At 30.4% G+C, this 144,179-nt stretch overlaps 12 protein-coding genes and 1 pseudogene across 27 annotated transcripts; 10 read left to right on the forward strand and 3 right to left on the reverse strand.

Annotated features, from left to right (window-relative positions):
- The first annotated feature begins 11,781 nt into the window (after window positions 1–11,781).
- Window positions 11,782–15,147, forward strand: LOC124941200 (putative disease resistance protein RGA1). The gene is made up of 2 exons (XM_047481485.1): window positions 11,782–15,022; window positions 15,111–15,147. The coding sequence occupies exons 1-2, from the start codon at window positions 11,813–11,815 to the stop codon at window positions 15,120–15,122; spliced, it is 3,222 nt and encodes a 1,073-aa protein (XP_047337441.1). The 5' UTR covers window positions 11,782–11,812; the 3' UTR covers window positions 15,123–15,147.
- Window positions 15,148–18,451: 3,304 nt separating this feature from the next.
- On the reverse strand, window positions 18,452–20,193 carry LOC124941595 (annotated as a pseudogene).
- An 18,765-nt stretch (window positions 20,194–38,958) lies between these two features.
- On the forward strand, window positions 38,959–41,775 carry LOC124942811 (probable WRKY transcription factor 19). Its single transcript, XM_047483368.1, has 3 exons — window positions 38,959–39,063; window positions 39,191–39,235; window positions 39,736–41,775. Exon 3 carries the CDS (start codon window positions 39,995–39,997, stop codon window positions 41,621–41,623), a length of 1,629 nt encoding a protein of 542 aa, XP_047339324.1. The 5' UTR covers window positions 38,959–39,063; window positions 39,191–39,235; window positions 39,736–39,994; the 3' UTR covers window positions 41,624–41,775.
- A 517-nt stretch (window positions 41,776–42,292) lies between these two features.
- Window positions 42,293–48,305, forward strand: LOC124941309 (potassium transporter 7-like). The gene is made up of 9 exons (XM_047481610.1): window positions 42,293–42,568; window positions 43,715–43,958; window positions 44,050–44,298; window positions 44,415–44,465; window positions 45,198–45,458; window positions 45,547–45,599; window positions 45,689–45,803; window positions 46,528–46,782; window positions 46,853–48,305. The coding sequence occupies exons 1-9, from the start codon at window positions 42,566–42,568 to the stop codon at window positions 47,938–47,940; spliced, it is 2,319 nt and encodes a 772-aa protein (XP_047337566.1). The 5' UTR covers window positions 42,293–42,565; the 3' UTR covers window positions 47,941–48,305.
- A 2,342-nt stretch (window positions 48,306–50,647) lies between these two features.
- Window positions 50,648–55,315, forward strand: LOC124941596 (putative cell division cycle ATPase). Its single transcript, XM_047481935.1, has 15 exons — window positions 50,648–50,886; window positions 50,963–51,245; window positions 51,310–51,375; window positions 51,419–51,491; window positions 51,567–51,609; window positions 51,677–51,790; window positions 51,835–51,907; window positions 51,972–52,465; window positions 52,549–52,621; window positions 52,710–52,844; window positions 53,704–54,275; window positions 54,396–54,534; window positions 54,597–54,665; window positions 54,764–54,847; window positions 55,162–55,315. Exons 1-15 carry the CDS (start codon window positions 50,663–50,665, stop codon window positions 55,273–55,275), a joined length of 2,556 nt encoding a protein of 851 aa, XP_047337891.1. The 5' UTR covers window positions 50,648–50,662; the 3' UTR covers window positions 55,276–55,315.
- Window positions 55,316–60,854: 5,539 nt separating this feature from the next.
- On the forward strand, window positions 60,855–62,485 carry LOC124941597 (glycosyl hydrolase 5 family protein-like). Its single transcript, XM_047481936.1, has 3 exons — window positions 60,855–61,271; window positions 61,352–61,943; window positions 62,040–62,485. Exons 1-3 carry the CDS (start codon window positions 60,855–60,857, stop codon window positions 62,483–62,485), a joined length of 1,455 nt encoding a protein of 484 aa, XP_047337892.1.
- An 8,743-nt stretch (window positions 62,486–71,228) lies between these two features.
- Window positions 71,229–72,640, forward strand: LOC124942756 (probable membrane-associated kinase regulator 2). Its single transcript, XM_047483312.1, has 2 exons — window positions 71,229–72,321; window positions 72,393–72,640. The coding sequence occupies exons 1-2, from the start codon at window positions 71,367–71,369 to the stop codon at window positions 72,476–72,478; spliced, it is 1,041 nt and encodes a 346-aa protein (XP_047339268.1). The 5' UTR covers window positions 71,229–71,366; the 3' UTR covers window positions 72,479–72,640.
- A 2,466-nt stretch (window positions 72,641–75,106) lies between these two features.
- Window positions 75,107–80,632, reverse strand: LOC124941452 (respiratory burst oxidase homolog protein A). Its single transcript, XM_047481784.1, has 14 exons — window positions 79,883–80,632; window positions 79,613–79,772; window positions 79,466–79,514; window positions 78,919–79,032; window positions 77,810–78,232; window positions 77,120–77,506; window positions 76,934–77,029; window positions 76,733–76,848; window positions 76,489–76,656; window positions 76,228–76,387; window positions 75,915–76,130; window positions 75,715–75,843; window positions 75,558–75,636; window positions 75,107–75,490 (listed from the first exon to the last, which is right to left on the reverse strand). Exons 1-14 carry the CDS (start codon window positions 80,577–80,579, stop codon window positions 75,381–75,383), a joined length of 2,904 nt encoding a protein of 967 aa, XP_047337740.1. The 5' UTR covers window positions 80,580–80,632; the 3' UTR covers window positions 75,107–75,380.
- An 8,689-nt stretch (window positions 80,633–89,321) lies between these two features.
- Window positions 89,322–95,580, forward strand: LOC124942426. 6 transcript variants are annotated; one of them, XM_047482932.1, is made up of 16 exons: window positions 89,322–89,475; window positions 89,965–90,055; window positions 90,252–90,337; window positions 91,319–91,391; window positions 92,124–92,189; window positions 92,363–92,428; window positions 92,540–92,619; window positions 92,980–93,031; window positions 93,112–93,180; window positions 93,451–93,518; window positions 93,628–93,658; window positions 93,763–93,847; window positions 93,929–94,036; window positions 94,144–94,195; window positions 94,457–94,508; window positions 94,709–95,580. In XM_047482932.1, the coding sequence occupies exons 5-16, from the start codon at window positions 92,154–92,156 to the stop codon at window positions 95,510–95,512; spliced, it is 1,503 nt and encodes a 500-aa protein (XP_047338888.1). In that variant the 5' UTR covers window positions 89,322–89,475; window positions 89,965–90,055; window positions 90,252–90,337; window positions 91,319–91,391; window positions 92,124–92,153; the 3' UTR covers window positions 95,513–95,580. The 6 variants fall into 6 exon arrangements, with proteins under 6 accessions (XP_047338888.1, XP_047338887.1, XP_047338890.1 ...); XM_047482931.1 differs by having other exon boundaries at window positions 89,322–90,055; XM_047482934.1 differs by having other exon boundaries at window positions 89,322–90,055; window positions 94,712–95,580.
- Window positions 95,581–102,988: 7,408 nt separating this feature from the next.
- On the reverse strand, window positions 102,989–104,444 carry LOC124941598 (probable WRKY transcription factor 27). Its single transcript, XM_047481937.1, has 3 exons — window positions 104,137–104,444; window positions 103,452–103,565; window positions 102,989–103,328 (listed from the first exon to the last, which is right to left on the reverse strand). The coding sequence occupies exons 1-3, from the start codon at window positions 104,442–104,444 to the stop codon at window positions 103,004–103,006; spliced, it is 747 nt and encodes a 248-aa protein (XP_047337893.1). The 3' UTR covers window positions 102,989–103,003.
- A 5,758-nt stretch (window positions 104,445–110,202) lies between these two features.
- LOC124942841 (DET1- and DDB1-associated protein 1-like) lies at window positions 110,203–111,487 on the forward strand. The gene is made up of 4 exons (XM_047483410.1): window positions 110,203–110,368; window positions 110,900–110,960; window positions 111,096–111,157; window positions 111,235–111,487. Exons 1-4 carry the CDS (start codon window positions 110,285–110,287, stop codon window positions 111,328–111,330), a joined length of 303 nt encoding a protein of 100 aa, XP_047339366.1. The 5' UTR covers window positions 110,203–110,284; the 3' UTR covers window positions 111,331–111,487.
- Window positions 111,488–116,451: 4,964 nt separating this feature from the next.
- LOC124941093 (E4 SUMO-protein ligase PIAL2-like) lies at window positions 116,452–123,532 on the forward strand. Of its 8 annotated transcripts, none has more exons than XM_047481356.1 (19): window positions 116,452–116,647; window positions 117,155–117,227; window positions 117,982–118,044; window positions 118,245–118,310; window positions 118,422–118,501; window positions 118,925–118,976; window positions 119,057–119,128; window positions 119,404–119,471; window positions 119,583–119,631; window positions 119,737–119,821; window positions 119,907–120,005; window positions 120,107–120,158; window positions 120,457–120,508; window positions 120,853–120,969; window positions 121,059–121,550; window positions 121,657–121,728; window positions 121,895–121,966; window positions 122,133–122,210; window positions 122,316–123,532. In XM_047481356.1, the coding sequence occupies exons 1-19, from the start codon at window positions 116,535–116,537 to the stop codon at window positions 123,351–123,353; spliced, it is 2,793 nt and encodes a 930-aa protein (XP_047337312.1). In that variant the 5' UTR covers window positions 116,452–116,534; the 3' UTR covers window positions 123,354–123,532. The 8 variants fall into 8 exon arrangements, with proteins under 8 accessions (XP_047337312.1, XP_047337316.1, XP_047337315.1 ...); XM_047481360.1 differs by having other exon boundaries at window positions 122,136–122,210; XM_047481359.1 differs by having other exon boundaries at window positions 121,898–121,966.
- Window positions 123,533–128,715: 5,183 nt separating this feature from the next.
- On the forward strand, window positions 128,716–136,291 carry LOC124942103 (E4 SUMO-protein ligase PIAL2-like). 4 transcript variants are annotated; one of them, XM_047482520.1, is made up of 18 exons: window positions 128,716–128,897; window positions 130,577–130,649; window positions 131,306–131,371; window positions 131,572–131,637; window positions 131,749–131,828; window positions 132,252–132,303; window positions 132,385–132,456; window positions 132,732–132,799; window positions 132,911–132,959; window positions 133,064–133,148; window positions 133,234–133,332; window positions 133,442–133,493; window positions 133,793–133,844; window positions 134,132–134,248; window positions 134,338–134,829; window positions 134,933–135,001; window positions 135,175–135,252; window positions 135,348–136,291. In XM_047482520.1, the coding sequence occupies exons 1-18, from the start codon at window positions 128,785–128,787 to the stop codon at window positions 136,119–136,121; spliced, it is 2,457 nt and encodes an 818-aa protein (XP_047338476.1). In that variant the 5' UTR covers window positions 128,716–128,784; the 3' UTR covers window positions 136,122–136,291. The 4 variants fall into 4 exon arrangements, with proteins under 4 accessions (XP_047338476.1, XP_047338477.1, XP_047338478.1 ...); XM_047482521.1 differs by having other exon boundaries at window positions 135,178–135,252; XM_047482522.1 differs by lacking the exon at window positions 130,577–130,649 and having other exon boundaries at window positions 128,768–128,897.
- The last annotated feature ends 7,888 nt before the right edge of the window (window positions 136,292–144,179 follow it).

The raw sequence follows: 144,179 nt of genomic DNA on the forward strand, positions 1-144,179 counted from the left end.
TTCATATTATTAAAACAAAAAGTATTTTAAAAATGAATTGTTTTTCTTCAGCTTATACAATAAAAACATAAACAGTGAATGGATCCACATAACCTATATAGGCTTTGGGTTTGGAAAAACCGAGGACAAACCCATGAAAGGTTCGGCCTATGGTAGGCCCCTTAAAAATAATTTAAAATTTAAACAATAAAAAAACAATAGGTTAATAAAGAAGATAACTAACCAACTATGTTATATTCAGATATGATGATCGTGAGGCTCTTTCTTACTAGCTAGAAATGGCAGAGCATTCCGGAATTATGTTGGTTGTGATTCGATTTGTTTACGTTGGGGGAGAGAACAGGTTAAGGTTATCCCTCTTCTAACCTAGTCCAGTGACAGTGGATACCCCAGCCTCTCTGAAATCCTAGATTCGAGTATGTTATGCGACAAGTTATGCGTCTGATTAAATAGTTAAGCGTGTTTGCGAGTTATGTATGATTAACACGCGGGCACTAGTCGCACTCCACAAGAAAAGCGAATATTAACCTTCTCAAAAATGTTAAGGTTAATATTGAGAAAACCGACATGAAACAAAGATTGTCGGATGACGAATTGTTCTTATCGGGATTGAGGCAAAGATTCGATTAAATTTGAGGAGAGAATTATGAGTAGTGTTGATCAAATGGTGGAAGTTTTTTTAGAAAAATAGCCGTTGTAATTTATATTTGGTTGGGATAGATTTAGAAGATAAGAAAGAAAGAAATTATTAGAGAATTAATCTATAATTTTCCATATACTGTATATAATGTATATTATTACGTTCTTATTAATAGAATTATACTTATAATTATTTGAACATATAATATTTTTAATTATATTTACATTTTCCCTCAAGTTGAGAATACAAATTGTGCATTCCTAATTTTACACACAAATCTTCCAAGATAGTCCTTGGTAGCGCTTTGGTTAGAACATCGACAATTTGGAACCGTGATGGAATATGAGAGAGTTTAACTAGACCATTGTTGATTTTTTCAGCGACGAAGTGTCTATCGATCTCAATATACTTTGTTCTATCGTGGTGAACCAGATTTTTGGCGATACTAATGGCTGCAAGATTATAACAATAAAGCTTAATTGTAGGATCATTAATAACACCAATCTATTTTAGAACTCTAACAACCCAAAGTCTTTCACATAACCCAAGTGTAAGAGAGCTCTCAACTCTGCTCCGGCACTACTTCGAGATACAACTAATTGTTTCTTGATTCTCCACGTCACAAGATTACCCCACACATAAGTACAATAAGCCGAAGTGGATTTTCTATCCGTGATGTCTCCGACCCAATCAACATCCGTATAAATTAACACATCCTTGTTTTAAATTTTAAGGAACATTAATCATTACTTAGAGTGCCTTTAATATATCTCAAAATTCGATAAACCGCATCCATATAATCTTGAGCAGGGTTATTCATTAACTGACTCACAACACTTACTGAGAAATCAATATGGGACAAGTGTGTGATAAATAAATTAGACGACCTATCAGTTTATGATATATTCCCTTATCAACTAAGACTTCATCTTGTATATTAAAAATACATGAAAAATCGTTTAAATATAACGATAATGATCGTTTTGCTGTGATGTGAGTTATTGTATATCACTTATAGATAAATTTTATCTATTTTAATTAAATAGGAGTGAATGGATCTATGTAGGTCCCATTTGGATGACTTTTTTTAAATAAATTATTTGGTGTAAAATTTGAACTATGACGTTCTGTACTCAATGATTGTGTTTTACCGTATGCATTTTACTCATTTTGATGAATTTTAATAAGTAGTTTGATTTAGTTGTCTAGATACTCTTATAATTCTGGAGATATAATAGAGTTTATTCACATCATTATAGATGAATGTGTTCTTCGATATCTTAAATTTAAATTGTTGTCATTTTTATTTATGATTTTTTCATTTGATTTGCCACAATAGTTAAATCATGAATTCATTATCCCAAATTGTATTAGAGATTAAGTAAAAATAAGAAAGAAGAGTTGGAATATGAGGAATGATTGACACTATTGAAAGATGGCAGAGGAGCAAGTCAATTACATAGTTTATTTTATTTTTGTTAAATATAATACTTTTACCTAAAATATACATAATTAAATAAAAATAATAATACCAAATTTATTTTTATTTTGGCTTAGGATACTTATAACTTGATGACTATTATTTCTAACTAGGGCTAGTTTGCCTATGGGCACCCTCCCTTCCCATCCCTATAAAAATAATAAAAATCCTTTCCCATCCCTATAAAAATAATAAAAATTACTCATATAAGGTCTTATTCGGATTGATGTTTTTTAAAAAATCTAGAGGGAGAAAGAAATAATGATTGTTGATGATTTTGAGAAAATGATGATTATTTTTAGTAAAAAAGATTTAAAGGGTATTGATATATAAATAAAATAAAAAATAATAATTTAAAATAGAGGGTATTTTAGTATTTTCGTTAATGAAATGAGTGATGTGATTGTTAAGAAGTGATGGATTAGAAAAGTAATTTTATTTGGGTTATTATAAAAACCTAAGGAGAACAATGCCTAAGGTTAAGGTTAGAATCTAAGACCTAATTCAAATTAATGTAATATTAATGTAACCATATAACTTATAAATTAATAATGTTTTCAATATATGACCTACAAACATCGGGACAGGCCTCCTAGGGTTCACCCATTTTGTAATACGATGACAAATAATGTTATAATTTGATATTTTTATGGGTTTTCATCGTTATGTTGCGATTTTAAACATTTAGTTAATCATGATTCAACTCTAGAAATGTATTTTGGTATTGTGAGTTTTTATTTTATTTGTTTTGTAAGTTTATTTGAAACCACAACAGTAGAGATGACAATGGAGCGGTTCGAAGTCGGGAATGTATTTACCATCCCCGTCTAGTTTTTACTTTGGAGATCTTTTTACTACTATCGCCGCCCCCATTCGGTTTCGGAAAATTCTCGCGGGACACCGTTTATATCATATTTTTAAAAATAAATATTTTTTTTATATAAATGAATTTTTTAATATAATATATATATATATATATATATATTAAAAAATTATATTATTATAAAAAATAAGTTTAAAACTCTTATAAAATATAATAATTTGTGATTTTATATATTTAATTGTTGTTTTAGTGTTTAAAGCATAATCAGGGTGAAATCGAAACGGTTCGAAACATGTGACACAAATATCATCCATGTCCCATTCTCATTCAAATATCAGTCAAACCGGGAAACAATTCTCTTCATGTCCAAAGCTGTCGCTGTGTAAACAACAACAATACGAATCATCAGGTACCTTTCCTCTTTCTCTGATTTACTACATTTTGTTTCTTTCATTCTCTGCAATGATGAAACGTTAAACGATTAGATTGAATCTAAGGAGAAATAATCGTCGTCGATCACATTCGAGTAGATCGATTCGTATGTGCATCGCCGACGTTCGTTTCTAGTTGTGGTTAGTTAGGGCATTTGGTTTGATTAGTGAATTGAGGGCATTATTGTCAATCTGAAAGTTGATAACCGTTTTCACATCGTATGAACTAAATTTTATAGAAAATGACGAAATTGCCTACTATCTAGGCTTGAATATACTGTTTTGTCCATCATTCTCTAGTCAAATTTGATCGTCTTTCATAGAAATTTCAGATAAATTTTTCTTAAGTCGAGTTTCTAGTATTTATTTTAATTTATATAAATTTTCTCCCTATCTATTAATAAGAAAAATTATTTGAATTATTGTTATATATGATATTTTTTTTAGTGAAGTTTGATTAATAATAAAAATAATTAAAATTTGGTTATATTCAACCCACGAATATAAGGGCATATATATTTTTTTAAGTAGAAAAATGATATTATTCCTTAACTTTTTTAATTTAAATTACTATTATTTTTCTAATTTTCAAACAAATTTAGAAACTCACACTACTATTTTCTTTAAGTCCACGCCAAATGTTTTCAAAATCATCCGTAAATAAAATATAAAAAATTGACTGATTTGATATTTCTGATCTTAATATATATTGTGCTAATATATATAATTTTTTCTAAATTTTAAAATTTAAGGGAATATTTGATATTAGATATAATTATAATAGTAGGCGCAATTGATATTAAGGGAATTTTCATCAGATAAATTTTTAGCAGTGTGATACTTTAACTAAATCCAATAAAATAATTAATAAGACGTCATTTAAGTTTGGTTTAAAATATGTAACAGAGGATAGTAAATATATATAAAAGTAGTATAAAGTAGAGATACGTAATAAGTTTGATAAATACGAACCGACACGATCCAACACGATATTTATACAGAACGACATGATACTTTATTATTTCACTCGGGTCTTGGGTTAACACGATACAAACATGAGACAACATGATCACAACACGATTATGAATTTATACGATCGTAACATGGTTACGAGTCGACACATACACAACACAAGTATAAACACGACACAAGTATAGACACGACACGAGCACAAGTATACACACGAAACGACATAAACACAATTATTCACATGATCTAGGTTACTTACATTAACATTCTCTAAACCTATTATATTAAAAGAAGAAGACGATGATGAAGAGACTCCGGGGCGAGGGAGTGATCTTTGTTCGGATACAATCGTTTACTGCGACTACAAACATGGGAATACGACCGACGTTTGTGGTTAAGAGAATAATTTCGGCTAAGATACGTGCAAGAATAGGGAATGGAGTTATTGAGAGTGCGACACCCATGAAGACGAGAAAAGGAGCTTCTTTTATAACATGAGAGATTGTTGCTCTTAGTGCGAATGAAGTACCGATTCCTAACGCAAATGGGAGACTAATTCCTGCAGTTGCAATACACAATACTTCTTTTCCTATTCTTCGAAGAGTATATATAAATAATTAATTAATATATATAAATAAATAATTAATATATACCGACCGACTAATAATATAATTTAATATATAAATAAATAAATAATTAACATGAGTGTGTCAATGCACGATTATGTTGATACGATTCGTGTTATTCCAACTAAATCGTGTCATCGTGTTCGGCAACTAAATTGTGTCATCGTGATATTCCGACTAAATTGTGTCATCGTGATATTTCGACTAAATTGTGTCATCGTGTTGTTCCGACTAAATTGTGTCATCGTGTTATTTCGACTAAATTGTGTCATCGTGTTATTCCGACTAAATTGTGTCATCGTGTTATTCCGACTAAATTGTGTCATCGTGTTATTCCGACTAAATTATATCATTGTGTCGTAGTTGTAAATCAGAAGAAGTCAATAGCCCTTTTGTTGAAATCGATACACTTTTGTTCTTGCGTTTAACAATCTGGACAAGACTCTGATACAAATGATAACTGATTGAATGACTAGAAAAGCGACACGTGGATGTTGAAAATGAAACCATATGAATTGGTTTTTCTGTTTTTAAAATTTACTAACTCCGTCCTTGAACTTAGTTTAATTTCTATTTGAACACCTGTATTTCTTTTATGTCTAATATGGCCTACGCCAAATAACTGAAGGAATTTTAGAGTATATCGTGAGATTTTCTTTCAGTTGGAAAGGTTATGTAATGAATGAGCCTAGACTCAATTTACTAATCTCTCATCTCTCTTTTGTATAATATTTTCTTGTCTAACAATCTTTTCCCTTCTTTTGTATAATACTTTTTTTTTTTAATTTAAGTAATTTATTAATATTTAAAATTAAGTTACTAAAATATTAAATTATTTTAAATATAAAATTAAATATTGAGTAATATATTATTGATAATTTATAAAAAAAAAATATATTAAAAGAATTAGAGTCATTAATATTTAATATATATATATATATAATATTGGTCGAAATAACAAATTAGGGCTCCTTATTGGAGGCCAAATGCAATTTGGGATCTCTTTTTTTGAACTTTAGAATTTGGGACTCATTATTGGAGTCAATTGTAATTTAGGACCTCTTCTTTCGAACTTCACAATTTGGGGCTCCTTATTGAGACCAATTACAATTTGAGACTTCTTCTTTCTAACCTCACAATTTAGGGCTCCACATTGTCAAGTTTATACAAAATAGGGTTTTGCCCTAACGGACATGAATGTCCGTAAAAAATGTATTACGTGTCTTTTATAATTAAAAAATTAACAGTGACATTTAATTCTAAATAATACTAACGTGGCCACGTAATATTTTTTTTTTACGAAAATCTATGTCCTTTAGGGCAAAACCTCATTTTGTATAAACTTAACAATGCGGAGCCTCAAATTGTGATGCTTGAAATAAGATGTCCCAAATTGCAGTTAGTCCCAATAAGGAGCCATAAATTGCAAGATTCGAAAGAAGAGATCCCAAATTGCAATTGACCTCCAACATGAAGCCTCAAATTATAAGGTTCAAAAGAAGATGTCCCAAATTACAATTAACTCCTAATAAGAAGCTCTAATTTATTATTTCAACCAGCCATATAATATTATTTCAAATATAAACTTAATTAAACATTGTCAACTTATGTTATACCCTGAAATCTAATAAGAATAAGCGGAATAAATTAGAACAAATAAGTTAAATTATAAACTCAATCAAACTCACCCTATTATAATCTCAGAGTTCAAAAACTTTATACCTATTAGTTTAATTTTTCTACCTCAAACTTCTGTATATAAATATTCGAAGTGGACAAATATTGTTTTACACTAGAAACTTAAGATTGATGAACCATAAGATGATCACGATGACTTCAATTATAAATTATTTTTCATATCTACCTATTATATTTGAAACTATATGGGTTAATTAACTGTATATGTTGAAAAATATTGATATTAATTGTATTTCAATGATTATAATCTTCCGTAAATGATATACTCAAATTTGATTGATTTTCAATTTGTATTAACTCAAACGAGTCAATATAACAAAACAAATTAGTTATATTTTCAATCCATAAAACTGTTTGCAAAATGATTAACATTTCTAACTATCAAAAAATTATCTTCAAAATGAAAGAGAAAGAACAATAGATGACAAAATTATTGTCTTGTCACTTAATTGATTGTATTTTATTATCTTTAAAATTCTTATAAGGAAATCAACCAATTCTAACTCTAACTCTTATGTGAAAAAATATAATTGTCTTAATTGACAATTTTTTAAGTACATAATTGAAAATAATAATAGTTTAAATATGAAAAATGGGTCAGTACTTGTACAAGAAGCTTTGTTTAAACGTATTTACTATTAAAATTTAATTTAAAACTGTGAACTATTATAATTTGGCTCATCTCTTTTATTAGAGTTATTTTTTTTATTACAATTAATTAATTAAATTCTTCATCGCCTCTCATGTCATCCATGAATCTTCTTTCCTCACTTTATTTTCATTTTCACTTATATATATATAAAAATTCTTCCAAGCTTTATAACTAGCCAATATTCATGGTGTCCTCGAAGGATTCCTAATCGTGTTCAAATTGGATTTCCATCACTCAGACGATCTATTATCGCATGCACTTTCCTCCGTCAAGATCGAGAGGTCTGACTCCGTTCTAAATAATAATAGAGAGACAAATCTTGCTATCCCCGGTTTGCATTTGGGAAAGCTTGCTGCGAAAATCATAAAAGTTATACTAAATCATTTTCCGTGAAAATGCTTTCTCATGCCTTCAACGACTTCTTAGCATTCTTAGCATGTAGTAGTAACATTTCTTGTCCATTACAAAATATTTTGTTAATATTTATAACTTTGTAAAATTGTGCATATTTATTCAAATAAAATCAAACAAACTTAATCAAATAAGAATGTTTTTTAATAATTTATTAAAATATAACATTTAATGATAACTGAATTATTTATGTTTAATAGAATGTATTATCTTTAAACAATTCAATAATTTACTTAGATCTATAAATTAAATATTTAAAATATTATTTTCAAGAACATTAATAAAATTTTATATATTATATACTATTTTATATGACTGAAAAATTATAATTAAAAGAATTTTTTTTATCTAGTTATATTATATAATATTTTTAAAAATAATCTATGTAATTTAAATAAAAATTTAGTTTAAAATAAAAAAATACATTTAATTTAATTGAGTCCATCTTCAAAAAGGTCTGGGCCCTCTTATTCAAGAGTCCTTGAGTCTGGTTGGGATTGAGGTTTTTTTTAAAAAACAAGAGAGAAAAATGAAATGTTATGGTATTTTTATTTTTTTTTAAATAACGTTAATTAAATAAAAGTCATAAAAGAAAAAAATAAGTTACCTGAGTTTAAAAGAAATCGGAGTAAAAACAAACTGAATGAAGGACAATAATTAAAAATGACAAATGAGAATTGAGAATTAAAGTGCAATGAAATCAGTGGTAATTGTGACTTTCTCGTAAACGATGTTCCAGTTTTAACAGATTAATCAATTTTTCTCGCCTGTAGAAATACGCCTCCACGTACAGACGAGGGAGTTGCCTTCGGTGATGATATTGTTCTAGACTATATATGCATTGTTGCGGACTCTTGAGAACGCTCCAGCGTTCCTCTTCATCAAAATGTAATAAACAATGTTGGCGAAGAAATATTTGAAGGTATTGGAGCTAAAGTCGTTGCCCTTGGTCTTGGTGATATATTGAGGTCCTTATGGTGATAATTTTAAGGAGATAAATAATTTGTTTTTTTAATACTTAAAAGATATTAATGTATAATAATATAATAAAAATTAATAATTTAAAATAAAAATTATTTTATTATTTTAGGCCTTGTTCGGATTGGGGTTTTTTAAAACCTAAAGGGAGAAAAAAATAATGATTGGTGATGATTTTGAGGATGTGGTGATTATTTTTGATAAAAAGACTTAAAGGGTATTGATATATATAAATAAAATAAAAAAATAATAATTTAAAATAGAGGATATTTTAATATTTTGGTTAATGAAATGAGTGATGTGATTGTTGAGAAATGATTGATTGGAAAACTGATTTTTGTTAAGTTTTTTAAAAAACTCAAAAAGAACAAGATCTTAGTTAATAAATTTAGTTATTTGATTATGAATACACTAGTTACAACCCATTTTTTTCACATATAAATTATTGTCGTAGAACTTAAAATTTTAGTTTGATAACGAATGATAATAATTTAAGATAAAAGATGCATAAAAAAGATGAATTATGAACGTAAATATTATTTAAAAATCATAATATTCTATGGCTATTATTAGTCTCGGATTTCAAAAGCTTCTTCATATTAATTTAATTTTCCTATAACCTTTTTATAGCTTGGTCCACATACATGTGGATGCATTGAAAATGAGGAAAACTATATATAAATATTTTTATTATAAAAGTTAGGTCATAATCCATTATCATTATATATATCCTGAAAATTAGGAAAACTATATATAAATATTTTTATTATAAAAGTTAGGTCATAATCCATTATCATTATATATATCCGGATCATTATATATATCCGGAGACATGTAAATAAAATTTTAAATGATGAGTCATCGTACCTACTGCCTTCCACATCATTCCTTCCACATCATTTCGCTGCACATTTATTACAAATCTTTCGCTCTCCTAATCATTACTCATATATATATATATATATATATAAAACAAGTTTTAAAGTTTGACTATGAGATAGAAAACATTGATTTAATGTTTATTTATTTAAATATTTCACTATTATTTAAATAATCTTTCACTCTCTCCATATTATTATTTATTAATTAAAATAATTAATTTATTAATTAAAATATATATTTCTTATGTTTTTATTGATTCCTCAACTTTTTTATAAATTCTTGTTAAACAAGATTATTTAAATTACTCAAATTCTAAATTATAATTAAAAGAAAGTATATTTCTTCGACAACTTTATTGATAATGGAAATATAGTATTGAAGAAATTATTAATTTATGATTACAAATATTAATCATACGTATCAATCAAGTTATATTATTTTAAAAAGTTGCCAAATCGACCAATAAATTATCAATAAAATTGCCGAAGAATAATGTTTAAAAAGGAACAGTGCCGAAGAAAATATTAGTTTATGATTACAAATATTATGAGAATCAAATCATATGTTACATAATTTCAAAGAAAAACATAATCAAATCATGAGAATTTGTTTTATTAGTTTAATCTAAACAGTATAATAATTTGTTACAATGATTTTAACTAATATACTAAAATTTATAATTAAATATAATATTATGATTTTATATAAAGAAAGTAATATTTTATATAATAAAAATGAAGAACAGGTCAATATTACTTTAATGCGTGATGTGACAAGTGGGGATACTTGTGGTTTGACACATAAATTATTGCTTAGAAAATTAAAACTTTAATTTGATAATAAAAGGATGAAGATGAATTTATGATGTGTAAATAACTAAATATCATATAAAAAAACCGGTATACAAAAAAATAACATTCTAAGTTTATAATTCTCAAATATTCTTTAATGTCCATTTATTTTTTAAATTCATCTAACTTGTAATCTCTTTTCTTCTAATATATATCATAGACACTTATTGTATTCAAATGTTTCAATTCCCCATTCTAAGAGTATCAACCATGGAACATTCATAAACATTGATAATAAATTATCGATTAATTTATATAAATAAAATATGATTTTATCTATTAAAAATAATTAAAGAACATATGATATAACTTGAATGCGTTAAGGATTGTTGGACATCTGACCGACCATGTGATAAAACTCATAACTTTATTGATAAAGGAAATATAGAAGGATAATGGTTTATAAAGGAATGGTGCACAAGAAAATGTTAATTTATTATTGCAATTATTATCGTCCTAATATAGGTGGGGACCGGGGATATTTGTTTTTCTGACACATACATTATTGGCTGAAAAATTAAAATTTTAAATTTTTAATGGAAGGATAAAGATGAATTTATGACGTGCAAATAATTAAATATTATCTAAAAGTTCTACTATTCATATTGTTATTATTAGTCTCTAATTTCAAAATGTTTTAATTTATAGCTTGGTCGATTTGCATAGTAGGAAAACTATACATAAATATTTATAAAAGTTATAGAAAACATTGATTTAGAAAAAAAAAAATCATATTATTAGGAAAAATAAACATTTAATTCAAATGAAAGTCTCAAATTTATTTATAATATAATTTTTTTTAATATTATATACTTTGTAAAATTATACATATTTATTCAAATTAAATAAAACAAACTTCAATTACTGGGATAAGAATATTTTTAATAAAATTAATAAATTATTGAAATTAATATATTTAAAATAAAATATATTCTAGTATTTTAGTTAATAATTTGAATAATGTGATGAATGAAAAAAAAAGAGTGAAATCATGTTTAATTTTATTTGACTTATTTAAAATAGAGTAATGATTAGGTGAGGGAATTTAGTGAGGGAATGACTTGGCATAATCTTATTCGCTGAAAAAATCAAATAATTTCTCTTTTTTCTCTTTTCCTTCCACTTTTATATTTTCCACCCAATGAAGGTGATTCCAAGTTATTCCTTCACCAAATTCCTTCACCAAATTCCCTCTCTCTGTTACTCCAACCAACCAAGTTTAAAATATTTTACAGCAATTTTCTGCACATTGCCTAACTTTCTTTGGGTCCACAAGACACATACATGCATTTAAGTGCTTGGCTTCATATTTTATACTTGCAACATCAGCACATTTTGTATCTGATTTATTTGAGAGAGAAATTAACCACCATGGCTGATCCAGCAACTCTAATAATTGGTTTGCTTTCAAATTTGGCACCTGCGATTAAGGATGATTTCTCTTTGTTTTGGAATTTTAAGAAGGATGTTGAAAAACTGTCGAGCACGCTATCTGCAATTAATGCCGCACTTGAACATGCTGAGATAAAGGACGTGTGGAAGAAGGACAGACAAACTGAAGATTGGTTGCGGAAGCTGAAAGATGTGGCATATGAGGTTCGAGACATCATGGATGAGTGCACCTTTGAAGATCTTCGTCTTCAAGTCAAAAGGCTTAATCCCTCCTCCTCCTCCTCTTCAACCCGGATCCAGGTAACCAACTCATGTATCACCCTTCCTTTTAGCAACTTTTGGTTGCGTCGTGAAATTGGTTCCAAAATTAAGGATGTTCAAGAGAAACTAAAACAGATTTATTCTGAGCGCAAAAATTTACATTCGCCTGAACCTATTCATGACTCGAAAATAAAAGACAAGTTTACTAGTAGTTGGAGAGAAACCATGTCTCTTTCTAGTAGTCCAATATATGGGAGAGACAAGGAGAAGAAAGAAATTATTGATATTTTACTCAATAATAGTACATCTAGTACGGTTAGTGTTGCTACATCTGTTCTGCCTATTGTTGGGATTGGGGGTCTTGGTAAAACGACACTTGTTCAAATGGTCTTCAATGATTATGAAGTTTCTAAGCATTTTGATCTCAAATTATGGGTTTGTGTTTCTGATGAATTTGATATTAAGTTGATCATCAAAGCCATCATAGGAGCAAATAATGAAACTTCTTTGGAGATATTGCAGAAAATGATTCAAGATAAATTGAGAGGGAAAAGATATTTGATTGTATTGGATGATGTTTGGAATGAAAACAAAAATGCATGGAATCAGTTGAGATCTATATTAGATTGTGGATTAAACGGTGCGTTCGTCCTTACCACGACACGTAAAAAAAATGTGGCGGAAATCATGAAAACGATTACACATTTTGAGTTACCGTCGCTTAGTGACGATGATTGTTGGCTACTATTCAAAGAACGTGCATTTGAGGATGGAAAACCAAAAGATTCAAACTTCATTAATATTGGTAAACAAATATCTAAAAGATGTAAGGGTGTTCCTTTAGTTGCCAAAACATTGGGAAGTCAACTGGGGTTTTGTGATGACGAAAAAGAATGGCATAGAATAAGAAATAGTGAGATATGGGAAATATCCGAAAATGAAGAAGATCTCTTGCCTATTCTAAGGTTGAGTTACTATGACCTCCCTTATCATTTGAGAAGATGCTTTGTGTTTTGTGCTGTATTTCCCAAGGATACTCTAATTGAAAAGGAGAAATTAATTCAATTGTGGATGGCACATGATTTAATTCCTACAGCTAAAAAGCAAAATCTGGAAGATGCTGGGAATAGAATTTGGAAGGAGTTGTGTTGGAGATCCTTTTTTCAAGATGAAAAAGAGAACAAAGATAAATTTTATACATGTATGATGCACGATCTTATGCACGATCTTGCCCGATCTGTTATGAAAGATGAATGTTATACGATGAAGGCTAATAGCTCAAGTGATGGTTTAGAACGAGAAATTCGTCATGTAACAGCAACTGTTGATAAGTTAAACCAAACATCAGTTTGTTCTCTTAAGGAAATTAGAGGGTTGCAATCAATAATGCTCAATTGCACAGATTATGATAGATATGTTGTCGGGTGGGGGATTTTGAGTGTCTTGAAGGAACTTCTGCCTTTACGTGTCCTTGAAGTAAGACGATGTTGGTACGATGAAAATTTGAGTTATGTGAGTCGTCTAAAGCATCTTAGATACTTAGACATTTCCTACAGTGATGAGATAACAACACTGCCTAATAGTATTTGTGATCTCTTCAACTTACAGACTCTGAAACTCAATTATTGTTTTGAGCTTACAAGTTTGCCTAAAAATATGAGGAACTTTATTAACTTGAGACATCTTTATTTGGAGGGTTGTTATAAATTAACGTATATGCCTAGAGGAATGGGGCAATTAAAACATCTCAAGACGTTAAACTTGCTTGTGATAGGCAAGGAGGAGAGTGACTGTCAACTAGACGAATTAAAAGAATTGGATATCTGCGGATTTTTAAAAATTGTGAACCTTGAAAGAGTTAGTGATGCATCTATTTCAAGAGGGATAAGTATGGCTAAAATGTCGAGTATCACTAACCTGGAGTTGGATTGGGGTTATACATATGGTGATGATGCTGATGGACATGAGAAAATTTGTGAAGCTCTAGAGGTTTCAACTGAGAGGCTGAAGATATTGAAAATGATTGGTTACAAAGGTGTGAATCCTCCTAAATGGGTGGGAAAGTCATCTCCTCCTGTAACAAGTCTTGAGCAAATGGAGAATGTGAATACTATTGCTAGTAGTAGAGATGACAATGAAATGATAGTGCTATTCCCTTTGCTAGAGGAATTGGAGATTAATAAGATGAAGAATTTGAGAGAATTGGTGTCTCTTACTATTCCTAGTACTGGAGCATTCCCTAATCTATGCAAGCTAGGGATATATAATTGCCCAAAGCTAGGGGCCTTGCCGTCGCATCTCAATGCACTTAATGATGTAACTATTGAAGGTGAATGTTCGGATGAGTTGTTATATAGCATCTCAAATCTTAGTGCTCTGACTCATCTCAAAGTTTATAAGATGAATGAAAGAAGTGCTTTATTTGGAGCTGGTAAAGCATTAATGTTTGATGATGAGATACCATCGTCCTCAAGTCAAATCCTTAGGGACAATAATGAAGCACAATTAGGAGGAGTACGATCAACTTTCCAATCTCTTCAACATCTGAAAATTGAGAACTGCAAGAAGTTAAGGCGTTTGTTTGATGAGGGAATGATAATGGAAGAAGAGAGTACTAATGGCTGCGAGAAGCAACAAAAGCATCATCTTCAAGCAGAAAGAACAAGAGCTGTCACCAACCTCACCAACTCTCTCAGGGAATTGTATATTGAGAATTGTCCGGAGTTGATGATATCACTTGAAGAATTTGGAAACCTCAATGTTAATAATAATTCACTACAGAGGTTGACTATCATTGATTGTCCCAAGTTGGTGTCTTCAGAAGAATTCGTCAATTGTATGGCTCTCCTACGATCCCTTCGAGCAAGACTTGGTCGTATCTACTTCGATGTAGATATTCTATTAGAAGAGGAAGCGAAAGCAAATTCGGTACGTACATCGGTACATACGTAGTCAAACAACTACATATTTTTTAGTTTTTTTTTTTAAATGATCCATCCAATATGTTTTGCATCAGGAGGAAAATTGAAAATTGGTGTCTTCAAAAGAATCAGGAGGAAAATTGAGGCATCTAATTCTGCTTCTAGAAAGAAAGTTATTGCAGACCTCCAATTCTGATTCAGCACTGCAGCAGCAGCCAAATCTCAAACCCATCTAAACAAGTGTAGATCTGTAAAAGTATTTCATCTAATTTTCTTTGCACCTTTAATTGGATTTCAATTTTATTTTAACATATTTTACATAGTTTGGTAAGTTGGAATTCTTGCTTTGTGAAGGATATAAATTGGCTATTATTGGCACTCTTGATTTATGATTGAAGGTCGTTCAACTTTTATAACTAAATCTTTTTACAGATAAATATTATTTATACTGTTAGATTTTAAATGATTTTGGATGTTTTATATTTCATTGTTGAAAAAAATGTTCAGTTTATATAAACATCCCTCTAGGTATTTTCAATGCAAAAGAAAAGTATTTACCGGCACATAACAGCGCCACAAGATTTGTTTAGCGTCAGAAAATAAGCTGCTTCATCATACCGACACATATTTGGCGACGATTAATGTGCCACAAATAGAATTATCATCTACCTTTAATTACATTTTCACTATGCCTTTGTTTTTGGATTTTTTTATTTATAAACTTTCAATTTAATTATCTTGAAAATTTTTAAATAATAATATTAATTTATAAATACATCAAAGTTATATATTTCAGCTACTAATCACATTGATAAAAAAAATGCATTTCATAATATTTGACAACTTATAAAGTAATGATTAAAAATATTTTTATGCATAATCTAAATTGATGCCAGCATCACCTAGATGGAAGCTTCGTTTTTTTTCACAGTAATGAATATTTAAATGTACTTTCTTCGTTAACAAAATAAAATAATCTACAAATAAATATTTAAATTTTAGTTAAATATTTAAGTGAGATACTCAAGCCGTTAACTCGAATATATATATCAAGATACTCAATTCTAGTTTATGCAGCCATTTACATGATTGTAGTTTTGCTGGTATTTACCTCCTTTTTTATATATTGTTTCAGTTTCTAGTCTTGAATGAAGTTGATAATGTAAGATATATAATAATAATAAAAATAGATTTGCATATGTTGTTCCGGGTGGTAAATTCAAGGTAGAATTGTAAATATAGTGTATTATTACTTCACAAATGTACCGATTATAAAAATGATTAGACCAAATATACTTAGATCATTTTACAATAAGAAGTTAGAAAAAGAATGGAAATTAATTCATTATTTTCATTGCTACATGTAACCTTTAAAATTCTCGAAAGTTAAGCAATTAACTTTACCTCTCCTTCTTTTGGTGTAGAAAAACAATAATGGTCTTAAAACAAGATTTTCTAACTCACAACAAACTTTTTAAGTGCCTAACAGGAAAAAAAAAATTTACACTTCCAAAAAAGTTCAAAACAATAAAATGCTATTATGTTTTTGCCGACTCTTAAAAGCTGCCATATATCTTGCGTCGGTAAAACAATAAAAAAGTTCAAAACAATAAAATCATGTTATGTTTGATTACACATCTAGTTTAGTGGTATTATATCACACTAGTGTGTTTATACTAGTGAGGGTTCAACTCCCACATTTGTTTTATTATATATTGTTTTTACTTTAACAAAAAAAATACCAATTTATATAAAAGCTTGAGAAGCTCATAAAGTATACACTTCTTAGAGGCTTTTCTGCTCAGTTGAAATTCTACCCTGGTCGCCGGAAATGTTCTATCGCTCGTATCACTCTACATGAAAGTGTCGAAAACTACAATTCCTTTCTGTCGTTCTCTAGTTTGATTAGGTGTTTTATTGTTAGACTGTATAAATCCTACAATACATTTCTTAAAATTCAACTCACTTATCCAAATAAGTAGTGTGAACTCAACTTTGTAGCTTTCTTTTGGTTTAATTTATGCTAGTACATACGAGTTGTTTTATCGGACAAATTTTGCTAGTAAAGAAGAAGCTTAGACATGAAGAGAACGCTCGCAGAGTATTAAAGCGGGCTTTTACTAGACCCTTGGGAACTCTGCCCCGTCTACCTCTTTATCTCCCAACCTCGTGTTAGTACTTTCTCTTCTTTCATTGCTATATATTTATTTGCAATTTTTTGATTTGGTGATGATCATTGTACAAAAGATAAGTCTAGACTATCTATCTACATAGATATGTTGATTGATGACTTTGAATTTTTCCTTTTCTTTCTTTTGACAAATAAAATAAATAAAGATGTTGGAATCACTTGATGAGGAGGTTGTTAGGCTAGAAGAACTAGAAGAACAAGTGACACATTTCAGACATGAGTTGTATCAAGAAGTTCACATTTATTTACTGTGAAAGCTGCATCAATCAAGCTAAATCAAATAATTAATGACTTCTTTATTCCTATTTAGGAGACTCAAGTTAGTTATAATCCCATCTTTAAAATTTTTGTTTTCTTTTCTATTGATATATTTATTTTTCTAGAGATTTGTAGATGTATATATTGATAATTTTCCTTCATAAACTAATTATCTCAGTTAATATGAAAAGTCTAACCCATCAAGAGAAACTTGCTTTTAGGAAAAGCACATTCAACTCTTGCATATGAATGCAAGACACTAATCATTTCTATTATCATCTAATCACTTTTGAATACTTTTCATGATCTGCTTTATAAGACACTAATAAAGATATTTGCATATAGCTAACTAAACTTTTCATGATCTGCTTTATACTTTCTCTTTTGTGGGTTTTCATTTAACTCTCCTCTATACATGATTTCAGAGTTAGTCAGGAATAACCTTACAATCACACTGCAGATTTGTGGTCACTTGGTGCTATCTTGTAGGTCTTTTTGCTTAATTTCGTTTTGATTTACCTTGCTGTCATATAAGATATTATATACACATTGTTATTTTGAACATATGTAGGAGAGTATGTAGACCACATCATGTCTATCCTTCATAATACAATTTGAACAATTGTCTTTATAAATGATGAGAAACAACATATGTTACAGTATTTTGTTAATTGTTGTCATTATGTTGTTTGTCTTAAATATTATTAGTAACAATAATGACTATTTTTATTTTTGAAAATCATCAATTATAAATTAATAGATAATTTAACGATTCGTGTTATTTCAACTAAATTGTGTCATCGTGTTATTCCGACTAAATTGTGTTATCGTGTTATTCTGACTAAATTGTGTTGTGTTATTTCAACTCAATTGTGTTGTCGTGTTATTTTGACTCAATTGTGTTGTCGTGTTATTTCGACTAAAAGGGTTTTGCTACACCCTGGTGGACCAAACATCAAAACACCTGTCGGTGGGCGAATCCCAATTCGGTTGAACGCATCCCGGTGGCTTCTGAGACCATTCCATAGCTTCCATCAGCTGTGCTTTTATCTCTTTCTGCCCGCCAACATCTTCCCACTTTACCCTTGGAATCTCAAGTATTACCTGGTCATAAATGACAACCACAAATATATAAAATTATATCGGCTAATGCTAGTTGCTAGGTGGTTTTATGGTTTAGGGTTCAGTAAAGGTGTTCTTAATGAGAATAATCAAAACTTGAAATCTCAGTCTTTTAGTGCAAGACTATTCCTACTTGAACTATCCTGAGGGGTTACCTTAATTTACATATAAACCATAAATCCTTTAATACTAATTCAAATACTGACATTTCATCATGAGAATCTCTCCATAAAAGAGGGATGAAAAACAGAAAAATTATCGAAAAAATATTAATAATTTATGTCATTGAACGAAATGATGACATATTTCTAAAGAGAACAAAGGAACATGATTTATCATTATTAGGAAATATTTTTCATGACATACCTCCCCATAGCACTTGGCTTCACTTTCATCTTAGCCTTGTCAAAATCTTCAGAGCATATTTTCAAATTCTTATTGCAGGTCTTAAGTGGAAGATGAAGATCAGTTATGGAGGAGCAGATTCTACAGTATCACCAGAAAGATCATCTTCTGTGCCACTTGAACAATCTTCATGAGTAGCACCTCCTGAAGACATGTCCCTATTGGATTTGTTCATATCAATGTAGCGCCTCAAACACATAAAAGCTGCTTCATTGCAGAGAGCTTCAAGATCAGCACCCACAAACCCATGTGTGTCTGTAGCGAGATTTAGAATTCGTGAATCTGAGAGTGATTGTTTTTTTATTGCTTAAAAGAGCAAGCAATATATCATGGCGTTGTTGAGGAGATGGTGTGTCTGCATAAGAATATTGTCAAATGCTAATCCAAAAGCAAAAAAGTGGTACATATAAAAAATGACAGATCACCTATCGCAGTCAAGTCTTTCAGGCCGCCTTAGTGCTGGCTCAATACTTCCAGGCCTGTTCTGCTAATTCCATTCATCAAATTCAATAAGGTGGCAACCATTCTCTGCGAGAGCTCTTCACCTCCTTCTCTTCGTGCAGGAGCAATAGCATCAATAAAAACCTGCAGAGACAGATATGCTTATGTTATTCAACAAAATCTAAATCTAATCACATCAAATGGAGAAATTTCCAGTTTAGACTATTTATACATGATTGATGAATATTGAGAAATACTTAAGAGTAGTTAAACAGGGAATGAAGAGCTAACCACTTCCAGTGCTGTTTTACTTGCTTGATCGAACACTTCATGTAATGCTTGTTCACTTTCTCCTTGATACTGCCCAAAAATCTCTGGCCCATTCACTGTGTAAAGCCTGATGTCAGCTTCTCGCACACATTTTTTTATTAAAGAAGTTTTCCCTGTTCCAGGAGGACCATGAATAAGCACTCCCTTGATAGGCCGTAAACCTAGTCTGGGTTAAGTAAACAGATGGTTAGTAAACAGAAGATATAAAACTAAAAGGAGCACGTGCTTTGAAATACATACCTTGAAAGAGTGGACCTTTTTGATGAAATTATTATGTCCTTCAAGATTGAGTATTCACTTGACAAACCACCTAATTTGGAAAAATCTTCTTCTTCATTAGCATTGTTAGCTTCATATTCAAGCTTTAGAGATGGAAATCCTTTTGCTTGAGGTGCTTCAGTTGAAGGTAAAGAAAAATGTACTGTGGTCATAGTGGTTGACCAAGAATGCATCATCCACAAGGTCTGTCGGATCTTGATCTTCACCGGTTAAACCCTCCAAAGAATTGCTTGATGTAATTTTTCTAGCGGTAATAACCTGGAAGGTGGAAACTTTTGAGTTGATTGGAATGGTAAAAAAATTTCCATAGAGCAAATTGCGAGAATGCAACCAAGATGCAGAACATGTCTGGAGAAGTTTCTTTGAACTTTCATCTTCTAACATTTTGGTCAAGTTTGATTTCAAACTTTCATGATCATCTGATTGACTGCGATGGCTGACCGGGGAAAAGGTAGGCTTCGAACGCGGGTTTATTGGAGTAGCAGGGGAGGAAACGTGCAAATTATCAATTTGGTGATAATTTCTCAGCCCAGAATGATCAATGTCAGACTTGGGAATAGCCAACTCTAGATATAATTCCTTGCAGTTAGATGTCAGTAAACAGTTCTCATTTTATTGTTTATTCAGAGAAGCTGGAATAGGATAAACAAATACGGTCCTGCCTGAAGCAGGGTAACACAGTGAACTCGAAAGATTTGATGATAAGCGAACCTCGTCATTTTTCAACTGCAAATCGAGAGATCAAAGAAACAAATAAATGGAAAATAAAAAGAACTATCTCCCAAGTTTCTCATTGAAAATAAAAAGAATAATCAATCAAACCTGACCAAGAGGGTAAACTGTGGCTAAAACAAGTAATTTCCAGCTTCATCAACCACTTTCTTGTTGAAATCAACACCACAGTTTCGTGCAAATTCATCAGCTATCGAGCTTAGCTGGAAGCTGTTTGAACATTCCAATCTTGTTGAAGTAAGGGAAACCTATTAAAATATTTGCATCATCAATCAATCCCCGGAAAAAAAAAAATCACATTCCAACTGAGACCAACTAGAAGGTGATTTACCGAAACAAGAGAACTAATAAGTATGGAAGATTTGATCATGGAAGACTCCGATAACCATATTCTACAGCCTTTGGACTCAACTTCGCTATCAGTGACTCGTCCAATCAAGGCTGAATGGCCAATGAGAGAGGGAAACCTAAGAGCCGCCTCTTCTAGAAGACGGCGAAGCTCTTCTTCAGAAGCTTCTACATCTGTAACTGGAGCAAGAGATAAAGAATTCAAAGGAGAAGCATCTTGCTCAAGATTCGATCGCTTCACTGTTGCCTTGGATGGCTTTTACGACTTCGATCCCATTCCAATTTCTCACTTTCTCGGTATATATAATCTCGGGAGAGCAACTACAATAAGAATCAATAGCATAAGGAAATCCCTGATTACTCAAATAAACATATAAACATTGATTGCTCTAGTATCTTCCTAAATTTGACATTTGCATCTAGCGCTAGACAGATGGCCAGCGATAGTATCAAATCATAGACATTGATTGCTCTTAATTTCAAAATTTTCAAACAAATAAAGAAGAAGAAGAAGAAGAAGAAGAAGAAACATGAAACTTCTTAGCAATTAACACATTATTTAACCTAATTCCTAAATCATAATTTCTAAACTAACAATCTAACATATATTAAGTAGTCTAATTCTACTAATTACGAACATACCAGACTATGAGACTAGCAGTTAACCAAATGAATAACTAGAAGGATTCAGAAATCAAGCCGAAAATACAATGTTAAATGTATAATGACGCTCAGAAACTCACTCGACTGAGTAAAGAATGATACCTGGACCGTGGACGACGTCTGGACTCTGGACTGAAGAGTGGAGAAGAAGAAGAAGAAGACAGCAAAATATCATAGTATCAAATGATAAGTTTTGAATAAAAAAACTAAAATCATAATTAACATTGAATAAGAAACCACAATCTGACAATTCTTTATTTTACATAGAGAGTAAATTTGTATTTACAAATTAAAAAAATATATATAAAAATTTATTCAATTAAATGAAGTCAAATTTGTAATTTTAATTTTGTTTAGTGTCATATTTTATTTTATTTTTTTATTAATTATATATATATATAATAATAATAATAATAATATATAATTAATATTTTTTTAAACTATTTTAACAAATATTCAATTGTAGTGAAATTTGATTGTCTTATTTTAACCTTCAATTCTTATTTTTATTTTCATTATTTGTGAGTTGCTTTCCTCTTTATAATTTTTCAAATCAACGTTTATATAAAATAAAATTAGAGAAAAATATTACTTATAAATAAAATATTTTGTTTATATATAATGATCATATATATCTAATTATAATAATAATAAAAAAAAGAAAGTATGATATAAGGATTATTTATAGATAAAAAAGTGTGGTTTGTAAATGACTTAATTTGAATTTTTGAAAATAACTTTGAATGCAAAAAATAAATTTTATTAATATAAACTATAATCCCGCAAATGCATGGATAAGAATATATTTTATTTATCTATAATGATTTAGATTAAATTAATATTATTCGAATATAATTAATTTAAAATTTGTTTTAGTTTGTAAAGTTTAATCTTAAACTTAATTTTAATATATATTTTATTCCCTCTGTATTCCACTTAATTCCTCAATTACCATCATAATGTGATTCACACTTTTTCATATATTTTTTTTATCCATCGGGGAACCACCATCAATCTTAGTCGACCTCAATTGATGACACATCTCTTATCTCTCGTCCATCAATCTTAATTCTGATCTCACACTCGACAAACCACTGACATGACCTTCATCTCTTGACCTCACACTTTTAAATTCTCGCCAAACCAACCACTAATTCCGACCTCACACTCGATAAACCACCCACCGCTCGACCTCCATTTCGTGACCTCACACTTTCAAATGCTCGTCAAACCAATAACTAATTTCAACATCACACTCGGCAAGCCACCCACCACTCGACCTCCATCTCGTGACCTCACACTTTCAAATACTCGTCAAACCAATAACTAATTCTAACCTCACACTTGACAAACCACGCACCACCCAACCTCCATCTTGTGACCTCACACTTTCAAATACTCGCCAAACCAACAACTAATTTCAACCTCACACTCAACAAACCACCCACCACTCGACCTCCATCTCGTGACCTCACACTTTTAAATGATCGTTAAACCAACCACTAATTTCGTCCTCATACTCGACAAATCACCCCGACCTCCATCTCGTGACTTGACACTTTCAAATGCTCGTCAAACCAACCACTAATTCCAACCTCACACTCAACAAACCACCCACCACCCGACCTTCATCTCGTGACCTCACACTTTCAAATACTTGTCAAACCAACCACTAATTCCGACCTTACACTCGACAAACCACCCACCACCCCGACCTCCATCTCGTGACCTCATACTTCCAGATGCCTCGTATCATTTTGTTTAAAAGTTGTGTCACCATATATTAGTCAATAATGCATTTTAAAAATCTAAATTTGCATGTTTTAAGATTCGAACCCTAGTCTCAAAGATAAAATATGAACACTTTAATAGTTAGATTATTTGAGATTGTTGAAATAATTTTATTATTTTGTGTATGTATATATATTTTGTATTTAATATTTATTATCAAAGATAAAATATTAACACTTTAACGGTGAGACCACCACTTGAGATTGTTGAAATAATTTTATTATTTTGTGTATGTATATATATTTTGTCTGTAGTATTTATTATCAATTAATTAATTATATATATATATATAATATATAATATCAGAGAAAAAATGTATAATAAAAGATAAAAATGTCTTTATATAAAATTAATGATAAAAAACAATATAATATGTATACAAGGTAACTAAATTCAATATATATATATATATATATATATATATATATATATATATATATATATATATATATATAATTAATGAGGAAAAAAATAATTATAGATAAAATATATTTATAATTTTTAAAATCTAAAATTTAATTAAGAAAAAGAGAATACAAGAGAAAATATATAATGACGTAAATTATATATTTGATGACGTGGATTATTGTGATGCTAGTTGACGTAAATTATATATAAATTTTTGCTTAAAGAATATGTAAATATTAGTAAGAGGCTCCAATTCGGCTCATGTGAATTTTTATTTTGATAAAATCTTATTTTATTTAATAATAAAATAAAATATTACACATTAAATTGAAATAACATTCAAAATCTGAAAACTAACACAAATAAATTAATTCAAACATTCAGTAATAAGATTTCAAATTTCTAAACTAGTACATTCATTTTATTTTAAAAACAATTTATTAAAAATAATATTATTAATCTACGTACAAATTCATTCCTATTAAAATTAAGAGCATAATATATAATTTTTTAAATATTAAAATATATTATAATCATTAGTTATTATTATTTTTAATTTAAATTTTTACTACAATACATATCTTAATACTTTTACCATTTCAATTATATGCCTTAAATATTATTAAAAAGTAATATATGAAATGTCAACTCATCAAAACGTTTTTGTGAATTTTATTAACAAGTAGTATCAACAAGTTTGATAATATATATTTAAGAGCAGCTTGTTTAATGTGATTTATTTATATTAAATATAAAAAGACCATAATAAATCAGTAATGAGATGTTGAGAGTGTGGGACCATTACTTCCTTAATCCTAAATATTATGTTTTTAGTTCTAAATCATATATATGTCCCATTAATTTCTTCTTGTGATTTGAGCTAGTTGTTAAGCATATTATATATATATATATATTAATAATGTTTATTTTATAAAAAAAAAAAAACAAATGATATAGAGTTGAAAGACCAATACCTAATTTGATGAAAGAGTTTTTGGAATAAAATTTAATTTTTATCTCAAAACTAAAATATTTTATCAATCAATAAATCAAATAATTTTATCATTTAAATATCAAAATTACAAAATTACCATTTAATTTTATCCTCTTTCTCTAAATCATCGTTCTCTTACCTAAACCATATCCTCTAATGTCAAAAGACAAATTAATCTTCAAATTTTAAAAACTAATTTTTTATACTTTTTATAAAATAATGTTTTTTTTTTTTTGATAAAACTGAAATAAAACCCATTTTTTTCCCTTAAACAAAACCTGTGTCACTCCACCTAATTAACAATAATAATATTTATAATTGGATCAATAGTCAAATTGAAATTGATTTCTGTAGGTAATAATGTCAATTAATATTTTTTTTCTTCAATTTGTTTTATTGTTAAAAATGAGATTTTGTTAAAGATTTTAAACTCATTAATTTAATATTTACATAATATTTATAAATAAATAATTAATTAATATCAGTAATTTAACTATAAAATTTTAAATTAATATATATTTAAAACCTTCTCTTTGCTAAGAATGAGTAGTTAAATGAATGACATAAATTATTTATTTAACTATGAGTATCACCAAATTGTAAGATTTAAAAGAAGATGTTGAAATCTCAATTAATCACGATTAGATCCTTTATTAAATATTTAATAATAAATAATTATTTAATTTCAAACTATATATCAATAACAATTAGTATATAAAATTAATTTAAGAAAAAAAAAATTAGAAAAAAATTTAAAAGATATGAATATATATTAAGTTTTTTTAAAATAAATAGTATTTTAATTAATTAATTAATTAAATAAATTTCATTATAAAAAAAATATTGTTGAATTATGTGTAATTCTAAAATATTTAAATCAATCATATATATTATTGAAACTTAAGAAAGACAGAGAAAGTGAACATAGCCAAATATGGAGTCCAAATTCATGGAATGAAGTAAGATACAGTGGTCTAGCAATCAGGTGATAAGGGAAATTTGATGAAATGGCCCCCATAACAGGGGAAATTCCAAAAAGGGCCCCCGCCTACTAAAGTTGGCAAAAAGGGCCCTTTTGCCCCGCGAAATGTCGGAAATACCCCTTCGGCGCCATTTCTTACGCTCAAAGACGCGAATTACCAATCACGCGATTCATCTAAATCGCGTGAGTTCATCACCGCGATTTAGATGAAACGCGTGATTTGTAATTCGCGTTTTTAAATGTACGCGATTTACCATGCACGCGATTTAATCTAAATCGCGGTGATGAACTCACGCGATTTAGATTAAATCGCGTCCATGGTAAATCGCGTCTTTAGTCTTATATATAATTTTCAGGCCCTAATTTAAAACAAAACCTCCCCGATTCTCCCTCCCACTCCGACTGCGGCCGACTTTCCATTCTCACATCCATCAAGATCATCGTTCCTCAACATCAGCGTTCCTCAACATCATTGTTCCTCAACATCATCGTTCCTCAACATCTTCGAGATCCTTCCAACATCATCGTTCTTCAACATCATCAGGTCAGTTTAGGGCTTAGGGTTTAGACTTAGGTTTTGATGTATATTTACCGTTTATATTCATGGATATGGATGTATTTAGGGTTAAAGGATTGGTTTTGATGTATATTATGCCGTTTCCTATGTATATCGAAGTATTTAGGTTTAGGGTTAGGTTTTGATGTATATTTACCGTTTATATTCATGGATATTGGTGTATTTAGGGGTAAAGGTTTGGTTTTGATGTATATTATGCCGTTTCCTATGTATATCGAAGTATTTGGGTTTAGGGTTAGGTTTCGATGTATATTCTGCCATTTATATGGATGTATTTAGGTTTAGGGTTTGGTTTTGATGTATATTATGCTGTTTATAATGGATATTGATGTATTTAGGTTTAGGGTTAGGTTTTGATGTATATTTTGCCATTTATATTGATAGATATTATAGTATTTATGTTTAGGGTTAGGTTTCGATGTATATTCTGCCATTCATATTCATGGATATTGTTGTATTTAGGGTTTAAGGTTTGGTTTTCCTATATATACTGATTGATTGTTGATTTTCAATTACATGAATATTGTATGGTTAGCTATTGATGTATATTCTGCTGTTTATAATGATGGATATTGTAGTATTTAGATCAGGAGCTGCCGTGTGGTTTTCTCAGTTCGTTCAACAAAATGGTATGTATTAAAATGGTTGTTAATAAAATTGTTTTCTCAGTTCGTTCAACTCTTTTTTTTTTATAATATGCAGGCAACAAACACTGTTATGACCTTATGTCCCAATCAATTATCACCTGAAAATAATGTATGTTCTATTCTCTCTACTATGTCCATATTAACTAGTTTTGTATGTAATAACCATTATATTATTGTTTTACACAGTTGTTGATAGTTGAATTTGCTCGCACTTTTGGTGCAAGGGTGTCTCCGAAGTGGAGAGAAGATGTAACTCATGTTATTGCTTACACTGATCCCAATGGTGCATGCGGCCGAACTCAAAAAGTATTGAAGGCAATTCTGAACGGGAAATGGGTCCTTACTATTGATTGTGAGTCTCTGTTAACAAGATTATTTTCATACATATGTCTGTTAAATTAGATTAAAAATTATTTTCATACACATTTGTTTAGGGATAAAATCATCATTGGAAACCGAAAACTGTGTTGATGAGGAACCTTATGAGGTTAAACATGATAATCATGGAGCCCAAGGTGGTCCTAGAAAAGGCAGACTTCTGTTGTTGAATAATGTGAGTTTGGTATTATTCCTCCTATCTGTACTTTTTCTTTTTTTGCATGATAACTGAAATTATCTTCTTTGTTGGTTTTTCAGCGTTCGAAACTGTTCGACGGTTACATTTTTATATTTGTAGGGAATTTCAACACACTTTACAAACAGGATCTCATTGAGTTAATAGTTGCTGGAGGTGGTACTATTAAAGAATCGGATAATCCAGATTATCCATTTGCTGAGCCAAGGGATGCGAAAACTATAATAGTATACTTCGAGATAGACAGCAGGTATCGATCAATTGAAAAGGATTTTGATGTTCTCCCCGACAATTGGCTTTTTGAGACAGCGGCTGCTTTGTCAAGCATATTGGATGAACATGTTGTTCCTCATACAAAGTTGCTTCAATCTGTTGCTGCTTGTGATTTGCAGCATTTGCTTACTTAATTTGGAGTTGTTTAGACTTACTGTTCTTCTTCTATTTATGGCTTATTTATGATATTTATGATATTTATGGTTTATAACAATACTTAATTTGGATATTTATGATTTATGGTGGTTTATATTACTGAATATTCTTCTATTTATGCTTTATTACTTATGTTAACAATATCATAACTTATCCTCATAACTCACGCGTATTGTGTATAATCAAACAACAAGGAACAATGTTGTTATTCGCCACATAACTCAAACAACAAGGAACAATGTTGTTATTCACGCATATTCTCCACATAACTCAAACAACAAGGAACAAGGAACAATGTTGCTATTCACGTGTTTCATCTAAAACGCGTGAATAAACTCACGCGTTTTAGATGAAACGCGTGAATGCATTTCACATTAAAACGCGTGAGTTTATTCACGTGTTTTAGATGAAACACGTGAATGCATTTCACAATAAAACGCGTGAGTTTATTCACGCGTTTTAGATGAAACACGTGAATAACAATTCACGTCTTTCATCGTATATATTATTTTTGTGCCCTAATTTATAACAAAACCACGAATCCTTAATTTCCCCTTCTCTCTTCTCTCGCTTTCGCCACTCCGACTCGACCCTCCCCTGAAGAACTCGACCACGAGCAGCAGCAGCGGACGACTACGACGACACCACGATACCCTGAAGAACCCGACCACGAGCAGCAGCAGCTTACCCACTACTCTTCGTTCTCAAAATGGGTATGTTTATGTAATATTTAAAATGCTATTCAAATAAGGGTAATTTGTGGATGATTGAAATGATTTGATTACGTAAACACTCTTAGTTATCATTACTAAGAGAGTAAGAGAGATGAAAGATTCAGATAGAAGAAATGAATTGAATTGAAAGGAAGAATAATATCTGAAATTGTTTATCATCAAACCCTAACCTGTACTTCTATGGCTTGTTTCTTATATATTGAACCTTGGCTTATTTATTAACAATGATGATAAATTTTGAACTTGATAGAGTATAAAGCTGGGTATATATATGGTTTTGGTATAAACAGTCTTTACTCAATCATATTTCTCTTTCAGTTAGTTCATTTACACTTAACAATTGTTATATGTTATTATTTGTTAGTACTGATAGACTTGATTTCATTAGAGTCTTGTAAGAAACAAAGTTTGTTCAATTTGAATACTTATTTGAAGATGTTATTTAGTTGGTGTCTATTTACTTGTATGTGTTGTACCCTTGACTAAATTCTCAATTTACCTATCATCATCCTATGGTTAACACAATAATTATAGCTTTAATATAATATAGAGAGGGTTTAGGATTAGGATTTGTTGTCTCTGTAGCTGCTACTTTCTTATTTAAAGTTGTTTTTGATAGACAAAATGATTATGTACAAAAGATATATTTTCTTAATTAACATAATATATTATTGTATTATCTTTCAGATTAAAATTTGGAGGCTTTTAAAATCCAAACTTAGAATAACTAAAAATGAACTTTATTTGATAGTAATTCTGTTATTTTTGTTGTGCTTAATTTATGGTAATGTTGTTGAACTTTTTTGAATTCTTGTGATGTTGTTGAACTGTTTTCAATTCTTGTGATGTTGAACTGTTTTCAATTGCAGCTCAAGTACCTGTACTTCTTTACTTTGATGGAGAGTGGAAAACTACGGACGATCTTACTCATTTTTCTGCAAAGTCAAACAGCGGTATGATTGTTCCCCAAAATTCTACTTATGCCCAATTAGTTGATCAAATTTATTCTGCTACCGATGTTGACAAATCTAGATATGATTTATTGCTTCAAGCCAAGTATAATGCTCCTGGCATGATTGCCAAATTTTCTTATATAACTGATATAAAAAAAGATGTGGATGTGGAGTTCTTTTTACATGAAGCAGTTTCAGTCCACAACCGCACTCCATTGTGTGTATCCTTAGTAGAGAAGTCACTACCAACTCAAGAAAGTGTAGCTGTTCCAGAAATTGATGACCCCGACGTCTTCCCGATGCAGCGTGAGGTTTTCTTTGAAAATGACATTGAAGATGAACATTTGCGTCTGAATGTGGGGGATGATGCTGATGATGATTGGGTTCCTATTACCCAACCTAGTAGTTCTGATTGGGTTCCTAGTACCAATCCAAATCCAAGCGGTTCTTGGGTTCCTAGTACACAACAAAACAATGTTGTTGTTCGTACTCAACCAAGCTGCAGTGAATGGGTTGCTAGTAACATACCAAGTAGTGAAAATCCTTTACATGAGGCAGTAAGTACCGGAATCGGATTGGAAGTCAGTTCTTTGTTTGAGAATAAAAAAGAACTTCAGCTGAGGTTATATAAATATGCCATGACTAATCATTTTGAATTCAAAGTGTTGAAGTCAAAAAAAGAACTTTGGGTTGTGAAATGTTTGGATAAGAATTGCAAGTGGAGACTGCGTGCTGTCAGAGTAAATTCCTCGGAAATGTTTGAGATTCGTAAATTCGTAAAAGATCATACCTGTTCAATTGTGACGAGGCAAGAGAATCAAAGGCCAGCACCAGCATGGGTGTTTGGGGAATGCATGAAGATCAAGTACATGGACCATCACCATGACCACATGCCCAAGAAAATAATGGAAGACATACAGACTACTTATGGAATAAAGTTGTCTTATAATAAGGCTTGGCGGTCTAGAGAAAAGGCCCTAATGGCGGTGCGAGGAACTGTAGAAGATTCTTACGGTAAATTGCCATCATACCTGTACATGTTGGAGAAGAACAATCCGGGTACCATAACAGACATCCAGACGGATGAGCACGGTCATTTCAGGTATATGTTCATGTCCTTAGGCTGCTCAATTAGGGGTTTCAAAAACTGTTGTCGTCCAGTATTGTGCGTCGATGCCAGTTTTCTTAAGCACAAGGTTGGAGGTCAGCTATTGGTGGCGATAGCATTAGATGCGAATGAACAACTCTATCCTGTTGCATTCGGCGTTGTTGATTCTGAAAATAACAACTCCTGGACTTATTTCATGCAAAAACTTAGAGATGCAATTGGATTGGTTGATGATCTCGTGTTTGTATCTGATAGACACCCAAGCATCGCCAATGCCTTGTGTGCTGTTTTTCCAGAAGCTGACCACGGTGCGTGCACATATCATATCAAGATGAATATTATGGCCAAATTCAAAACCGATCACTGCCACGCCGAGTTTGGTTTGGCTTCTCAAGCATACACAATCTTGAAGTTTAATCAGCATTTTGACAAGATCAATGCTAAGGACCCTCGTATTGCTATGTATTTGGCAGATATTGGGTTTGAGAGATGGAGTCGTGCATTTTTTCCGGGTAAACGATACAATCAAATGACAAGTAATTACGCTGAGAGCTTCAATAGTCAAAGTAGGGAAGCTAGAAAGTATCCCATATCAATCTTAGCTGATTATTTAAGATTCACATTACAAGATTGGTTTAACAGTCGAAGAGAAAAAGCTTCCAATCACAATGAACGTTTATCTTTTTATTATGAAAAGTTCTTACGTGATCAAGCTGAGAAGGCCAGATTATATAACGTTCATCCACTTAACCGTTTCGAGTTTTATGTCCATGACGGTGAATCTGATTATAAAGTTGACTTGAGAGGAATGAGTTGTAGTTGTAGGGTATTTGATGTATCTGGTCTTCCTTGCACTCATGCCCTGGCTGCTTCACGTACCCATAGATTGGATGCCTATGAGTTCTGCTCAAGGTTTACTTTAGATTATTTGCTATTGAATTTATCTAACTAACTTTATTTCTCACATGTTCAATTGTCATGTTTCAGGTATTACTCAAGTGAAATGTGGGTCAATGCTTACGCGGAAACAATATATCCAGTTTGTCATGAAGAGTATTGGGATATTCCAGAACATATCAAGCAACGAGTGTGCCTTAAACCACCTGTTAAGGTTAAGAAAGGGCGTCCTCAAACAAAGCGTAGGTCATCCCAAGGTGAAATTCGTAAGGTGCCGAGAAGATGTAGCTCATGTGGTGGTCAGGGTCACAACAGGGCAACATGCAAATCAGTAATGCCTGCACCCTCTACTGCAAGAGCTGCAAGAGCATCATCATCTCAGCCGCCATCATCTCAGCCACAAACATGAATATTGTCTGTGCAATTTTGAATATTGTCTGTGCAATTTTGAATATTGTATACTGATTATTGTTGTTGGTTTTCGAATATTGTATGCTGATTGATTGTTGTTGGTTTTCGAATATTGTATGGTGATTGAAATTTGTATACAGATATTTCCATACAGGTTGGCCATACAGTGAGTGACTCACGCATATATATTGCACAATGCTAATTCACGTGTATTGTAATGTAATTCACGTGTATAATTCACGTGTATTGTAATGTAATTCACGTGTATTGTAATATTACAATACGCGTGAGTTATATTGTAATACACGTGAGTTATGAATCACGCGTAATACAATACACGTGAATTATATTTCAACCACGTGAATTATATTGGGATATTCCAGAACATAATACACGTAATACACGTGTTTATATAAGTCACGTGAATTATATTACAACCACGTGAATTATATTGGTATATTCCAGAACACAATACACGTAATACACGTGTTTATATAATTCACGTGAATTATATTACAATACACGTGAATTTTATGATACCTATTACAACCACGTTAAATATATAAACACGTGAATTTTATGATACCTATTACCACGTGAATTATATTACAATACACGTGAAATAATTCAGTGTTTACAAAACAATATACAACAATAATTCAGTGTTTACAAAACAATATACAACAATAATTCAGTGTTTACAAAACAATATACAACAATAATTCAGTGTTTACAACTTCATGGCTCTAAAATCTGGTGGTACAACCTGACTGCCCACTTTTCTCTATATACTTGCATATTCTTTGATATGCAATTTTCTAGACCAAGTTTAGCAGTCAGGTACTCTAAATACATTAATACAAAAACGCCACAGTCCCCACTCCATTCTGCTTTTGGTACTTCAGGGTGTGGGATTCTATGAAATCTAAAAGTTTCATTTATCATGTTAGGATACCTGACCATTTCAACTTCAGACATTGCTTTATGAAGGAAGGGCGGCAACAACTCACAAATGGCTTTCATGTATTTTCCTAATTCTTCATCATTGAAAATTGTCTGATCGCAATCATAAACATCAATTCTCCATTCTTGCAATCGAATAACACACAGTACCCAGTGTACGTTGTTGAGGTTGAGGGGGAAGTAAATAACATCAACACTGCTCCAACCGGGCATATGTTTATCTTCTCTACCCCAGTGGTAGTGGTAAAAGACGTCAGAGAAAGTATGGCCTTCTGGTTTTTCTGGATCAACCGAGTCAGCAACAAAATCGTCATAGTATGAAGTAACCAAAGGGCCAAACTGGCAATCTAAGATGGTGAAATCCTCCGGGTACGACTTAGGGTAGGCGACTGCTCTTGCTCTTAGCAGACAAATTGCTGCATTCATCTCCACATCAGTTAGCCACCTATTTAACCTCAGAATTGTAGTGAAGAACTTAAGGTCTCCAGCACCATCAGGGAGTTGAACATCTTTAAATTTAGGCCCTTTCGCAAATTCTTTCCTGAACTCTTTCTTCAGTTGCTCATTACAAGTCGACATAGGATCGACAACAATCGTCTTCTTTCTTGGCCGAGGGACGACGTAGGGACTAAGTACAGCTTTCGACGCCGTCCTCTTTCTCTTAAATAGGATGTGGGATGCATCTTCCAGTACCACCACATCCTCATCTATCCGCTTGTCCTCCTTCTTCTCTACCTTCTTCTGCACAACGAAATGATCGTCCACCTTCTTCTGCACCACCCTCCTACCCCTCTGCACCCCCTTCCTACCCCTCTGCACCCCCTTCCTACCCCTCTGCACCCCCTTCCTACCCCTCTTCACAACGAAATCATCGTCCACCTACAAAGAAATCATTGAATTAGGCAACAAAAGTCTTCAATTAGTCCAAATGCAAGAATTGCATACCTCATCTTCATTATCCTCCACCCTCTGCACCACCCTCCTACCCCTCTGCACCCCCTTCCTACCCCTCTGCACAACGAAATCCTCTTCCACCTCCTCTTCCACCTTCTCTTCAACCTTCTCTTCAACATCATCTTCCACCTGCTTCTCCACCTGCTCCTCCACCTGCTCCTCCACCTGCTCCTCCACCTTCTCCTCCAAATTCCCAACATTCTCCATTTCCTACAAAAACCAGAAAAGCCCTTCAATTAGTCCAAAGGCAAGAAATAGGCAAAGTGCGCGAATTGCACCAAATGCATGAAATGCATACCTCGGTATTGTGTTCCCCATCTTCAACTGTCTTCTCCATTTCCAACAAAAGCCCATCCTACAAAAACCAGAAAAGCCCTTCAATTAGTCCAAAGGCAAGAAATAGGCAAAGTGCGCGAATTGCACCAAATGCATGAAATGCATACCTCGATATTGTGTTCCCCATCTTCAACTGTCTTCTCCATTTCCAACAAAAGCCCATCCTACAAAAACCAGAAAAGCCCTTCAATTAGTCCAAAGGCAAGAAATAGGCAAAGTGCGCGAATTGCACCAAATGCATGAAATGCATACCTCGGTATTGTGTTCCCCATCTTCAACTGTCTTCTCCATTTCCAACAAAAGTCCATCCTACAAAAACCAGAAAAGCCCTTCAATTAGTCCAAAGGCAAGAAATAGACAAAGTGCGCGAATTGCACCAAATGCATGAAATGCATACCTCGGTATTGTGTTCCCCATCTTCAACTGTCTTCTCCATTTCCAAATTCCCAACATTCTCCATTTCCTACAATAAACAGAAAAGCCCTTCAATTAGTCCAAATGCAAGAAATAGGAAAAGTGCGCGAATTGCACCAAATGCAAGAAATGCATACCTCGAAATTTTTTTGCCCATCTTCAACTGTCTTCTCCTCCAAATTCCCAACATTCTCCATCTCCAACAACGGCCCATCCTACAAAAACATGAAAAACGCTTCAATTAGTCCAAATGCAAGAAATATGAAAAGTGCGCGAATTGCACCAAATGGAAGAAATGCATACCTCGAAATTTTTTTCCACATCTTCAACTGTCTGCTCTTCATTTTCATTGTCCTCCCCCTCCCCAACAGTGTTCTTCTCCAAGAGACCAACAATGTCTTTTTCCTGTCCATCCTACAATAAACAGAAAAGCCCTTCAATTAGTCCAAATGCAAGAATTAGGAAAAGTGCGCGAATTGCACCAAATGCAAGAAATGCATACCTCGAAATTTTTTTGCCCATCTTCAACTGTCTGCTCTTCATTGCCATTGTCCTCCCCCTCCCCAACAGTGGTTTTCTCCAAGAGACCAACAATGTCTTTTTCCTGTCCATCCTACAATAAACAGAAAAGCCCTTCAATTAGTCCAAATGCAAGAATTAGGAAAAGTGCGCGAATTGCACCAAATGCAAGAAATGCATACCTCAGTATTTTTAACACCATCTTCAACTGTCTTCTCTTCATTTTCATTGTCCTCCTCAACAATTTTTTTCTCCACAAGCCCAACATTGTCTTCCTCCTGTCCATCCTACAATAAACAGAAAAGCCTTCAATAAGTCGAAATGCAAAAAATGCACCAATTATACAAATGCAAGGAAATGCAAGAAATACATACCTCAACTTCATTATCCTCCACAAGCCCAACATTGTCTTTCTCCAAAATCAGCACATCATTGTCTTCCTCTTGTCCATCCTACAATAAACAGAAAAGCCTTCAATTAGTCAAAATGCAAGAAATGCACCAATTATCCAAATTCAAGGAAATACAAGAAATACATACCTCAACTTCATTCTCCTCCACAAGCACAGCATTGTCTTTCTCCAAAATCACCACATCATTGTCCTCAGTGTTCACCACATCATTCTCCCCTTGCTGTAGTTGCTTTAACATCCGTTTAATGAGAATTATGTCATCTCTCATTTCGGTTTTGATGAGCCTTATTTCATTTCTGATTTCAGTTTTGAAGAGAGTCAGTTGGTTTCTCATTACAGTTTTGAATTCATTTAACTCCTTCGAAAGTTGATCCAATCTACATCTATCGTGGGGAGTTGTTGCTGTTGGAGTTGGGGGAGAGGATTCTTCGTCTTCGTCTTCTTCTTCTTCTTCGTCTTTTCTACTCGTGGCGCTCTCGACAGAATAAGAGCTGCTGGTGCTGGTGCTGGGGGTAGGGTTGCGGGTTCTTCTTCTTGTGGAAGGTTTGGCTTTGGCTGGAGTAATTTGTCTTTTCTTCCTCATGACAGTTTTTTTATGAGGAACTCCATCGTCAATATCTCCAAATTTCCTCTTTCTGCAGTCAAGATCAAAAAAGACATCATAAACATTACCTCCCATATCTTCAAAGTCATCCCCAGCATATAAGATCTTCTCTTCTTCAGACAATTCCATTTGCTTAACAATCGTGCCTTGCAGGGCAGTTTGAAGATCAGAGGCAGTGCTCTTCCTCTTTGATTTGTACTGTATTATTCTTGGGCAGACAGGCTCTTCAGTTTGAAGCGTCGTTTTAATTGCAAGATTGGGGACAAAAGTTTGGATCACCTCATAAGTCCACACTTGTAAGGCTAGTGCGAACCCATATACGGTATAAGAAACATCGACATCTTTTTCTTTGTCTTTGTTCTTCTTCCCCGAGGCGGCATCCTTCTTCTGCAGATACAGCTTCCTGTAGCGATCAAGGTCTCTGGTCAAACCCTTCATGGTTGCTCTAAAGGCCACCTTTCCCCATGGAAAATTGAGGAAGGTGTCGATGTCATCGACCATGCTGAAGAGTTTCATATTTATTATCCTCCTCGGGTCAAGGGCAAAGAGATAATGGGAAACAAGGTATACCAGCCCCAATTTCCATGCATCTTCCCTATCAGAGCAGGACAGGAATTTTGAATGAAGGTCTGCTATTCTAATAAGTGGAATACGTTTAAAATATTTAAGAACCAAAGTTGGAGATTCTTCAACCTGGTTGAAAATTGTTTGCTCAGTAGGGAATCTCCCAAAATTGAGACCTGTAACCAATGCAAACTCCCTCATCCCGAAGCACAGCTCTTCTCCATTCACAAGGAACTTCATCTCCATAGAATTTGAGCTGGACTTCCTGAGGAGCATGTGGTGTATAATCATTCCTGAGAAACGCAGTAACGGGTGCCCTTTGAATAAGAATCTGAATTGGGTTTCCTCTACCCTTTCAGTTAGATTCATCTTGGCAAACTTGGCAGCAATATTTCCCATATTGGTTTTCCAGGATACCCTCCCAGCAAACTCGGGTATTGTAGTGGACTCCATCTACAAAACAAGGAAGAAGATGGGATCACCATGATAATTAGCAAAACAAAATAAGTATTTAATTAAATAGTAAGACCAACAACAAAAATGGAACAGAATAAATCATGACAGAAAATAGTTTGGTCCAGTTCAATCATAGCATCTAGTGTATAGATGCACATATATATTCCCGAGTCATCCACTCATCAAAAAGGATTTTACAATCAATGTATTCAATATAAGAACACTCATCTAGATGCAGCCTCCAATTAAACATATTAACACTTGATCAACTTTTAGAAATGCATTCAATCAAGGTAAAAGTGAAAGATATATTTGCTTCCTATAGCAAGTGCAATATGGTCCAAGAAAGTGAACATACAGTGTGGATCATTTATGGCTTTTGATTCAGCACGGCAAATTAGGAGCACGTGTTGACTAAATTTCTTGATATAACATCGAAACCTGTCTCATTGGCATTCTAATAAGGTGCAGTAAAGCAGCAAAAGTTAAACCCTAACCCTAAATACCATTTCTTCACAAGCACATAACAAACACGAAACCTGTCTCATTGGCATTCTATTAAGGTGCAGTAAAGCAGCAAAAGTTAAACCCTAACCCTAAATACCATTTCTTCACAAGCACATAACAAAAACGGAAATGTCATTTCTTAAACGAGAAATGAATGAATAAGCGTGAAATGTATGCATGCAGAATAAGAACACTGATACAATACTCGTCATATACCCTAAAAGCATTTACACACATAAACGAAACCAGAACCAAACCCTAAACCCTAAATACATCAATATAAATCAATATAAACGGAATAATACACATCAAAACCTAACCCTAACTCTTAAGCCCTAAACTCACCGGAATATGTCAAAAAGACGGTGGAAAGACGATGATGTCGAATAGACGGTGGAAAGTCGAAGATGTTGGACGAGGAACGATGTTGAGGAACGATGATCTTGATCGATGTTGAAGGAAGTCGGCAGTTGAGAAGACGTGGTTTTGGAAGTCGGAGTGGGAGGGAGAATCGGGGAGGTTTTGTTTTAAATTAGGGCCGAAAAATTATATATACGACTAAAGACGCGATTTACCATGGACGCGATTTAATCTGAATCGCGTGAGTTCATCACCGCGATTTAGATTAAATCGCGTGCATGGTAAATCGCGTACATTTAAAAACGCGAATTACCAATCACGCGTTTCATCTAAATCGCGGTGATGAACTCACGCGATTTAGATGAATCGCGTGATTGGTAATTCGCGTCTTTGAGCGTAAGAAATGGCGCCGAAGGGGTATTTCCGACATTTCGCGGGGCAAAAGGGCCCTTTTTGCCAACTTTAGTAGGCGGGGGCCCTTTTTGGAATTTCCCCTGTTATGGGTGCCATTTCATCAAATTTCCCGGTGATAATACCCTAGGCGGCTAATTCCATCTTCAGCGCCAAGAATATAAAACTGAAGCGGTTTCTTTTATCCGCCATTTTTCTCTCTCTATAATTTCATCTTCATGCCGGCGCCTTCAAAAACCTATACCATCTCCCTTCGTTCTGAATCAAATTCAAGGTAAAATCATTCTAAATGCTCGTATTTGTCACTTTTTGTAATTATTTGTCTCGTTTTGATGTTTTCATCGTTTGTTTCGATTCGTCTGCTTCTCATTCGAATAATTTGATTGTGCGTGCGTTTGCAGCTGTTCGTTTTTGTGAATCTCTCGGATTTCGTCTCTGGATCTGTGGTAAGTAAGTACGTTCTTGTGTTTGATGATCTGAATCTAGGTTTTGTATAGAGGTTGTACATGTGAGAAACAGATACTATGTGATTTTATCGACGGTTGTTCCTTTGTTCCTTCTACCTTTTTACTTCCGGTCATAATGTGAAGTCTCTTACTAAAATGTTTTATACATCTGTTAGGGACACAGTTCTGAGATTGATCTATGTAGACAATTATACAGTTTGTGCAAATAATTTTCAAATACTGTGAAGTTTGGATCAAAATTGTTGTTTACAGTGGATTTAAGTGAGTTGAGCTTGGTTTCTAGCTCAAGTACCTGAACATAACGTGGATTAGTGATGAGAGTATGGAATTAACATGTTGAAATGCAAATGAGTTTCTTGGTTTGAATTTCTATGGTATTTGGGTTAGAGGAAGGAGTAGAAGTTATTTTTTAACCTCAAACCTGTAGTTCAATTTTGAAGATCTGTTGCAACACTGCTAATATATGGATTAATATGCAGGATGATGTCTGGAACTATCAAGTTCTGATGGTTCTTTATTTCATTGGTGATTTCTTCTGATAATCTGAAGTTCTGTTTAAACATCTATAGAGAATGGATCGGTGTGATACTTCTGGATTTGTTAGTGGGGGTAGGTTGTTTTCTTTCCTGGACCTCTAACCCTAGTTAGTTCTGTTTCAAGTTTTGGTCAAACCCGGAAGTCAGGCAGGCTGTTCTTTTGGTAGAAGCTAATAAGGGTGTTGCTTTGTCACTATCGGTTATGGATATCAAACTGCAGGATTCAGCTTTTGTTGCAAACTCTTCCCAAAATGCATTCAAGAATCTGGGCAATTCTGTTCATTTAGAACCTAAACCATCTGATTCATTAGATTGTTCACTTCCGTTCTTCATTTCTTCAAGGGGTATGAAACGGAAGAGAAACTTGATTGATGCAGGCCATAATGTAGGACTGTTTCTTGGACTTGGACAGTCTTCTGGCTCTTCAACAATATCCTCTACTTTGTCTTGGGCGAAAGAAAGTGACGTGAAGTCTTCAATGGAGCTTGATCTCAATTTCTCCCTACATCTAGGCAACAACAACAACAAGGAGAAATTATCCAATCCAAAGACATTTCCTAGCTATTTGCAGCCAAAGGTTGATCTCATGTTAAGCATGTCCACTGGACCATCTGAATCTGATGTTAGTGCAGTCCATACGAGCTCTTCACCCATCGAAAGTTCAATGAGGATCTCACAACTAGTTACAAAACCGAAAAGATCAGTCACCTGTACTTCCGGGATCTCACAATCGAAAGTATCAAACGAGACACGTAGTATAAGTAGTAATAGTAGTACTAAAGCATGTAAGTTCGAGGGATGTGGAAAGGGGGCAAGAGGCGCTTCCGGTCTTTGCATCGCACATGGAGGCGGTCGCAGATGTCAGAAACTCGGTTGTCTTAAGGGAGCAGAGGGTAGAACTGTTTTTTGCAAAGCCCATGGAGGCGGCAGGAGATGTGAGTACCTCGGATGCACCAAGAGCGCTGAGGGCCGAACTGATTTCTGCATTGCCCACGGTGGTGGGCGGAGGTGTAACCGCGACAACTGCTCTCGAGCTGCCCGAGGCAAGTCGGGGTTCTGCATTCGCCACGGAGGCGGAAAGAGATGCCGAGAGGAGAACTGCACGAAGAGTGCGGAAGGACTCTCGGGTCTCTGCATATCGCACGGGGGAGGCCGTCGTTGCCAGTTCTCCGACTGCACGAAAGGAGCTCAGGGCAGCACGATGTTTTGCAAGGCGCATGGGGGAGGGAAGAGGTGTACGTTTTTTGGGTGTAATAAAGGGGCCGAAGGTAGTACCCCGTTTTGCAAAGGACACGGTGGTGGGAAAAGATGTAGTTTTCGATGGGGGGATGTTTGTTGTCCGAAGAGTGTTCACGGGGGTACGCTATTATGCGTGGCTCATGGAGGTGGTAAGAGGTGTGCGGTAGTCGAGTGTACTAAGAGTGCGCGTGGTCGGACAGATTATTGCGTTCGACACGGTGGAGGGAAGCGGTGCCAATCCGAAGGGTGTGGGAAGAGTGCTCAGGGTAGTACTGATTTCTGTAAGGCTCATGGTGGCGGTAAGAGGTGTTGCTGGGGGGAGGTTGGTTCGGGACTTTGTAACTCGTATGCTAGGAATAAGGGTGGGCTTTGTGGGGCTCACGCTGGTTTGGTCCATGACAAACGGGTTCATGGCAGTGGTGGGAGCCTCGATTCTATCATGGTTCACAATTCGAAGGCCCAATGGATGGGGGTTAAGAGTTGTGGTGTGTTGGTTCCGGAAGGAAGGGTGCATGGGGGGAGCCTAATGGCTTTGCTTTCGGGAAGTGGTTCCCATATTAATATGGAGAAGAAAGTTAGCTCACTCAATTGAATAATTAATTGGTATATATAGTTTTGGGGGTATATTTATGTAGAAATAAGGGATTAATTATGTGTGTTATTGAAATTGTAAACTTCATTATTATTCATGTCCAATATTTCTTTGTATATAAACAATTATGCATGGTTGTTGTGTTTGCTTAGGCTTCTTTCTTTTTATAAAACTTAATATATATATATAAATAAATAAAATTTAATTTTGTATAATTGACCACAATTTGACTAATTAATTTGTATGTATCTAGAATTTAAATTTTTAAATGAGCCAATACTTAAGTTTAACTGACTTGTTTAATACTGGAGGATGGTGAAGTTTTTTTGATCCTGAAAATAAATAATATTTTATTTATTTATTTTATATTAAAATTCAAATGTAAAATAAATATTTTTTAAAAAAAATATTTAAAAGTTTAATTTAAGTTTAAAATTTATTAAGTCTAGCCAATCTTGTATTGTAAATAGCAAATTTTAGTTTAGTTAGCTACAAAAATATTTAATCAAGTGAAGTTGTTCAAACTGACTTAAGTTTGTATTTGAGCTTCTAAGTTATATATACATATTTCAATTTAATAAAAATTATTTCTTTATTAAAATATATACAGAACAAATGGGATTGAATTAAGTAATTAAAATTGATAATTTACTAAAAGAAAAATTGGAAAAATTATCTCGTTATTCCAGAATCGCCGGTCTCTCTCTCTCTCTCTCTCTCCTTTCCTCAGAAATCGCAAACTCTGCAACTGAAATCACCACCACGAGATTTTGGATCAGTCGCCAGAAAGCGTTCAACAACTGATTCTAGTTATTCCTCTGATCGCCTTCTCTCACGCTCACATACTATGCAACAATATGCATATCATTTTCTCGTTCATCACTCAAGATCTCGACGAGCATCGTTTTAGATACAATCACTGACAGCTTTTCACGAACCGCCATGGTATTCTTCTTTCATAAACCTAGATTTCATCTTAATTCATCTGTTCATCTGTTTTATTACATTTGTTAGATCGGAAATGGAATCTGAAACTGTTTGTTTGTTGTGGATTAGACATTTATTGATAGAATTTGTAGATATATATATATAATTTAGATGTAATTAGCATGTCTAACGTAAATCATGGCCTTAGGGATCTGAAATAGTTCTAGTGGAGCTCCTCTATGTAGCGTTTGACAATAAGTTCAGTTCGTTTTAAATTATTATCAGATGCATTTGATGAAATGAAACCTTGGCGATCTAATGCTTGTTTTCTTGGAATCCTAGTTGTTTTTAGTCATGTTATTGATCAGGTTTCAATTATCAATGTTTTGTTACTTTCAGAGGCTAGTTTGGGAGTTTATGAATTCCACTTTTGGAAGCAGGATCGGGATCGAATAAATTTGTTCTGTTAGTTTTAAGTACTATTCAAATGAATAGGCATTTTAAATGTTTTCCATTTGTTGACTTGTCCTTTTGCTTGTAAATTTGAAAGCAAACTTGCTAGCTGATCTTGACAAACGAAATTGTATGTCATACTTGGCCAAGTGAGAAGGCCTTGGAGAAACTAGACCAAACCAGAAATATGAGATTACTTTGTGTTCTTTCAAATGCTACACCGATTTCAAAATGGCGTAATTTTTTTTGTAATTGTGGTTGTTGAATTCCGTTCTTCATTGTTGTCGTTCTTCATTGTTCAAGCTTGATTCAAATAACTCATGTCCGTTTTTTCCCTTTTTTGAAGTTTTTTAATGAAATGACGTTAAGTCGTTGTTCCAAAAAATAAAAAACAGTTAATAAACATGACTTGTGCAACAGTTGAGAGATTTAGCGTATCTTTATTAGAATAAGGTGTTTCAAAATTCAAAGTTTATCTTAGATGCCTATTGGTTCCTTGTATGGTTAAGTGGTTTTCCCTACATACATTACTTATTAGTTATTGCAACACTGAGAAACCTTTATGTTAAAGCCAGGTTGTTAAATTTACGGGGTTAACATTTTAGGACACTTTGAAGTTACTGAAGATTTCTTAATATGTTCAGAAGAAATTTGTAGTAAAAGTATCATGAATACCTTGATGCTAACATTTTGGTTGGTTGATTGTGGCAGGTGGAAAATAAAAATCAAGGGAAGCATGTTCTTCTTTTAGCATATCAGAGTTTTCGCTTAGTGCATGGAGACTTGAGCACTTCCCCTCTTTATGTTTATATAAGTACATTTACTGGGAGGTTATATAACCATCAAACTGAAGATGTTGTATTTGGAGTGTTCTCCTTGATCTTTTGGACTCTCACCATTCTTCTACTTTTCAAGTATGTTTTGTTTATGTTAACCGCAGATGATAATGGAGAAGGTAAGGCCTGACCAAAAAAATTGGAGATTTTCTGCAAGTTTTTTTTTTATCTGCGATATTGCTCTGAAGCATAGGTTTTTTATTTGTTCAGGGGGACCTTTTGCATTATACTCTCTACTTTGCAGGCATGGAAAATTCAGTTTGCTTAGTAATTATCAAGCAGTGGATGAAGAGATCACGTCATATCAAATTTCAAGAGACACAAGTGGGAATGTTTCGACTTCTCAATTTAAGAGGTTCATTGAGCAGCATAAATCAATGAAGACTTGTTTACTTGTGATGGTATTATTTGGGGCTTCCTTGTTGCTCTGTGATGGTGTCCTGACCCCAGCTATTTCTGGTAATGGCACTGTCTTCGTCTTTTTTATCTTCTCAATATTACCAAGATCATATTCTTCTATGTAAATTGTTTTGCACCAAACCAAACAATGATCACTTGTAACCTGACTTTTGCAGTGCTGGCATCCGTTGAAGGTCTCCGTGCTCATGATTCCAGTTTTCAAAGCGGTAAATAGATTTTTTTATTTCATTTTTTAGTTGTTCAATTTTCCTGATTGGTGGGGGTTGCTCTGGGCCTTGTTTGGAATCACTCCTAGATAGGTAATCACCCTTCTCTCTAGTCTCTAGGAGTGATTCTTCATCAAATCAACTCCAAACAAGGCTCAATAAAGTTGAAAATTATGATGCTTTAATAGGGAAAGAGAAAATATGTTAGTAACTTGGATAAGGTAAAACAAGATATGATCACCAAAATGTTGTGCAATTGGGGTTTTCTATGTGCAATTGAGAACAGGGTTGATGAGAAAAGATGGAAAATGAAGCACGATCTTGTTGAGTTTGGATGTGTATTTTACTAATCAATCCAGGCATTGTATTGGGGATTTAAAAAAAAAAATTCTTCTTTTACTAATTAATAAATTTTAAAATATGCCTTGTTAAGTTGTAAGATCCCATCAAAATTATGATTATAATTTTCAAATAATCCCAAACATAAACAACTCCAATGATCTTAAGATGCAATGGTTACTCTAATGAGAATTCTGTAGTTTTACAACGTTGAAAAAAGAAGTGGCTGACAAAACTTTTGACAGAGAAGGCAAAAATATCGTTATCCAAGAAATATGAATGTGACAATTTTCGACTACAAAAGAATGAGAGAAACAAAAAAAAGTAGTCATGGGTTCTCCAGTGAGGAGTTTCTTTTGAGTTTAGTATCCAACACTTTCAAATGTTCTGCAGGTTGGATAGTTTTTATTTCTTGTGCAATATTAGTTGGACTCTTTGCGATGCAACATCGTGGAACATTCCGAGTAGCGTTTCTGTTTGCCCCTATTGTGCTCCTTTGGTTGCTTGTTATTGCCGCTCTTGGGCTTTACAACGTTATCAAGTGGAATCCAAAAATATATCTTGCCTTTTCTCCTGTGTACATCTACAAGTTCTTTAAGGAAACAGGATTAGATGGTTGGCTTTCTCTGGGAGGAATAATCCTTTGCATTACGGGTAAGTCTCGCAGTTGCAACAGAGTTGGCATCACTTAATTACTCATTCTGATTGTAGTTTAATTGAATCCTTTTCTTGTTGTCCACAGGTAGTGGAGCTATGTTTACTAACCTTGGTCATTTCACAGCTGCTTCCATTAGGGTAGGTGAAATTTTCTTTTAGTTATGTGTTCAATTATACTCTTGGCTTTATAGCTGATGTGAATTCTGAAGAGTCGTATCTGTTTGCAGGTTTCATTTTCTTTTGTTGTTTACCCGTGTCTGGTGCTTCAGTACATGGGGCAGGCTGCATATATTACGAAGAATTATTCTAAAATATCTTCATCCTTTTATTCATCAGTTCCAGGTATATATATTCTTTTTTTTACTCATCACAATTGCTTCTAAAGATGTCAATGTTTGGTAGTATGCTATGCTGCAGTATTCTTATATTTCATATTCAGTTTGAGTTCCCACTTCCCACTTAAATTTCGGCACTAACAAACAGTAATCCATAGTTAGATTTAGAATTTCAATGTCCAGATATAATAGTTAAGGGTGCGTTTGACAAAACTGGAAATTTAGTGCTCAAATTTTGAATACTGGATTTTAAGTGTCGACTAAAAATAAAATATTGAATAAACCAAATAAGTACTTCATGCATAAGTTGATTTAATAAAATGTGGAATTAAACACTATTTTACTCTTATAGGAACTTAATCTGATTAATTTACAATGGTTTAAGATGTTTTTTTTACACTTTATTATATTACCGAGTTAAGTCATTCAAATTTTACCAAATTAATTCAGATTTTCTAATTTAATTTAAGCTGAATTTAAATAATTTAGTAATTTTAGATGGAACACTTAATTATTTAGATTAAGCTATGAAACACTGCCTTAAGTTAAGTAGCGAAATTTGCGATGAGACCAAAATTGCTTAAACAGTTCTCCATAGTATTTTTTTTTTTAATTTAAGAATCTAGCCCCTATTTCAACTCAAGGCGTTCTTAGTATGCGCGACTCTATAGTATATTATCAAATAAAAGAATTGTCTTTTGGTTTACTAAACTAGTCTTTTCAATGTCCAGATCCCTTTTTTTGGCCAGTTTTTGTTGTGGCAAATCTAGCTGCTATCATCACTTGTCAGGCTGTCATCTCCTCAACATTCTCAATCGTGAAGCAATGCAACGCCTTCAGTTGTTTCCCCCGAGTGAAAGTTGTGCAGAAAGAAAGATGGATGGACGACCAAATCTACATTCCAGAAATGAACTGGATCCTCATGATTCTCAGTGTGATTATCTTAATCGGTTTTCAAAAGACAACACTCCTAGCCAATGCTTACGGTAAAAACCACGATCCTTATCCCTTACTGGTCTTATTTCGATCCTTTTTCTTACGCGTAATTCATTGCAGGGATTGCATGCATTGTTGATGCTTTCGTGACAACACTTCTAGTCTCGTTAGTCATAATCTTCGTCAGGCAGAAGAACTTCATTTACTCCGTCCTCTTCTTACTATTCTTCGGATCACTCGAAACAATCTATTTACTGTCATCTTTCGCGAAAATTCCCCTAGGCGGTTGGGTCTCATTCGTATTATCATTCTTCTTCCTAACGATTATGCTTGTTTGGCATTATGGCACAAAGAGGAAATATCTATATGATCTCCAAAACAAACTATCTATGAGATGGGTCCTCGGTTTAGGCCCCAGCCTCGGGATCGTTAGGGTTCCTGGAATCTGCCTAATCTATACCGAAATGGTAACCGGAGTTCCCGCATTATTCTCCCATTTCATGACGAACGTGCCCGCAATTCAACAAGTGATAATATTCATAACGGTGAAATCGGTTCCGATTCCTTACGTCTCCCCGAAAGAGCGTTACCTAATCGGAAGAATCGGGCCAAAAACGTACCGAATGTATCGTTGCATCGTTCGTTACGGTTACCAAGACGTGCATAAAGACGACGACAGTTTCGAGAATCATCTCGTGCTGAGTATATCAGAGTTCATTCGGTTGGAGGCGGAAGGAAGCGTTCATGGAATACCGGGGGAGAGGTTTGGGATGCGATTGGTTATGTCTGAGGCAGCTATCGGAGAGAGCAGTGGCGGGAATAGTTATAACAGGAGGTTGCAGAAAACGACGACGGTTACGAATGGTAAGTCTGCTGCATTGTTGAAATTGCAGGAATCGTATGAGCAGGAATCTGCGCAGTTGGTGCAGAGGAAAAGGAATGGGACGGTTAGGTCATCGGCTCAAATGAACCATTTGCATCCGCAAGTTAGAGATGAATTGAACGAGCTTATGGAGGCTAGGGACGGTGGATTGACTTATATAATGGGGTATACGCATATGAAGGTGAAGAGGAATTCGACGGTTATGAAGAAGTTTGTGATCGATATTGCGTATTCGTTTTTGAGGAAGAATTGTAGGGCGCCCGCGGTTACTTTGAGTATTCCTCATATAAGTTTGATTGGTGTGGGGATGAATTATCATGTTTAAAGTCAAGTTTTGAATTGGTTTTTGCCAACATTAATTTGGTGGGAATATATTGTTGAAGGAATATATTGTTTACCATTAAGTGTAGTCATGAAGAAAATGTGAATCTGATTGTATTTTTTTTGGGGGTGATTTGTAAGGATTAAATTTATTGATATGTGAAAGATGTTTGTAATTAATTATAGTGACTATTTTTATTTTTATTTTTATTTTTTTTTGTGTGTGTGTGTGTGTGTGTTTTTAGGTGATTTTTTAGTATATTTTATATAGAATGATTTATAGTGTTTGTATTTTAATTTAAAATTCACAAATAGTATTATTAATATACATTAATATACATGATGATGAGGTTTTATTTCTTTATAATATATATATTTTACTAGGTTAAAATTTTATTTTATTATTTTTAGCCTATATGAGATTCTAGGTCGAGTCTGACAAAGAGCAAGTTTTACTCGTTTAGTTAAATTCGTTGAGTAGATTTGCGGGTTATGTGTTTAACCTATGTGAATTAGTCGCACTCTGAAAGAAATGCGGGCTAAAAATGTACTAGTAATAGTGTTTAATGTTTAATGAGAATTGAATTAACTATTTTTAATTTTTTAGGAATATTTTTATTATTTAATTTTAAAATAATATTTATAAATTTATTTTAAAAAAATATTATTTATTCAAATATAATAAATTTTGTAATTGAATTCTTTTTAGTGTTATTTATTTATTATTATTTAAATTTATTTTATACTTAATAATTATATAATGAAATGAGTATTGTTTAAGGAAAAAATAATTGTCCTTATATAACATTCAATGGTGACGTATCTATTGTTCAATAGTCAACATGTCATGTTAAAATAATTATTTGGATTTGAGAAATTAAATACAACTTTTTTTTATTAACTTATATGTTTACACAAATAAATTTAAACAAATTGTTCAAAATGAAAATTTACTTATTATTTATAATTTAAATAATAATAAATAAATGACGTTGAATTGTGTTAAATCATGAACTCACTCAGTTTTGATAATTTAATTTAAATAATAAAAAAAATGAGAAATTATTGAATTGTGATTAAGTTATTAACTCACCTTGTTATAATAATTTAGTTTAAATAATAAAAAATAATAAATTGTTGAATTGTGTTTAAATCATGAACTCATTTAGTTTTGATAATTTAATTTAAATAATAAAAAATAGAGAAATTGTTAGATTAAAGTATTAATTAATTTAGTATAATTTAATCTACTTAATTTTGTACTTAATAAAACTAAGTTCAATTAGTGTTAGTCATATTATATATATATATATATATATATATATATATATATATATAAATTAACATATTGAGTGGTGTAGTGGTAATATTTATGTTTGTTACGCGGATGATTCATGTTCGAATCTCACTAGTTGCAAATAAGTGATACTTAGAGTTTTATTATTTCAGACAGATGCAGATGAGCTACTAAGCAACATACGTCTAAAATCCCGTTTGCCCAAGAAGAAGATTCGAGCAAAGCAGATCCCGTTTGCCAGACGACCGTACCAGGTGCCACGTATTCAAGAAGAAGATTCGAGCAAAGCAGAACGACGAATATGCTGATTTTCGTTCTCTTGACTCTGATATAAATAGAGCAAGCAAAGCACAACGGTGAATATGCTGATTTTCGTTCTCTTGACTCTGAATTCTTACTCTCTCAACTCGATCAAGTTTATCAAGTCAATCAGATTTTCTTTCACTTACTTTGCACAAGTATATGCTATTGAGAGAACCCAATATCATTTATAATTTGTTGTAATTACCTTGAGTGGGTAAGTTGAATAGAGGATGTTCTGTTAAATAGTGTGTGTGCTAGGAGTTCAGAACAGACGGTCAATTAAGTCCTGAGTTTCTGTAGGTGCTATACAAATCAAAACCTTATAGTGAATATTTTTCTGGACACAAAAGAAGGGGTGACGTAAGTGTTTTATTTTCGAACATACATAAAATTCCGTGTATCATTTCTTTTTGTTCATTGCATTTGTTATTTTAATGCTTTAAATCTAGCAAACAGTTTCGCACTTAAATTCGTTTAAGAGATTCCGAAGATTTGTGAAAAATAAAAACAGATTTTAATACTAAAAAATTTATTATTATATAATTAATTAAATGAATTCTCTTTTATTTATGTATGTAAAATTATAAATATAAAATTTAATAATATATTTAAATATTTTATGTTGTATGTATGATTAGTATCCAAAATTACAATCAACCTTTCACGTTCATTTTGGTTGTCGCCCATCCCTTCCATTATACCAAGATCCACGTCATCACTTAATACTGCATTTTTATTGGCTATTAACTTCGGTGCCCCTTTATTTTTATTTTTTATTTTTTTTTCAGTTACCTCGATTTCAGCGCTTGTTAAAGATAATATTATTACGTGCGGGCAGGTGCAGGAGATCAGTATGGGCGGATCATTTTCCATCGCAAGTTGATCTATGGGACCCACCTCCAGTTTTAAATATAAAAGCGAGAAAGATCAAAACAGCGGGAAAAGGAACGAACACACTCGTCTTCTCCAGTTAATCCACCGCCTTAATAACCGTCGCCGTTGCCGACGATCGCCATCGTGAAATCGTTTCCACGGATCACAATTCTCCGTTCGCCGGAGATTGTTCGTTTTTGTACGGCGGTGATTCTCTTTCCGAAGTGCATTTCTAGCGATTTGAAGTAAGAAAATGGAACAGAAGCATATTGTGATGTCAGCTGTCGGCGTAGGGATTGGTGTTGGAGTTGGAGTTGGCCTAGGGTTAGCTTCAGGACAAACGTTAAGCAAGTGGACTGGTTCATCATCTTCATCAAACTTAATCACGCCGGAAAAGATGCAGAAGGAAATGCTTAACCTAATTATCGACGGCAAAGATAGTAACATCACATTTGATTCATTTCCATATTACATCAGGTTAAACTCATTACCTTAGCTTAGATATATTTTCCCTATTTTGAACAACATTAATGTAATACTACTATCATTTCAGTGATCAGACAAGGATTTTGCTTACAAATGCAGCTTATGTTCACTTTAAGAAATCCGATTATTCCAAATACACAAGGAATCTTGCACCTGCTAGTAGAAAAATTTTGCTCTCAGGACCTGCTGGTTTGTTTCATATAATTTTGTTTCAAATCATTCTTTTACATATTCTGATATTGCCTTGTTTTTTTCGTCAAGAATTTTACCATCAAATGCTTGCAAAGGCATTATCTCATTGTTTTGAAGCTAAGTTGCTCTTATTAGATGTAAATGATTTCATCTTAAAGGTAATTGAATAGAACTTTATCATCATATGCTTGCAAATGGATTGCTAATACTTGGTTTCTGCAGATCCAAAGCAAATATGGAGCAGCTGCAATTTACACTAATAAATCTGTAAGCTTATATCCAAAAACTGTTTGTTTTTGTTTTTATTTTACTGTCTGTAATTGTTTTGAAGGATCTCAAGAGGTCTATGTCTGATTTGTTTGGATCACTTTCTATGCTTTCATCAAAGCAAGAAGGCCAAAAAGGTAACCTAATTCGATAATACTTTTAACAAAGTTTATTCGGTAAAATCGAGTTTAATTTTTGCTACTCCTTTACAGGCACACTCCGAAGGCAAAGTAGCAGCATAGAGATTGGATCCAGGTTTATTTCTGGTAATATATAAATTGACTATATAGTAGAAAACAACAAAATTGTCTTCTTGAAACAGGGGAACCGAAGCTTCTAATCTCACAAAGCTTCGTAGAAACGCTTCCATTTCATCAGACACGAACGATTTAGCCTCCAATTATAATACTACTACAACAACTACAGGTTCAGAAAAGTTTGTTTTTCTCATTTTCTTGTGTCTCAAAATTGATTTTTGTTAATTACAGCACCTCTTAAAAGAACAAACAGCTTGTCTTTCGATGAGAAGCTTCTCATACAAACACTTTACAAGGTATTATTCGAATTATTAGTGAATTTTGTTAATAAAAATGAAGTAATTTATGTTTCTTGGACAGATTCTGGTTTCAGTATCGAAAAAGGATCCAATTGTCCTCTACATTAGAGATGTTGATAAGCTATTAAGTAGATCGGACAGGATGTGCAACTTTGTTAAAAAAATGTTGGAGAAACTCTCAGGGCCTATCCTGATCCTTGGTTCACATATTCTTGAAGATTGTAGTCAAAGAGAAATGGATGAGAGGGTTACTTCTGTTTTCCCTTATAATATCGAGATTAAGGCCCCTGTCGATGAAACTCGTCTTGTCAGCTGGAATACACAGCTTCAGGAGGATATGAAGATGATCCAATTTCAGGATAACATGAACCATATTATTGAGGTCATGTCTGCTAATGATCTTGATTGCGACGATTTTGCTAAAATTTGCACAGCAGATACCGTTGGTATTAGTAACTATATCGAAGAAATTGTTATGTCTGCAATTTCTTATCATTTGATGAATAATAAGGATCCTCAATACAGAAATGGGAAACTTGTTATTTCTTCAGACAGGTTTTAATTAATTGGTGTGAGATTTCTGATTTTTACTATCTTTCTTCACTTTTTTAACTTAGCTGCTTTTTTTCAATGAACAGTTTGGCCCATGGGTTAAGCATATTTCAAGAGGGAAAATCCTCTGGAAGGGACACACTCAAGATGGAAGCACAGGTTCAATTAATCTCTAGATTTTGTTTTGTAAATAACTTGTTTTCACAAGATCAGCAAGAATCTTATCTTGGTTCTTGATTTCTCTTAGAATGCCCAGAAGGATGTTGCTGGAGCAATAAAGTCAGAACCCAAGAACACAACTGTTGATAAGAAATCTGTAACAAAAGCAACTGTCTCTGTAGCAAAGGATGGCAATAATTCAGTTTTGGCAGCTAAAATTCCTGTAAGTTTGATTATGATATATTTTATTTAATTTCTTTGTTGGGCAACAAATATCTTGTGGGGATTTGGCTTACAAAGAACCAATAAGTTTCTCAATACAAATCCGTATAGGTTAGATCTTTTCAACCTCTATCTGATACGAGAGGAAGGTTAGGGTATAAGGAATGTTGAGTTGGCCTTAGCGGTTAAGGATAGAGTTATAAATAGATAATGAGTTGTTTAGTTTCATATGATAAATTTAATTGAGATTCTATTTCCCTCCTTTTAGTTCTCCACTTAACTGTAATACTTCACTTGATGCATTTTAATATAACAGTTAGGATTTTCTTTTCTCATCTAATTCTATAATATCAATCTATTTCTAGTCTCAAATCTAGATCTATATGTTGCACCAGGCTTATCTAGATCTGTGCTAGAATAAGTTATAAGATACACACCCCACCAGGCTAGATCAAGTGACAAAAATCTTATCTAACAAAATAAATGTTTGAGGTTCGATTCTTATTAAAAACGTTATGATTTATAGGCTAGATACCCCGAAAATAAACCTGGGTCACAAAAAAATTAAGATACACAACCTCATTTGGATTCAAATCTACACCCTGGTGAGGAAACAGGATGAAATTGTGTTTCTATATGATCCCATTGTTTTTCTATTTCCCTTTCTTAGAACTTGTTTGATGTGGGATCTTTATGAATAATCCTATTTTTCTAGAAAGAAAAAAGAAACAAATTTTTGGGATTATTTGGGTTAAATTACTTGAATATAATTAGTATTTAATATTTTAAAATGTTATACAAATTATTTGATGATATATCAAACAAGGCCAATATATTACCTTCTTTCTTGCATGTATTAGGAAAAACCACCTCAGGACAACGAATTCGAGAAGCACATTAGACCCGACGTCGTGCCTGCAAACGAGATAAACGTTTCATTTGAAGATATAGGCGCAATGGAAGAGATTAAAGAATCTCTTCAAGAGCTAGTTATGTTACCTCTTCGAAGGCCAGACCTCTTTGTGGGAGGTCTTCTAAAGCCATGCAGAGGAATATTATTATTCGGCCCACCTGGCACGGGCAAAACTATGTTGGCAAAAGCCATTGCGAAAGAAGCGGGTGCAAGCTTCATTAACGTGTCCATGTCAACCATCACGTCAAAATGGTTTGGCGAAGACGAGAAGAACATAAGAGCATTATTCACTCTTGCTGCCAAGGTCTCTCCAACAATAATATTCGTGGATGAAGTTGATAGCATGCTCGGGCAAAGGACTAGAGTAGGGGAACACGAATCTATGAGGAAGATAAAGAACGAGTTCATGACACATTGGGATGGTCTCTTAACAAAAGCTAGCGAGAGGATTCTCGTTCTTGCAGCAACAAATAGACCGTTTGATCTTGATGAAGCCATTATCAGACGCTTCGAAAGGAGGTATGATCAAAAGTATTTTTGTTATGAAAAGTCATTATCCACCAAAATTTTTATCAGTCAAAAGATAATAGAAATGGGATACCATTTCTTGTTGAGTCATGTTATATTTGTTACTTTCAGGATTATGGTTGGGCTACCATCGGTAGAGAACAGGGTGAAGATTTTGAAAGCGCTTTTGTCGAAAGAAAGTGGGGTCGAATTATTAGACTTTAAGGAGCTGGGGACTATGACAGAAGGATATAGTGGAAGTGATTTGAAGGTTGTATGATTTTTATTTCTAAATTTTCGAATGGATTATAACTGATACTTGCAAAAAAACAGAATCTATGCACAACCGCTGCTTACAGACCAGTTCGAGAACTAATCAAGAGAGAACAGCTTAAAGATATGGTATGAACTATGATCTATGAAATAAGAACCTCCTATTAATCAAATACATGTTCATGACTTGGATAAACCAAACCAACACATGTTTCTGGACTTTTAAGGAGAAAAAACAAGAGGACAAAGAAGAGAAACATGTCAGCATCAGACCATTGAACATGGCCGATTTCAGAGAAGCAAAGACTCAGGTCAGTGTTGTATATAACATCTTATAGTTCCACATTTGATAAAATCGAGAGAATTCGAATTGGGTTGGACTTTAAAAAACGAGTGGATAAACGTAGGTTTTGCCCCTTTTATATGAATTAGAGAAGCAAATAGTAAAATAAATTGAAAAAAAATTAAGAAATTAGAGAGTTATGTCACATTTCTACCGTAAAAAAAATCATCAAGCCAAAACGATCGATTATGCAACTTGGCCCTTGAGTCTAACATAGATCCGCTCATGAATGAAAATCAAGCTTACATATGGAATTGAGATTATTTTCATGTGTTTGTTTAGGTTGGGGCTAGCTTTGCTACTGAAGGAGCCATAATGGGTGAGTTGAAGCAATGGGACAGTTTATATGGAGAAGGAGGTTCAAGGAAAAAGGAACAGTTGACCTACTTCATGTGAATATGTATGTATAACTACTACTATATACCATGTTGTTTTTTTTTTTTTGTTAGAATAAAGATACAAAAACTCTTTAGGTTAAGGATCTTCCTACCAATAAGGTCGTGTTTTGGTTGTTTTTACTAGACATGGACAGGAAATATAGAGTGTAACGTCTTAAAAAGATTTGATTTTCAAAATATGAAGTTTTGAGCTCGACTATCGTTATCTCGTAGTTTACCTTACTCTCGAATTTCATAAACGGAGATGAACTAAAATGGTAGGTACGATCAGAGCTAGACCAGCTTTGGACTTATTGAGAGTTATCGCCCCTAGAAAGATAAAATTGTGTTGAATAACGCGTTTTAAGAAATTCTGTTTCGATTCGGTATTTTGTTACATTCGAAAAATTGTCTATTTAAGGATCTTCTTACCAATAAGATCGTGTTTGGTTTGTTCTTTAGTAGACATCAACCAAAAATGTGTTGAATAACGCATTTTAAGAAATTCTATTTCGATTCGGTGATTTGTTACATCCGGAAAATGGTCTTAAAATCTTCTTACCAACAAGGTCGTGTTTGGTTTGTTCTTTAATAGACATTAATAAAAAGTAAACTTGTATTAAAGTTGGGAGTTCATTGATCTAAGAAGAGGCCTAGATCGACCATTGTTTGGATTTGGTTTTGGAAAGTATTAAGTATTCTGTGTTTGAAGATATTTTTGTAGTTTCCTTTTAACCGTTTGTCGTTACCTTTTTTACCTTTTTAACGCATAAAGCAATTATATTTATAAGAAAATTCTTTAATACTTATTATATATATATATATATATATATATAAATCAAAACTATAAAAAAAGAAAATTAATTATTTATTTATTTAATAAAATGATTTATTATTATTTTATTAAAAAATTTATAAAAAGAAAAGAAAATCAAAATTTAACCAAAAGAATAATGTGATCTACTTTTTCTGTTGTTTTCATTTTAGTACCTATATTAGTGTTGTCATTTGTAAATAATTGAAGTATTTTAGAAAATAAAATTAGAAAAAATATCGTTTACAGTTTGGATTGGACCACCAATATGAGTACTTCGTTGCTTAGGGTTTGAATTTGTACAAGTGCATCCTCCTTGCCTAAATGGGTAGATCTGCAATATTATTATTTTTATTACATTTTTACTTGAATATTTTGAAGGCTCGATATTTTTGGTTGTTTCAATGATATTGAGAATTTGAATTTATTTTCCAACTATGTTTTAAAAAGCAAGTCAAAATCTAGAGTTTTCCTTGTAAAATTTATAGTAAAATTTAAAATTTACTTAAAATCGTAAGAGTTTAATTTGAAAAAATATTAGTTATATACTATTATTATTTATATATTTAATTAAATATTTTATACTTAGTCAATTTTAAAATTTTATATATTTAAATATAAAATTATTTAAAAATAATAATAAGTAAATAACACAAGTTAAAGTTATGCTTAAAAAATTAATTATATTAATTATTTTATTTGAATAAATAATAATTTTATATTTAAATTTGTAAATATAAATTTATTTTTTTAATATAAAATCGTAAAAAACAAAATTATTTATAAACACGTAAAATTTTAAAATTTTATTATCATAAATTTGAAATTGTAAGAACTATTTAAAAGTTTACTTAAAATTAGATTCTTTAATCTTTGTGAAATTGTAAAATCATAAGATTTTAAGAGTCCGCTTAGAGTTTAACTGCTTTGATTTGAAATGTTAAAACTTTTATTCATATCAAGTTTTTCGTTTGTAACCTTAATTTAAGGTATATTTTCGTTTTATAAATTAATTTGTCACATTTTTAAATAAATGATATTTAGAGATGTTTTGGACTATTTTTTAAAAAATTTTAACCATGTACAAAATTTGTCAATTGATGGACTCGAACCCAAGACCTTAGAGAAGTTAGGGATATTCACCATTTATTATCGTTAGGCTAGGCTAAAGATGAACATCGAGCATAAACGTTCGTATTTGACTCGGGCAAGTCGTGTTAGACTCTTATCTTATATGTGTCGTATCGTGTATTGACCCACTCAAAATATTATGATTTACGGACTCTTTCGCGTCGTGTTATTTGTGTCTACGATTTTATTCGTTTCGTGCTAATTCGTGTTTAAATTCATGTTTCGTTTTATTTCGACTATATTTTGTCATCGTGTCAACACAATAATGTCTTGACACACTCATGTTATTTATTTATTTATTTATTTATTTATATATATATATATTAAATTATATTGTTAATAATAATTATAAAATATGATTATTAATTTATTTTAGTTTAAAATTTTTAAATTAATTTAATAAGTTAAATATATTAGATTTATTTTAAAAGTGATTTAATATGTGAAATATGTAAATATAAATTTTAAATGTGTTTTAAAACATACAAATAATTATCCAAATAAAATTAGTTAAATTTATTATTATAAATTTATTAATTTATTTATTATATATATATATATATATATATATATATATATATATATTAAGTTACTTTAATATATTTAATATAATGAATGTGAAATTTTATAATTTTTTAAATATTATGTATATGATATTTATTATTATATATAATTAAAAGTATTAGAGTTTTTTTATGATAAAATATTCTTAAAAAATATGTTTTATTAACTTTTAAAAATTTTAGAGTGATTTACTATATTTTTTTTTAATGATTCAGTGATATACAATTAATAGTGGATATTTTTTTAGGAAAAATTATTAGAATTGATATATTATTAATTTTTTATTTAATATAATTAAAAGTAATTTGAGATATTTTAGGTTAAAATATATATTTATAACTTATCTTCTTGATTAATATTAATTTTATAAATTAGTTTTATATTTAATTAATAAAATTAATTTAATTTTTTTATTTTAGAATTTTTTTATTAGGTAAAGTTTTTTATTAACCTCTAAAATTTTAGAGTAATTTAAGATATTTTAAAATGATCGAATGATAAACAATTAAATATGTGATCAATTATTATGAGAATATAAGAGACGTGGTAATTTGATAATGTTAATGTAAATATGAGTAGTTTGAGTAAGAATCCTAATATCTATTTTCTAAATGAGGATGTCATCATGAATGTACGTTTTGTTTTTGTTTTTTTTTTGCTAACTGATTTATTTATAAATTATCTTAAATCCAAAAAATATTCAATATTGGCAAATGACTTAAATAAAAAAGGATAGTAAATGTGTAAAAAATAATAGACTCTCTAAACCAAAAATATCTAAATTGAACTAATTGAATAAACATATTTAATAAACTCATATTATAATTATTTGTTTGTAAAATCAAGTCTTAGATAAAAGTAGTATAAAGTAGAGTTGGGCAATGGGTTTGATAAATACAAACCGACACGATCCAACATGATATTTATATAAAACGACACGATACGATATTATCTCACTCGGGTCTTGGGTTGACACGATACAAGCACGAGGCGACACGATCACGATACGATTATGAGTTTATACGACTATAACACGGTTACGAGTCGACACGGACACAACAAGAGTATAAACATGATACAAGTATAGACACGACACGAGCACAAGTATACACACGAAATGACATAAACATAATTAGCCACATGACATAAGCTACTCACATGACATCATAGTCTATTTAAGGATCTTCTTAGCAATAAGATCGTGTTTGGTTTGTTCTTTAGTAGACACCAACAAAAAAATCATGTTTGGTTTGTTCTTTAGTAGACATTAACAAAAAAAATATATATACTTGTATTAAAGACGGATAAGAGGTTGTTCGATTCTACCTATACAAGTAATGCTTGAATCCAATCAGTATTTGCTTTAAATTATTCTCTTTCATAACTAACTCATAAGCCAATTATAGAACTTAAAAAAATAATATATATATTAAATTATTTTATATATTTTTTTACTTAAAAATAACATAATGATTTTAAATTATTATTAATTAAATATATTTATATAATTTGTTACCATAAATTACGTAATAATTTTAAAACATTCGGAAAATGGTCAAGGATTTTCTTAGCAATAAGATTGTGTTTGGTTTGTTCTTTAGTAGACACCAAAAAAAATTGTCGCCCCTGGAAAATATAAAATTGTGTTGAATAACGCATTTTAAGAAATTCTGTTTCGATTCGGTGCTTTGTTACATTCGGAAAATGATCTATTTAAGAATCTTCTTACCTCATGTTTGGTTTGTTCTTTATTAGACATTAGAAAAAAAAAAGTAAACTTGTATTAAAGATAGAGAAATTGATAGGATTAGGTAATTTGAATTATTATTTGAATCGAAATTGAGTTGTATTATTACGAAGTTAGACTTAATTATTTTTTTATTATGGATATTTGGATTGAAAACATTTTCATATAATTGAACATCCTAAACAATGGAAGTCATGTGAAAGAATGACAAAAACAAACTAATATGAAATAAAAAATGTAATATAATATGTGAGAGTTAATCGTTCTTCTCGAGTATATACGAGCTAAATAATCTATTAGATAACGCATTTGTATTCTATTATTTTATTATTTTCATGTTTTACGAATTGTTTAATTTATTTTCTTATTTCATGATTTGTTGTTATGTTTAAACGTTTTTATTTTTATTTTTAATATAAGGATCATTTAAAATATATATATATATATATATATATATAACTACTCTAAATTTCTTGTTCAAGATTATGACCAAAAGTGTAACGTAGATCTTCACAATAACTTTGAACCTTTGATATTTGTAATCTTCAAAAAAGTAAAAGAAAAATTATTTGCTTGCTTCTATTTTTAGCTTTCATTTTCATTTCTCATGTATATGGACGGTGTTTGTTCTATGAAAAAATTCTAAAAATATCAACTATTTTAATTGGGTATTTTGATTGATAATATAGAAATAAGGTTATTTTGATTAATTCCATATCAAACAAGACTTAATACATTTACTTTCTTTACAAAAACGTGTAAATCTTGAGTAGGACACTTTAACTGAACTATTGTTGTATCTTACAAGGTTGATGAGAAGTGATGGGCAAGGTAAAAACTTTTACCATTTTTAGTTTTAATTTATTACAACTTTTTTTCTTTCTTTAATAAAAATATTGTAAAAAAAAGAAATATTTCCATCTTTAAAATCAATTCATTCATGTATTCATGATCTTTTCCTTGTTTTTGATGAGATGTCATCAACAAAATCATCATAAATTTCTTTTTCTTTTAAATTAATTTCTCAAAAGTAAGACATAAGAAGTAACATTTATATAAAGATGCACACTTGTTATGAACATGTAATATAGAAATAAAGATTACACAAGAAATCCAAAATAAATACTACTTCATAGGAGGGTAATAATCTACCTCAAACCCAACTTTCTAAATGGCAAGAAGAAGGTGTTTCACCTTCATCTCAACTATAATTTTTTCTTCCTTCTTCTTTCTTTTCACCACCCATGCCATCATTCTTTCCACGAAATCAAGGTGGATCGTCGGCCCTTCCGGGGATCGGTTCAAGCTGAGATGCTCGAATTGGGCCGGGCACTTACATGTCATGGTGCCCGAAGGCCTAGAGAAGCAACCATTGACTAACATTGTGGCTAGTGTGGTTTCTTTTGGGTTCAATTGTGTTAGGCTCACTTGGGCAACATATATGTACACACGAAACGACTATTCCAACTTGACAATCGCGCAATCGCTAGATAAGTTCGGGTTGAATGATGCTAAGGCGGGCTTTGCTAAGAACAACCCTGATCTCCTTCAGCTGACGGGCATCGGGGCTCAACAAGTCGTGGTTAGGGCACTTGGGGCGCAAAATGTGGTTGTAATATTGGATAATCATCTTAGCCTTCCCCAATGGTGTTGTAGTGGAAATGATGGAAATGGATTTTTTGGGGATACCCATTTTGATCCTAATGAATGGATACTTGGTTTAACTCTTGTGGCTAGGCAATACAAGAACAATCCAACGGTTAGTTGGTTGAGATGTCATTTTAATTTATTTCTAATTTTGGAAAGAAAAAAAATAATTATGTTTCATAATTTGTTTAGGTTGTTGGAATGAGCATGAGAAATGAGCTTCGTGGGTCGAGATCAAATGAGGACGATTGGTATAAATATATGGAGCAAGGTGCGAACTCAATTCACAATGAGAATCCGGATCTGTTAATTGTTGTCTCTGGCTTAAGATCGGATACCAATCTCGCTTTCTTAAAGAAAAGGCCATTCGGGGCGAATGTAGGCAACAAATTGGTGTTTGAGGCTCATTGGTACCCTTTTGGTGAGTCTTACAACAATTGGTTGAACAAAACAAACCAATTTTGTGGTACGCGAACCGGGTGGTTTAATGGTCAATCGGGTTTCTTGGTAGACGGGGGAAAACCATTTCCCTTGTTTTTAAGCGAGTTTGGAATCGATCAAAGAGGAGACGACGAGATGGGTGACCGATATTTGAATTGCTTACTAGCTGTCGCGGCCGAAAAGGACCTAGATTGGGCATGGTGGGCTCTCCAAGGGAGTTACATGTTAAGACAAGGGAAAATTGAAATGGAAGAGTTCTATGGAAATCTTGATTTTAATTGGTCACTCCCTAGAAATCCAACCATACAAAAAAAGCTACAATTTTTACAACATGTATCTCAAGGTACATGTTAAAAAACACTCATTTTGTCCATAGATTATGCATGTAAAATTGTACTTTTTCCTATTACTAATATATATTTTTTTGTTACATGGGCAGATCCGAATTCAAAAAAGCCAACATCCTACATAATGTACCACCCGCAAAGTGGCAATTGTGTGCATGCAAGTAGAAACTTAATTAGATTAGGTGATTGCAATAGCTCAAGCCGATGGAATCATGATGGGGATGGGAGTCCAATAAGATTGGCGAGTACTAACAATCTATGCTTATTGGTGACTAGGGAAGGAGGTACAGCCACACTCAAGGGTGACTGCACGAGCCCTCGGGCAATGTGGAGGTCAGTCTCGGGTTCTCGACTTCACTTAGCTGCGAATGGTGGGCAAGGGATGGGGGACTTGTGTTTGGATGGGACCTCTTTAGAGTCCTCATCAAGGGTCTTGACCAAAAAGTGTCTTTGTTTGGGGAAAGACTCTAAGGATCTTCCAACATGTCCTGATAACCCTCAAGTTCAATGGTTTAAGCTGGTACCTACCAATACTTAATAAGAGCTTGTTTTACTTGATTTTAATAACATGATTGAATATATTATATAATATATATAAAGATTATGAGAATAATTGCAACAATACTAATAAATGTATAATTGAAACAAGAATGATTTAAATAAAAAAAAAAATTGAACAATAAGTATTGAGTAAAACGTTCACTCAAACAATTTTCTATAAATGTTGAATGTTGGATTTCCAATTTGTTAATTTGGTATGAATTGTGGTTGAAATAACCTTTAATGTTATTGTTATAAAATTATATATAAATGAATTTGTTGAGTTTGTTGAGGCAACATTAGCTTTAGATTTTTTTAAGAAATTTATGTTTACTATTTATAATTGTAAAAATAAATAATAAAATTACATGCTAATAATAGGATATTTCAATCAGAAAGCGGATCCCCTTTGTTCCCCTCACAAGTAGGGCAAAACAGTCAAGTTTAAAAAAAAACAAAAATATTTATATATTTGACAATTTAGTTCTTCTCTGTGAGAAACAAAGGAAATCTCGTAACAGTGGATCCTTTATGCATTTTAAATCATACATATCTTAATTTTTTTTTAAATATTAGTTCATGGGGTTGATTTTTGTTAGGATTTGCTCTTATATAACTGTAACATTCTAAAAAATAGATTACAAATAACTCTCAGCAATCCTCTAAACAATGAAAATATAATTTCACTTTTAAGTAGTTTATTTTTTTTTTTTTTTGTGATTCTTATGAGACACAAGATTATTGGGTTGGTAGTATCTTTCATGAATATGAATGACTCGTTATGAACTCGCGATTTTTGGGTCATAAGAAGAAGATTATGTAAAAAGGCAAATCCAATGATTTCTTAGACCGAAAAAAATATATAAATTTAAGTGAACATATTAATCAAACTGTTACACGAATATCCTTATTAAAATAAAATAAATATACAAAATCTAATAAAAGATAAGAATACTCAATTTAAAACAAATTTATAAATTTAAAACTATATAATTGAAGAAATATTAGGTTAAGAAAACGCAAGAAATTAAATTAATAAGGTTTTAAATAAAAAAAAAAACTAACTATATAAATAAAAAAATATTAAAGTTTAATTTAATAAATTTTAGCCTAGTCTTGTGAAAATATAGGAAAAGAAAAATAAAACATGAAAATAAGAACAAAAATACAAAACCGTGTCAAAAACAGATTATGAATTGAATAAACACTCGAGAAGGCGACGATTATAGAATATTATTGCCTATAAATTATTTTGGAATAATAAATAATATATTTATTTATTTATAAATGCCGAACCAAATTAATATAATTGTTTTAACTTATTTTTGAATATTAATTTATATATTTTTATAAATTTTTGAAATAGTTTAAAATTAAGAATTTTATCCGATAATTTTATCCATATATTTATATAAATTATTATTTTACTCTTTATCTTATAAAAAATTTGTATTATTAATTATATTAAAATTAATAATAAAAAAATATATATAATTATTTATACTTTAACTTACATAAATAAATCTTATTTATATATTAATTAAAATTTATGTATTATTATAAATTATGAGACCATAGTAGAGTTTGATCACTAACCTCCCTTATACCGTTCAACTCCAAACTGAACAAAATCTTATTTGTTAAACATATATATATATTATTTTTAAAATGTTTATCCACAATTTACATAACTCCGTCCTGGATTATGTACTAATTAATTTAAATATATATATATATATATAATGATACTTAATTTTAAAATGTTCGGATTGTCGGGTCGAGAGTTGTGATTAATTTGAATATATATGTGAGAGTAAATGAATACTTAGGCCGGATTGTGGGTTGACCCGCCCATAAACTTAAAACGATTAAAAATAAAATTAAAAATGATATTATGTATGTTTCAAATTTGTAACTTAACAAAAATAAGTATTCGGATTGTCGGATCGAGAGTTGTGGTTAATTTGGATATATATATGAGAGTAAATTGATATTTGGGTCGGATTGTGGTTTGATCCGCCCATAAACTTAAAACGGTTAGTATTTTTTCACAATTTTTTATATCATTACTCGTGCAAATGTGCAGGTCACATGTTAGTTTATGTTACTTATAGTAAGCACATTAAACTTACATTTATTCAAATAACCAACACAAACTTTTATATATATATATATATATATATATATATATATATATATATATATATATATATATATATAAGCGAAACCTACAACTATTTTCTAATAAATCCACTTTCTAAAAAATGAATAATATGTATAAAATCTTGTAAAAAACGTGACAAAAATTAAGATAAAAAGGTACAATTAAACATCCCATATTTGATCGTACAATCGATAAATCAATATTTAATATTAACCAAACAATATGATTAAAAAACATTCATGATTTTTTTTTTAGTGTGTCACTTTCGTGATGACCGGAAACATAGAAAATTAACTTCATGTGTCCCCTTGAAAACGTGATATGGTCCTTTTGAAGTTTTTACTTTTTAAAGTAAAAATTAAATATGTGATATTGTGAAATTTAAGTTAGTAAATGACTAGTTTAACCCCAGTTAAAATTGATTGAAAAAAGAAGTGTTGAAAATTGTGTTATTGGTGGTGGCGGCCATTTAGAAAGGAAAGTAAAAGTGTGTTTTTTTTTCTTAATCCTTTTGACCAACTTTCCGCAATTTCTTATAACCATTTTCAAAAAAGTTCATTTAATTTACTATTTTGTTTTGTTTTTTAAACTAATTATATTTACAAAAAGATATTACAATTTTTATTAAATTAACTTAAATATATATAATGATAAATAATAATAAAAATAAATAATCATTTATTTTTGATGGCTACGGGGTTTTTAAACATTTCGGTTCATGACCAATTAAATTATTATTAAAATCATCTCCAATTGAACAACAAACTCATACTTAAAAGTCCTTTTTCATTTAACCGAACGCCAAACTAATACCCCAAATAAGTATTTCTTATTTCTCTCTAAACCTTCACAAACGTAACTTTTTTATAAAATTTTAAAATAGTCCTAAAATTTATAAATATTTTAATTTGAATATTTAACTTTTTATATCATTTATTTTAAGTATTTAATTTAATTTTTTAACTTTTAATTTAAGTGTATTTTATATTTAATTTTTTATATAATATTTTTATATATATAATTTTTTGTTTTTATCATATATATTTTTATTAATATTTTTTTAAATATCATATTTGTACGAATAATATTTTATTTAATTTATGCATTGTAATTTTTGAATTTTTAATAAAATTTTAAAATAAATTTAAAATAATAGAATGATATTAAAATATCATGATATAATTTATAACATTATAAAATATAGGGAGGGATATTAAAAAGTTATAAAAGTTTATATAAGAAATAATATTATAAGAATATTCTTTTAGGTTAGACAATGAATTAATTATTAATGAATTAATTATTGTTTGTCAAATAAGTTTGAAAATAAATTCTTCAATTAAAATGGTCTAATAAAAGTATACATACAAATCTATTTACAAAAAGTAACATCAATAATAATAATAATAATAATAAATTTTGTTGTTATTTTTATTTTTCAAAACACTTAGAATAGTTTAATTATTATTTTTATCTTCTATTATAGTTAATGGTAATTTTTCAAAACACCTAGAAGTTTATGTATGAATTATGATTAGTGATTAGTGATTACAATTAAATTATATATATATTTTTAATTATGACGGTCAGTCTAACATTTCAATTATGATTCAACTCAATTAGGATAAGCTCAGGTAAAGCCTACATTAGGGTAGTCCATCTAATACAAAAAAAAATATTTAGTTTAATTTATTAGGTTTTTAAATATAAAAAGACTTAAAAAAATAATTTAAGATAGAAATTAATAGTTTTTATTTGTTTATAAATTTAAATTAACTAAAAGCAGTAAAAATAAAAATAGTTTTGACTTCTTTTATTTAGGCCATGTTCTTATAAAATTATTTGAATAATTATAAGTTTAAGTTATTCAATTCATTATTTAAAATATTAAAATATTTTTTATTTTATCATTATATATTAATATTTTTAAATTATTTTTATAATAAAAATAAAATTATTACTCATCATTATAGAAAATAATCAGAATTATTAAAATAATCTCAATTCAAACAACCTTTTGAGCTAGCTGGCTCTGGATTAAAATTTATTCAATCATTCAAGTTAAATCAATTCTATTTTATTTAAATTTCAATCAAATTTTGATTTGATTTTGTTTTGTTTTGTTTTAATGACTCAACAAATAAATAAACATATATATTTGTTTTAATAACTAATATTTGTTTTTTCTTTATTTTATGTAAAAATTAATATGATTTTTAAAGTCATTGCTCATTTCAATTTGGCTCTTAGACGGATTTGCTTACAAACTCTTTTAATATGTATAATTAAATTAAAATATATATTTATTTAATATTATATAAATAATAATTGTTTAAACTTAAAATCAATACAAACACGGTAGAATTTATCTTATCACAAAATACACCAAATATAATGAGATTAATTATTTAAAAATCATAATAAAAATATAAATTTAAAAAATCATTAAAATAAACTTAACATAAAATTTAGCATTAATAGCTTATAAATTTCATTTATCAATACTCCATCAATTTTTCAGAAATATCATCTTTCGTAATAATAATAATTTAAAATATTATTTTATATAAATTAATGGTAGTATATAAAATTTTATTTAAATAAGAAATATTATATTTTCACAATAATTATTTAATATAAAAAAATAAAAAATCCACGGTGGGTTGATCATTAGTTACGTGCATTCAAAGCTGAGTCAGAGGAAAAACAAAACACGTAATAATGAGATCATGCATTGGACGGTTGGATTTTCTTGCAGTTTTAACACAGTGGGCCATCCAACGGTTATTATTAAATCATAACTAAAGCTCTGATCAGAAGCATTTACTACATTTCGTGTTTTAAAAGCCAATATAATGGGCCCACATTTTCATCTCAAGATCTTCAATTAAATCAACGGCTCAGATTAAACCAAGTCAAACCTTCTCTGGTCTTATTTCTAAAACTTTATTTTATAAAAATAAAAAAAATGGTAAGTTTTTTATTTTTGTAAGATTAATTATTTAAATATTTTTTTATTTAAAATATGAATTTAATAAAGTAAAATAAAAATATTTATTTTTTAATTGATGTATTAAATAATTTAATAATTAAAATAATAATAATAATAATAGAAAAACAAAATCAAAATCAAACAAACTCTACTTGTATCATGGATGAATATGAGCCCCACCACCATTACCATTTTGTCTCTTCTTCTTATTTTATATTATATTTATATAAATAAATAAATCTAATATAAACCAAATTAAATGATTTTGTTCAAAAGTCAAAATATACATTTGAATTTTGATCCCTAAATAAGACCATTAATTTAAGTTATGCTACTTCTTTTCTCTTGTTAATTATTCTCACTTTATTTAATGTCTGAGTAGCTGTATTTTTTATTATATTTTAAAAAAGTTATATCAAATTAAAAAAAACAAAAAATACTCCCAATGTCTTATTTGTAAATATTATTTATAATTTTTTTTTTGTTAGTATTTTATATTAAATTTGTTCTGAAGAATATTTTTTAATTTAAAATAAATAAATAAAATGATTTATTGTGAAGTTTAAGATCTTATTCGGATTGAGGTTATTCAAATATTCGGGTTATTTAAAAAATAATTATTAATTATGATTTTGAGAGATTACGAATTTTTTGATATTTTTTTTTTAAAGTTATTGATATATAATGATTAAATAATAAAAATAATAATTTAAAATAAATAATATTTTAATATTTTGAGTAATAAATTGAGTGATGTAAAAAATAGAAAAAATGATACAATATTTTTGGATTATAATATTTAAATCAAATATATCGAAACCTAAATCTGTAAATAAATAAATAAAATAATATATTCAATATAATATAATGATAAATAAGTTAATATTGTGATAATTGAAGTTGACTCATGTTTTTAAGTTGACATATTTCATTTTTTAAACAATATTTTAGGGCTTTTATTAAATTTGGATTTTATCCATTCATACCTTTAATTAATTTAAGTTATCCAATATATAATTAATCTCATCATTTCCCTTCCCTGTTTTCCATTTAATTTTTATAAGTTCATGTTAAGATGTCATTTTCTAATGGTAATTTGTGATAATTTATAGTACAGATTAAATATTAAAGAAACATAGATTTGAATCATAATATTTATATATTTATTTGAAATTTTGTAAAATTATAATTAAATAGAATTTAATGGTTTTGTTGGGATTGAAGATGCCATGGTAAGGAGGTTTAAAATCAACATCATTTTGTATTTTCATCTCTTTCCTATTTTGTATTTTATTCTATATTGTTTATCTTGCTTCTTATTAATATTTTAGTATAGTTATAGTAAATTATTATTTTTTTTTAGGAAATTGCATTACTCTTGACCTAATTATTCATTTAACTTTTCAATAAGAAATCAAGAATGGTGGATTACTTTTTTAAAGTTTGAAATAAAATGAGCTCAATTGTAAATTTTCTCATAAAGTTAGGAATTAAAATTGTTTGATTTTGTGTATCCATGTTACATTAGATAAAAGAAAGGTTCCATCCTCCCACATTATTTGTTATTAAATTTGTTTCATTTTGTATTAAGTCGATATGAACAATTTAAAAATATCATTTAATTCATTCAATAAAAATCATTAATAAATAATATATAAAATATGTTTTACAAAATAACAACAATAAAAAGAATGAAGTTTATAAATTGGAATAGTACGACGGTTTAAAAAACGTTTGGTCATTTGATGTGATCGATTCAATTGATTTTTTTTTCGGTTTGAATAAGTTCAATTTTAGAGGTTGAATCGGTTTTGCTTACCATTTGTATTATTATAAATCCAACTTGGGTTCTTTTTCATTTTGTTTTAGATGATAAATAAATAATTTATTTGAGTATTTTATTTATTAAATTATTATAATATATATATATATTTTTAATTTTATAAAAATAATATAAGTGTATTTATATTTGGATTGATAGGTTATATTGTTATAAGAAATAGATATGATTAGAAAGATTTTTTTATTAAAAAGATTTTTTTTTTTAAATCCAATCAAACTAGCTTTTAATATCCAGATCTAACATTTTATCATAATTTGAATTTGAATGGAAATAAATAATTACTAGCATTTAGCCCGTGCATTTGCACGGGTAATAATATAAAAAACCGTGAAAAAAATTACGGATAACATTTTTAATTTTATTTTTAACCGTTTTAAATTTATGGGTGGGTCAACACATAATCCGACCCAAGTATCCATTTACTCAACATCATTATATATTAGTTAGTTAAAAAGTTGAACTTATATTAATGTTAAAACGTCCCGCGTTTATCAAATTTGGTGTTGAATTTAAAATATAAAGTCTTTGTAGCCTAGTTGGTTAAAGAGTTGTACTTATTTTGTTAGGTTGCAAGTTCGAAACATACCTTTAGCATTTTTAATTTTATTTTTAACCGTTTTAAATTTTAAAACGGGTAAACCCACAATCCGACCCAAGTATTCAAATTAACCACAGCTCTCGACCCGGCAATCCAGACACTTTAAAAATTAAGCATCATTATATATATATATAGATTATTATGAATTTATGTCTAAGTACATTTATCACATATTCATATTGGGATAAAATATGACATTTTTTTTTTTAGAAGATAGACTGTTTCTTTTCATTGTCACATATATCTCCAATTTGTATTAATCCCATTTTAAAGATATTTACAATTTTCACTAATGAAAAATGTTTGGTAGTTTAAATATTCAAATATTATTTTTATTTATTTGTAATTAACAAAAAGTAAACTCTTTACAAAAATAATAATTTAATTTGACCGTTAAATATTAACAAATTAAGTTTTAGGGCTAGAACTTGGATTGTTTTTACGAAATAGGACTCGAATTTTAAATCGTTCAATACATGACTTAAACTGTCACAATTTTAGCTATCTAAAGGTTTTCTCACAAACAAATAAACGTTGTTGTATTCTTATTTTAACTTAATATTTTTATTTTATTAACTAATTTACCACATTTAAAAATAATATACCTCCTACTTTTTCTAATTATTTTTATACATTACATATTTTTTTAAGTCATTCAATTAAATATCCAACATTTAGAGATTGTATGTCTCGAAAAACAAAATAACAATTTTATTTTTTCTTAATTTTCTAATTATTTTCACACATTACATATATTCTAAGGCATTCAAACTGTATTCTTCGACAATTTTAAACGCGTATATCTTTAAAAAAAAATATTTAATCTAAAATAAAAATAAGTTCAAATTAGTAGACAATACACAAAATCACGTCTTTATGAATTTTTTTTGAAAAATAAATACAAAATTTATATTTATTCAATTTTTTCACGTCTTTTTTAAATTACACATTTTTTTTCACATAAACAAAATTCGACAAATTAGAACACGTATGACCAAAATGACGAAAATGTTAATAATTCGAGCCACATAACGAAAATGTTAGTAATTCAAGTTCCATGAGACACAATTCAAAATTCGAATGGGCCAATATTTAACCTTACAATTTAGATTTAAGAAGATAAACCAAACAGCCCTAGAACTTTGTCTGTCATTCTCTCTTCTCCATTAACAAAAAAGCAAACCCTACTACTATGACTGTCTCAATTCCTTTCACGGCCTTCAAAATCTCTCTCATTCTATAAATCTCTAATTCATCGTTTTCAATTCTCCATTTTCCATCAATGGAATCATTCAACTTACTCAAATACTGGCGTTCTTCTTCTTCCACCATTAACGCCGCCGCCGCCGCCGAAGAAGCTTCCTCCACAACAACAACAATCATCACCGCCGTCAACTCCGACGAAGACTCCTCCTCCGACGACGAAGGTCCCTTCTTCGACCTCGAGTTCGCCGTCCCCGGCGAAGAAAACAGAGAACTTGACTGCAATGCTCAGTCAAAGATCGAACAAGACTGTGATTCCGACGACTCCGACGATTCCGACGGCGAGAACGTTAGAGATTTCGAATTCGCACTCTCTTCTGGTTCAAACAGTACCGGCGGCGACCAATCAGACCCATCTGACGATCTATTCTTTAAAGGAAAACTAGTTTCAATCGATACATCGCCGCCGACGATAACGAACATCGCCGATCAACATCCGAAATCTCTCTTTCTGCAGAAATCAGCAACCAGGTTACGAATCTTGATGTTGAAGTTAAAGAAATCAAAATGCAACGAAAATCCAAATGGGTCTTCGGCGGCGCCGCAGCCGCCGGCGAACAAGTTTTTCACCGTTAAATTTAAGGTTGATGAAGTTCCAATCATTTCTCTATTTACAAGAGACAGCAACAAATCCCAGAAACAGATCGACAAGGAAATCACTCCGGCGACGGATTCTACTACCTCCGACGAGAAACGATTGATTCAAAAGTATTTGAACAAGGTGAAACCTTTATATGTTCAAGTTTCGAAACGTTACGCAGATAAGTTGAAATTTTCAGGGCAGTTGAAAGACTTGCCGGAGAAAGGACAGAAAAGAGTGTACAAGCATTTGGGTAAGAGCCGGTCGGCGGTGGCGGCGTCGCCGCCGTTAGTTATAGCTCCGGCGAGGAGATGTGATGATTCTTTGATGGATCAACAAGATGGGATTCAAGGAGCTATTCTTCATTGTAAAAGATCGTTTAATTCATCTAGAGGTATTAATTTGTTTTTTTGAATCTTTCATAAAGATACATTTTTTTGATTTTGTGGGTTGATTATTTCATAGATTGGTCGCCGCCGGCGTCTGTTCTTGCTCGTTCAGTTAGCGATCCGTCGCCGGTGCCGCCGCTTGAAGCTCCGGCGAAGCCCTGATCGGAGAAGAAATCTCTCTATGTAAATTAGTTCTTTTGTTTTAGTGAAAAGAAACCGTCAGTAAAAAGACTATTATCCGTCGCTAATACTATTTTTGAATTTTATTTTAGATGGATACAATTAAGAATTGTATCAATGTTAAATAAAAATAAAAAAGTGCATTTACTTAAATTATTAATTTGTGACTGTTACAATATAATTCAAAAATAATAATATAATTAGAGATTTGTTTTTAATATGAAGAGATATTAATAATATATAATTTTGCATTTAAGAAATTTGTTAAAAACAAAAAAATTATTGCTGTTTATGTTTTATGGGGAAACTGGAAAGCTGATTGATTTGGATTCCCTATCATTTGCTTCTCTATTTAGGTTTACACTTTTCAATATTTATATTTTTTTTAATTAAAAAAAAGGTAAAAAAATTAAGAAAAATTAAAAAATGGGTTTTAACAACAATGGTAATGCACATGAAAAGATACAAATAAGAAAAACTTAATTTTTTGTATTAAAATAAAAGGGTGCTAACATTTTTCTATATGTTAAATTAGGGTTTGTTTAGAATTGAAAATTTATTTTTTTTATATTTATAATAATTAATTTTTAAAATATTAATCCAATCATTAACCTGGTCATCATATCATTCTTTTCATTTGATTAAGGTTTAAGTTATTTACTAAAATATAATTATCATATCATATATATATATATATATATATATATATATATATATATATATATATATATATATATTTAAACAGAACCTGAATCATGTTATAAAGATAAATTGCGTGTAGGGTCTACCTCAAATATAAATAAAATATTTCTGACAATTTTTTAACTAAAGTGTAAAACTCAAACCACTAACTTATATAAATCAAATTATTATTTCATTAACTTTACTAATGAAGCAAGCTATAAGATAAGTTATTTATTTTATAACAAAGTAACAATACAAATTTTAAATTAGATAATATATTTCTCACTTTTTTTAATAAATTATATAATAATGATTTTGTTTAAAAATTACCTATTAGAGTAGTTTAGTGGAATAAATTGACAGAGACCAAAATATCACCGATTTGATTCCTGGGTTGTGCGAAGTAATTCAAAAATATTAATTTGATTGAATATTATAAGGCAATTGCTTTTTACTTTTCCTCATGAAAGACAGAAAATGGGTATGGTGCCCTTTTCATTAGTGGATGGGGATGTCTGCCTGACTAAGGAAGACGATGACCAAAACAGTAGAAAAGCTTTTTCTCTTTTTTACCTTACAAAAACACACCCTTCCCTGCGTGCTTTATAAAAAATTTAATAAAAAGTGGTTTTTATTTCTACTTCAATATATATTGTTTTACTTTTTTTTTTTAATTTGTTTGAAAATGGTGAGTAAATTTAAATTTCAAAAGTAAAAATTGATATAAATAAATAATATTACATTGATAGGGTGATAGCCAAAAATCATGACCAACTATAGATACAATTTTATTATTCAATTATATAAAGAAAGTAACAGAATTTTAAACTTTTATTAATTTTTATATTTACATTTTTTTTATTTTAAGAAAATTATAATCTAACTCAAAATATTTAATCTTTTAAGCTAAATTTTTTGCCATTTAAGTTATTTTAATGAGTTTTAATTGTACAGAATTATAATTATAGACTATTATCATATTTCATTGAATAATATTTAAAAATTGAACTTGTAATTTTCTATTATTTGTTAAATATTAATAAAAGATATAAAACTTGACCAAAAGTTTCATGTTATATTTCTATTTCTCCCTTATATTTTAAGAGAATGTTTTTTTTTTTTATAATTCCATACAAATATGTTTAAATTTTTATTTTTAAAATTAATTTGTACATTGAAAACACTCAAAAGTTGTAGTTTGAAACATTATTAACAATCAATTGAACACAGCAAAGAGGAAGTTTCCTATCAATGGAATGTCATCATGCCAACAAAATGTAATTTTTCAAGTACTTGGGTATTATAACCGACAACAAATCCCTCATAATATATTAACCATTTAAGATATTTTAAGTGAAAATCAAATTAGTAACATTTAATCATATAAAAACAACATGAGTTATCTTTAGTGGGATTATAAGCATTTTAGTTAATAAATGTCAATTGTATCTAAAGTGGAATAGACAACTAGACACCTATATGTTTATAATTCCAACTTATGGGATAATTTTAACCAGATACATAAAGATTAAAAATAAGTGACCAAGGACCAAGACCTAACAATGTTCTTAACTTGATCAATGACCTATAAAATTTGGGTAGTTGATGAATACTTATTATTGTTGGCTATTGTATCTATAAATAACCAGACAGAAATAAAGTCACTTTTTGTTTGTGTGTACAACACCCTCATCAGATTCCAACCAATCCAGTACTTTGCCACTGACACAAACATAAATAAAATAACCCTACTCTTTTCAATTCAATTCAATTATCATATTTCAAGAATAAACCCTCAGTAAATAAATAAGAGTATTCAGTAAAACTGTAATAGTATATATAATAGAATAACTTTGGGAGCATTAATTAAAGTAGGCAGGGGAGGGCTCTTTACTTTATATTATAATAAATACAGTATAAAAAGTATATCCTTAATTATGCTCCTGCTCCACCATTAATAATAATAATGCTATACAATTACAATTACAAATACAATCCCTAACCTAACTATTACCTTTTTTTTCTTCTTTTTTTCATTTACTAGTACTACAAAACCAAAACAGTTTAATACCCAATTCAAGTTATTCTCTGTTCTTGAGATTGTGTTTGTATCTAATAATCTAATCCTTAATTTCTAATAAATACTCTTTTTCATCTTCCAATTATGCAACTATGCAATGCATGCATACCTGCACTACTTTTAAAAGTGCTCTTTATGGAACTCAAACTTTGTGGATCCTTTCTGATTGAATTCATAACACAGTCTGCTTATCTCTTTAGCTAGGACCGGTACACCGCAATAGAACACTCCTGCAAATTTGAACAAGTTTTTTGTTATCTAGTTTTATAAATTTGCGTTACAACTTAAACAACGTACCTATCCTTGCGTTCGAGTGTTTCGTGCTGAGTCTGGACAGGACCTTTCTCCAATTAGGCCGGGCAAAATGAGTTCTCACCTAAGTTGTTTAAGTATAACATTATCATTATGAGATATATATTCAGATACTCTTAATAAGAACAAATGAATATCGTACCCTTGTTCCGGATACAATGTCAAGCCCGTTCTTAGCATGGTTAAGTGCTTGGACCATTGTAATGAGAGCTGATCTTGCATCTCCTTCTTCATACACACTTGTCAAGTAGTTATGCATTTCAATTACTCCCTGTTATAATATATGGGCAATAATTAATATAACGATTAATTCATGTCTTAATATTGATTAATCTTTCTTACCCTTTGGTCAAGTTCAGCCACTTCATTCATCACTCCTTTGAACCAATCGAATGAGCCTTGTTCCCTTGTTACCCAGTAGAAGTAGGCATTTGTTGTTTTCATAGTTTTCTTTCGCTTAGGAGGCGACGGATCAGGAGCTTTATTGTAATTTGAAGACGGGAAATCAGTATCCAAGGCCATCAAATCTGATAGTTTGCACCTATCTGAAACTGCTTCCTGTAATAATAATAATAGTAATAACATTTAATCAACAATTCAACATCATAGGAATAGGCATAGCAGATTATAAGTTACTACTACTACTACTACTTACTTCCTGTTCCTCAATTTTGACAATGTTGTTTAGCAAGTCTTTTAATATACTGATAAATGGTGTTGCTCCAATACCAAGTCCCACAAGTAGTAATACATCGTACTTGCTATAATCCTGTGCTGGAGCTCCATAAGGTCCGTCTATTAAAAGCTTTGGCAGACTGTTTAATTTGTTTCATCAACAATTTCAGCACAATCAATCAATCAGCACTAAAATCTTACATTTTTAACTAAATTCTTGAAATGTCAAGTCATGACGCACCTCTTTTTGGTAGTCTCATCAGCTCGGAGTAGACCACTTTTACCTCCAAGAGGTGGCTCACAGGCTTCAGAGAAAACCCTTTTGAGCTCCTGTGTCCAATCACCAAGCTGTCGGACATGAATACTAAGGAAGTCATCTCCAGGTGCTGAGGTTATGGAAAATGGATGCCTGTAGTATTATCATTAATTCATTATTGATCAGATTTCTTTCTGTTCAAGCTAATTGTTATAATAAAAGTACATACCACTCAAATGGGGAAACAGCAGGGCATTGAACAAACATGTATTGGCCACTTTTGTATCGAAATTGGGCAGGTTTAGTCATTTGCAATGTCAAAACGTTACCAGGGTATATCGCAACCTGGAAATCAATCAATTGTTAGTTGGGTGAATTGACAAATTAATCACAGTTGCTAAAATAAAATGTTTTGATTTAATATACTAACCTTAAGAATCCGAACAGTGGAAAAACCAGATCTAAAGAATCTCAAGCTTCTTTCCCCTGCATAGAGGAGAACAGGAACAGCTAGATACATCCATGTCTGTCCCACATACAAAAAAAAATGAGTCTGGAATTTATAATACTAATTAGAAAAATGAATCAAAGAATAAAAGGATTTTGGGTATTATACCGTCTTAAGGTACCATTTATGGACGAGATAAAGTTGCAAGCCGTGAACAATGAGCAAGATGTAAACAATGACTAAAAGGTGGTGAGAATACCAAAAGGCATTAAAGCCAGATAATCTATCAAAAGGTTTAGGCAGTTTAATAAGGCTCCTTCTGAACCATCTTGTTGCTAAGGTGAAGGCAATTGCCATGAGTATTACCATCAACACTCCAGTTACACCTTCAACACCTCGAACCAGGTCGATATACTTGGGTTTAACCGCACCAAAATCATCCATCAAATATCGCTCGTAGTCATCCTGGGATGAATTTATGAGCCTTGGAAAGTCACATGCTAAATGGTCTCCAGCATGAAGTATAACACCAACTACTATAGCTGCTGCAATTGTCTGAAAAATCCATGTTAAAATTGAAATTCAGATATTAGCCAAAAGAATAGTCTCAATAATAATAAAATTAAGAAATTTTCTGTCACACTAATATCAGTAGTTGACTTGACTAAATCACGTTATGCACACTTGTAGACAATAATTAGGGGTGCAATTAAGAAAAAAAACATTTTGGGGAATGGTCCAATGATCTATAATTTCTGGGTCCACTAATAAAATGACGGCTCACTGGCTCAGTTACTTAAATTGCATTTACAGCTTCATTAAATAGGCAAAAAAATAAGAAGGATGTTGTTGTTGTACCTTATGAAAATTGATGTTATCATCAAAAGGAATGAAATAAGCCAGTCTGGTGGACCTTATCCATGTAATAATATTCCTGCATACAGGCAATAAAATAAGGGCCATATTGAACTTGAGGGTCTCCCCGGCACCTTTAGCTGTGAGAAGGCAGTAACCCATGACATTAAATGCACTTTTTTGCTTGTACTGAAAAAACTTCCAGGTGAATAATCCAACCATGATAATGATCCACAATGCCAGGACCCAAATCCTTCTCCAGTTCTCTTGCAAGTAGTAAAGAAATTTCGAGCTTACTCTCCTTATCGGGCCACGTTTTCTTAGCCCTTGCAAGTTCTGGCTCAATGCTTGACTTGTGTAACTAAGGGCTTGGCTATAATTGAAGTAAGTGTCTTTCTGAAGTAAAAGAGTCTCCAGTTGCCATAACTGTAATTACCAACCATATATAAGTAACTCATCATTTTAAATTTGATATAAATAAAAATCCCAAGTACTGTATATATTGAAGTAATTGTCTTTTTGGAATTTGGATTTTGTGTGTGAGTGCTCTTGACGCGTATTCAATGTCAAAGAAAATATGTCAAAACTGGAGCCCAACTATGTCATGTTTTTCAAGACTAAGACTTGTCAACAGGATGTGCTCGTGTATTCACTCATACACATACAACCATTACATTTTCAATTAAATGCTAGGTTGACCTCTATATCTCAATTACATTTATATACTAAAAAAATGTATAAAATAATAATATACAAGTAAATATACATAAAAAATACTGTTAAAATGAAATACCATATATGGGTTACCTCATTTTCCTTACATCAAACCTTCTACTATACAAAATACAAATAAAATTTTATTCTTAAAGTTTGTACTTTGTACTATTACAAATAGTATCATATGTTAAAATGTACTCCTATATTATAAATTAGTCAATAAAACAGTTCCAATAGAAAACAACACTAAACCAACCAAGAATAATTAATGAAATAAATTTGATAATAATTTTGGATTGTTGATGAAGATAACATCATGTAACTAACTACCTACCTAACTTAAACTAGCAAACTAAATGGTTTCATTTATTTAAGTGTGATAATTACGACGTTACCTCAATATAACCGAGTCGTTCTGGATCCAACTCCTCCATGATCAAAGCAGCATATTCCTCGGCTTGTTCTTTCAATCTCGATAACTTGTTTGCGGAAGCACTCATCATTATAATCTAAGTACATTTAAATAATTAATACACCAACAACATTATCATAAATTTATTAAATAACCCAGTTGTAGAATTTTGTTACATGCAGTGTTATCTAATAAAGTCTTAAAATTAAATAAATATTGGAGTTGGTGAACATATTCCTTAGAAATTTTCCACCAAAACCTGCCTAACCACCCTATCTTTCTTTCTAAATCTTTATATTTTTATTAGAGGTTTACATCTGTCGTTCTTTCTTTTAATTAAGAATTGTTATCTTTAATCACAATTATTAATTTATGCCATCTGTTACACTCTGTTCTTTGCTTTTGTTCATGATTTGTTAATTAGTAGTTCTTGATTTGATTAATCAACAATGATTATATCATATTTAATCTCTAATAAACAATCATATTATAGGGTATAAATTAAATAAATTAATTAAATAAACAAATACCTCTTTCACTTCCTCTTCTGCGATCCTTCCATCTTCATTCTTGTCAACCCTGCAATTTTCTATACGTCAATAACAACCAGAACCAGAGACTGAATTGACCATTTTGCCCTTTAACAATGAAGAAGAAGAAGGTAATAGTTGGCGTACATGTCGAAGAATATTTGCAATCGAGAATCGAAGCTTTCGTCGGTTATTTGAGACCAGTATTCGTATAGTTCATCTCTACTGATTTTATCAATCTTCATTCTTCGTCGTCTACTCAAAGCATCGAACACTTCCAATGCGAAATCATCGGAATCTCTCATTCCTACATATTAATTTTAATGAAGATTCATCTAATCTATGAAGATCATCAAATATAATCTAACAATGGATAATTATATATATGAAATAGATGTTACTGTTACTGTTACGGACCTATGCATTGTGCGAAATCGGCACGATAGAGATAACCGTCTCTGGAAAATTTGTCGAAGTTGTTACGAACTTCGTTCCAAGCATCTACTCCATTAGATTGACGGTTACTAATGAATCTTAGACCACGAAGTGCTTTCTGAGCACCGGATCGTGTTCGATCAAGGCGAGCTCGTTGTTGACGGAGAGCTCTTGCGGTTAAGGCGATCTCGTTGTTGTTGTTGCTTGTAGTAGCGATTACAGAGGATGAAGAAGCTGATAGAACACGAGATGCGTGACCGTGACTCCATGAGAATCTCCTGAGTTCTGCTTTTAATTCATGAGATAATTGCTTCGCTTTAGCAACTGCTTCCGCTTTCAACTCCTGTGAAAATTGACGAAGACGATTCGATGAACTTCGTTTCATCGTTGGAGACATTGTCGATGACGCCGATAAAGGAGTTTCTCCACCTCCTCCGATTCCGATTCCGATTCCGAATACATTTTCCCGATCGATATTAATAACTGATGCAGCCGGTTCAACTCTACGGACAACAATTGTATCATCTTCCTGGAGATCGAGTGTTACCTCAACGAATTCCTCCTCCGTACCAGCCGCACCAGACGTAGATTCCGTTCCAGGTGAAGATCCACCGCTGAAAGCCACAACAGGAAGCGAGTCCGATCCCCACCGCCTGTCATGCCTATGAATTCCTCTCATTGATTACTAGAACTAACAGTTCTACTGTTCGCCAGCTTGATTAACGCAGAGAAATGAACTTTTATAAACTAGGCAAGGTCGTTTTCCTTCGAGGTCGTCGTCTTCCTTTCCTCTACGCGTTTGGAATCTTCAGTTTGGAAAAGACATAAACGCGTTGATCGCCGCTAAGAGACAAGGTCGCCGCTCAGAGTCACTGAACAAAAATGGGGACCGAATGAGACACAAAGTTTTCTTACCATCTATATACATACATTCTATGAAGAGATATATATATAGAGAGAGAAATTTGAGCTTTATATTTCTCTCTCTGGTCTATGGAGAATCTTGGAGAGAGAAAGAGTGGAAGATGGAGATGAAAATAGTAAATATAAGAAGGTGAAGGAGAAGATAAGAAAATATTAAATATACCTCTAAATTTAGTTATGTGTGACAAATAGACCATTGGATTTACAATTGTTCCAATATTATTGGTAAAGCTTTAGAATATATCTAATCATTGAAGTTTGTATAAAAAAAATTAATTAAAAATTTATATATATATATATAATATGATTCTTAATTTTTAAAGTGTTCGGATGGTCGAGTCGAGAGTTGTGATTAATTTGAATATATATATATATATGAGAGTAAAGGAATATTTTGATCGGATTTTGGGTTGACCCGCCAATAAAATTAAAACGGTTAAAAATAAAATTAAAAATGGTATACGTATATTTCCAATTTGCAACATAACAAAAACAAGTACAACTCTCTAACCAATTAGGTTAATAAGACTTTATATTTTAAATGCAACACCAAATTTGATGAACTCGGTACGTTTTAACAATATATGTGTCAATTTTTTAATTAACTAATTTATATATATATATATATAATTATAATTATAATGATAATGATCCTTAATTTGTCAAAGTGTTCGAATTGTCGAGTCGAAAGTTGTGGTTAATTTAGATATATTTGAGAATAATTAAAAATATTATCAAATTTTTACGGTAATTTTTTTTTCTTGATATATTTTATTATTACATTTGCAAGGGACATGTTAGCATATCTAATTTTAAAAAAAAAATTAAAAAAATTAAAAAAAGATGAAAAATATAAATATATATATATTTACAAATTAATAAATACAATAGATAAATATTAATAGAAAAAAGAAAAAATAATAAATGATGATAAGAAAGTGAAATTATTAGTGGGAGAATGAAATTAAATGCATTTTTTTTTTTGGTTATTTTAAGCTTTATTAAATACTTTTAACAAAAACGTGTTATAGTTTGTAATGAATTATTTTTGGAATATAATTTTTCCAGTTTAGATGTATTCTTTACTATTAAATGCAAGTTTTATCATATTGATTATGAGTTCAAAATCTGACAAATATTTAGTGGATGAAAATCTCAATCTATATTATTTATTTTTCAACTTTTGCAATTTCAAAAGATACTCATAATATATTTATAGCAGTTAACAATTGGACCCTGTTGGCTATTATGTCTTATTATTTTCCAATAAAATAGATTATATAAAAAATACAAATTTTCTATTTACAGAAATAAAAGAAGCCCTAAGTTCAATGATAGCTTTATATTGACATTAATTGACTGTCACATTAGAAATGAATGGATAACTGATTTCCACGTTAAAAAAAATATTGTTAATAATAATAATAATAATAATAATAATAATAAATGAAATTAGTGGCCTTAACAACATCCACAGAGTAAGTGATTCAAAACAAGTCCAATAATTTTATAATTAATAATTAAATAAAAACAATATTATATTTAATTATATTTATGAACTAATAATATTTTTTTTTGTGTATACTTATTAAATTTATCATATTTATTGAATAAAAAATTATTATTATTATTATATTAACTTTTTACCATATATATTTAATACTACAATGTTATGTATGTATGTATTATTTTTTAAATAAATCCATTGCATCAAGCTGTGTATGGTCATACATATATAATGATTAATTAATCTCGTTATTTAAACCATTATTATTTATATCATATTGTATAAATTTATTTAAAAAAAAAATATATTTATTATGTTAAATCATTATACTACTCTTTTTTTAAATGAATAATTTCAATTATATAACCACTTCATTAAAAAAAACTACATCAATTATGATTAAGAAATAAATAAATTTAAGAATACTAATCATAAACATGAACACATAGCTTAGTTCAAATATTTACACTTGAATTATTTATAAAAGTAAAATAAAATATATGATTTTTTGCTATATTAATAATAAATTTCATTTTTCATTATTGTTAGGACATGCAATATTGGGTTTCATATTAATTGCATGCCATATGAATTCAAACTATAAATTAAAAGAAGATAGACACAAAGAGATGACCAAACAAGACCTGGAACGATTTCCAAACTAACCCTTAAACTCCTAAAGTATATTCCGAATAGTCACAAAACCTTTTATTTTCAAATGATAGTACCGAAATTGTCCAAGTATTTTGATTGCAAATTATTAATAACAATAATAATGAAAATAATGCACAACACAACCAACCCTTATAAATAGAAGCATCAAAATAATCAAGTAGAAAAAAATCATTAAGTGTCCTAAAAAAAAATGTGATATTTTAATATGTTTTGCATTTATAATGAGTGACTCCGATTTGAAACATACTTTAAACATGATTGATATGGAGTGATTGATGCATAAATCAATCGTCGGTCAAAATGTTTGGATATAAACTATGAGTTCGGTTGGATTGAGTCAATGATCACTATTTTGATTATTTTATGGTAGACTATTATGCTCGAAAAGAATTGTACGACATTGATTGTGATCGATTGACACGTTACTTCACAACACTATTATTATGACGATAAAAAATATCTCTTTTGGAAACCAGTAGAGACAATCGATAACGTTATTGATCAATGTTAGATTTTATGTTATGCTTGTATTGAGGTGTTCAATCCAATGTTATATAGTATTCTATACTATTATAGACAACAAGGGTTTCAGACAATACACAGAAGTTTGAGAGAAAACTCATTTTCTCTTCTCTTTCTAGATAGTTCTTAAATATTTAGGTAATCTTTTTGATTATAAATCTTATTTTGTAATAATTATGTATTATCCATCATAAAAGATATTATATATAGTGGAGGGTTTAAGCGACATAAGAGTCCCGTGCTTTTTACTTTTGTTGAAGGTTTTTTCACGCTAAAGTTCGCGTCTCTTTCTTTCTGTTGTCTGCTTGGTTGAATGAATATTTATAAGTTATAAACATAACACTAAAATAGAAAGTAATATTTTATGCATTTGGTTCTTTTTTATCAATATTTTGTTTGTTGGTGAGAAATTTTAGTCACTTAAGCTGACTCTTACCAAGGGGTAGCTCAATGGTAAGAGTCGACTTAAAAAAACAAAAAAAATCATGGGTTATCGATTTCAACTAGAAGATAGTTCTCTTTAATTAAAAAATAAAAACGACTTCGCGCTGTCATCCTTATGAATGAAAAGAAGCGGATTTCACTTTAGCGGTTTTTTACATTCCATAATTTAATATTGATATTTATCTGAAAACTAGTCCGAACATGATTTGTGAACAACGTTTGATGGATTTTTATATATATATATTATTTATAGATTCTCATCTTTGATCAACACCAAATTAACGTTTCTTTAGTAATTTTGATCTTGAATATTGTATTCTTTTGTTTAAGGTTATACTTGTTTTTTTTCTTATGTTGTTATAATATATTGTTTGATTTTCATTTTCCTTGAGGAACTTGTATACTAAGCTAATATATATATATAAATAAAAGTTTGCTATTCGGAAAATTTTGATTATGACATATTTAAAAATGTACGTATGAAATTTATTGATACATTGAAAAAAATAATTATATAAAAAAGGTGTAGGAATCAATCTATTAAATATAGTAATATGGAAAAAAGGGGCACATTGTTCAGACGAAAACAATGGTCTACCAAAACCTTTAATAAAAAAATTAATAAAAAAGGAAAAAAAATAAGTTACAAAAATGTGGAACCCGCAATAAATGTGATGTAGGGTTAGCTAGATTCAAATTATTCATTTATAAAAAATAAATTAGATTAAAAAAATTGAAAATGATAAAAGTGTATGAAAAATGAGACAATTATCCTATTAAAAAAATATATTTTCTGCCAAGTTAATGGTAAATAATATAAAATAAATAAATGAGATGACAATTTTTGTTAATTTTTTTTTCAGTTTTTAGAAATATAATAAATTTATATATGAAGAAAACTAATTTAGAAGGTCAAGGCTGTGAGAGGAGTTTGACTATTTATAAAAAAACTATATATGAAATCTTCAAATATTATTTGAAAATATCTTAATTATTTATGGAAAATTTTATGAAAAAGTATATATATTGCATGATCATTAACTTCCAATCATACAAAAAAAACAGTTATAAAAATAATGAAAATATTTCACTATTCTTATTTTCTATAAAATTATTTTATGATAAATATAAAAGATAAGATTACAAAATAATGTATTGAAGTTAAATAAAAACTTAATTTTTTTTTTATTTCTTAAAAATCACAATTTTTTTTATCTAAATAAAATCACTTATTCAGTTTAAAATAATAATTAAATAAATTTTAAATAATCCCAAATAATATTAAGTCAAAGAAAAATAGTAGTTCACTTAATAATATATATTATACCTTTTTAATTTTCAATATTTAGGCATTTGTCAAAACATTTTAGGTCAACCAAACAAAAGAAAACCCATGATTCAGTACATAATTCATTTAATTAATATCTCAATTCTCAAACCTATTTTTTATTATTACCCTTTTTTTAAATCAGAAACTATTCTCCATAAATTACATATTTATTTTATTTTATTTTATTTTATTTAAGTTGTTCTTATCTTAAAAAATTATTTTATTTCTTAAACTATACTATTTTTACTAGTTTTTATCTAGTTGCCCATCTAACTTGTATATTTTATTTATTTATTTAAGGGTGATATTTAGTTTTAATTTTTACATTTAGATAAAGATTCTAGAACGTTTGAAGTTTGAAGAGTAGGTGGGCCTTTCAAGATCTTTAGACGCAAAGCCCATTACTCAATACTGGCCCACCATAAAATTGCAAGTCAATTTACTCACCAACTACTACTTTTGTATTTTTCCAAGATTCCATCTATAATTTTTTTATATAAAAATTTAAATAATACTCATTTTACTGTAACCCATTCTATTTTATAGCCAATCATTTTTTTTTTCTTCAATTTTTATTATTATTATATTTAAAACGTTAAGTTACGTTTCTCATTTAGAATGCGAATAATTCTTATAAGTGAGTTAAATAGTTCTTAAACACATTTTATCATTTAATCAGACGCAAAACTTGTACCAGACTCGAACTCATGACCTTAGTGAGGCTGAAGATATCCACTCCTCGTTAGGCTATAAGAGGGATCACTCTCTCCATTTTACCCTCTCCATTTTATAAGAGTTAGGAGGGTGATTGATGATTATTTTGGAATCTTATTGAATTATTTTGAAAAAATTATATATATTAATAAAAGAAAAGGTTTTAGAGTGTTTTTGCTAAAGAAGAAGAAAAACTATCTATCTTTTTTCTTTATTTATAAATACCTTCAAGATTATGTTTGATTTTAACATAATTGGAATTAGGTATTCAATGATTACTTAAAATAATAATGATTGAAATTAAAACAATATGATATTTTAAGTTTTAGTTTTATTTATATATTTTTTGAAAAGGTCAAGTTTCAAGTTTTATTTTTATAATTTCAAAATTGTATTATTGTAGACTTATTTAAGTAACTAAAATAGTTAAAATTTGAGAGATTAACTGGTCAAGTTTAATTAAACTAATTGGATAATAAAGTAAGAAGAATTTGGTCTAATCAAAAGTTTTAAATTTTATTTTTACACAAAATGATTTAAATAAAACTTAGAACTGTGATTGTAAAAATTTAATTAACTAAAATATATCTTATCGAGAATCGCACTTCAAGATTGAATATTTATGGGGTTTCATGTAACTTTTATTTTTTTAAATTTGTTACGTTTTTTAAACGGTATACAAATGTATAATAATTTATAGTAAAAATTAATAAAAGTAACTTAGTTTAATTGTTTACCTTTTTTTATAATAAGGGTTCTCAAATCTTTAAGAAAAGCATATTTTAATTGTTGCATCACGGTTGGATCGAACCAACCGTGATCCTAAGTCATGGTTATATATTTAGAATAAAGAGTCATATAAAACTATAAGGAAATACATAAATTAGTGATGATTAAGAGTCGCAACAATCGTATTAAATATTAGTTTGGCTCATAAAGTGCCAATTGATCTAACTTTTAATAGAAAATTGGTTATGTTCATATATAACCTATGTTGTTGTACATAGTTAGATTGATAAATCTTTATCATTAACCATTAGGTATAGACTTTTAGGAATAAATGAAAATAAGAATATAATCACAAATTTGCTTAGGTCACTTGATAAAACCATTTAAATATATATTATTAAGGTGACTTAATTGATAAGGAAGAATATAAATTAAGGGTTCCATTATTAAACTTCTTTTAATTAAGGGTCATTCAATCATATTTCCTTTTCTACGGCTTGAAAATTATATAGTCTAAATGGAGTTGTTAGCCAATCAATTTAATTATTTAATTTCTTATGGTCTTATGTATTATTTTTATATTATACATTGCATTATGAGAATAACATGTCCTACTATTTTTTTTCAATATTCACCCTCATCTACAAAATAACATAATATTAAAAATTTAAGATAAATTAACAAAAAGACTTTTCTAGACTTCAATAAAAGTTGAATATATAAGTTATGGCAATAACAATATCCCTCAATGTTAATTAAAAATATATATGATTAGACATGTAAATTTGTGTATAAATTGTTAAGATAAAAAGTAAAATTTAGTTTATTTACATGAGAAGTGAATTTTAATATAAAATGTTTGTAATATTTTCAATGGATTGTTTTTAAATCTCTTAGGCATTGTTTTTTTAGGTTTTTCAAATAATTCATACAAAATCAGTTTTTCAATCAATCACTTCTCAACAATCACATCACTCATTTAATTAACCAAAATACTAAAATACCTTCAATTTTAAATTATTATTTTTTATTTTATTTATATATATCAATACCTTTTAGTTTTTTTATCAAAAATAATCATAATATTCTTAAAATCATCCACCATCAATATTTTTTTCTACCTCTAAGTTTTTTCAAAAACCCCAATCCAAACAAGACCTTACAAAAGAATATCTTACAAAAAAGAGTACACAGTTATATATACCAATTTAAAAACGATTTGAATTATCATGTTATAAAACGAAGTGTTAATGCCGCTAACTTATTTTTACGTGACATTTAAAATAAAAAATTATGTCACTAATTTAACTATCAAATTTCAGCGAATAAAAGATTTTGACTACCGAATTTCATAGAATTCAAAATAAAATCCTCCGTTCGCTGAAATTTGATAATTAAATTAGTGACATGAATTTTTTTTATTTGTTGTTATTTGTTTATCAATAAGAAAAAACTTCTTCCCAAATTGTGATTACTAGAAGTCCAAAATTTCAATTGATCATAATCTAATTAAGAGTTTTGCCTTAGGGAATTCAATATCAGTTTCTTTCCTTACAGTTCTCTAAAAAGTCTCAATTTTAATATTTGATTAATTTAAAATTCCTATTAATAATTTTTAAAATTTAGTGTCAATAAATTTATTTCAAAAATATTCTTAATAGTTAGTTTATTACTGGAGTATATAAATCCCCATCAAATTTAAGTTGTAAAATATGTATTTTATAAATAAATAAATAAAATCAGACTAAATTTTAGTTTGTTTTTTCTATTTTGAAGGTGAGCTTGATCTTAACTAACTTCCAGGCTTCCAATCCAATTCAGATCAATCCCATAAACCAAGCCCATGAACAGCCGACTAAATTAGCCTTTATAAGAGTTAAGTCCTCAAATTAAATTCGAAAAAAATATGTGGATGAAATCGATCAATGATATATTTGGCGGCCTTTCATGTCCCTGCAAATTGGAAAATATTGAAACGCGACATTAACATTACGAAATATAAAATATGATATCGTAATTCAAATCCGTAATATACTTGAATGACCCTGATTAGATATGTCTTGTACCAAAATAACGGTTATTCCATAACGAGAATAAATGTAATTTAATTTAAAGACGAGTGAGTTGAGTTTAGAAGTAAAATAAGTTCTAATTTAAATTTATATCATATAATTAAATTTGTTCATATTTAAAATTATATTTTTCATTTAGTTCCGTTTGAAATAGTCTAATAATTTCAAATAAAAATAAATTTACAATGAACCATTTATAACAAATATAAATATTTCAAAAAAATTATATATAAAAAGATATTTAAACTAATTAAATTACATGAAAAATAATACCTATTACCTATTTAAAAAATATTCTTAATATCAATTGTGCATGTAATTTAAGTTTTAAAAAGTTATTTTCTATAAAAAAAAATCAGATAATTTTATTTTAACATAAATTCCAAGCTTCCAGTACAATCCAATTCAGCTCAAGCCCAAGAAAAAATACGTCGTTTTGAATAACTTGAACCGCCAAAAAAAAAAAAAAGAAGTAAAAAGTATAACAGTCATTTGAAAGAAAAAGTGGAAACCAGAGAAGGAAGATGAAGAACGAAGATTTTCCGATCGATTTACGGCGAATAGCCACCGCCTCCGACCGTTTGTTAATAATCGCTCACGATCCAAACAAGATAGTCGACTCTACTGAGTTCAGAGACCTCTGCCTAACCCTCGCCAGGTTACATTTACTTAAAATCCGATCGCAAGTGCTTATTGCTTACTTCTGAAAGTTCGCCCTAGCTTTTTCTTAGTTCTTCAGGTATTGGATTGATTGATTGATTTAACACTAGGTTGTTGATCTAGGGTTTGTAAAATGTATACCGTATTTATGTTTTCTTATTCAGTATGATAATACACGCTAACTGATTTGTATAAACTTTACTGGAGATATCCTCATTGTGAATGATCCAAATGCTCTATTGCTTATTTCTCAACTTCTGATAGTTCGTCCTAGCTTTTTCTTTTTCTTAGTTCTTCTCAGGTATTGGATTGATTGACTCAACAAGAGGTTGATCTAGGGTTTGTAAAATATATACTGTATTTATGTTTTCTTATTCAGTATGATACACGTTAACTGATATAAATATAATGTGAATGATCTTGTTTAAATATAATGTGATTCATAAATCTTATTTTTGTGTTAAAATATAAGATGATGGTTAAACAGAGGTTGTGTTGGAATGGAAGAATATTTCTATGGTAGATGCCAAGTTATGGGAAGACACATCTAACTATGGTAAAGAAGACAAATATACATGGTAATACATTTTTAGATGTCGAATTTCAGTTTGAGTTTATCATCCTCTGTCTCATCTCGTTCTTCTCGTCAATCACATCTCATCATCTTCACTAGCTTTTGTTTTGTTGATTACATAAGATACAATATGTATAGCAACATTCACAAATCGTATTTTTGTGTTACAATATAAGATGATTGTTACGCATTGGAAACAGAGGTTGTGTTGGAAGAATATTTCAATGGTAGATGACAAGTTATGGGAAGCCACATGTAACGATGGTAAAGAAGACACATATACATGGTAAAGAATACCTGTTTGTACACATTTTTAGATGTCAAATTTCAGTTTGAGTTTATCCTCTGTCTCATCTCGTTCTTCTTGTCAATCACATCTCATCATCTTCACTAGCTTTTGTTTTGTTGATATATAAGATACAATATGTATAGCAACATTTCTTTGACACTGTTATTTGAGTAGTAAATATTTCTTCAACACTGTTGTTTAAAGCGGAATATGGAATTATAGGCACGGGACTTCAAAAATAATGTAAAGTAACCCAATCTTATATATGATCAAGAAAAGTTAAAAGCATTGGAGAAAAGCTTTCTGTTGCATGCAATTTTCATAGTTTTCTGTCCCATTTATTACATTCATAAATGAGTTTGTGATCCCCATGTTCCCAGGCGATTTGTGGGACTAGACCATTCCCTATAGGCTATTACTCAATAAGAATGAAAAAAGAATTTTCTAGTACATAACATGAACTATAGAGGTTGATTTTTGCACACATTTGAAAGGTGAACACCATTTCCTACATCTTATTTAATAGAAAATAAGCATTGCCACAAATTTTGTGGGTAATACTAAATGTGTTTTTATTAATAATATATATATACTAAACTGAATGATGAATTCAAATATGTCATGTATATTGAATTTGGGGTTTTCTCATGTGATGATGTCCGACTAATCAATGATTATGGTCAATTTATTCTATGATTCATCCTTGTAATGATGCTTGCATATTTAAATATTATAGTCAATGAATTTGAGCAAGTTTATTTTTTCTTGTTGTGTATAGACTTGCACATTTGATCCAACGATCTTGATTCATTTTGACTATTTATGTTCAAATTCCTTTGTGTAGGAGCATCTATTGAATACTATTTTTTTTTTTCAGTAAAGTTTCCTTTATCTATTTATTTGGCAACAAGAAATATATTTATCATAACATATTGTGTATATTCAATGTAATTCACTGAATGTGTTTGGTAAATACAGAGATATTGACTATTTTGTTTCAACAAATACTATCCCTGAAAGAGTTGAAGTGTTACCCGCAGTAATAAAACAGGTTAATTCCTTCATATTTTTTATTTCTCTTGATTGGAAGAGTATTCTTAATTATATTTGATTTGATGAATATTAAATGTTGGCAAAAACTGTACTTAATTGTAATATCTTTTGTGAATGATAGTAATGTCTGGTAACTGGTAAGATCACACAAACATTTGAAACTGTTTTAATTCTCTGCATGTGGAATATGTTACATGTGATTTCTTAAATAATTATTAATAGTTAATAACTATCTATATAGTAATGACACTAAGGAAGTTCAATGTCATTCTGGCTTGGATTTGTATGTAATTTATCTAAAGAAACTACAATCTCTAGGTAGATCTTGAATCTGACCTCTAAGTGTAATGATATATATTTCAATTGAACTGATTGGTACATGATAATAGACCGACTACTGTAGATTTTGAGTACTATTGGCTCATCAGCTTGTTACAGGATTCAACCGTTTCATTGACAAGCTCTTTACTCTTGGAATTCCATTTGGTTTTCTTCTGAATACCAATTTTCATTCTAGGGTTATCTGTTCTAAATTATAACATGCTCTTTCACCTTCCAGATCTTTGAAGCTTTTCTTGCATGTATATCTCCATGTACACGGTCTAAGTTGTTACAAGTTTCTGCGATTAAAAATTCATGAAGTGTCAAGAATATGAAATTTATGGTGTATAGGTTTTCTGAAACTCCTGATTCGAATATTCTCCTTTCACCATAATGTGCCATTTTATAGGTTTGCCAATGTAAAAATGACCCATCTATAATGGGATCTATCTTCACGTTGATGTTATCTGTTAAGGTATTTCCGAAAAACTATTACTACTGGAAGTCTTCAATTTTTAGTCATGCCTCTTACTTGTAATTATGACTAAAATTGAGAAACCCAAATACTCTGCATATAAAAGATTCTAATAATCTTGATAGATAAAAAAGTTGTAGTGACATATATAAAACTTGTTTTCTCTTCTGCAGTACGCTTGTAAATTTGGATTTTTTTTGGCGAATGATTCTGAAGAACTTCTTACCCTTACAAATGAGGTGTCGAAGTCTCTTTGTCATGCTCTTACTGTACATAGTACATTCATTGCTACGACATATTTGCAGGTCTCATAGTTATAGTGACTGACATCTCTCTTTTTGTATATTCAGATAGAAAGCAGTTTTTGCGTTGGGGATAAATTTTCTAGTGGAAATGATACTCTTTCTAATATAAGAACAATTATGTCCAGGTGTGGATGTTTTTCTATTTTTTGTTAGTCATTTAGTCTTTATACCTTCATATGTATATTACAATATGAAACATGACACATTCAAAGGACCTTCTACTTTTATATTGAAAGATTTGATTACTTTACTGGAACAGTTGATAAATATATATTTAAATTCATTAAGAATTATGGTTCTTTTTTCCAATCTTGTTCTTTTGCTGTAATCGAGGATAATTTGACTTTTCTTTTATTTCCGTCCTTTAGAAACAAGCCATGATATTTGTTCAGCTATTTTGATTTATAATTGTTCCAATCCTTCTAGAACTAAAATTTTATAATGTTCAGATACTACGGTGCTAACATTTCTCTTCATGTGTTCAGATTCTATCCCTGGCTGAAGATAGAGCAGATCCTGACTTGTATTGAAGTAGAGGTGATTTCTGCTTCTCTTTTTTGTACATGTATTTTTCTGTGCTAATCACACTACTAATTTCACCTTCTTATGAATTGTAGTCCGGCTATGGGTTTTATGTAAAGGATTTCTTCATTCCGAGGACTGTGAAGTTTCCAACCGGCGAAATTGTAATTATTGTTTGAAGTACCTTAGATATGCATGCTAAGTTCTTTATATTTTGGGTCAAGTGTCCCAAGATTCGTTTTGCATAACTGCAAAAATTTGTTTTCCATAATTGTCAATAAATATCATTAAATTTACTTGGTTTTCAATACCAGTTTTGGTTTCCACCACAAATAATGCTGAAGTTTTTTGGATCTCTCCTAGAGACTTAGACATCTTTGACTAATTATCTAAGTGAGTTTGAGGTCTTAATAACGTTTACATTTTAAATATAGCGATTTTTGGTAGCTCGAACTGACTTAATGGAGAACTCTTCTTGTCTCATAAATCCCCTACTAGTAAAGTAAGAACTTCTCTTTTTAGTTCCCTACATTTCTCATTTTTCTAATACCCTTGTGATTGTGTTATTTTATGGTTACTTTTAACTAAACAATCCTTTGTTTGTTATGTAGCTTTCTGCTCAATGGAACTACTGTTACTTTGGTCTGTTTCATTTTCATTTATTGTTTTGATCATGCTAAGTTATACTATTTTGAGCAAATAGGACAAATAATGATATCACATATAACTGTTCCCATGTCATTTAGGATAAAGGCCCACAAATGCCTATAGTTGTTACATCAATAATGGCTTACGGTGTTAACCTTCTTCAAGCTGTGGGAGAATTCAATGGTATATAAGATGGATGTTTAATTCTTATCTGCCTTTTCTAAACTCTTCTGAATGCTGATAGTATCTAATTATCATCTTAAGGGAATTCCATCATAATTGTTGCTGTAATGAGTCCAATCTCAAGTGTTTCTATCGCTGTCCAAGATTATGTTGCTCCTGTAGTTACTTCTCGTGATTCTGGTGATTCTGGTAAGGCTGAACTGTTATATACGACACAAATATTCCATCTCTCCCTAATTAGCATGTTTCTGCTGATTGTTTACATATCCTAATCATTGTTTCTTGTGACTTCTTAGACCCTGAAATAGCTAAGGGGGCGTCAAGAATTTCATTGAACTGTCCAATAAGGTAGGCTATCAAGGGTGTGAAACGTCATTTGTATGTTTTTTTAACCATTTTTTTAAATATAATAAATGAATAAGTTTATACTATATATTTTTATGTCCTTATATTTGTTTCAAAATATATAGACAGTTCCCACCTGACCCATGCCAACACATGGACAATGAAACCATAAACCTCCAAACTGAACGTGCATATCATGTTCACTAGTCATGTCATTGTTCTACACATTTCAGATTTGTGTTTGATTGAATATTTTTGTAACAGTTTCAATTGTATTAAAACACCAGTAAAAGGACAATCATGCAACCATCACCAGGTTATTACTCGATGTCCTCTTTAATAAATATATCTTGTGCTTATGGTTTCGGTCAGTCGTGTTGTCTAATTTGTGCTAAAGAATTACTAAGAAGTTTCTAACACAAAATTGCTATATCTTCTTGGTCCCTGTTATTCTTTAGTTAAATTTCATTTTTTCTCTTTTACTTTTGAAAATAAACAGTTTTTATTTTATTGCAGCAGTTGGATCAAAGAAACAGGACAGCCACGATTGACCAATCTTCAACAAGTCCACATTTTAGTGCTCAAAGAGTCTCGAAAGCCTTGTCGCACTCTTTTGGCCCTTTACCTCTATTATCATCGAATATCCTTCAAAGACCAATTACTCGCCCGAGAAGCCATCGAGACAGGCGAGTACAAACTCCATCACCGTCAAGACGATTTACATCCCTTCAGCTTCCGCCTCTTCTGCCACCGCCTCCAGCAGCTTCTGAGTTGGAGCGCAAATGGCGGCCGACAGGACGCATGAGAGGAAGTTTGTCTGGACAGGAATACATAGATGCTTATTCGCAGTTTATTACTCGGCCACCTCATGTAACAACTACAACTACAGCAACATCACAGGCGAGTAGTAGTAGAACACCACAAATGTTGTCTGGAATCACGTTCCCGCCTCATATGAGGCCACCTCATGTAACAACTACAACTGCAGCAACATCACAGGTGAGTAGTAGGAGAACACCACAAGAGTTATCTGGAATCACGATCCCGCCTCATATGATCAATGCAAGGAACAAGATGGCTCAGGTTTCTCAAACACAACACCACACGACCCCGATGGCTCAGGTTTCTCAAACACAACAGGAGTTGTCTGGAATCACAACCCCGCTTCAATTAATAGAGGCGGTGGACAGGATGGATCAGGTCACGACCCCACTTCATATTATCGAATCGAGGAACAGGCTGGCTCGGGTTTCTCAAACTGTTCAACTTTCTGCAACAAATGGCGAATCCTCGTCCACTCCTTCGCAAAACTTGAGTTAGTTGGTTTTTGAAAATTTGAATAGTATGTTTTCAACTGTATATTGTAATGAATGATGAAATTTGTATAATTGAGGATTTAGTTACATGTTTGTAATATGCCTATTTTCTTGATTTTCTTTTATATTTGTAAATTAGTTAGTATATGATTGAAACTTAATTAATATAAAAAAAATATAAAATAAGAATGAGATAAAAAAAAATTAAAATGATATAACCACTACCTAAAATGTCACCTTCATTTATTAATGATTCTTGTTCATTTCTTTAACAAAGAACCAACCCACTTTCTCTTATTATTATTAAATAGATTTCTTCACCTATATATATATTTATATCATATTATATAGATCTATTTTAAAAAAACTTATATATATTAGGTTAAATTATTAACCTATCATTTTTTTGAAAATAAATAATTTTAATTATATAACCACATCATTAAAAATAACTACATCAATTATGATTAAAAAATAAATAAATTTAAGAATACTAATCATAAACATGAACTCATCTCATAGCTTAGTTCAAATATTTACACTTGAATTATTTATAAAAGTAAAAATAAAATAATTTTTTGTTCTTATTAATAATAAATTTCATGCTTATGCATTTAATTTTATTTTTTTCATTATTGTTAGGACATGCAATATTGGGTTTCATATTAATTGCATGCCATATCCTAACCGTGGGAATTTCTAACTATAAATAAGAATTAGAAGATAGTATAAAAGGATGAGCAAACAAGACCTGGTCCGATTTCCAAACTAACCCTCAACTCCTAAAGTATATTCCAAATAGTCACGAAACATCGGGTCACTGTTATGACTATTTTATGCTAGAAAAGAACCGTATAACATTCATTGATCACGGACGATTGACATGTTTATTTGACACCGCTATTATTATATCAATAGAAAAGATCTATTTTGGAAACCAATAAAAGTGGTCGATGAACTTATTGAGAATCTCCGATCTCATTAATGTTAGATTTTATGTTATATTTATTCGTTGGTGATATTTTTTTATGTTTTTATTATTGTATCTGTTTTAGTAATATTTTTATGGTTATGCATAAAAACCACTCTTATTTATATTGTATTACATTATTTTTTTTTTAAAAACACAAAATTTAAATAACTAATAATAATAATAAAGTATAAGGATTAATACCCAAATCTAAATATAGTTTAAGGTCTTAATTATAATTTTTTTTTGTTTTAATTAATAAACATCAATATAGGTCCCAAAATAGTATAATACCCCTCTAAAGAAGCTTAAATGGATGAAAAAAAAACTTATATTATTTTAATATTTTGAGAATGATATTACATTCCCCAATTCAATATTGGACTGAGCATTCAAAATATTTACTTTTCTCCATATTTATCTTAAAACAAGTTATGTCTAGATCTTGATTTGTGAAAAACCGTGGTTTTTCTTTAGTAGTTTTGATCTTTGAATATTGTATTATTTTGTTTAAGATTGTATCTGTTTTTTCCTTTATGTTGTTATATATGGTTTTATTTTCCTATTTAGTTATCATTTTACTTAATAAACTTGTATACTAAGTTAATGTATATATATATATATATGATTGTTATTTTCGGAATTTTGATTAGGACATGTTTAAAAACGTATATGAAATTTAATGATATATTGAAAAATAAAATACTTTTATATAAATTGAAAGAAAAAAAAAGTGGAGGAATCAATCTATTAAATATGGTAATATGAAAAAAAGAAAAGAAAGGTGGAAGAATCAATCTATTAAATATGGTTAAAAATAATGGTCTACCAAAACCTCTAATAAAAAAATAAAAAATAAAAGTAAAACCCACAGTGAATGTGATGTAGGGTTAACTTAATTCAAATTATTCATTTAAAAAAATAGATACAGAAATTTGAAAATGATAAAAGTGTATATATATCTAAAATTAATAAATTCATATATTAAGAAAACTAATTTAGGAGGTTAAGGCTGTGAGGAGTTCTTCTAAAAATCCTGACTATTTATAAAAAAACTATATATGAAATCTTCAAATATTATTTAAAAAAATCTTATTTATTTATTGAAATTTTTATTAGATGAATATATATATATATATATATATATATATATATATATATTTTTTTTTTATGATCATTGACTTCCAATAAAAAAAAGTTATAAAAATAATGAAAATATTTGTTTAATATTAAATATTAAAATGTCATAAACTAAAACTATTATCACTGTTTTTATTTTCTATAAAATTATTTCACTTGATAAATGATAAAAGATAAGCTTAAAAAATAATGTATTAAAGTTTTATGAAAACTTAATTATTATTTCTTAAAAATCATAATTTTTTTTATTTAAACAAAATCCTTTAGAGTATGTTTGATCACCTAAAATTGGCATTAAAATTGAAATGACTAGTTAAATTTCAATTATTAAATTTGAAATAATTTTTAATATTAAGAAATAGAATTGAAATATGTAATTTTATACTTTTTAATTTCATTTTTCTTTTATTTTGAAATTATAATTTTAAAATTTATTTTTTTAATATTTTTTCAATCAAAATAACTTATTATTTTATTATTTAAAATAAAATTAAAATTTTATATCAATCATTTTTAGTTTGGATGTTAAAATATCGAATTAATGTTTTTTTTTTTTTTTAATTTTGAACTGATATATATTTTTAATTTAAAAAATTATAATGTTAAACGGATAATTTGTTTTTTATTTAAAAAATTAGAAAGTTGAACCCATATATTTTTTTAATATATTAAGTTAATATGTTAAATTGATATTTTTTAAAATAAAAATTAAAACTTTAAAAGATATCTTGAAACAAATATATGGACATAAAAATATATATAGTATAAACTTATTCATTTATTATATTTAAAAAAATGGTTAAAAGAACATACAAATGACGTTCCACAACCTTGATAACCTACCTTATTGGACAGTTCAATGAAATTCTTGACGCCCCTTAGCTATTTTAGGGTTCAAGAAGTCACAAGAAACAATGATTAGGATATGTAAACAATAAGTAGAAACATGCTAATTGGGGAGAGATGGGACATTTGTGTTGTATATAATAGTTCGGCCTTATCAGAATCACGAGAAGTAACGATTCTATGTCCTCTCTCATGTGCCTGAGCTTAATTTACATTAAAAATGCCCAACCATTCATTCAGCCATGTCCTCAGCACAGCTTGTATTGTACCCCCATTGTAATGTCCTCAAGCCCCTGTAACACCTGCAAACTCCAAAAGTATTATTAACTAACAAGTACAGAGGATATTAATAGTACCCCCCAAAATTAACCAATAAAAAGCAAGCTAGGGGCTTTATTCTTCCTTTTCTTAGTGAAGTGACCATGGTGTTTCTTTTACATCTAAAAATCATTAATTGACTTTGCCTACAAACAAACAAAGAATCAAACTAATCAGCTAAACAACGTGAATTGAAGATTGAGATAAAAACCTGCAGTTATCATCGTTAACATCAGAAAACAACGCCCAAAACTAGTATATATATAATGAGAATTGATATTCTCAACGAAGGTTTAGAGAAAGGAACGTGGCTTTGCCAACTAGGAGAAAAAAAAAAATAAAATAAAATGAAATGAAACATTTCAGTTTCCCTTTTCTTCTTTCCTCTCTTTCTTCTTTTCATTTATTACATCTTTAAGTAAATGCAGCCGGAGAGAGAAGAGAAATAAATTCATCAAGTCTAAGATTCTAATGAAAACTCAATGAAATTTCAAACCTAAGGATTCTTGGTTTTATTTTTTTTCAAATAATCTCTTTCAATATAATCCACTTTTTTCAAATAATCCCGGGTTTCCACTAGAGAAGACCAGTCAACACTCTTTTACTTCTTTCTTGGCACGTGTTTGACCCCTTCATTGACCCGGGTTGACTCGTTGGTTGGCGAGTTGACTTGGGTTGACCCGTTCTTACGTTTTCCTTTTTTCGAATGTTTTCTGTACAAATTTACAAACAGTAATATTACACTCAAAATTCGAGATTTTTCAAAACGTACTACATGAATGTATCACGGGTTCCGAAAATTGATTTGAAATAAAATCGGTGATTTGGCTCATAAATGGGCTTCGACATACCCCTTTGGCACAAAAACAGCATTATACTCAAAATTCACAATTTCTCGCGTCGGTTATTCTGAAGGTATGAAGGGACCCTAGACCTAAGTATTTTTGCAACTTGTCATTTGAATCGTCGTCTTTTAAATTTTTTTAAATCGGTTTTCGAAAGGCATCTCTATTTTCGTTTTCCCGGTTCAAAAAGCGAACATGAGTATTATTTTGGCCGGAATTTTTTTATTGGGTATATAGGGTGTAAAAATAAGGTGTCTACCCTTATAAATAATAAATAATAAATAATGACTAATTAAATTATAAATAATTATATTTTAATTTTTCTTTCCCAGATTAAATTGACACAGAAATCAAATTGTGATCAACGAATGAACAAATTTTAATAAATTTATTTACTTCTTTCAACATATTTGAGACTCAACCTTTAAGGAATTTATAGTCACTTGTGCACCCACAATAATTAAATAAATATATTCGGTCTTGTATAATATTCATGCACGAATACTACACTATAATATTTTAAATAAATAATTATTTCATAAATCGACATTTTTAGGTTAATTTAAATATCAATTTCAAAAAATACTTAAAATTCGGACAAGCGGACACCTCCATGACGATCGTCTCGAAAAATGTAGAATTTTGATTTTAATATTTCTATCGTACATTTTAAACAAAAATGTCTCCCGAGAGTCATTCTTTAAAATTAAATACAACTCGTTTGAAAAACGCCAAATTTACAAAATTAGCACATTAATAATGTTCAAAACATTGGAGATAATAAAAATGGACTATAATATTATATATATATATATATATTTAGAAAAACACACTAAAGACCGAAAAAATAAAATAAAAACAAATAATAACAATAATAATAAATTGAATTTCGGCGGGAAATTCAAAATTTTGCACTCGCCGGAGCCCCGCTAGTCGCCGCAACATGAATCTTCAAAGGAGGTCGAAGGGGTTCTAGTTTGGGTATTGAAAATTCTGGAATTTTGGAAGAAAGTTTAACAACTTCAAATGACAGTGACCTCAATACCTAATGAAATTTGATAATTTTGGATTTTTTGGAAAGTTAGAGGAGTTTTCCATCCCTTATAAAAAGATAAGTAATTAGAATTTTGGAATTGAACAGTGGAGGTGGAGGTTGCCCAACTGAGATCTAAAATGACTAGACTTCACTAATAAATTTATTCACGGGGTTTGGGTTGGGGTTGGGGTTGGGGTTGGGGTTGGGGTTGGGGTTGGGTGGATGAAAATAGGTAATTCGAGTTCTTGGTGCAATCTAACAAATACCTTTCTAATGGCACTGATGCCAACCTCCTAAATTTAGTTTAAGGGTTCGAACAATCAAAAACAAAGTAATGCGTGATGTTAGGGTTAACTTAATTCAAATTATTCGGTTAAAAAAATAGATAAAAGAAAATTGAAAATGATAAAAGTGTATATATCTAAAATTAATAAATTCATATATTAAGAAAACTAATTTGGGAGGATAAGGCTGTGAGGAGTTCTTCCAAAAATCCTGACTATTTATAAAAAAAACTATATATATATATATTGTATGATCATTCACTTCCAATAAATTTTTTTATAAAAATAATGAAAATATTTGTTTAATATTAAATATTAAAATGTCATAAACTAAAACTATTATCACTGTTTTTATTTTCTATAAAATTAATTCAAAGATAATCTTAAAAAATATTGTATTAAAGTTATATGAAAACTTAAACACAACACCAGTTGTCTGTGCCTGGAATCACGACCTTGCCTCATATGAGGCTACCTCATGTAACCGCTGCAACATCACAAGCGAGTAGTAGTAGAACACCACAAGTGTTGTCTGGAATCACGACCCCGCTTCATATTATCGAATCGAGGAACATGCTGGCTCGGGTTTCTCAAACTGTTCAACTTTCTGCAACAAACGGCAAAACCTCAACCTCGTCTACTCCTTCGACAAACTTGAGTTAGTTTTTAAAAATTTGAATAAGAATGTTTTCAAATGTATTGTAATGGATGATGAACTTGGTATAATTGAGGATTTAGTAGTTACATGTTTGTAATATGCCCATTTTCTTGATTTTCTATTTGTAAATTAGTATATGATTGTAACATAATTAAAATATAAAATATAAAATAAGAATGAGATAAAAAAAATTAAAATGATATATATAACCACTACCTAAAAGTGTCACAACCAATTCATTTAAAATTATTCTTGTCCATTTCTTTAACTAAAAACCAATCCACTTTCATTAAATAGATTTCTTCACCTATATATATTCACACATGGAGAGATCAAGAAACATATCCAACCTAGAAGAAATAGAGGAAGATATGACATATTGTGAAGGTATAGTATTATTTTTTTTCTTTTGTGATCCGGGTTTATTTTCGGAGTGATTTATGAACCTTTATCTTGAAATTGTAGGTAAAGAGGCTTGGCCGGAATTGGTTGGGAAAAGTGGAGATGAATCCGCGATAACAATAGAAAAGGAGAATCCTACCGTCCATGCTAACATCGTCCCGCCAGGCTTTTCCGTCACAATGGACTATAAGTGTAATCGCGTTTGGGTTTGGGTTAACGGTGACGGTTTTGTCTTCAAAACACCTATTATTGGTTAATAACACAATGTTTTAGTCTATAATAACTTTTATACTATGTGCAAATCTATATCATTATAAATAAGTTCTCGTTGTCTGTGTTCGATGACTTTGAACATTAATATTTTTTGTTATTATATTATATAGTTTTTTTTTCAAAAATTACAAAATAATTAAATTACTTTTATTATTATTATTTTTTTTTATGAATGATCCATGTAAATTAAAAATGGAGAAAAATAATATAATACATTCACGTTTACTAATAAGTTATCGAACACGTAAATTCTTGAGAATAACGATTAATTCCCCAAACGATTCCACCAATGATCCGAAACAAATTTCAGAAACGTCGTAATAATAACATTATAAATAATATTTATCTAATGACTACAATCATTAAAAGTTCGACAATATTTCTACGACCAACCAAATAATATACCAGCAAATAATTAGGATGATAATACTTTTATTAATTTTAACATTAAATATTATAATATCTCATTATTGTTGTAAATTGTAATAATAGAAAATATAAATTAAAAGATAAAAGTTGCTGGCCATCGATATCCAAAAGTAAATTTCTTTTATATTATTATTATTATTATTATTATTATTAATATAAAAGATTATCAAAATAGAAATGAAAATAAGATGAATAAAAACAAAACATATTTAATTTGTTCTTCTATCTTATCTATATATACCTAATTCCTAAGACTTAATTCAATTCAATTATTTGAAAAAACAAAAAAAAAAGTCACCAAAAGCTGCTGCTGCTGTCGCCGTGTTCTTGATTATCAAACTCCGTCAGAAAGCTGAAATCATCATCGCCGCCGGCGTAATCTATTTCTTCTGTAATTTTCTCTCTCCTCTTCATCTTCTTCTCTGTACATCTTTCCTCCGGCGCCGGCGTAGAAGAAAACCGTTGACGGGTAGTGCCGGCAAGAGAATTCCGGCGAGTGGGTTTTGAATGATTATGTTCGCTTGTATATGTTATAATAAATGTAGACGAATCTAAGTGGTTTCGCTCCACCAATTTTCTCGCCGGACATCCTTTTGAACTACTACACTTATAATAGCTTCTGTAAATTAAAAAAAAAAAAAGTTCATAATTTTTTTATTTTGAATGACACCCACCACCGCCCTTGTCTTTTCATTTCTATTAGAAAATATTTTTACGTGGAAATCAAACTCGTAATTTTTACCTCGGATATGGAGATCCTTTAATGGGTTTTTGACCATATTTACGCCATGCCCACATATCTGAAGAAAGTTCATCCTCTGTTACTTCAATCACCACTCTTTTCTGTTGATTCTTCCTAAAATTTTATAACAATTCATTATTTTCGAGTTTATCCGAAAAATATAAAAATTCGAGTTGAAATGAGTTTGAAAAAAAATTAAGACATAACTTGGAACAAAAAGAATAGGTGAATGTAAGATTTAATCGGTGTCGATCTCGAGAATTGATTTGCTCTCAATAGAAAAACATGAAAACAAATTTGGTTTTGCCATAATTTTAGTTTATTTATTTTTTAGACTTGAATCGATGAGTAAATAAAAATTCTTATTTTCCATCGGAAACTAATAAGCTACATATTTATATGTTTAAAAAAACTAATAAATTTAACTAAAAGTTTCGTTTATTTATTAGATGGAATGGAACCCTAATAGATGGGTTTCTTGAGTTTACCTTATTATAGATCTAAATTTATCCCATCTAAGATATATGAATTTTTAAATTAAATTAAAATATAAATAAATAAATAAATAATGGAATATGTCACTAGGCAAAAAAAAAAAATGTGACATACCCATTTATGAGTTTATGATCTAATAATCTAAATAACAAATCAAAGTTTTAATTTTGAATTAAAAAAAGAACAAAACCTTATTCTGTATTTAGTCCCGACGGCTGCTTTCTCCGGCGGAGGAAGAGGCTCCGGCGGATTTTCCGGTGGCGGCGGCGGCGGAGAAGGAGGAGGGTAGAAGGGTTTGTAAAGATCATAAAGATCGAGATTTGAATTTGAATTTGAAGATGAATAATTATTATTATCATTGAATAATAAGTATTCGGGAAAAATGAAGTTGCTAAAATGAAGATGATCATCAATATGAGGTGGGTTGTTGTCGGCGGTGCCGCCGCTGACCACCGCCGTTAAATCCCAATCTCCGACGCCGGAAAAAAAATCTGTCATTTTTAGAAACTTATTAATTTATTTTGATGAATGAATTATATGCACATCTTTGAACTATATATTGACAATGGATTGGGTTTTGACTTTTTTTTTTTTTTTTTTTTTTTTTTTTTAAAGTCAAATTGATACAAAAAGTAGCCGTAAAATTTATTCATACGCGCTTGCCCTTTCTCACACTTTGTTTTGTTGATAAAAATCAAAAAATATTCAACAAATATGAATAATAAAAGTGGCTATATTGATTTCTCTAAAAAAAAATTAAAAAAAAATTATGCTCATTTATCATATTGGAATTTCGAGTACTTACATTATTGAGATTAATATATAAAATAAGAGTTTGGGTTAACGATTTTAAACATAATTAACTTATAATATACGTTATATTTATGAATAAATAAAAATTAATATTATTAATTTAACTATTGAATTTAAACGAATAAAGGGTTTTGACTATCTAATTATTTATTTATTTATAAATATCACGTAAATAATAAATTAACGACATTTAAAACTGTTAAGACAAAATTTAAATTTAGTATTGTATCTAATGTCATGAGTTTGATACTTAAAGGTTTTAAATTAGAACTGAACACGTAACATTATATTAATTTTTAACAAAACCCTTTAAATTGAAAATTGACAAAATAAGAAAATAGTTCTTAATTTTATATCATTATAATAATTTCATATTTTTATTCCTTTTGTATTTGAACTTGTTTTCGTAAATTATATAAATATTAAATTTGAAGAAATAGTTTTTTCTCGATAACATATTAGCTTAATGATCTATTGGACAACATGTTTTTATTCTTTTCATATTTTCATGTTTATGTGATTTTTTTATTTTATTTTATAGTGTAATGCTTTAATATAATGAACTGTTTAAAAAGAATTATTTTTTCCCTCTTCCTTTATTTGATTTTGTACTTGGTTAATTCCCCTATAAGAGGGGCATCTAAATTTCCAACTAGATACATAGAATTTCAGACCCATTTGTCAAATTAAATACTGCCAAACAATGCCAAACCATATTAAAAAGCCTCCTAACTTGATTAATTTAAATTCAAAAATTAAGTCACATTGTTGCGTTTGTTTTCAAGACGGAATTGATTAGAGCGGCCATAAATGTATGAAATGTTTAAATTCATATTGATATAGGCGCAATTTAATTTTGAAAGGTTTAGATTGATATTGATAGAAGCACAATTTCATTTAGTAGATACAAAATATTAATCCAAAGTTGAAACTAGTAAAAAACAACTTAGAGGTCGTTTCATTGAGTGTTATTTAGAAAAATCTGATTTGATAAAGGAATGTTATTTGAAATTTGTTTGTTTTGTATTTTAAAGTTCATTTTATTAAAAATAAAACAATATTTTTTTTAAAAAAAGATTCATATATATTAAAAATGAAAAAAATCGTTGAAGTAAAACAACAAAATATGAAATAAAAAGAAAAATAAGAAAAAACGGTACTAATAATTATCGAGCTCGTAAATTCTCAAGAATAACGATTGACTCCCATCGACGGACTCTACTGACTTTTCTGAACTAATTAAAAAAAACGTCGTAATAATAGTATTATGAATTAGAATCATGGTGTTGTAATATATTGTTTTTTTAAATAATAATAGTTCAAAATAATCCAAGATTAGAAGTTCTCTTAATGTTGCCTAATTTCTAGACTTTTATATATAAAAGGACACAACATGAAATAAGTCTCATCTTGTTAATTTAGGATTTTGAAGAAAAAAATAAATTAACTAATAAATTTATTTATCATGTTCATTATACTTCACGCGACTCTAGTTTTTCAGTCAAACATAACCACAAATATGTAAATTTATTTTTTGTGATTTTCATTTCAATTTATTAAAAGATTAACTAAAAAGGTACAAAACAGAAAGAAAAAATTGGTCATAGTTGAAATATATTTCAAAATGTAAAACAATCACAACAACTGATTGGTTGTTAAAAAAAGACCAACATTTAATATAATTAATTAAACTAAACAATACCTAATTTAATATAGAAAACATTATGTATTAAAAAAAAACTTTAGATACGATGATTCGACTTATACAAGTCAAAGATAAAATCGTTTTTAATCTCTTATATTCTTTATGAACTCTATATTATTCTCTTCGCTGGACAAGTGAAAAAACAATTTAAGATTTGAAGAATTCATCTCTTTTATTGTTAAAAAATGAGACAAATAAAAAGTCGAAATAAAATCATTGATATTGTAAAAGAATATGAGCAACAAATTACTCACATTAAGTGAAGAATATATTCGAATTAAAAAATCCAATATATATATGATGAAAAGAGAATTTATGTACCTCTTTCGCCCTTTCAACGCTAAAAAAGACATCCACGCGACGGTTTACTAAATGAATAGTAGTTACAAAAGTCATGCCAAGAACAAAATTAAAGAAATTAAATCTTCTCCATGATGAAATGAAAAGAAAACACTTAATTTTCTATATATCTAAGTTAGTGGGAGTAACTAAGAAGCTCTAAATTTTTTATCCATAATTTATTTTTAAAAGATTTATTTTTAATTTTTTTTCAAGTCAAATAATCATCCTATGATAAGTACAAATTTATTAAAAGAATAATTTTATAATTAATTTTCTAAGTTTGATGTGTTATCAATATACTTTGACCAATATTACTATAGCAAAATTGGCATGACATGCAACTTGTAGTGAAATATGCATGCAAGAGTGAGTTTAATTGTGGGCTTAAATGATGCGGGAATATACGACCATTGAATATTTTATTTTTTATTTTTTTTAATATATGTCAATTATGAAATATGACAGAAATTGATAGATATAATTAATAATAAATAACGTGGAGAAAAGGGAACTGGCTATTAATAAATTATGAAAAATTAACTTCAAGCTTAATTAAATACAATTATATTATTGTCCCTTACCTACCTAAGCTAGCTAGTCAAGCATGACTTATTTTATTTTCCCCAATCTAGTTTTGGACCTAACTAAAATACTCTTTATATCTATTATATATATGTCAATAATTTTTAAGAATTTTTTATTTCGCTTGCTTAATCTATTCTTCTTATGAGTTGTGACCGATGAAGTTGTGGGCATTTCTCGCTTGCATTTATGGAATATGTTATGACATTTAAAAACGCGTTACAAGTTATAGCGTGTGTGTGTATAATTAGATTGTAAATAAAAGTCAATAAAGGGATAATAGTGAGTCAATATTATTATCATAATTAAGGAGACCATACTTGTAGATATTTTATTCTTTTACAATGATAAATTGTAATGTTAATTAAGAGTTGGAAGTTAAAATTGTGAAAAGATAAGTAAATTTAATTTGAAGGGAATTGTTTAACATTAAAATATATTTTAATACTCCTTAGTTTATTAATATTGTGCAAGAATAAATTTACTAATAACATTCTTCCTTTTTCATTTTATTGATATTTATATGAGAAAATAAGAAGATTGAATCTTTATCCCATAAGAGTTTGTTTGATATTGAGTAATTTTGAATTTCATTAATTTTTCTAAAAAAATAATTGTTTATTTGAGCTTTTAATTAGTTGAAGTATAATAATATTTTTTATATTTAAAATTTTATAAAATTAAATTAAAAGTTTTTTAATATTTTAATTAATAAATTAAGTAATTAAATAATTGAAAGAACAAATATTTTGGGATTGAAATATTTTTGATGAAAATAAAAACAAAAATCCAATATCAAACTAGCTCTAAAAGTCGGGATTAATACAATATGAATTATTCAACAAAATAGCTGAAGTGGAATGTTTTTTATCTAAAGTTTGAGATTTGATTTTCTCTAATGAAAAATAAGTATTTTAATTTAATTGGGTACATAATTGTGAATTATCTTAGTAGTTATTCTTGACAATTGTCATCGAAAAAGATAAATAAAATTCATATTATCTTTTATGGTAAAAGAAATATCAAAATCTAGACAAATGTAATTATCCAATAATAAATCATATGATACATATTTGTTGATATAATAATTTAACATAAAATTAAATTCATTTAAGATTGCATGTTTTTGCATAATAATGACTTTAATTTAATCTACAAGTTATAATAATAATAAAAATAAAAATAAATAAAATTCTTTTAACTTAATTAGTCATTGAAAGTAAATATTGACTTCCACTAATTAATGTAACATTCTTGACATATAAGTTTATATAAACAATTTAAAACAGAGATTTTATATATATATATATATATATATATGAGTTTTAATCTTTCTACAAAAATAAAAATAGAAATTCATGATATCATGAATAGAATATTAGAATAAATAGACTTTGACATGATTCCCTAACTTTTGCCCAACTTCAAATATTGTAAATTCTAGAAAACCCAACTCATGGGCAAAATCGAAATATTAGTAACAGAGTTACTAAGATACATCATACATGGAGAATTGACAAATAAAAATTATAATATTTGAAGATATAAGTTGGAAGAAAAAAAAGCATTTGAAAAGAATAATAATAAATTTCTCTAGATATTTAAACACTACTTTGGTTTTTAATAGGAAAACAAAAACCTTATTGGTCATCAATTTATAATTGGAATATGAATTTTCAAATAAGAGAATCAAAGAAACTATAGATGTTAATTCTTCTCTCATCTAGATGGTGGTCATTTTATTATGATATCTATAAATTCTTTTTTTTTTAAATACTACTGGTGCGTTGATTAAATTTATACTTTCAATTATTGGCACAAAATATTGTCTTGTTTTAATATATTTAGAGAAAAAATCTAAATGTGTTTATTAACATTGGAATTGAAATTTCAATTTTTATGTTTGTCAGGTAAGATTAAAAATATTATTTTAATAAAATTTAAATTAATTTTATAATTATAAATTCTACTCTTATTATTTCTTCAAAATTACAATTTCAATATTATTTTTTCAAACATAATATTTTATTATTTTCAGCCTTCTAATTTGTTTAAATAACATTTTTTTTTTATTGATTGACAAAATTATTTATACGTGATCTCCAATCAGACATTTCTCCGAAAGTCTATTGTTTAGTCCACAAACAACCATAATTAACCTAATAGATTGTCAACTAATATATATTTATAATATTTTGTTTATACATTTTTTTAAATATAATAATATAAATAAATAGAGTTCATTAAACATAAATAATATTAATTAATTAATTATTTTTTATCCTAATTGAATAATGATAAGTGGAAATAATATTTGTGTTACTCGTCCCCGATTTCACCTCAGTTTTACACACTTTTTATAAAACTTAATTAAATATATAACATCGCTAATATATTGTTTATTTTTTATATTTTATAAGAGTTTTAAATTTATTTTTTTATAATAATATAAATTTTTATATATTATAATATATATAATATTAAAAAATCAATTTATATAATTATATAATTTTCTTTTATAATATAACGACGACTCACTCACTTTGAAACCGAATCAAACATTGAGGGTAATAATAATCCCAAGTAGAATGAAACATGAATATAAACGTAATCACACCCAATTTATTCACAACATCCATGTATTCTTAGGCTGTAAAAATGATATATAAATAGTCATTTTAAATAATTAAATTATATTTTAAGAATAACTTAAAGTCATATAAAAAATACATAAAAATAATATTTAATTTAGAATGTATTTAGATTAGAAATAAAATAAATTAGGTATATGCGAATTATGCCATTTGCCCCTCTCTATACACTGGCTCAGCCACCACTACCGATTACAATCTCTAAATTCTTCTGCAGTTTGTCATAATCAGCTTTCTTCCCGTTGATGGGATCCATGCTCGGCGACTTGCCGTCTTATGACCCTCACAATTTCAGCCTGCTTCGCCCGTCCGATCCTTCAAATCCTTCTGTAATCTTCTCACCCAAAACCAATCTTTTCTTTTGTTTCATTGATGTTTTCTGCTGCTAATCATCCTATATCCATCGAGATTTGATCATTATTGATAATAACAAAAACAAATTTATGCAGGGTATGGTTTCATGTGTCTGATCCCCTTTAAGCTAGTGGTTTTTGTGCATTCCTTTTGTTTGTGAATTAGTGTGAAATTATCCTCTCTTTTGAGTATGGTTTTGGTTTTCTGAACTATTGTTCTGAATCAAGTTCTTATATGACTGATAATGTGGGGAAGAAGGTATAAACCATTCATTTGCTACTACAAATTGTGGGTTCTAATCTAAACTACAATATGCTTGATGCAACTACAAATTTTGGGTTCTAATCTAAACTACAATATGCTTGATGCAACTACAAATTGTGGGTTCTAATCTAAACTGTGGATGTGAAACTAAAACTGTAATCTTTCCTATATCTGATCATGTTGGATAATTCAGTTGCTTCTTTATTGATGGATTGTTCATTGTTTTTGTTCTGTTTTGTTAGAAAATGACACCCATCACCTATCATCCTACTCATGATCGAACCATTCCACCTCCTAATCAAGGTAATCGAGACATATATAGAATGACAATGCTTGACATATGATTAACTTCCATTTATGTCTCTATTCATTAAACAAACAATCATGGTAGTAGTTACTTAGTCCTTGAATGTTGTTGTTTCCTGATTTTGTGGGCAGTCATAACTTCGGAAGCGAGGAACATACTGTTGAGGCACTTTTATCCACGTGCTGAAGATAAGGTTAGAACCCTTTTTTATATCTATTCTTTGGGGATAATTGGAAAAAAGAATGATGAATTGTCTTGTCTGATATGCAGTTGAGGCCGAAGAGAGCTGCATCGCAGAATTTGATACCAGAGCATGGATCCAAGCATCCAAAAGCTATGGGTAATTCAGATGTCCCGCAATTCTGATTTCTGAGCATCTATCTTATAGGATTTTCGTGTAAATAGTGAATATATGTGCATTGTATTTGGTTTACCATTTGTTTGTGTCAATTTGCAGTTGTTGTTATGTGTACTTTACACTCAAATGTAATGCTTCTCATAAATTTCAAGACTTTGATTTAAGGATTCTACATGTTTTTGTTTATGTTTATGATGTGATTTTGACTATCTTTTTTTTAACTTAAATTGGCCATTAAGTATGCATAATGGGTCATTTGAAATATAGTAAACTCTCTATAAATAATAACGTTAGGTCAGTTAAAAAATATTATATTATCAAAATATTATTTAATCGACAAAGTAATAATTTATTATTTTACATTTATAATAATAAAATGTAATTTTATTGAATGTTGTTGAATTTTAAAATTTAAATTATATATAGTGGGTTCATTTATTGTATAAATTGTTAAAGTATGGTAAATGTTGTAATATCTTATGTTATAAGATGATTTTCATATCAAAATATTCATCCTTAAGTACATATAATTGAATTGTCCTTCATATGCCAAAATGAAATCAATATTTTTTAAAATAAAAAGACATTGGTCCACCCAAAGGAGATTATGTCTTGTGTGATAATTAATTATTTAATAATATTTATGTTTGGGTAAATTTAAAATTATTTTAATTGACGGATGTTGTTGGTGAAAATTACCAAAATACTATTTCAGACAAATAATAAAAATAGACCAACTATTGTTTAGACCCTTAGGGTTTGTAAGTTTTATAAACATGTTATTCTATTTTTAAATTTTAAAACTCACCGGATCGGCTTTGAGTATCTGAAATTTTTTTTTGCTTGATTCGTATCTGATCTAGAAATTCGGTAAAAATATCGGATTTAGATTTTTTCAGGTCGACTCGATTATGACCTGTTTATTAATCTAGTTAAATGGGTCGATCATATTTCGACTTAAACCAAAAAATACATGATCATAACCTGATTTTTTCGTGTACAGGTTGGATCGTGTTTTCGTGTTGGGGTTAGGAATTGACCGTCTTAATATTTGTTTTAATTGAACAAATTGTTTATATTTTTGAATTTTAATATTTTAAACATTTTTTTATAAACTCTAAACTTATATTAATGTTCTGAATTTTGTATAAATAATATATGAGGAGTGATAAGGGAGAAAAATTAGAAAAGAAGTGAAAAAAATTATTTTATTTTTTCAGTTAATCAGATTGTACACATATTTCGCTTTTCCATTTACTCTTTCAAATTCCATGTTCCTATCATTTCTCATAATATGAAAAAATTGTCCATTAAAGAAGCTTAGTGACATGTAGTCTCAACTTTCTAACAAAAAAAATATCATAATTTAAATATAAATTTTATTGGGTTTCACAAAAATAATATGCTCTAATCCACTAGAGTAAAAAAAATCTATTTATTAAGGTTTTGAAAACTGTTTTTGATCGTTAAGTCAATTTTTTTTTTCGAATTCTGGTTAGTCCAATTGAACCACTTGTTGGACTAAATTTTAAAATCTTGATATTATACAGACAAGTAAATTAAAATGGTATGAAATAAGTGTCTTAACTGTAAACGAATGTGAAATGGATTCAAAATCAATGATTTATTAAATTCTTTAAATATAAAAAACTTCGAAGGGTTGCTTCGAAAATAACCCTAAATTATGAAGGTTGTTATCACTTTTATTTTCTGACTCTAAATATCTTATTAACATGTTTATTATGTCCACAATCTTGTGTCATCTTCAGTAAGGAATAACTATAAAGTATAGTGAGAAAGGGAAAAATGTCAACAAAAACAACAATGTGATAGGACTTGTACGGTTTTAGAAATAGATGAAAAGAGAATATTACCTCTTTGGGATGGACGAGAGATGCCGATAGGATATTCAAAGATTAGATGAGAGAAGAAAAACGAGTTATGCTCTTTGTCATTTCATAATCCCAATAGTGATGGATCCAAATGAGGATATATAGAGCTCAATGTAATTTTTCTGTTACAACTAGTCGGGTGAGGTGCTCAAAACCACAAGGGCCTAAATGCATATAAAAAAAAGTTCAGGAACTGACAGAAAGAAAAGTCTAACAGAAAGGAAAATACAACGATAAACCTAAAAATATATTAGTTTTAGATCAGACGGTCTTAACGCCTCCACATCACGCCCTCCTCCATTCGATCAAGTACATTTGTAACATTACTCTCTTCTTCAACAAATCGACATCCTCACTGATTAGAATCTGATCTCTTTCCTAACAACTTCACTTTAGCTTCCTTTTCGAGAATCAAGTTTCTTTTTTTGTTGAAAATTCTCAACATTGCTCCAAAACTACATTTAAGCTTCTTCTGCACTTGGACAATTTCTCTGTTTGCAGTCAACACATTCAACATGAGGATTTTGAGAATCATCCATTAACTTTATATTATGTATAACTTGCATTGCAAGAGGTTTTTCCTTCATATACTCCACAATAGCTTTGAATGCAGAAGCATTTTTAACACAACACTTTATAATGTTAATCAGTGTACTAAGATTTGTTTCAACGTACTTAACTTGCATTGTATGGTGTAAGGTTTTTGTCATGACAAACATCTCTTTTGCGATATCAATAAGAGATTTATTTGACAGTATGTAACTAAGACTCATTTTCTGCCCAGGCAATTAAATCTCTAAACTAATATAGTCCACTTTTAACACCTTTAAAGCTTGTCCAGTCTCTAACATGTTGCAGATAAATATATCAAACCTCTGAAGCCATGAAATGTCATTGTCTAAGCTATGAGTAGTTTTTTTCTTTGTGAAATCTTTAAGAACTTTCATGAGATAAGGATCAATATGAATAAGACGCTTCATTGTCTCCACAACAAAATCTTCGGCTTCGGTTGAAATTTGCATCACACAAGTCAAGCTTTGAAATGATCGATAATGATTATGCTCCGCATCAACCGCAAATTCATTAACACTTCTTAGCTCTGCAGGCAACAACTTTAAATTATTGACATTATCCATCAACTTGAAAGGAGTATCCTTCAATAAAAATACCTTTAGAGGGTGCTTGCAGATGAAACAATCATCACTACTCTGCGGCCCAACATGCTCCAATAGCTGATTTGAGTTGTTAATAACCATCTTATATGCAACCTGGGGTGAGGTACAAAGGGGGTGTACCATGAAACTTTAGCTTTTATTTTTATGACCTTTATATCTCTTGTAACTACTCTCGCGTGATCACTAGAATCCTCTTCCTTAACTGTTCCCATTACCAGATTCAAGTTGTATTCTGGAACTGACTTGCTTAATTTTAGGTTCATCAGTTGGCTGATAGGTGTATCGCAAATCGAAAGACCAAAATATTGCAGTAAATCCTTCCTGAAGCCTGCCATGTAAGCTGTTGAGATCCTCTGTTCCCAATATTTGTCTGCTCTCATGTTCCCTCTCCGTTCCCTCTCACGGGAGAGGGGCAAAATAGTAAAATTAATAATAATTTAATAATGGACAGTTTTGTCAAATATTTCAATTTTTCTCGTTCTCTAAACTAATATCCTTCTTAATTGATGTATTAATTAATGTAGATTATGTTTATAACTTATTTGATTTTATTATGTTTGATTAAATATAAAAATTTTAAGAATTTATCAGGTTGGCATATCTATTTTTTCTATTTTTAATTTCATTTTAACTAATTAATCAAATATTTACTTAATTTTAAAATTATATTTTTTTATTAATAAGTAACAAATATTTTCAGCATTTAAGATTATTTTTTATCAAATTTTGACACTTATATATGAATGAGATTTATCTAAGAATGTAAATGTATATTTTATTATATATGAATTTCATTATATATGAATTTCAACTTATTTAAATATGATAATATAATGTCTTCTTTTGATATATAAATTATTACACCAAATTTAAGCCTATCCCAAAGAAAAATTATGGGTCCGTACCTGCACCCTTCTACGTCAAACTTTGTGGAGTCTAGCTTTGTCAACCGCATTGGTGGTACACATGAAATTTCTGGTTGCGGTCAAGTTCGGTCAAGTTCGGGAGGAGTCTGCTTCATCTGAATGTTTCGCGTCTTCTTTACTAGAGAAACCATGAAGTTACTCTTCAATGTAATATACTTTGATTTCCATCCATTTTCGCCTTTCATCCAATGTTTGAGAAATCGAAGCTATCGATGTACGTAGGAAGTCGGTCGGATAACCGATGTCTGATTTCGACCATAGTGAGAAATCGTCAACTCTATACCAATTAATATGATTTTAAAAGTAAATGAGAAAAGAATATCACCTCGCCGGGATGAACGAGAGATGTCGATAGGATATTCAAGGATTAAATGAGAGAAGAAAAACGAAATATACTCTTTGTCATTTCATAATCCCAATAGTGATTCAGGTAGCTAAAACGTCAAGGTTCTAAATGTGTATAAAAGAAAAGTTCAGGGATTGACAAAAAGAATATACAACGGTAAACCTAAAAAGATATTAGTTTTAGATCAAACGGTCTTAATGCCTCCACATGTCACGCCTTCCTCAGGTACATTTTGTAACACAATGATAACCAAACTTCTAACGAATTTTGCAATTGTATGATCTATTCTTATCCGGTATCCTTGAAATTACTTTACAAGTTAATCAGAAGATCGTTAGGTGGATTATGGCGACGAACTTGTATTAGATCACTTGTATCAGATCAATTGAAGAATGCGTGAAAGAGGTAGAAACTAAGTAACAAATGGAATAGGGCATTTTGTTGGCGAGAAATTACATCAGTTATGGGGCGCTAAAAAGGAATGTCGCCTAGGTTAGAAATAACTTCTCGAACCACAAATTTTCGGTTCAGATTTCAGGGGAACCATCCGGCCGCACTCACCGAATTTTAGCCGGTTCGAAAGGTAACCTTAATAAAATCAGAATTCTAAACCGCCATTCACCCGTTTTTCGGTCAAACCGGTTAAACCGCGTATTTTAAAACTTTTGAATATGGGCTTAGTACCAATCCAAAGATTTCAGCCCATAGAAATGGGACCCCATAGAAATGCCCAAGACTAGTCTATTCAAAGATTCAGACCATAGAAATGCCCAAGACCAGTATATTCAAATAAGCTTTACAGCAAAAGGGAACCAAAAGACTGCAAGAGATTGCAGAGTCTGAACAGCGGTTACACGGCCGCCATCTTCTCTAATGGAATTATGGAGAGTAGCCGCCGTCGCCGACCGACTGTTTATACTCGCTCGTGATCCAAACAAGATAGTTGATTCCGATGAGTTCTTCAATCTCTGCATCGTTCTTGCCAGGTTAGCCGATCGAGAATGCTTTATTGCTTATTTTTTCAGAATTTTGCTTATTTTTTTTCTCATCTTTTGACCTATTTTCTTACAACAATTGAGATGTGCCTTATAATCATAGACGTATATGGAATTTTGTATGTTATGGGAAGTAACGTTGGAAGACTTTATATATATATATACAAAACTGCATGCTGAATTCAAATGTGTCATCTATATTGAATTAGGGTTTTCCCATGTGATGATGCATGACTATTCTATGATTCCTCCTTGTAATGATGCTTGAATATTTAAATATTATTGTCAAAGAATCTGAGTAAGTTTTGTTTTCTTGTTGTGTTTAGGCTTGCACATTTGATCAAATGATCTTATTTTATTTGCACTATTTATGTTCAAATTCCTGTGTAGGAGCATCTTTTGAATACTATTTTCTTGTTTTTTTCAGTAGTGTTTCCTGTAATATTTTTATAGTGTGTATATTTAATGTGCCTCACTGAATGTGTTTGTTAAATACAGAGGTATTGACTACATTGTTTCAAACAATGAAAACCCTGAAAGATTTGAAGACTTACCCGCAATATTAAAACAGGTTAACTCTTTCGTATTTTTATTTTTCTCTATACAAGTGTTCTTAATTGAATTTGATCACTAATAGATGCTGGAAAAAACTGTACTTAATTGTAATATCTATTATGAATAGTAGTAATGTCAGGTAAGATCACATACATTTGAAACTGTTTTAATTTTCTGCACCTGGAATATGTTACCTGTGCCTTTTTAAACAATTACTAATAGTTATTAGTAGATCTATTTTGTCATTCTAGTCTGGACTAGCCAACTAAACTATTTGTATGTATGTTGTCTAAAGAAGCTGCAAACTCTAGGTAGATCTAGGATCTGACTTCTAACACACAACGTGTCTATATATATATTTCATCTGAACTGATTGTTACATGATAATAGATGGACTAGTGTAGCTATAGTATATCATTGACGTATCAGCTTGTTACAGCTATAGTATATCATTGACATATCAGCTTGTTACAGGGTTCAACTGTTTCATTGACAATCTCTTTAGTCTTGCAGTTCCATTTGGTTTTCTTCTGCATACAATTTTTCATTCTGGGGTTATTTGTTCAAAATTAAATATCTCTTTCACCTGCCAGATCTTTGAAGCCTTTTCTTGCATGTATATCTCTGTTTGTCCATGTACATGGTCTATTTTGTTGCAAGTTTCTGCGATTAAACAATTCATGAAATGTCAGGAATATGAATTTTATGGTATATAGGTTTTCTGAAACTCCTGATCTGTATTCTCCTGTAACCATTGTGCCATTTTATAGGTTTGCAAATGTAAAAATGACTCTGTAATGGGAGGTATCTTCGCGCTGATGTTATCTGTTAAGGTATTTCCGAAAAAAACTATTACTTCTGGAAGTACTCATTTTTTAGTCATGGTTTTTATTTGTAATTATAACTAAAATTGGGGAACCCAAATACTCTGCATCTAAAAAATTCTAATAATCTTGATAGATATGTATTTTCCTTTGCTTTACAGCGACCAACTTTTAATTAACTTTTATAAAACTTGTTTTCTCTTCTGCAGTATGCTTGTAGATTTGGATTTTTTTTGGCGAAAGATTCTGAAGAACTTCTTGCCCTTACAAATGAGGTTCTGGAGTCTCTTTGTCATGCTCTTACTGTACATAGTACATTCATTGCTACGACATATTTGCAGGTCTCATAATGATATTGACTGGCATCACTCTTTTTGTATATTCAGATAGAAAGCAGTTACTGCGTCGGGGATAAATTTTCTAGTAGAAATGATACTATTTCTAATCTAACAACAATTATGTCCAGGTGAGAATGTTTTTTTGAAATTTTCTTTTGTCATCCAGTCTTTGTACCTTCATATGTATAACAATATGAAACATGACACATTGTTATGCAATATGCATCAATATAACCTTGCAACCATAGTTAGGCATTGTGACCTACCATTCAAAGGACCTATTTTTTTTATCGGAAGATATGATTACTTTACTGGAACAGTTGATAAATTTATATTTAAATTCATTAAGAATTTTGGGGGCATTTTCTTTTTTCCAATCCTGTTCTCTTGCTGTAGTCTAGGATGTTTTGACTTTCTTTAATTTTTTGTCCTTTAGAAACAAGCCATGATATTTGCTCAGCTATTGGTTTATAATGGTTCCAATCCTTACAGAACAAAATTTTTATAATGTTCAGATACTACGGTGCTAACATTTCTTTTCCTGTGTTCAGATTCTATCCGTGGTTGAGGATGGGGCAGATACTGACTTGTATTGAAGTAGAGGTGGTTTCTACTTCTCTTTTTATTACATGGTGTATTTTTCGTTCGAAGCTCTACTAATTTCGTCTTCTTATGAATTGTAGAAGGGCTATGGGTTATATGTGAAGGATTTCTTCGTTCAGAAGAATATGCATTTTCCACCAACCGACCAAATTGTAATTATTGTTTAAAATATCTTAGATATGCAGGCTATGTTCTTTATATTTTGGATCAAGTGTCTCAAGATTCGTTTTGCGTACATAGCGTAACTGCAAAAATTGTTTTCCATGATTGTCAATAAATGTCATTAAAAGTACACTTGGCTTTCAATACCAGTTTTGTTTTCCACCACAAATAATGCTGAAGTATTTTGAATCGGTCTTAGACATCTTTGCCTAACTATCTAATAAGTGAGTTTGAGGTCTTAATAACGTTTATATTTTAAATGTAGCGATTTTTGGTAGCTCGAACTGACTTAATGGAGAACTCTTCTTGCATCATAAATCCCCCACAAGTAAAGTAAGGACTTCTCTTTCTACTTCCCTCCATTTCTCATTTTTCTAATTCCCTTGTGATTGTGTTATTTCTCAAGGTTAATTATAACAAAATATCCTTTGTTTGATTATGTAGCTTTCTGCTCAATGGAAAAGGAGTTGATAAAAGAACTACTACTACTTTGGTCTGTTTCATTTTCATTTATTGATTTGATCATTGCTAAGTTATACTATTTTGAGCAAATAGGATAAATAACGATATCAAACATAACTGTTCATATGTCCTGTAGGATAAAGGCCCACAAATGCCTACAATTGTTACACCAATGCTGTCTTACGGTGTTAACCTTCTTCAAGCTGTGGGAGAATTCAATGGTATGTAGGATGAATGTTTAATTCTTATCTCTGCATTTGCTAAATACTTATGAATGCGCTGATAGTATCAAGTTATCATCTTAAGGGAGTTACATCATAATGGTTGCTTTAATGAGTCCAATCTCAAGTGTTGCTATCCCTGTCCAAGATTATGTTCCTCCTGTGGTTACTTCTCATGATTCTGGTAAGGCCCGAACTGTTATATAACGACACAAATGTCCCATCTTTCCCCAATTAGCATGCTTCTACAGATTACCCTAATCATTGTTTCTTGTGACTTCTTAGACCCTGAAATAGCCGAAGGGGCGTCACGAATTTCATTGAACTGTCCAATAAGGTAGGTTATCAAGGGAGTGGAACGTCATTTGTATGTTTTTTCAACATTTTTTTATAAATATAATAAATCGATAAGTTTAAAATGTATAATTTTTATGTCCATATTTGTTTCAAAATATATGGACAGTCCCACTCAACCCCACCCACACACATATGGACAATGATACCCTAAGCCTTCAAAGTGAACTTTTGAGCACTGTCATGATTGGCCTTACCTATCATGTTCACTAGTCATGCCATTGTTCTACACATTCACATTTGGGTTTAGATTTATGTTTGATTGAATAATTTTGTAACAGTTTCAAGCGTATCAAAACCCCAATAAAAGGGCAATCATGCAAACATCACCAGGTTATTACTCTCCTCCGTAATAAATATATGTTGTACGTATGATTTCGGTCAGTCATCCTGTCTTTGTGCTAGAAGATAATGGAATGATCAGTAACTGTTTGATTTGGTTGAAAGAATGTGTTATTATTTTTATTTTAGGTATTAAAAAAAAGCACTCAGTCCTATTATCGTATTTTAATTTATATGTGCTAAGAAAAGCTTTCAGCTAATGTTCTCTTTGGATGAATTGTTGACATACTGAAATAAGAAAATTCTAACACAGATTGCTATACCTTCTTGGTCCCTGTTATTCTAGTTTTCATGTCTTATTCTTTAGTCGAATTTCACTTTTTTTGTTGTTGTAGTGTTTTGATTTCAATAACTTTGTGGAAATAAATGCAAAAAGGCCATCATGGCGCTGCCCATACTGCTCCCAGGATCTATTCTTAAGTGACATCCGCGTAGATCAAACTATGGTCAAGGCAAGCAAAGGCTTAGTGAAACCGTTTTTATGTTTCAAAGAAATTTCCAACTCCTTGAAATTCTTAACCATCTTGTATTTATATTGTAGATCTTGAAAGAGGTGAATGAGTCTGTCACAGACGTGATTATTTCCATCGATGGATCATGGAAAGCTGTCACAGAAAACAAAGACAATGCAGATAAGCTTCATTCTACAAACCTAAATATTCAACAAGATGCATTAATGATTGATACACCTCCAGATTCAGATATTATTGATCTTACTGAAGACAACGTTGATAAACTATTTTCTAATGCGTGTGAAGAACCTCAAGATGTGAAACCTGTTCTATTTGATAATCAAACTCAACCGTGTTTGATTAGCACAACTTTTTATGATGATGAGAACTCGTCTTCTTCTCACACTGATGATGATTTTTGGTCTGGGTTATATCTTCCAACATTTGAAAATCTAGCATCAGATGATCCATCTTCGAATTTCATGTCTCCTCCATCGTTTCTTTCCTCTACTACTCTTAATGGTGAAAGTACTGGTAATAATTTTGTGCCGTTACAGCAGCAGGCAGTGTATGGAACGAGGGTAATAATTTTGTAATCCTATCATCTTCTTCGGTTCTTCCCTTTTAAACATGAAATTTTCTAACAACTTATAAATTATTTGATACAATTTTTTGTTTCTTTAACAGCAGCCATCAAGACCTGACTTAGCTCCTCCTCTCAATACATCTTCACTCAACTTGTCTCAGATGCAGCCACAGGTTTCGATTCTCTCTTCTTTCTTTGTTATTTATTGGTTGATTCTTGTTTACTTTAGAAAAGAAAATGAATTATGCCAGAGTTATTTGTCTTGAATAATATGCTTACACGCTTATTTGTCTCTCGCGTTTTTTGTTTATCCGATACAATCTTTTGTTTCTTTTACAGCAGCCATCAAGACCTGACTTAGCTGCTCCTCTCAATACGTCTTCACTCAACTTGTCTCAGTTGCAGCCACAGGTTTCGATTCTCTCTTCTTTCTTTGTTATTTATTGGTTGATTCTTGTTTACTTTAGAAAAGAAAATGAAATATGCCAGAATTATTTGTCTTGAATAATACGCTTACGCGTTAATCTGCCCCTTGCGTTTTTTGTTTATCCGATACAATCTTTTGTTTCTTTTACAGCAGCCATCAAGGCCTCATTTAACTCCTCTCAATACATCTTCACTCAACATGTCTTCATTGCAGCAACAGATCCCACAGGTTTGATTCTCTTTTTCTTTTAAGCTTTTGAAAGTAACAGAGTTGAATAACCCACTTAATTACACAGTTAATAAATCATGTACACATTTTATTTTATTGAATCAGTTGGATCAAAGAAACAGGTCGAATCAAGCCACAACTGGTCACTCTTCACTAAGTCCACGTTTTAACGCTCAAAGAGTCTCGGCAGCCTTATCAACAGGATTCGAAAATCAACAACTTCATTCCACTAGCCATTCTTCAGCCCCTTTACTGCGATCATCTAATTTCCAACAAAGACCAATATCTCTCGCGGGAAGCCATCAAGGCAGACGAGTTGAGTTCATGCAAACTCCATCATCGTCAAGGCAATCTCCATCCCCTCCAGTTTGGACCTCAACACAAATTCCAAATAATTATTATAGAGGAAATAATACAGGAGCAATTCCGCCTCCGCCACCACCTGGCATGAACACACAACTTCAGAATAATAATAGAGGAAGTAATATGACCGGTATTCAGCCACCACCCGGCATGAACACACAACTTCAGAATAATAATTATAGAGGAAGTAATATGGCCGGTATTCAGCCACCACCCGGCATGAACACACAACTTCAGAATAATAATTATAGAGGAAGTAATATGGCCGGTATTCAGCCACCTTCGCCGCCACCTGGCATGAACACACAACTTCAGAATAATAATTATAGAGGAAGTAATATGGCCGGTATTCAGCCACCTTCGCCGCCACCTGGCATGAACACACAACTTCAGAATAATAATAGAGGAAGTAATATTGTCGGTATTCAGCCAACGCCGCCACTTCCGCCAGCAAGTTCTGTGTCTGAACAAGAATGGCGTCCGACAGGGCGTATGAGGGGAAGTTTATCGGGACAGGCATACGAGGATGCTCGTATGCAGTTTATTGTGCGACCAGCTCTTATGACAACTACAACAACAACGCGACCAGCTCTTATGACAACTACTACAACAACGCAGACAAGCAGTAGAACACCACAAGAGTTGTCTGGAAACACGACGCCGCTCCATTTGATTAATGCGAGGAACAGGATGGCTCAGGTTTCTCAAACTGTTAATCTTTCTGCAACAAACGGAGGAAATTCAAGTACTTTCTCTAATGGGTCTGCTAGGAACAACTGATTTAAAGAATGGTTCTTGTTTTTGTATATCAAGGCCATTGTAGTAGAAGTAACTCTAATGCATTAGTACTTTTAAGTTGCAAGTATCTGAAACTGTATTAGTACTATTATTATGGCATCATTATACTGGTAGAAGTTTGTTTATTTTTTGATAGTATTATTATATAATACTAGTTTCAAGTTATGGATTTGACAATCAAATCAAAAGTAGTGTTTTGGAGGGCATTTGTTAAATTGGACATTGAGAAAGCATATGATAATGTCATAAGGAGTCTCTTCTCCCTATTATGAGTCAAATGGGTATAGGTTAAAAGAGAAAAGTTCTGAGACAAGATCATCTATTGTCTCATTTTCTTGTGGCAGCAGGTTGAGTGAAGTGGGTATTTCTCACATTTGATTTACGACACATTGTGCAAGGTTTCAGTGAAAAGTCAACTTTCACTTTTATTTTGGTTCGTCTCAATACCTACCTACATGCTCTTATTATTCAGAATCCCAAAAGCGTTGCGACTAACATCGAGAGACATGCGCAACTTTTTATGGGGTACGTCTTAGTCTTATATCACACATTTGTTTGGATAAGATAAAGAAGAGCATAAAAAAGGAGGGTTGAGAATTATGAATATCTCGTCTTTTTGTTGATAATATTCGGCTAAAAAAGAAAATTCTTGAGCTAAGGTGATCAGAAATAAATATGGTGACAACTGATCTAATTGGCTCACCAAACAAGTCCAATGGACATATGGTTGTGCACTTTGGAAAAACATTAGTCGCAATTAGAGTAATTTTAGAGAAATTAATCTTCAAAGTTGGTAGTGAAAAATGGGTCAGTTTTTGACATGATTTATGGTGTGGTGATAAATATTTAGCAAAAAAATATTTTCAAGTTCATTTGAAATTGCCATAGGTATGAACAAGTTAGTTCACGAGATGTTTGCACCATAAGAGGTAATTTTCAACACAATATGATTTCGAATGAGACTTGTTCACATTGAGTCAATGTTACTCGGGATTATGTCAATTAAATTCATAATAAATGATTGAACGAAGATATTGATGATATTATGACCTGACAATAAAGATTTTTTCAACGTTAAACTTTGTTATGACTTAAAATATTAAGTCGAAGATGTATTATCCTTAACATTCATTGTGGAGCACCTCAACACCATCTAAAATGTTATTTTTTTGGATGGTGTGCTATATACATGGGGCATTCTTAGACTGTCTCTAACCCACGAACCCATACTCAAACCCAAAATACAGTAAACGTCACATCAAACACGTCACATCAAACACTAGTTCATCTCCAACCAAAAAATTCAAGAATATTATTAAAATATTCTTTTCTTACACTAACTTTTTAACCTTATTGATATTATCTATATATTTATCAACATTACATATTTAACCCCAATCTTTTCTCTTTCCTTTAATAAAATTAAGATAAAATTAATTATATCAATAATTCATACACAACCAAAATAATTCAATAATATATTTAAATAAACAATATAACATAAAATAAAAAATAAATTAGATAAAATTTCAAGAATAATGTAATTTAATGATTTAATTATATATTTTAAAAATATTATAACTTTTTATCTTAAAATTAAAAATTAAAAGACCAAATGAAATATTTTAAATAATTTATATAAACAAGTTTAATATTTAAATTAAAGAGTTTATATATTTCAATGACTGATTTAAAAATTTATAAAAGATTTTGAGAAATGAACATTAAATATGCAAATATTGCGTTTTTTTTTAAGAGAGTAAAACCTCATTTTGCAGTTGCGTTTGCTGGCCGTTGGAGAAAAAAATGGGTATGGGATTGCGTATATGGGGTTCCATTGGAGATGCCCTTACTAATTATCGACTCCGTACTAGATGAATTATTTCGGTTAGCCGATGCCATTTGTATTTAAAGTGCGAGGAGAATACACTATACATTCTTTTTACTATGACTACTGAGGCTTATTTGATATTTATCTGGTGTTTTTTTTTAAGATTGTTTGGACATATTTGTGTAGTTCATTGTCTTTTATTTATTTATTTTTTATCAAAAGTAGTTTATTTTACCTGTCATTATTTGATGGATTGCTTGGATTGAGAGAAATCAAAACATATTCAACAACAAAACCTCGTCCGGTGAGATTTTTTCAAAGTTCTTTTATCACCGCATTGACAGAAAAAGTGACAAACTGATTGTTTCAACGGGGTGCATAGTTGACCTCTTGGACGAACTTCAAAGGGATAATGTATGGACATTAGATGGAAAATTAGGATTTGGTGTCATTTATTTTTTATGCACATTGTTTTTTTCGTCATGTTTGCTTAGATTTTTTTCCTTGTTATTTGTGTTGGTGCATTTTTTTCCTTTTTTTCTATAAAAAAAGTAAAACATAATGCGTTTTTTCTTTGTTATTTGTGATAATTGATATGCGATTTTCTTTTTTATACTATTCTTGAACTTAAATGATTACAAACACATGATTCTATCATTAATACAAAAAAAAAAAAAAAAAAGTAGATAAGGAAAATTTAATTTTGATTCTTTTTATAAGGGGTTAATTAAGAAAGAGTTATATATATATATATATAATTTATTTATTTATATTTAAACACAATTAATTCAAAAAGAAGAAAATGAGAATAGGAATGTGATTAATAAAAGTGTGGAATATGAATGTATGTGATTGATAAGATTTTAGTGTTTGATAGGAGTGTATGTGATTATAGGAATATAGTGTTTCGTTAGAACTGTGTTATCAATATCATTACCATCAGAGTCACCCGAGTTTTGAGCTGCCAGCCTCCAGTAAAAAAAATTGATTTTTTTTTATTGCTCTATGTTTAGTTTAAAAAATTAATAAAAAAAATTATTTTTTGGGTGAGATTTAAACTTATAACCAAATAAATATTTTAAATTTATATCTTGAACCACTAAGATACAAGATTTTATGTTTAAAAAATCATAAATTTATTTAAATATCTTATATATTTTATTAAATGGGTTGTCCTTAGGGTGGACTGCCCTAGTTCAAGGTGGAGTCTTAATTCGAGAGCTTACTCGGCTTACACAGGGCAAATCTTGATTAGTATTAGAGGAAATTATTATTATTTTATAATGAAATTAATATTAATTTCTTAATCTCATATTTTATTTTAATTTATTTAATTAAAATATAAATATTATTGTTGTTTACATCATAATTTCTTTTTTAAATTTATAATATATTCAAATATGTCATAATTTAATTAAACAATAAGAATATAAACACTTAATATCAATGGATCATACAAATTGTATTTTCTTCATAAAAAAAAAAACTTAAAACTAATAAATAAATAAATAAAAGGCAGATCCCTTATAAGAATTTTCAATCAATATCAATATATATATATAATTACAGATAAAAATTTATCAATCAAAACATAAATGATAAAGTCTTTAAAATATTATATACTAATAAATCGAAAATATTTTGATTAAATATAACGGTTTCACTTGAAAACATATATTATAATATGATATATTTTTTATAAAAAAATTATTAAAATATTTCATATTTAACCTATTCAATTAATATTCAATATATAATTATTATTTTTTCTTTTAATATGGGAGAATCAAATCAATAAATTATAAATCAACCTCAGTGAACTAAACACTTTAATTTATTTACTTTTCCATAAATAACAATAGAAGAAAGATGGAATTGAGTGGCGAACATCTTCTCTAGAGCCATCCAAAGTCGTGAGGACTCCTCACAAGCGTCTTCGACTACTTGTGCGAGAACTTGCTCGGAAAGGGTTGAGAGGAGTCAAACACTGATTCGTTGATCTTGTTCCTTCCAAGCTTCAAATTCAGGATTTGCGACAACAGTAGGTTTCCCCTCGTCATTGTCGGTAGCACCTTCTTCCACTTCTACAACAAGGGTAACATTTGGACCTTGGTGTAGGGAAAGTCTGGAGACAAACTTGAAGAGAGGGTTTCCTTCGAGGACATGAACAACTTGACTCTTCAAAATAACGTAATTATATCGATTTAGTTTCACCGGAATGGATTGAAAAATGAGATATGAAACAATTGAATTTTCTGATTTTTCTTTATAGGATCGAATATGAGGAGCAATACAAATATGGTTCTAATACAAAGATACAAAAATGGAATTTCAAGAGTAAGTAAAATAAACAATGGTGAAAGTATGTTCTTCAATATATCAAAAAAAAATTATTTATAATACATTGACTTTATACATAAGTAGAGAATAACAATATAAATGTTATAATACACAATCAATCGAATAAATAAGTTAAAATAACAAGGTTGAGAAACCAAGATAGTAAATAGTCAAATTGATATTCTTTTTTTTGTAATATGTTGTTTAACACATTGATTAAAAAATATGTCAAAAAAATGAGGAAAAAAGGCAAAACTCAGGAACGCATTCACGAACGAAATCGGGCGAGAACGAGGAGAGGTTAAAGAACTCAGCGGAGTCAACTATCGTGTTTAGGTCGCGAGTGAGTATAAATATTCGGTCGGCGACGATGACTAATAATATATGTAATTCCATCGGGAGAATGTGGTGGCGAAATTCCATCTTTCTTCTATTGTTATTTATGGAAAAGTAAATAAATTAAAGTGTTTAGTTCACTGAGGTTGATTTATAATTTATTGATTTATCGTTATCTGATCTCGGCTATCAGATAACGATAACTTTCTTCATATATCTTATATTGGTAACTCATATAAAAAATATTATATATGTCCATCAAATTGCCAAAAAAAATAACGAGGGTTGCTCGATTTACTACTCATAAGAATGAGTTCTTTAGATTTCACTCATCATATTGTTCAATAAAAAATCGATATACAAAGACAGAATCACTTCGAGAGACAGCCTTAAAAACAGATTGTACCACATTTTTCAACCAGAATCAATAAAACAAGTTTTCAATATTTTTCGGGCTATAACATCCACATGACATCATTGATTTGATCATCCATCTGCCACCACCACCTCTTATTTCTCATTTTCAGTTACTAGTATCCCGTGTAACAAGTCTTTTGAATTTTGTGAAGCTCATAAACTCCCATTTCCGACTAAATTTATGTCAAAAACTCTTACTGCGCTTAACTTAATACATTCAGATTTTTTTTTAAGAAAAACACCTAAATTTTGGTTATATTTGTCTACCCATGTTATTTTTACATGTTTTTGTCTATTTTTGTCAAATTTAATACACTAATTTTTTTTTTTTTTTCGTAATATAGAAAAAGTACTAGATTTATTTCCTTTTTTAGATAAACCCTAGATTTATTTCCTTTTTTAGAAAACCCTACAAATAAACAACCCTCAAATATTAAATAAATAAGAATTGAAGAAACTAGAATCCCGCCGCCGCAGCCACATTTTCTGATGGACTTACGGGTAGTAGCCACCGTCGCCGACAAGCTGTTTACACTCGCTCGTGATCCAAACAAGATAGTCGATTCCGCTGAGTTCTTCCACCTCTGTATCGTTCTCGCCAGGTTAGCCGATCATGAATGCTTTATTGGTTGTTTTCCCTGAATTTTGCTTGTTTTTTCTCATCTTTTGACCTAGTTTTTACTCAATGTATCGCGTCGGGAAGGTTAGTTTCATAGACTTGTATGAAATTTTGCATATTTTCTTTCATTGATGCTAAGTTATGGGAAGTAACGTTGGGAGACTGTATAAAAACTTGAACTTTTCAGTTTGTTATAAGTATATTGAGCAACTTGAATATCAATTTCTATGCATATAGGCTTTTGTTTTGTTGATACAATACTATATCAGCATTTACTGTTGTTGATAAATGTTTCTTCTGAATTCACCTCAAAGTGAAACATGGAATTATAGTCATGTGCCTTGAAAACACTGGAGGAAAGATTTCTGGTGCATGCAATTTTCGTAGTTTCTTGTCGTATGTTTACGTTCATAGATGGATTTTCTCCTTCCATAAGTAAAGATTGTAATCCCGAGTGATTTCGGGAACTAGCTCATTTCCCTATTACACTCGCTCGCAATCCAAACTAGATAGTCGATTTCGCTGAGTACATCTACTTAAAACCGAAGTTGAATGCTTTCCTGAATCTTGCTTGCTTTTTTTCTCATCATTTGACCTAGTTTTTACTCAATGTTTTGCGTCGGGTGACTCGGGTCGGTTAGTTTCATAGATGTACATGAAATTTTGCATATTTTCTCCTATCGCAGATGCCAATTCCCAAGTTATAGGAAGTAACTTGAAAGACTTTATAAAAACTTGAAATTTTCAGTATGTTACAAGTATATTGAGCAATTTGAATATCGATTTCTATGCACATAAGCTTTTGTTTTGTTGATACAATACTATATCAGCATTTCCTTGATACTGTTGTTTGAGTAGTAAATATTTCTTCTGAATTCACCTCATTCATGTGCCTTGACAAATAATGTAGAGCAACCCAAACATATATGTGATCAAGAAAACTTAAAAACACTGAGAGGAAATATTTCTGGTGCATGCAATTTTCATAGTTTTTTGTCGTATTCATTACGTTCATAAATAGATTTTCTCCTTCCATAAGTAACAATTGTAATTTCAAAGTTCCTGGGCGATTTTGGGGGACTAGGCTCATTCCCTATTAGGTAATTACTCAATGAGGATTTTTTTCACTATAAGAAAGGAAAGAAAAAGGAATTTCCTAATACATAACATGAACAATAGAGGTTGATTTTTGCACACATTTGAAAATAAGCATTGTCATAAATTTTTTAGGTAATACTAAATGCGTTTTTCCTAATAAAATATATATATACTAAACTGCATGCTGAATTCAAATGTGTCATCTATGTTGAATTGGGGGGTTTTCCCATGTGATGATGCCCGACTATTCAAGATTATGGTCAATTGATTCTATGATTTCTCCTTGTAATGATGCTTGGATATTTGAATATTATTGTCAAAGAATCTGAGTAAGTTTTGTTTTCTTGTTGTGTATAGACTTGCACATTTGATCAAATGATCTTATTTTATTTTGACTATTTATGTTCAAATTCCTATTTGTAGGAGCATCTATTGAATAATATTTTCTTGTGATTTTCAGTAATGTTTCCTTTAATTTTTTATAATTGGCAACCATAAAATATTTTTACAATAACATAGTGTGTATATTTAATGTGCCTCACTGAATGTGTTTGTTAAATACAGAGGTATTGACTACATTGTTTCAAACAATGAAAACCCTGAAAGATTTGAAGACTTACCCGCAATATTAAAACAGGTTAATTCTTTCGTATTTTTATTTTTCTCTATACAAGTGTGTTATTTATTGAATTTGATCACTAATAGATGCTGGAAAAAACTGTACTTAATTGTAATATCTATTATGAATAGTAGTAATGTCAGCTAAGATCACAACTGTTTTAATTGTCTGCTCTGCACATGGAATGTGTTACATATGCCTTTTTAAACAATTACTAATAGTTATTAGCAGATCTGAGGAACTAAACTAATTGTATGTATGTTATTTAAAGAAACTGCAAACTCTAGATAGAATCTGAACTTTAACTCTCTAAGTGTCTATATATATTTCATCTGAACTGACTGTTACATGATAACAGACTGACTAGTGTAGCTGTAGTATATCATTGTTTCATTGACAATCTCTTTAGTCTTGCAGTTCTATTTGTTTTCTTCTGCATACAATTTTTCATTTTAAGGTTATTTGTTCAAAATTAAACATCTCTTTCACCTGCCAGATCTTTGAAGCTTTTCTTGCATGTATATCTCTGTTTGTCCATGTTCACGGTCTATGTTGTTGCAAGTTTCAGAGATTAAACAATTCATGAAATGTCAGGAATATGAATTTTATGATATATAGGTTTTCTGAAACTCCTAATCTGAATATTCTCCTGTAAACATTGTGCCATTTTATAGGTTTGCCAATGTAAAAATGACCCCTCTGTAATAGGAGGTATCTTCACGCTGATGAAATCTGTTAAGGTATTTCCGAAAAAACTATTACTACTGGAAGTACTCATTTTTTAGTCATGGCTTTTACTATTTAATTATAACTAAAATTAGGGAACCCAAATACTCTGCATCTAAAAAATTCTAATAATCTTGATAGATATGTATTTTCCTTTGCTTTACAGCGACCAACTTTTAATTAACTTTTATAAAACTTGTTTTCTCTTCTGCAGTATGCTTGTAGATTTGGATTTTTTTTGGCGAAAGATTCTGAAGAACTTCTTGCCCTTACAAATGAGGTTCTGAAGTCTCTTTGTCATGCTCTTACTGTACATAGTACATTCATTGCTACGACATATTTGCAGGTCTCATAATGATATTGACTGGCATCTCTCTTTTTGTATATTCAGATAGAAAGCATTTACTGCGTCGGAGATAAATTTTCTAATAGAAATGATACTATTTCTAATCTAACAACAATTATGTCCAGGTAGGAATGTTTTTTCTGAAATTTTCTTTTGTCATCGAGTCTTTGTACCTTCATATGCATAACAATATGAAACATGACACATTGTTATGCAATATGCACCATTATAACTTTGCAATCATAGTTAGGTATTGTGACCTATCATTCAAAGGACCTACTTTTATATCGGAAGATATGATTACTTTTCTGGAACAGTTGATAAATATATATTTAAATTCATTAAGAATTTTGTGGGCATTTCCCTTTTCCAATCCTGTTCTCTTGCTGTAGTCTAGGGTGTTTTAACTTTCTTTTATTTTTGTCCTTTAGAAACAAGCCATGATATTTTCTCAGCTATTTTGATTTATAATGGTTCCAATCCTTAAAGAACTAAAATTTTATAATGTTCAGATACTTTGGTGCTAACATTTCTCTTCATGTGTTCAGATTTTATCCGTGGTTGAAGATGGGGCAGATACTGACTTGTGTTGAAGTAGAGGTGGTTTCTGCTTCTCTTTTTTGTACATGGTGTATTTTTCCGTGCTAAGAACTACTAATTTCATCTTCTTATGAATTGTAGAAAGGCTATGGGTTATATGTCAATGATTTCTTCATTCATAGGACAATGAATTTTCCACCAACCGACCAAATTGTAAGTATTCTGTAATGTACCTTAGATATGCAGGCTAAGTTCTTTATATTTTGGATCAAGTGTCTCAAGATTCGTTTTTCGTACATAGCATAACTGCAAAACTTGTTTTACATGATTGTCAATAAATGTCATTAAAAATATACTTGACTTTCAATACCAGTTTTGTTGTCCACCACAAATAATGCTGAAGTTTTTTGGATCGCTCTTAGACATCCTTGCCTAACTATCTAATAAGTGAGTTTGAGGTTTTAATAACGTTTACATTTTAAATGTAGCGATTTTTGGTAGCTCGAACTGACTTAATGGAGAACTCTTCTTGCATCACAAGTCCCCCACAAGTAAAGTAAGGACTTCTCTTTCTACTTCCCTCCATTTCTCATTTTTCTAATTCCCTTGTGATTGTGTTATTTCTCAAGGTTAATTATAACAAAATATCCTTTGTTTGATTATGTAGCTTTCTGCTCAATGGAAAAGGAGTTGATAAAAGAACTACTGCTACTTTGGTCTGTTTCATTTTCATTTATTGATTTGATATTGCTAAGTTATACTATTTTGAGCAAATAGGATAAATAACGATATCAAACATAACTGTTCATATGTCCTGTAGGATAAAGGCCCACAAATGCCTACAATTGTTACACCAATGCTGTTTTACGGTGTTAACCTTCTTCAAGCTGTGGGAGAATTCAATGGTATGTAGGATGAATGTTTAATTCTTATCTCTGCATTTGCTAAATACTTATGAATGCGCTGATAGTATCAAATTATCATCTTAAGGGAGTTACATCATAATGGTTGCTTTAATGAGTCCAATCTCAAGTGTTGCTATCCCTGTCCAAGATTATGTTCCTCCTGTGGTTACTTCTCATGATTCTGGTAAGGCCCGAACTGTTATATAACAACACAAATGTCCCATATCTCCCCAATTAGCATGTTTCCGCTGATTGTTTACATATCCTAATCATTGTTTCTTGTGACTTCTTAGACCCTGAAATAGCCGAGGGGGCATCACGAATTTCATTGAACTGTCCAATAAGGTAGGTTGTCAAGGGTGTGGAACATCATTTGTATGTTCTTTTAACCATTTTTTATAAATAGAACAAATGAATAAGTTTAAAATGTATAATTTATATGTCCATATATTTGTTTCAAATTATATGGACAGTCCCACTCGACCCCACCCACACATATGGACAATGAAACCCTAAGCCTTCAAAGTGAACTTTTGAGCACTGTCATGGTTGATCTTACCTATCATGTTCACTAGTCATGTCATTGTTCTTCACATTTCACATTTGGGTATAGATTTGTGTTTGATTGAATAATTTTGTAACAGTTTCAAGCGTATCAAAACCCCAGTAAAAGGGCAATCATGCAAACATCACCAGGTTATTACTCACCTCCGTAATAAATATATCTTGTGCTTATGATTTTGGTCAGTCATGATGTCTTTGTGCTAGAAGATAATGGAATGATCAGTAACTGTTTGATTTGGTTGAAAGGATATGTTATTATTTTTATCTTAGGTATTAAAAAATCTCAGTCGAATAATCGTATTCTAATTTCTATGTGCTAAGAAAAGCCTTCAGCTAATGTTCTCTTTGGATGAACTTTGTTATTCTAGTTTTCTAAGTCTAATTCTTTAGTCGAATTTCACTTCTTTTTGTTGTTGTAGTGTTTTGATTTCAACAACTTTGTGGAAATGAACGCAAGAAGGCCATCATGGCGCTGCCCAAACTGCTCTCAGGATCTATTCTTAAGTGACATCCGTGTAGATCAAACTATGGTCAAGGCAAGCAAAGGCTTAGTGAAATCGTTTTCATGTTTCAAAGAAATTTCCAATTCCTTGAAATTTTTAACCCTCTTGTATTTATATTGTAGATCTTGAAAGAGGTGAATGAGTCTGTCACAGACGTTATTATTTCTATCGATGGATCATGGAATGTTGTCACAAAAAACAAAGACAATGCAGATCAGCTCCATTCTACAAACGCAAATATTGAGCAAGATACATTAGTGATTGATACACCTCCAGATTCTATTGTTGATCTTACTGAAGACAGCGTTGGTATACGACTTTCGAATGCGTGTGAAGAACCTGGAGATGTGAAGCCTGTTCTGAGTAATAATCAAACTCAACCGTGTTTGATTAACCCAGCTATTCATGATAATCAGAACGCCTCTTCTTCTCACATGGATGATGATTTTTGGTCTGAGTTTTATCTCCCAACATTTGAAAATCTAGCATCAGTTCATCCTTCTTCGAATTTCATGTCTCCTACTCCATCGATTATTTCCTCTACTACTCTTAATGGTGAAAGTGCTGGTAATAATTCTGTGCCGTTACAGCAGCAGACAGTGCATGGAAAGAGGGTAAATTTTGTACTCCTATCATCGTCTTCGCTTTTAAACACAAAATTTCCTAACAACTTAGAAATTATTTGATACAATTTTTTGTTTCTTTAATTAATATCAGCCATCAAGACCTGACTTAGCTCCTCTTCTCAATACATCTTCACTCAACTCGTCTCAGATGCAGCCACAGGTTTTGATTCTCTCTTCTTTCTTTTTGTTTTGTTAATTTATTGGTTGGTTTTTGTTTACTTTAGACTAAAAAAAGGAAATGAATTATGCCAGAATTATTTGTCTTGAATAATCTGCTTACACTTCCCCTCGCGGTTTTTGTTTATCCGATAGAATGTTTTGTTTCTTTTACAGCAGCCATCAATGCCTCATTTAACTCCTCTCAATACATCTCCACTCAACGTGTCTTCATTGCAGCAACAGATCCCACAGGTTTCGATTCTCTTTATCAACAGAGTTGATAACCTACAAGTTTATGTACTCATTAACCAAATAAACCCTTCTAAGAGTTTTTTATTTTATTGCAGGTCTTGGATCAAAGAAACAGGTTGAATCAAGCCACGACTGGTCATTCTTCATTAAGTCCACATTTTAGTGCTCAAAGAGTCTCGGCAGCCTTATCAACAGGATTCGAAAATCAACAACTTCATTCCACTAGCCATTCTTCATCCCCTTTACTGCGATCATCGAATTTCCAACAAAGACCAATATCTCTCGCGGGAAGCCATCAAGACAGACGAGCTGAGTTCATGCATTCAACATCAGCGATAAGGCATTTTCCACCCCCTCCAGCTTGGAGGTCAACACAAATTTCGAATAATTCTTATAGAGGAAATAATCGGGGAACAATTCAGAATAATAATTATAGAGGAAGCTATATGCCCGGTATCCAGCCATCCCAGCCACCACCCGGCATGAACACACAACTTCCGAATAATAGTCATAAAGGAAGTAATATGGCCGGTATTCAGCCACCACCGCCGTCACTTCCGCCAGCAGATTCTGTGTCTGAACGAGAATGGCGGCCGACAGGGCGTATGAGAGGAAGTTTATCGGGACAGGCATACGCGGATGCTCATATGCAGTTTGTTGTGCGACCAGCTCTTATGACAACAACTACTACAACAACAACGCCGCAGACAGTCAGTCGAACGCAACAAGAGTTGGCTGGAAACACTACGCCGCTTCATTTGATTAATGCGAGGAACAGGATGGCCCAGGTTTCTCAAACTGTTAATCTTTCTGCAACAAACGGAGGAAGTTCGAGTTCTTTCTCTAATGGGTCTGCTCGGAACAGCTGATTTAAAGAATGGTTCTTGTTTTTTTAGTAATTGAACTCTAATTCATTCTTATTTTTAAGATTTTAAGTATCTGAAACTGAATTATTATTATTGTTTTTATGCCAGCATTATACTGGTAGGATTTTGTTCATCTCTTGCTACTATTATTATTTAAGACTATCTTACATATTTTTTTTGGCTATTTTCAATTAATGCATTTCAAGTGAATCTTGAATATAATGATCATATTAAGTAATGATCATACTGAGTTGGGTATAGAAGAAAATCTCAATTACAATGATCATATTATAAAGTAAGATTTTTTCAAGTCAACTATTTTAATGTGTTATCTAAGCATAATTATTTGTTGAAAACTCTTATTTGTTTATCTTACTACAAATTTTGTAAATTAGTGAGACATTTTTTTTTCTTTTCAATTTAGTAAATTAGCATGATTAGTTCATTGTTTTCATTTCAACATAAAAGATTTTAGTGAAATTGTGATCTTGATATTGAATTTAGTGCATATTAAATTTGTAATCTTTTGTTCTACTGGACACAATTTTTGTGATAGGATTATTGGACACAAGAAAGGTTTTAACTTTTCTCCTATTGAGCACACATTCAATGTATTAACTATAATCAATCATACTCATTTAAATTTAAATTATTTTGACTTGATTATGAATCATATATTTTTTCCGTAAAAAATTATTGGTTTTCTTATGTTTTTATTTCTAGTCTCTTTTTTATAGAAAAAAAAGTACAGGCACATATGGGAATGCTTAAAACTAGAAGATACATAACACTAAAAATAACAAAAATAAAAGATCAAATATTTACAAACCGGTATCACCAAGTTCCAGAACTCATCACCAACTGAACTTCATCTGCAAGAAATCAAGGAAATGAAAAATTAACTATAGAAATTATGGAACAACGAAGAAAAGTATTGAAAAGACATAGCAAAAATCTAATACATTAAATAAAATTGGTGATAGAAACTCAAAGTTCTTACACGTTAGCACAATGTAAAGAAGAGAAAGAAATCACATCAACAAAATCAAAGATGAAGATAATTTGTATTATTCACAATCAGATATTAGAACAAATTACCAAGTTTTATAAGTGGCTATTCACTTCTGAAGGTATAGATTTTGTCATTGATTGTATTGAAACAAAAGTTTCAAAAGAGTGAAACATAATGTTAACTACAACCCTTTCAAAAGAAGAGATTAAAAAAAAGGTATTTGATATGGAACTAAATAAGACCAGATGGACTCCCAGTACTTTATTATCAAAATTTGTGTGAAAATATGAAAAGTGACATTTTCTAAGCAGTATTAAATTTTTTTCATTGAATCAATGATGCCAGATAAGATTAACTCCACCAACATATATTTTATTCCGAAAGTTAAAACTTCAAGCATAGGCATGGTATCACAACTGAGACCAATCAGCATTTGTAACTTTGTTTTCAAAATCATAACAAAGGTGATAGACAATAAACTTCAACCACTTATGCATAAATTGGTTTCTGAACAACAAAACCGGTTTTGTTTAAGGAAGACATATCCAAGGCAATATATTCATAGCTCAATAAATCATTCATAACTTCAGAAATAAAATAGAGAAGATATGAATTCGCACTGAAACTTGACATAACATACTAGAATAATATTTTATCATAAAGATAATGGAAAAAATGAGTTTTTCAAACCATTGTATCATACTCAATGGGAAAATATCATACTCAATGTACAACAATAGTTTCATAGAATATCATACTCAATGGGAAAATATTATTGTTTTTTAAATCTACAAGAGAAATCAGGGGAGACCATCTTTCTCCTTTTTTTTTTCTTTTGATAGAAGGTCTTATGAAACTTATTTCTAATTCTATTAAGTGTTGTGAAATTAAATGAATCAATGTAGGAAGAAACAAACCAAAAATATCACTTTTTTTTTCAGACGATACATTAATCTTTGGATAAGGAAATATAAAGTAAATTAAAAAATGCATGGTCATTCTTAACAAATATTGTCAAGCATCAGGTTAGCACCTTAATTTGAATAAATCATGTATTATATTTAGCACTAATACACCCATTAAAATCCAATAAAATCTAGCTAGACTTATTAATATACTGAGATTTATCTTAGAATTCCATTTGAATGGGGAAGATTCAAGAAAGATATGTTTAATAATCTGTTAGGAAAAATTGAAGGGTGTGTGAGAGGATGAAAATCAAAACTTTTGTCTCAAATAGGAAAATAAGTTATAATCAAAAGTATTATTCAAAGTTTACCAAATTATCAAATGAATATCTTCAAATTCTCAGTTTCGATGATTAAAAGAATTACAACAACATTGATTAATCAATTTTGGTGGAAAACTAAAAACGAAACTAAAGATATTCATTGAGTTAATCAATTTTGGTGGAAAACTAAAAACGAAACTAAGGATATTCATTGAGTTAAATGGAAAAACATGATTAATGGGGAAATGAATTTTAAGAATATCCAAAGTATGAACAAAACGATGTTTGCAAAACAATTTTGGAGATTGAAAAATGAACCGAATCACTTTAGGCCGAAATACTTTAAACAAATTATTTTCCAAACAAAACTTTCTGGAACTCACTTCTTACAAGAAAATACAAAATGACAAATCATTTCGGTAATAATATGAAAATTTGGGAACATTAGTGGCTTTATTCAGGTAACACTTTCCAAAATTGAGGTAATTATCCGCAACAATTTATCAAAAATCTTTTCATTCAAGGAACTAAGACATGGGAAAATGAACTATTAAATAAATAAAAAATTCACATTGATATTGTCAATGAAATTTTATCAATATTATTAGGTGATGAAGACACAGAAGATATTCTAGTTTGACCACACACCACAAAAGAAACATATAATGTGGAAACATGTTATTTAGTATAACCTCAAATCATTCAATCGAACTTAGTCAGAATCAAAATCAAATTTGGAAAGATATTTGGGATCTAAAACGTGATCTAAAAAATAAATAAAATAATGTGGAGAGTGTGGAAGAAGCAATTGCAACTAAGGTCAATCTCACTAGCAGAAATTTTCAAAATGACTTATTATGCACAAAATTTCATTAGAACTATGAAACAATTAGACATAATCAAATGCACTTTTGTTTAAAATTTGGCAAAAAAACAAATATGCATATCACGAATCCTGACATAGCTAATTTAATTTTTAAGATTTGATCAGTTACAATTCAAAAAGTAGACGAGCGGAATGAACATATTACTCTTCTTTGACGGAAAATTTGGAAAACAATGAATAACTTTATTTTTAAAGGAAAAACGACGAACGTGGACAGAATTTTGAATATAGTTGTATAAGAACACTGCTTTTTAAAATGCAAATATCTCTGAACTATCCATAATAACAAAATCTCGAACACATAAGTTAAAGATTAAGAATAACACATTTATTACACATACTGACACAATGTCAACCATTAATAATGAGAGATTATTAGGGTTAGGTTTACTAACCCTAGAACCTAACCCTAGAATAAGCTTAGACGTAATCAAAGATCGGCAGTTACTTTTTAATTCAATATAATAAATAATTATAATTAAGGCAGTTATCTTCTTTGACGACAAATTTGGAAAACAATGAATAACTTTATTTTTAAAGGAAAAACGACGAACGTTGACAGAATTTTGAATATAGTTGTATAAGAACACTGCTTTTTAAAATGCAAATATCTCTGAACTATCCATAATAACAAAATCTCGAACACATAGGTTAAAGATTAAGAATAACACATTTATTACACATACTGACACAACCATTAATAATGAGGGATTATTAGGGTTAGGTTTACTAACCCTAGAACCTAACCCTAGAATAAGCTTAGACGTAATCAAAGATCGGTAGTTACTTTTTAATTCAATATAATAAATAATTATAATTAAGGCAGTTAGTTAAAAAGATAGGATAATTATTTATATAGCATAGTTATTAATATGGAAATAAATAATTATTAGATAGTCAAAATGTGAGATTATCAGTTGAAGGGTATATAAGGAAGATATCCGAATTTGGAGAGAACACAAAATCTCTCAAGATCAACTCCTCTCTCGATCTTCTTCCCACTTTCTCTAGTGTATTTACCCTAGCAATTAAGGTTCTATCTTCTCTTCATTCTTAATTCTAGTTCTATTGTTCAAGTAATTTCAATATATATACTTAATTCTAGTTTAAGGTATATCACAGCGATACAAACACAAGTCATATTACAATCATTATTAGCATAAACAAAGGAGAATTGTTCGCTAGCAAGACAAAAGAAACTAATGAAAGATCATTATCATCGTTGAAACGGTAGCAATCAAACTTGTGATCATCACTGTCAAAGGCCTAGGACTCAATTACGTTCATATTCTTTCTGATTGTCAAGAAGTTGTTAAACATATAAATCCTATGAACAATTTCTCCTACTAACAAACCAAACTGATTCTTCATTACATACATCAATCTTTTCAACAAAATTAGGAATACATGATCGAATGGATTCCTAGAACTCTCACTGTAAATTAGATCGTAAAAAGTCACAAAGAATAAATATGCTAGAAGGTATGCTAGAAGAGTGGACCGAACAAGATCTTGATGTTATAAATTTTACTCTCTTAATAACTTTAGACGATATAAAAAACTGAGGAAATAATATAACAAAGCGAGCAAGCAGATCTAAGTCTAAACACAGTCGACGAAACGATGTAGAAAGTAGAACAATGACAAATGAAGTGAGAGATTGCTCACCGAGAAGAAGTTATCAATGAACGACTCGAATCCAAGCTCAAATTAGTTAGATATGTTGCAGCTCTTGGAGACTAAGACTTCTCCCTCTTTAGCCTCATTATATCAAAGATAAACTAAGAGAACAAGGTTAATCTGGCGTAAAAGGATTTGACCCCTTAAAACTTTTAAATATGACTTAATATATTATTCACTATTTTGTTTATCTTTTTATCAAAAAAAAATATAGTAAAACTTACTTTTTATTTCTCGTTTCATCGCTCTTTATTTAAGTTGATCAGAATTATTTTTCAAGCCCACACCTTATCTTTGAATCTTGGGTCCGTCCAAAATAAATCTATAAAATCAAAATAAACCATTGATGATTTAGATATCAAATTGTATAAACAATTTAAAATAAAATAAAATTTACAATAGGAAAAATTCAACGATCGTACCGTTTGTTAACTAATTTGAGTTTATAAACGATGAGTTGTTAAAATAAAGTAAGTTGAACTAACCAATTAAATGTCAAAAAAATCTCTATAAAAAATCCTAGATGACAATTAACATTATCCTTAGCTAATATTTAATAATCAATTTCAGATCTTGTCAATTATCTCTATATGATGAAATAATTAGAAGCTCATGCAAATAATGGAAGGAAAATATACTTGTATTGGGGAATTTGATCAAATGACCCTCAGAAGAGGGTCATTCTCAAAAATAACTTTACTATTTTCATTTTTTAAATTTAACCTTTTTTTATAATTTTGGACCATTTTACCTTTCTTTATTTTTTTTTCTTCCTTTTCCTTTTTCTCTCATTTTCTCTCCTCTTCTTTCTCTCTTCTCATTCGACGACTCATTTTTCTTCATTTCCTTTCACTCTTCTTCTCACATTGATTCTGACCAGCGCCGCCCCGACTCTCCAAGCGCAGCAACTCCCAACGACGTCGTCCCGACCAGGTTAGTTTTTGTGTTTCCTTCGTTTTTCATCGTCTTCAACATTTGAATGTATGAAATGGTTTTAGGGTTTAGAGTTGTTTTGTGTAAATGTTGAATGATTTGGTTTGAATGTTGGATATGACCGGCTCAGATTGCAATTTGCGCTCCCACGCAAACGCATTTTTTCTTTCTAACAACCCGGTCATATCCAGCATTCAAACCAAATCATTCAACAACACAAAACAACCCTAAACCCTAAAACTATTTCATACATTCAAATGTTGAAGACGACAAAAAACGAAGAAAACACAAAAACTAATCTGGTCGGGGCGGCGTCGTTGGGAGTTGCTGCGCTTGGGGGAGTCGAGGCGGCGCTGGTCAGGATCAATGTGAGAAGAAGAGTGAAAGAAAATGAAGAAGGTGCAAAGAAAAGAAGAAAGAGAAAGAAGAGGAGAGAAAATGAGAGGAAAAGAAAGAAAATAAATAAATAAAGGTAAAACGATCTAAAATTATAAAAAAAAATGTTAAATTTAAAAAATGAAAATAGTAAAGTTATTTTTGGGAATGAGGATCATTTGATCAAATTCCCCCTTTAGAGAACTTCTATTAAAAAGACCAATTTCAGGCAATTCTTAAAAAAAAATTGAGACAAAAAATCGATCCAAATAACCGGATGCAAAACCAAACTAGACAATAACCCTATTAAAATTTGAATATGGAATAAAACACAATACACTCAGAATAAACAAACTTTTTAACTTCTCTATCTTTATTTTTGGGAAATTTGATGAAATAACCCTCATAAAGGGTTATTATCATATATAGCATGCCTTTACTAATTTTTTCATTTTTAACCTTTTGCCAAGGCAAAATGTCACTTTTGCCCTTTAATTAAAAAAAATGATTTTCTTTTTTGTCGTTTCCTTCTCCTTTCCCTCCCTCTCTCTCTTTTCAACTTCCCCTACCCCCGAAGACGACCGATCAAGCCCGGAGACGACGACGACGACGAGAAGCCCCCAAAACATCTACGATGTTCTCTCCCCCGAACCCCGACGACAAATAAGAGCCTCCGACGAGAATCAGAACTCTAGAACGACGAAGGTGAGTTTATCTTCCATGTTTTCCCGTTTATATCTGAGTTTTGCCGTTTTATATCGTTTATATTCCATGCATGCTATAATGGAAGAATGGTTTAGGGTTTATTGTTTAGGTTTAGGTATGGGTTTAGGTTTATTAGCTGAATGAATAGTTTTGGGTTTAAAATGCTTCTGTCGAAGGCTGTTGCAGGTTGTCGATGGCGACGATGCATTTTCGCAGGCGACTGTGCATCTGTCGCAGGCGACGATGCATCTGTCACATGCAGAATATATTATTCGCCTGCGACAGATGCATCGTCGCCAGCGATAGATGCACTGTCGTCTGCGACAGATGCACCGTCGTCTGCGACAGATGTCTTATTTCCTTTAAAGAAGTGATATTTACTTTCATTATTCTGACTTAATGTTTTTTTGCAGATGGCACCAACCAAATGCAAAAACAAAACGGTAATTGAGAACTTTCCTGGACGTGTTTTATGGAAATCTACTTGCACCTGCTTGTTAAAGACCAAGGACAAGTTTAATCACTTTGGTCTTATGGAAAGGGCTATGAAGAGTCAATTTCAGTATCTATTGAAAGCCCCGACTGTAATTTTCTCAGGAACAATAATCCACCAGATGTTGATCAGGAAAAGAAGCTCCAATTCGAAGAGAATAACTTTCTTAGTCAATGGTCAGTAGTTGTACTGGAGCATTAATGAATATGCCTTGGTAACAGGCCTAAATTTTGGAAGATTTCCTGTGATCGAAAACTGGCACGTTGAAGAATGTCCACCCCTAGTCCATAAATATTTTGGTGGCAAAACAGTTGTTAGAGTGACAGAGGTTCAAACAGTTTTCCTCAAATGCTCTGAGAAGGAGGATGCATGGAAGTTTGGGCTCATCAACCTTATTTACTAGTGTCTTTTTGGATCTGATAATAGGAAGAGGGTATGTTTGAAGATCTTCAGCATGGTGGAGGACATGGAAATGTTCCTTCAATTTCCATGGGGAAAGGTGTCATTCAATTCAACCTTGAAGGGTATTGAAACATCTTCGGCAGCTATATGTGGAGAAGAAGGAAACCTGCAAGGGGAACTGTGATGTTGCTTATACTATTAGTGGGTTCGCCATAGCCTTCCAAGTTTGGACATATTTGGTTATGAAGACATTTGTCCCCAAATTTGTGGATATGATCGATGAAAAACATATATGCCCAAGGATATTACTCTTTACAGCCTCCAGAAGCAACACCAACACTAGC

Source organism: Impatiens glandulifera, chromosome 6 (assembly GCF_907164915.1).
Source record: "Impatiens glandulifera chromosome 6, dImpGla2.1, whole genome shotgun sequence".
Lineage (NCBI taxonomy): Eukaryota > Viridiplantae > Streptophyta > Magnoliopsida > Ericales > Balsaminaceae > Impatiens > Impatiens glandulifera.

Coding starts and splice junctions, on each gene's coding strand:
- LOC124942756 (XM_047483312.1), top strand. CDS start 71,367: ATGGAATCATTCAACTTACTCAAATACTGGCGTTCTTCTTCTTCCACC. Junction 72,322..72,392: donor ATCGTTTAATTCATCTAGAG/GTATTAATTTGT, acceptor ATTATTTCATAG/ATTGGTCGCCGCCGGCGTCT.
- LOC124942811 (XM_047483368.1), top strand. CDS start 39,995: ATGGATATCAAACTGCAGGATTCAGCTTTTGTTGCAAACTCTTCCCAA.
- LOC124942841 (XM_047483410.1), top strand. CDS start 110,285: ATGGGATCCATGCTCGGCGACTTGCCGTCTTATGACCCTCACAATTTC. Junction 110,369..110,899: donor CCGATCCTTCAAATCCTTCT/GTAATCTTCTCA, acceptor CTGTTTTGTTAG/AAAATGACACCCATCACCTA. Junction 111,158..111,234: donor ATCCACGTGCTGAAGATAAG/GTTAGAACCCTT, acceptor TCTGATATGCAG/TTGAGGCCGAAGAGAGCTGC.
- LOC124941597 (XM_047481936.1), top strand. CDS start 60,855: ATGGTGCCCGAAGGCCTAGAGAAGCAACCATTGACTAACATTGTGGCT. Junction 61,272..61,351: donor AATACAAGAACAATCCAACG/GTTAGTTGGTTG, acceptor TAATTTGTTTAG/GTTGTTGGAATGAGCATGAG. Junction 61,944..62,039: donor TTTACAACATGTATCTCAAG/GTACATGTTAAA, acceptor TTACATGGGCAG/ATCCGAATTCAAAAAAGCCA.
- LOC124941452 (XM_047481784.1), bottom strand. CDS start 80,579: ATGAGAGGAATTCATAGGCATGACAGGCGGTGGGGATCGGACTCGCTT. Junction 79,515..79,612: donor TTGCAAATATTCTTCGACAT/GTACGCCAACTA, acceptor AGAAAATTGCAG/GGTTGACAAGAATGAAGATG. Junction 75,844..75,914: donor TGGCTGAACTTGACCAAAGG/GTAAGAAAGATT, acceptor ATATTATAACAG/GGAGTAATTGAAATGCATAA.
- LOC124941598 (XM_047481937.1), bottom strand. CDS start 104,444: ATGACAGATTTTTTTTCCGGCGTCGGAGATTGGGATTTAACGGCGGTG. Junction 103,566..104,136: donor GGGACTAAATACAGAATAAG/GTTTTGTTCTTT, acceptor ATAAAATTTTAG/GAAGAATCAACAGAAAAGAG. Junction 103,329..103,451: donor AAAGGATCTCCATATCCGAG/GTAAAAATTACG, acceptor TTTAATTTACAG/AAGCTATTATAAGTGTAGTA.
- LOC124942103 (XM_047482520.1), top strand. CDS start 128,785: ATGGACTTACGGGTAGTAGCCACCGTCGCCGACAAGCTGTTTACACTC. Junction 132,304..132,384: donor TGACTTGTGTTGAAGTAGAG/GTGGTTTCTGCT, acceptor TATGAATTGTAG/AAAGGCTATGGGTTATATGT. Junction 132,457..132,731: donor TTCCACCAACCGACCAAATT/GTAAGTATTCTG, acceptor TTTTAAATGTAG/CGATTTTTGGTAGCTCGAAC.
- LOC124941200 (XM_047481485.1), top strand. CDS start 11,813: ATGGCTGATCCAGCAACTCTAATAATTGGTTTGCTTTCAAATTTGGCA.
- LOC124941309 (XM_047481610.1), top strand. Junction 45,459..45,546: donor AATAATCCTTTGCATTACGG/GTAAGTCTCGCA, acceptor TGTTGTCCACAG/GTAGTGGAGCTATGTTTACT. Junction 46,783..46,852: donor ACTCCTAGCCAATGCTTACG/GTAAAAACCACG, acceptor AATTCATTGCAG/GGATTGCATGCATTGTTGAT.
- LOC124941093 (XM_047481356.1), top strand. CDS start 116,535: ATGGAATTATGGAGAGTAGCCGCCGTCGCCGACCGACTGTTTATACTC. Junction 121,729..121,894: donor TGTCTCAGATGCAGCCACAG/GTTTCGATTCTC, acceptor TTTCTTTTACAG/CAGCCATCAAGACCTGACTT. Junction 122,211..122,315: donor TGCAGCAACAGATCCCACAG/GTTTGATTCTCT, acceptor TTATTGAATCAG/TTGGATCAAAGAAACAGGTC.
- LOC124941596 (XM_047481935.1), top strand. CDS start 50,663: ATGGAACAGAAGCATATTGTGATGTCAGCTGTCGGCGTAGGGATTGGT. Junction 51,908..51,971: donor TCATACAAACACTTTACAAG/GTATTATTCGAA, acceptor TTTCTTGGACAG/ATTCTGGTTTCAGTATCGAA. Junction 54,535..54,596: donor ATAGTGGAAGTGATTTGAAG/GTTGTATGATTT, acceptor GCAAAAAAACAG/AATCTATGCACAACCGCTGC.
- LOC124942426 (XM_047482931.1), top strand. CDS start 92,154: ATGGGATCTATCTTCACGTTGATGTTATCTGTTAAG. Junction 92,620..92,979: donor ATAAGAACAATTATGTCCAG/GTGTGGATGTTT, acceptor TCATGTGTTCAG/ATTCTATCCCTGGCTGAAGA. Junction 93,519..93,627: donor ATAAATCCCCTACTAGTAAA/GTAAGAACTTCT, acceptor TTTGTTATGTAG/CTTTCTGCTCAATGGAACTA.